At 42.8% G+C, this 144,179-nt stretch overlaps 4 protein-coding genes across 4 annotated transcripts; 2 read left to right on the plus strand and 2 right to left on the minus strand.

The window, feature by feature from the left end:
• Positions 1–22,478: 22,478 nt before the first annotated feature.
• LOC309415231 (oxalate decarboxylase OxdD-like) lies at positions 22,479–31,174 on the minus strand (the record flags this gene model as incomplete). Its single annotated transcript, XM_082012685.1, has 9 exons — positions 22,479–22,604; positions 23,237–23,386; positions 24,020–24,133; positions 24,278–24,387; positions 25,596–25,749; positions 26,507–26,740; positions 27,647–27,853; positions 29,092–29,316; positions 31,097–31,174. 9 exons carry the CDS (start codon positions 31,172–31,174, stop codon positions 22,479–22,481), a joined length of 1,398 nt encoding a protein of 465 aa, XP_081868811.1.
• An 18,337-nt stretch (positions 31,175–49,511) lies between these two features.
• LOC309415082 (stAR-related lipid transfer protein 6-like) lies at positions 49,512–56,711 on the plus strand (the record flags this gene model as incomplete). The annotated part of the gene is made up of 6 exons (XM_082012496.1): positions 49,512–49,601; positions 49,731–49,780; positions 52,832–52,958; positions 54,910–55,027; positions 56,119–56,212; positions 56,531–56,711. 6 exons carry the CDS (start codon positions 49,512–49,514, stop codon positions 56,679–56,681), a joined length of 630 nt encoding a protein of 209 aa, XP_081868622.1. The 3' UTR covers positions 56,682–56,711.
• A 1,005-nt stretch (positions 56,712–57,716) lies between these two features.
• On the minus strand, positions 57,717–69,187 carry LOC309415093 (DNA polymerase iota-like; the record flags this gene model as incomplete). The annotated part of the gene is given in 11 exon segments (XM_082012536.1): positions 57,717–58,678; positions 59,760–59,962; positions 61,225–61,358; positions 62,852–62,943; positions 63,221–63,399; positions 64,096–64,332; positions 65,348–65,500; positions 66,290–66,454; positions 67,165–67,290; position 68,835; positions 68,837–69,187. Coding segments are annotated over 11 exon segments (2,466 nt in total). The 3' UTR covers positions 57,717–57,853.
• Positions 69,188–69,337: 150 nt separating this feature from the next.
• Positions 69,338–107,847, plus strand: LOC309415263 (methyl-CpG-binding domain protein 2; the record flags this gene model as incomplete). Its single annotated transcript, XM_082012730.1, has 6 exons — positions 69,338–69,450; positions 81,960–82,119; positions 88,813–88,950; positions 99,272–99,362; positions 100,105–100,282; positions 107,718–107,847. The coding sequence occupies 6 exons, from the start codon at positions 69,338–69,340 to the stop codon at positions 107,845–107,847; spliced, it is 810 nt and encodes a 269-aa protein (XP_081868856.1).
• Between the last annotated feature and the right edge of the window lie 36,332 nt (positions 107,848–144,179).

Below are 144,179 nucleotides of genomic sequence, written 5' to 3' on the forward strand. Positions count from 1 at the left end.
AGTTTCACTGAAATCTATGTGGCTTATAGACACACAGATTCTCTGAAGAAGCAAATCACTCAAATATTTTGTATGCAAAAAAAAAAAAGAAAAAAAGGCGAGATTAGATCGGGGGAGAATGACGGCGCTCTGCGACCAGCCCTGGTGGGTGGCTGATGGAAGCAGGGTGCAGGAGAGGGTGCTGCGGTGGTTGACTTGGCGCTCTCACGGCAATAAATCAGGTGCATTAAAAATGGTTGTTCTGTGATATAGTAAAAGACACTGTAATGGCAAATCTAGTTAAGATAGTCTGAGAAAGGTTTCAGAATGGCTTTCCTAATGTCTTATTTTTAATTGAATTAACACACTATTAATTAAAAAAAACCCTGTAATAATTTTCAAAATGAATATCTCAAGAACTCTTGGTTTCTTTTAAAATCTTGGGGAAGGTTTTAAATCCCCAAACCTGAGACTGGCTGTTTCTCCCCAAGATATCACCGTTCCTTTCAACGAGTAGACAAACGGCTGCAAAAAGATCCAAGCTGCACAGCTAACCTCAGCAGCACGGCAAATAGGCGGGGGCAAGCCAGCTTCACCCCCCGCCGCCCCTCAGCCTCCTCATCCTCGCTGATGGCTGCAGCATGGGGACGAGGGCACAGTTACACCCTCCCTGCCAAGAGAGACCGCGCAGTGCCGCAGAGCGGGTTCTGGCCCGCGCTTCGAGGGGTGCGGCGTTAGCCACGCGCAGCCCAGCGTTTGCGATCGGCGGATACGTTTACAGGGAATTTGTTGGCCTGAATTCCGAATAAACCGAGCTGTGCTCCTCAAACAACTTTAATTCCTCCAAGTCAATAAGCCTTATCCCTTTTCATCATTAATAGAGGAGTTTTGCCCCTAGATGAATGGTTTCCTAAGTAAAATTCACTGCTAGAAATACGATCGTGTGGGTAGTTGTAGGCGACCGACTCACTACCTCTGCTCGGAGGTGTGAAGCCGAGGTTTGCTTTCTGTTTCTTTATAGAAAAACTTAGTTCTTCTGAGGGGAAACACAAGCTTTTCAGGCTTGGGTTAAAAGCGGCGAGGTCTGCGTGCTGCCTTCCTGCAGCGGTGACCAACAGGCCCCAGGAACCACCCGGAGAGCCCAGTCCAATTCTCTTTTTTTTTTTGAGGTTAAATGAAAAAAAATCATGCTAGTTCCCCCATTCCCCTCCGATTCAATTACATTTGGCAGAAAAAGACAGACTTAAATAATTCCCACTCCCGCAGGTTTAGTAAGAGCCTCCCAAGAAGAGGAGGGATGAGGTTAAGATGCGGCGGGGGATGCCGGCACCCTTGGCACCAGTGCTGCTCCACTGCGCTTTGCAGAGGGGGGTGACAGAGAAAAGAAGTTCTGAAATTCATGACAAAATCATGATGCAGAATCACATTCACTAGCTTAGGGGAAAGACGCTATTTTAAAACAACTGCGTAGGTCAGAGATGCTCGTTTTTATCCTGATGCTTCTGGAGGGGTCTGATAACGTGATTTGCCGTCCTGCTTCTTTCTTACACAGCACAGAGTTACAGGATAATTTCAGTTGGAAGGGACTCCTGAACATCACCTAAAGTTTAAAAGCATTAATATACACTCTTTTTCTTTAGAAAAGAAAAGATGAAGACTGATGAAGATGAAGACTAGATGAAGACTGTAAGTCTTAAACTAATTGCTGCACTAATTGGTGGCCCGAATCAGCAGCAGGCGGGCACCCAGGGCGCTTCCCACCCCTGGCACAGGGGTTTTGGAAGCAACTATGGAATAATAATTGATGCCGGCTTGGGTAAGTGACACAGGCAGGAAGGCAACCAGCAGACTGCCTAGAGCCCGAGAAACAGCCCGCGCAGCCCGCCCCGCACAGCCCTTCGCCCCACAGACGTTCACTCCATCTCCTAGAGAACATTTTTATGTCATTCTACATCTTTCTTATCCGTAAGAAAGATATGTTTAAAACTACTTCTTACATGGCAAAATAGAAGCAAAACTTAAACATCATAAATCACCGAGTCAGTTTTAATAGAACTTTTCCCTGTTTGTCTTTCTCAGATAAGGAACTTCATGCTAATCCGAACTAATAAACAAAGTATTAAAGCATACCATTAGGAAAGAAAATGAATCAACTTACCGGAGATCTAGCTCAAGTTTAATCCTTCTGCTTCCTTCTGCTGGTTTCCAGCTTCTAAGCAATAATTTATTACTGCTATATAAAATATTAAAGCCAGTGCCTGCAGCATTGCCCTATTTTTTAAGGTTTTGAACATGCCATTTCCTAATTCCTGCCCCGTTACTAATTCCTGATGACTACGTTAAACCGCGTCCCATTAGTGCTACTCACCCTCAGCACCGGGAAGGCACAAGCCACCCAATTTATGGCATCTCGGCTCATACAGGGAAGCGGGGAAGGCAGCGGGACGCGCCTCCCGCCTGCGCCGCGCACGTACGGCCGGAGCTTCGGCAGCGCCTCCGCGTGCGGAGCCCAGGGCGGCTGGGCGGGCGCTGCATCCGTGTTCCCTCCGCGCCGGAGCTCCCGCGCGGGCGCTCCCCTCTCGCAAGGAAACACTCCCTGAGACAGAAGGCCGTGCCTTCCCTCGGAGGGCAGGGTGCAGCTTGTCGGGGGCGTCTCGGGAGATCCACTTTAATGCTGTGTCCGTGCCTCAAGCATTGCTGCCAATTTCGTGTTTCAAGGGGCTACGTGATAAATTTTGCTTAGGGGAGGGAAGGGTTAAACAGGCTCTAGCATCTTCATGTCTCCCGTTATGAAGATCTGGCAAACCGTGCTGTGAGTTTCTGCCAGAAGGATTTTAAACTCTGCGTGAGAGAAGCAGGGAGGGGAAAAAACCCCATCTCCTTTCTTCCTCAGGTTCACCTATTTGCTGCTCTCCGGCAGGAGCCGGCTATCCGGCAGCAGGAAGGATGGAGAGCCCCAACGACCCGCTGAGCTGGGTGCCGCTCCCTCCCCAAGCCTCTCTCGGGGCGTCACGCTGGGGAGTGGGTTGAATAAAGCAGATTTTGGGCCAGGGCTCAAAGCCAAGTTTGCCTCCGCCCCGGGAGGAGCAGCCCCGTTGGCCCCCGCACCCTTCCCGCAGCCGGTGTCTCTCGCGTACAGCGGGCGCTGGGTTTGCCCAAGAGATATTGCCAAGATTCGCCGCCGCTCTCTCTTCAAAGGGCAGAGGGAGAAGCACGCGGGCCGCGGCGGTGTCCCTTGTTTCCTGCCCTTCTGCTTGACCAGGCGTTTTGTCTCACCACTAGGATACATTTTGTCCCGGGCTCTGCTACGGCAGGTCCGCCCTCCCGCAGCGTATTTCTCCCCACGGGCACTCAGGGGGACCAGCAGGGCTTGAAGGGAATTTTAACTGCAAACAAAATGTCGATGGATTGAGCGTATGGAGCAGATCCGGGTTCCAGTTGTAGCACCGTGACGTGAGAGCATCTTTCACCAAAATAGGGGGAACAGGTCCAAAAATAACATTTTCATTCCTTTCTTTAGAAAGGAGATGTCGCTGATGCCAAAATAGCCACCCATGTGTCAGATGAGAGGACTCGGCAACTTCCCAAGGAACAGTGACGAGGGAGCTGGACCGACGGGGCTGGGGACCAGCTTCTTGTGCGAGCTTCCGGCGAGAGCTGCGACGGGCTCCCGAGAACCCGAAGCCGTCGGTCCTGCGCGCGCCAGGGGAGGGGAGAGCCCAGCGTTAGGGGCTCGCTGCGGATGTGCAAGGCTCCGGATATTCTTTACCATATTCCAGTCTTCAGAGAAGCGTGTTTTCCTGATCGGCTTGTCTGGCACGATCTAGATTTCCCCCCCCAAGCTATCCTGAGGGAAAGATGCAATCTGCTTCTCCCTGGCATCTACTCGCTTCTGTGAACTCCGAGGCAGAACAGTCATCAAATTTCTGCTAGCAATGCCTTTTGTTTCTGTCAATGAAAAACTAATCTCAAAAGGAATGTATTTTTCTCCAACCGCTTGTTTTTTATTTAGTAAAACGCCTTAGAGCCATAATTCCACAGGCTGTAAAATTCTCCACGTGTTAGCTCCCAGCCCACTTTCTCAGCTCACGTTACAGCCGTGATTGCCAGAACGTAACGTGCAAAACCCCACGACGTTTTTTGACATTGCCACTAAGCAGAGGCAGCTTCTGAAGAACGTGGAAGGAAGCAGGCACGGTGATGGATGAGGCACAGGTAAAAGAGATTTACATCCCACCAAGCCCATATGTTTCACCTATGCCGTACAAACCTGGGGGCTCCACCCTGACAGCCTGCAGGCATCTCGCTGGCACTAACGAGCTCGTTTTACGTTCCATCACTCATTTCGCAGAGAGTCTCCCGACCCGCCGCCGGCAGCGCTGGCTGCAGTCCCCCCTCCTCGCTCTGCACTCACCCGCAGGTCGCCAGCGGCTTCGGAGACCTCCTCGCGTCCATCCCGGCTCGCACCGCCCGCGCTTTCAGCGGCAAGCTGCCCTGCTCATCACTCACGTTGCTGCAAAATAGTCTTAGGATTTATATCTAAATATTTTTGCCTGTCGAATCAAAAGACCGCGTGTCGGTGAGAGGTGTTAATCTCCCGACAGCACTGCTTTTCCCCACGGTGAGCGTGCTGTAGCTGACAGCCTCACAGGCTTATTTATTTTCAGTGAAAAGGATCCCTTTAATTAGCCAATTCAGAAGAAAGAGGATCTCATGCGGCATCTCTTAGGGGCTTTCTGACATTTCTTGAGGATTAGCAGTACCTTAATTATTTAAAACCTGCCATTTACTCTGTGTCCTACATCTCCTGAGTCAATTAAAACACACAGAAATGTCGACAAGGGCGTTTCAAACCACTGCTGCTGCACATCGAGTCACTGAGAACGATCACGGGAATGCTTCTGAACCAAACTAGAATATATATGGATATATCGCTGTACGGGAGAATTGCATTAAGGAGGGCGGAAAGGACACTGGGAGAACATCTGTTCAGTTGTCCTGCCTCCATCTAGGATGGGTGTAGGTACATCCCACCAGACCGATGTTCTTAAAATAAACCAGCCCTCGTTTCCAGCCTGGGCTGCAGGAGTCCTCCCAACAGCCAGCATCCCCAGTTTGAGGGCAGAGACCATCTTCTCTGGGGGCACCAGGCAGATGGAGCTGGAGAGCAGGTCACAAAACCACCAGGTTTTTGCTTTGAGGAGCAGAGCTGCAGCTTGCTACCTGCTTGTTTGGTCTGTATTTGAACCAGCAAAAAAACTTCAAAACCATTTTACGGGTAAACAGCTGCCCAAGGGCGGAGCGCAGCTCGCGCTCACCGAGCGGTCTGAATAACGCGTGTGTTTAAGAGCGTCGCAGTGCTTTACCCATTTCTGTGTGAAAGAAAGAAAAGATCTGGGGAAATCCTGTAAACACGCACACAGCCTCTGCTCTGTAACGCAAGCAGAGCCACCAAACACGCAGGTCTGCCAGCTGAATTTAAGGGAACAAAGCACTTTTTTCATTTAAAAAAAAGTAATTCCAGCATCAGGAAACTCTTGGACAGGTTCCCAAGGAAGTCTTGGGGAGCTCAGGGATATCTAACAACATTTTGAGCAAATGTGGCAAAGCAGCCTCACGGACGCCAGTCCCCAGAGCCCTGGCGGTGCCTGCTCCAAGGCAGGGCTGAAGGTCACCCGGGGACACCCGCTGCCACTCGCCTACGGCTAATTCAGCGGTTCGGCCCCGCTGCGCAGCGTGCGTCTTCAGAAGTACCTCCTGGTCCCCTGGAAACAGCCGTATGGAAATCGTTTCCCTGGAGAAGCCTCGTTTTGCTTCCTATCGCTGCAGATCTGGTCTGTAACTTGTGCAGAGCTAGTGCACAGAGGACATTTACTCTGGACCTACCCTTTTTTGCTGCTACAGAGGCATAAAACCTTTAAAATTAAATTTTAGTTAGTAAAATATGTGAAGTGAAGAACAATCCCACAGCAGTGGAGGAACAAAGTCCACAACATGACCTGTGGGCATTTCACATTTCCCAGCCGTCACATCAAGGAAGCTGTATTAGAAAAAAAGCTGATCGCTCCCGAATTTCACTCGGTGATGTGTCAGTGCAACGTTTTAGTCGCCAGCATAGGGAAAATTTGATCGTAAGTTTGAAACCTGCCTCTGAGCAGTAGTGAGATGTTCCCCCATGCCCAGGGCGAAGCTGCCCCGGGCACCCCGCGCCGCTCCCCATCACCCCAACACCCGCACGGCGCCGGAGCAGTCAGGTCTCCCTCAGTAAATCACATCCATTTAATTCTCTCTCTCATTCCCAACGCTGTTTTGCTTGGTCTCACTGGCAAACGCCGAGGAGGAGTTTTACCGAGCAGCACAAAAGTCACTTCACAGCAGACTTCAGAGCTCCGCGGTCTCCTTTAACCTTTTCCTCAAACGCACATTAATAATTGACTCCATCCTCCCTCCCAGCCCGTTCAGCATTCATTTTAATATCAATTTTCCTTCTTCTCTCGCAGTTTTCCCGGTACAGCTCCCATGCCTTTACCCTGCCCTGGCAATCCGCACCGGACCTGCAGCCGCTCTCGCTGCTCTCTCGCTCCACCGGGGCCAGGACGGAGGGCGTCCAGCTAATCAAACCTGTCTCAGGTTTTTATTGCACTTATTATGCTTTTGTTACCCCCAAACTGCCTCTTCTCTGCCCACTCAAAACCTGCTAGCCAGGCTTGCGGCGTGATGCATTGCACGAGCAGCAAGCCACCCAAGAATCCCAATTTTCTTGGGCTGCAGGTCAGGACACGCGGCAGAGAGACTCTTGGCTTCTTCACGGGCAGGCTCATTAAACGTAGGCATTAATTGAGGAGCGTGATTTCCCCAGCTGAATGATGACGACCCAGCACAAGGGCTAGCCAGGCTGTAGCTGCAATTCATATTAGAGGAGAGGGCTGCGTTCTGAAGAAAAGAGGTTTTTCAGCATTTAAATGCATTGTGATGGTGGTGTGGGGCAGCAGCTGTGCATAGATCCACAGGAACTTGATAAATCCTGGCTTTATAGCTTCCCCCCCTCCCCCAGACTCGTGGCATGCCTCTTCAATCCTCTCTTCTGCAGAAGAAATACACAGAATTATGAGGATTAATTAGATATTTTAATGCAATGTACCCACAACAGGCTCTAGCCTACCTTTGTGGTTTTCTAGGCATTAGAGGAGCATATAGGGAAAAAAAAAAAAGAATTAGGCATGATGCTACAGTGATTATAATCTCGAGAAGAGAAAAGTTACTCTGAGAAATGTTAGGATTTCTTGCTTTTTGTCTTTTTTTTTTCCCCCTTTTTTTTTTTTTTGCGGGAGGACACATGTTTATATTGTTTCTATTTCAAAATTAGGGCAAAAGCAGTTCTGATTCGGTGACTCCAGGCGAGGATGCTCGGGGCCACGGCGTGGCTCCCGGGAGCAGCACCTCCGCACGCTGCCGCAGCAAGCTGCAGCTCCTCCCGTTCGATGAGCGAGGATCAGTCCAGGTCCCCCTGAAGTGAGCGGCCAGTCTGTCCTGCTGTAGAAGTGACAAACCTCACCCCAGGTAACAGCCGGGAGAGAAGAAACTGCAGTGTCTGAGTACAACCATTCTGCACCATTGGAATCTTAACCTTCCCTGCACTCGGACACACAATTAACTCCCTGCGATATTTTTTTTTTCCTCGGAAAAACCACAGAACCTGATCCAGAGCTTTAAACTAGTCTTTACTGAGTGCTGCACCGACCGAGCGCTTGACGAGCGATGAGCCCAGCGTCCCTTTTCTCTCCTTTCTGACTCTTTTTTAGTGTTAAGTGTAAGCAAAGTGTTAAGTGTAAAGGAAATGGGACCCAAGATTCATGCCTGAGCCCTGTTGCTCAAAGCAAATAATTTATAGACTTGCAGATCTAATAGGTAGAAGAAAATGACTAGATTTATAAACCTGATTGCTGGCATCGCACATCTACCAGATGTTTCATCCGGGCAGCCCTTCACTGCGTACAAGCCGGAGCCGGGTTAAAGGAAAGCTTTAGGACAGCCCCCTCCACCCGGCTTTGTTTAAACCCTTAATCATCCTGAGAGTTTCCCAAAAGGTTACCCAACCTCACTGCCACAAATAAACAGTAGCAATACCTCATTTTTAACATGCTCATTAACATTCACATCTCGCTCTTAATCACAGAATCATTAAGGTTGGAAAAGACCTTTAAGATCCTCAAGTCCAACCATCAACCCAACACCACCATGCCCACTAAACCATGTCCCCAAGTGCCACGTCATGTTTTTTGAAGACCTCCAGTGACGGTGACTCCACCACCTCCCTGGGCAGCCTGTTCCAACTGTTCCTGTTCCTGACCACTCTTTCAGTAAAGAAATTTTCCCTAATCTCCAGTCTAAACCTCCCCTGGCGCAACTTGAGGCCATCTCCTCTCGTCCTATCACTGGTTACTTGGGAGAAGAGACCAACCCCCACCTCACCACAACCCCCTTTCAGGTAGCTGTAGAGAGCGATGAGGGCTCCCCTCAGCCTCCTCTTCTCCAGACTGAACACCCCCAGTTCCCTCAGCCGCTCCTCATCAGACTTGTGCTCCAGCCCCCTCCCCAGCTCCGTTGCCCTTCTCTGGACACGCTCCAGCACCTCAACGTCCTTCTCGTAGCGAGGGGAACTCACTTCAGAGCATTTCTACCTCACAACTTATTTACTGATCTGCTTATTTATTTATTGTAACCCGTGCCAGCCTCTCCCCAGCCCGGGGGGATGACAGCGTGGTGCCGCGCCGTCAGGAGCATCCCCTGCCCCGAGGATGCTGTGCTCGTGCCACCGCCGGCCATGGCCGCCGTGGGCAGGAGGAGGTGGTTGCTTTGGGACTCGCTGACGTCATCAGCGGAGCAGACAAGCCCTGCTTGGGGGCTTCAACTCTATCAGTTGACCCGATTAAAACATTTTTCTTACCAAATGGCTTCTTCCTGCGACGTGTGTCACGCTCCGACTCTCAGCCCATCCCGGTCACCGTGACACCACACCGCGGCCAGGAGCAGCTCTTGCATCCTGCCTCTCCTGACCACGATCGTCCCCTTCAGTTGGGCCTTTTTAGCGAGAAATTCATCTGAAAGGTTTCCAGGCATAATTAACGAACACCGTGTCCAGAACAGGCCAAATGCAAAAGGCATCCCACGCACACGGTGAAACGCAGCGTGTTTTCCGCCACTTGGTCACCTCTAGTTCTCTGCAGACGGCGCTTTGGCTGGTCTAGGTCTCACTGGGGTGTCTGGGGATACCTGCGTGCTCCTGAGAGGTGCTGAGCCACCTGTGCCTTGCTTCTGTTCACGGTAAGGGGGAAAACAGGCGAGAGAGTGAAACAGTGCTTGGCCACTGTGTAATTAATATATTCTATTAATTAATGCAAGATGAAGGAATGGAAGAACATGACAGATGTTGCTGGTGAAGCTGGAGGCAGCGGCTGGACGTCACGGCAGCCCCCAAGCCCGGAACAGAAATGGCTACTTGTTTTAATGAACAACTAAGGAAAAAAAAAAAAAATCACTTTAAAGCAAGGTGTTCACCTGTGAGAGAGGCTGAGAAAGAGCGAGATGGGAGAGAAGCACGTGCAGAACTGCAGCGTACAGGAAATCATTTATTTTAGACTAGATTAAATCAGGATGACAACGTCACGGCACCGGGTGTCACGCTTCGTAACATCTTCTGCTAGCCTACGCGCCTTTGGGTGTGCAACAAGAGCACCCAAAGCGAGACGCCGCGGGTGAAGCCGCAGCGCGCAGACCCCCCTTTGCAAGCGGGAATGCACCCCCACGGCCCGGGTTTCTGCGCTTCTCCTTTTTTAAGCCCCTCCACCAGCCGGGATGGCCTTTCGTGAAGGTTCTCCCCACGAGAGGGCACCAGCCGGGACCGCCCCGGCTTTGCGAGCCCTGCCGCGAGGCTGCTCGCCCCCGGCCGCACGTCGGGGGTGCCGGGAGAGAGTCGCGCTGTGCAGCCCAGATAAATAAATAGAGCCAAAGGAAAAACACCCTGCGCTTCAGAGAGCCTCCTCCTCCCAGCAGGAGGGTGCGTCGAAACGCAGACCTGTCTGGAGGTGCCGCACTGCAGCAGGCAGAGCCGGACAGTGGGGATCCCCAGCGCAGTCACCGAGGCGGCAGGCGTGAGGAATGATGGATTTCTGCCCCCAGAGCGCTGCTGGAGGGGATGGCGGCATCAGGGAGCCCCGGCAGCCCCGCGCTGGTGGTTTCCATAGAAGAAAGCCTTCAGACACCCCGCACCCCCAGACACACGCACCCCCTTATCATCACCCCGTGCCTACGGGGTGCGCTACTCGCACCAGCTCTGGCTTCTCTTTCAGAACAGTCTGGCTGTGCCAAGAAAAACGTGACGATGCTACCGCAGTCCACGGGCTTCATGTGCAAACAGGAAAAAATTCAAACCCTTGTGCCTTAATTTCCTGTGAAAATTCCTCAATGCTCAATTCCTTTTGTTTTCCTACCGAGAAGTGCTTTCGTAACCTACTGGGAAAAAATGTTTCCCAGCTACAGAAGTTTGACCGCCCTAACTGCATCCCATTTTTCCCCCAGCACACTGACTTTTGAAGGGCTGAGGAATTACAGCACCCTGCGTTTCCCAAGCACTTGCTCAGACGGCAGCGACCAGGGTGCAGCGGAGGACGATGGGACGATGGCCGGGCTTGCGCCCGCCGGACCGTGCCAAGGGCACGGCCCCAAACTGCTCCGGTCCTCCAACTGACACCCAGGAGAAGCAGCAGTCATCAACTCCCCCAGGGCATGGCGGGGCTGGTGGTGGAAAGCTGCCCTGGAGGGAAGCGGCTCAGACGGCTGGTTGTTGCAAAAGGTGCCCAGGGAGCCAGTAAGTGGGAATATTTTAATTCCCAGAGGATGCACCCACGGCTGGGCAGGAGCAGCGACGAGCCCCCGGCCGTGGGGTTGTCCCTTAATGCTGCCGGGGCTTCAGAGGGTCCCTGTACCCGCTGCCTGCGGCTTCCCCCATAACTCCTGTCACGCCCTGAAATGCTGAGCGCGACCCGAGTGGCTCCACAGCATTTTTTCCCCTAACGCATCTCTGGCCTTTTAGTCTGGGAAGAATATCAAAATAAGTAAGAGCTACTGTCCTTTAAGGAGCTTTTAAAGTAGACTTTTAGCACCTCGCATCGCTCCATCAGTGAGCCAGAGCTCCTTCTCCCCCCCGGCCCACGGACACCCCGAACTCCTCCGCGCGGCACGCAGGCGCTGCGCCGGCGGCGACCGCCGCTCCTCCATGCGCCGGGTTCCCGGGGGGGCTGCTGGAGTAAAGCCGTTCTCTGGCAGAAACCTCTCATCTTCTCTTTCAGGCCTCTCCTCATACGCCCCTCGCACAGAGGCCCCTGGCCCCTGTCCCAGGCACCCACCCAGCACCCTCCCCTGCACCCCAATTCCCTCACCACTCATAAAACTAAGTCATTATCCTCAAAAATAAAGAAATCTTTTCTGGCAACGCCTTCCAGCGCCAGGTCTCCCACGGGTTTGCACGGAGCTGGGAGTGCGCATAGAAACAATAACTTCAGTAAATAAATTATGAAAACTAGAAGTAAATTAAATATTCTGAGTTTCTCTTTTTTTTTTTTCCTTTTAAAAAGGAGGCAATACCAATTTCTGAATTCAATTCACTGACAAGGGAAGACCAAGCTCACGGGGGTACAGGTTGAAGAGGATTTCGAGTTATTACATCCCCACAGCACCAGGGAAATCACTTTGACTTCACTGTATCCTGTCTGCACAAAATATTGTCTCATGAATTTTTATTACCGAGTAGCACACTGTAATCTGAATTTTATCTAGGCGTTAAATGAAGTCGTATGGAAACCAACTTGCTGTGTTTAACAGGGGTCTAAAGTATATTAGAAGAATCATAAATCCTCAGGTCTGTATATCCCAAAACAGCCCTCCACTGACATTTTGCTCAAAAAAAAGAAATGATATATTGGTGTTATAACACACACACACACACTCTTGTTAGGGATGTCTAGATCACGGGCAAACCTTCCACCAAGAAAAAGGTGTCAGTGCTGATGGTTTTAAGGAGAATGTCTGAACTGGTCCATCTTAACCCAGAAAGTGCGACTATTTATACATTGCCCCAACGAAAGCATGACACGTGTTGCAAACGGAAGAGCAAGATTACCACATTGATTCCATTGTGAATTCCCCGCTTTACCATGAGCTTTAGTCTTTAAAAATCAAATTGCTGGTACTTCAAACTGATCACTTCTAAATGATAAAATCGGATTTCCTTCAAGTCCACAATGGCAGCATTCAAGCCAGAATATTCTTCGCGTTTTTCTGGGCGCAAATTAAGTTATTCTTACCAAGAGCGGAGGGGCAACGTTTGCCCCCAGCCCGAGACCTGGCCTGGAGCCGGCGCCGTGCCCCCGGCCGCAGGACTCCCTTCCCACCCCCGAGCTCTGCCCCTCCGGCCGCTGGCAGAGCCATCGAGTCAAGAAGAGATTGCAATCATATATATATAAAAAAAATCGCATGGTAAACTTAAACCAGGCCCTCAGTAATCAAGCCCAAAGAAACGAAAGCATCGCAGCGTTCCCTGCTAAAAGCCAGCTTGGTTTTTTTTTTTTTTCCTTCCTTTCCCCCAATTATGCCTTTTGTGAAGCTGCACTCCCAGCGACCGCTCTGTTGCGGCTACTAGGGGTGGTGAGAGATTTAGGGGACAGAGATGTTGCAGGGATTTGGGACTAATGATCTGAAAACGGCTGGAGGGGCTGTCACTCCCCGCGCAGGAACCGTGGCCGGGCACAGCCAGGCACGGTGCGGCGACTCGGGGACGCCCGCGTGGCGGGGCAGCCCTCGCCCCCCAGCCTGACTCTGTTTTGGGGGTGACCTGCCCTTTAAAATGCAAGCTTATCCAAGAAAACAAACCCAAACCCACATCAGTCCTGTGTGCAGAGGTCGGTTTGCGGTGCAGCCTGGTCTGATGGCAGCTGCTAGAGGTACTTAGAGCACAAAGAGAGGTCGGACGCTGCAAGCACCCACTTGGTGGGAGTAAAAAAATACTCTCTCCCCCAGCACTATTGCCTTCTCCCAGCCTGATCCAGCCGGCATTGAGTCAATGGGAAGAATCCCATTAAATTTAATGCCAACGGGCTCTCCGCCCCCAGGGGGGTCTGACTCTCCCTGAGCCTACCCTGACTACCTCAGCACCAGGCTGCTGCAGCAATGAGTTACTTTTAAAACACAACCCCAGTGCTCCCTGTTACTTGCAAAATAACCTGATCCGCCCGTGACTTAACACGTGGCTCCAGTAAGTAACAGAGACGGGACAGACTGGGGATATTCCAATGCCTGCTTCAAAAGGCAAACGCTGCTGGCACGCACCTCTCTCCAGCTAAAATCATGTAGTTAAAAATGCATCATGCAGGTCACTAAATTGTATTTGGTATCAGGGGAGCGCTGACGCGGACTGGTGCTTCCCGCGGTGCAGGCAGGACCGCGCAGAGGCTCCGGGGAAGCGCTTACCCCCCGCCTGGCTGCAAACGGTGTTTGCACAGAGAAGTGCCGGCTCCTCCCCGGCATCGTAACCTCTGCAGCCAAATCTCTGACCCACCAGGTGCTGCCCCCCGGGACGGCAGCACAGCCCTGCCTGCAGCTGGGCTGGAGGTAAAACGAGATGGGGACAGCAAAGCTGCGCATCCACGAGGTAGAGATGTGACACATCCAGCGGGAAAAGGTCCATTCTCAGTTGAAATTTCTCCCTTTTTATCCTAAATTCCCTTCTCCTTAGGGACCGCATCCGCAGGCACCGGTGCTCCCGGGCCAGCGCGCTGCCGGCACGCAGCCCGGTAGATGGCATCCGCAGCCCGGCCAGCCTGGGAGAGGAGCAGGAGCGAGAGCCAGGCAGGGCCTTAGGGTTTAATTCTTTCCCATAAGGGCACGCTGTACTTTTGCCAACTCTATCGCGCCTCTCCGATCCCACCCTGCACCTCCTAGTCATCTCACAGGGGCAGGGAGCAGAAAAGACTCCTTTCCTTGAGCCTTTAATATTATTGTATTTAGAATATGTTATGACAGGTTATTTGGTGTTTTTCTCACAGTGTTGTCTGGCACTGGTATAGGCATATCAGGATATATGATGTGCAGGAGTAGCACCATATGAAACCTGGAGTCGGAGCTTTGAGAAAAGGAGAAGGAGCAGTAAACCACCTCCTCCTCCCTCGCCCGGCAGCACACTCCGGTGCCGCCTTGTGCCCAACAGAGACGTTATCCTTTGTAATTAAAGTCAAGGAGAGGAAAACAAGTTTCTCCGAGAGATGTACCTCACCGTCACCATGGGATCTCCCACCATCTCCCACTTGGGGTGACCTCCTGCCACAGCTGCTTTGGGGGACACCCTTTCTTCTTTCCCCCACGTTGTGGCAAGTTAGGACAGGAGGTCCTGTCCTAAGGACAGGAGCGGCAGGACAGCAGCAAACTCTGCACCTGCAGCAGGAAGGCCTCACATCTCCGTTTAAGCCGCCAGCAGGTCTCTCCCCTCAGCCCCACCACTGCTGCCCTGGACAAACGGCCCTGCTTGCGCACCGGCGCCTGTTGCGGCAGGAGAAAACGAGCTCACTTTGCGCGTCAAAAAGGAGATCGTCACCAGTTTGCGGGCAGGCGCCGCGTCAAACTTGCATCTTCTTTAACAGAGCTTCGCCGCAAGGCTCAGTTGGTGGAAGGAGACTCGAACACCCTCTTTCCGTCCATAGACTTTCAACTGCAGCACATTTCTGAACTACTAAAAGCAGACGGATTTCAAAAATACGTGTTTTATAATCGTATATATATTAATGATTTGTATATATGTATAAATGTGTGTGTATACACACACATCCTGGAAACCACTCCATTTCAGAGGGTTTCCGCAGGGCGCCCACTGTGGTAAGCATAGGTCAGCGCAGCTGAGAAACTAGAGAGAAATTAAGGTTTTGCTAATGACTTTGGGCTTTTGGCAGAACAAGCAACATCTGCTGGTTGACAAAATTTAGCAAAAAGGAGGATGAGTTTATGAACATCTGGCACCCCTGAGAAACACCATTTAGGCCAGCGCAGGGACACCGGGGCAGCGGCTGCAGGAGCAGCCGGCATCCACACCTGTGAGTCTGCACCCAGCGCCGTGCCAGCGATGCGCCCGTTTCCCGTTCTCCTATGGAACAGTCACTTTATCGCTTGTTAAGCTCTGTACTGTATCTAAAATGAACACACCCAAAAGCACACATCGTCCCAGCATGTCTATTCGATTACAATATCAATTATCTGCCCGTACCTGGGCTGCCACTTGATTTGTTACATTCCCGTCCGATTGAAGAGGGAAATGAGCAGCATCCCTCACTGCTTTGGGGCAGGAGATTTAATGGAAAACTTTTATTTTCATTTCAGGGTGCCTTTTGGTACCCTCCAAACAGAGGGTCCCCACATCCCACAGACACCGCTGCCCTAACAGCCACCTGCACCGGCCCGTCCGTGGAAGCCCACGTCACCGGCCCGTCCATGGAAGCCCATCTCCTGCAGAGCTGCTGGCGGCGGTGCCTGCGCTCGCCTTGAACGTGTCGCAGTCGCCCAGGCTAATGACAGCCCGCAACCCACAAAGGGCTGGGCAGGTACCTCTGAGGGTGCTGGGAAGTCCCCGGCTGGGGGAATGGATAACCCTGGGCTGTAAAGGGATGCCACCCCTATAATTAGCAATATTCTATAAAGCAAGGTACTTCCAGCTACGCAGACATCAAAAACTAACTCGGATCCAGCAAACCTTGGCTTGCCTTCAAAAGGTCCCGCGGCTTCTGAGTTGACTCATTACTGGGCAGGTTGTCTGGGGTCAGGGCGCGGGCTGGATTTGCCGTTTAGCTATGTTTGCGTTGGCAGAGAAAGATAAAGATTTCTCAACATTTCTAACCTGGCTGTGATCAGAACAAACACTAAAATGCAGGAAATTTCCTTTTGTCCTTTGGGATCTATAAAACTCGCATGGGCCATAACGGCTCACTGTCGTGAGAAGGAAAGTGCAGGACTGAGACGTACAGGGCAGGTTTAATTGTTAAATCATCCTGTATCGAGACCTCTTGAGATCCTACCAGGCTCTGTCATGGCTTTTTCGCTGGCGGGATCTCGGAGAACATTGTAGGAGATGTTTATAGAACATCACGCAGGCTGAGGAGAACAGCACTGCGCAGAGCAGGGCAGGTTACTCACTAGAATGGCAATATTAGTAAGATGAGACTATTTAGCTGTTAAATATCAGAAAGCAAAAAAAAAAGGGGGTACAGTGCAGCTGCGTGAATACATCTGAACAATGATACTTCTTAAAGAATTAGTAAAAAAGTTTCAATAGATTTAGGGGCTTTTTTTATCAGTTGGGGTATGGGTTTTTTTCTTGCTCTGGGGGTTTTTTTTAGCCACGTTGCAGCGGGTTCCTGCATTTTGCCTCCACCGCATCACGCTGCCAGCACTGGTCCTTGCTGAGGGAGACAACATGGGGGTCTTGGGAGGTTCCTCAAGCCCTGGTGGGAACAGCCCCAGCCCCCGGGGCCGAGCTGCCCACCCCAGCAGCTTTCCCGAGCACGCGCGCGCTGAAGACGACGCGTCTCCCCACGCAGCGGCTCCGCCGACCCACGCGGCGGCCGCCCGCCAGCCTCGCGAAGCCCACGCTCGACTGGCAAGGAGCGCTCCGCGCGGGCAGCGACCTGCGGCACCCAGCCACCGACGGCTGGTGGATCCCAGGAGCTTAAAAGCCTCCGAGCAGCCCTGTGCTTATCTCTCACCATCCCCAGATTTTTTTTTTTAATATTTTTTTTTTTCCTCCCCCAAATGATTTCCTGCACGAGGAAACCGGCCAAACTCTGCCAGGCGTAAAGCCTCGCCGGGCTGTAAAACACACGCCCTAAAGGACAACACGCAGCGCCAGGCCTGGAAAAACCCCAGCGAAAAACCTCTGCAGAGCATTTTATGGGGTGCGTGAGCCCTTTGGTTTATGGCAGCTGGTTACAGAAACCCTGTTGCATCCTCTGCTGTAAAACCTGCTTAGCGTGACGCCGGCCACCTCCGGGGGATGGCTTGGCACTGATGGGGCAGGCAAGGGGGTTTCCCCAAAGGGGGAAGGGGGGTGCAGCCTGGATGACAAACGGACCAAAACTGATGGCCCATCGGGACAAAGGCTGCCCGAGCAAACAGAATCACAGAATCACTAGGTTGGAAAGGACCTTCAAGATCATCAAGTCCAACCATTAACCCAGCACCACCATGTTCCCTAAACCATGTCCTGAGCCCATCCCGTGACGGCCGGGCGCTGGCTCAGCCAGTGCCCCCAGACACATCAGGGACCTCGGGGGAGGCCGCGTGGAGCATCGCAACCTCTGCTGGGAGGGGAACAGGGGTGTCACAGGTAGCACCCACCTGAACCCGGGGCTGGGGCAGGCTTGACTGAAGCCAGGACGTCACAGGCAACGAGTGAGCGTCAGATGAAAAAGAGTTTGGCGAAGGGGTTGCGTCTGGGGAAACGGGAAAGGAGCGCGGGTGTGCTGGGTTGCGTTTGCCACGTGAAGGACAGCAGACAGCCCCGAAATACAGCCGTGAGTCAGCCTCAAGCTGCTCCTGGGTGACCCCCTCTCAGCAGACTTTAAGCTTCACTCTCCCCCGGGACTGCTTAAGCTCACGGCCGGTGATCACCTCGGGGCTTGTCACTTAACGGAGTCACAGGACAATTTACTTTCAACAGTTTCACTCATATGCTCAGGGCTTGGTGGGCTGCTTGAATCTCCAGATTTGGCTAAAAAGATGCTTTAAATGGCTTTTGAAATTTCTAACGTCTTTGTTGCTTCCTCAGCACGAGGCTGATTTCACCCACTGGAAAACATTACACGCGTCTCTCGAATGGGTGGTGCAAACCCTTGAGGTAGCTGTACACTGCTGACAAGGCACGCAAGGCATTTCATGAATTAATTGGATATTGCGGGTGTCCCACGCATTTTATTACTGCTTCTAATTATAGCTACCCAAAGACGCTGAGGTCCGTTCCACTGAACAGACCTATATAGCTTCTAAGGTAAGAAATACTATCTGCCGTAATTCATACTTCCCACGGGATGCAACACAGCCTTTATTCTTCAACTACTGCTGTTTCAATCCATGTTTTACCTGTTATTTTCAGAGCATATCCAGGGATGGTCTTACCGCATTGAAGAGCACCTCTGGCTTCAGGTGAATCACCCTGTGGTACTGCGGGGATATCCTGAGAAAGCCGGAGCTGCCGAGTTCCCGTTCTCCCAGCGGCCAAAATGAAGCTCATCCCTGGGTTTTGGTCTCACAATACAGGTGAATTTAGGAGACAGCTGTGCGTCACACAGCTGCATGCGAGATCCCAAGCTAGCTAGCCTGCGCTCACAGCCAGGCCGTGGTGTTCCGTGTCCGTGGTTTCTATTCCTTCTTGTTGACTTAAAGCAAATCTCTTCAACATGAGTTAGAGTGAAAAGAAAGAAGAACAGAGAACTGCAGGTGAGAAGCTCCCTGTGTCAGATCTTGTGAACTTCTGCAATTCCTATCGCTTTCCACCTTTCTGTTCTTCCGAGCTGAGAAGCTTGGTCCTCCTCTCTTTGGACAAAGTTCAACACAGATGGTCAGACGCATTTCAAGCCCATCGCTCCCCTGTCAATTCAAGAACTTCATGACTAGAAAAAACTTTTTGAACAAAACCTGACCCATCGCCCTCTGGGTAAACAGGAAAAAGGCTTGGAAAAGACAAAGGAGACTCTAGAGGCAAGTCTCATCTTTTTAGGAACCAGACCTCGCTACGTCTTGGTCCCTTCATCTTGGGCCTGTAGTACTGCTGGGCGGGCGGGGGAAAAACACCTAGCTAATTTAGTAATCAAAGAGAAAGCAAAAGAGGACAGCATATGTCATCACTCACTGAATATATTGCTTTAAACGTTATCTGCAAAGCTGTAATATTGGTGGCCTGGAATAACACCAGGAGTTACAGGGCTGACAGCAGTCCAGCGCTGTACAGCGTCCCGCAACAGCCATACCCTCCATCAGGCAGAGCTGCCTTACAACCTCGTCTACACGCCTCCGTGGCTCGTAGCACCTAACGACACATCTTACTCATCTTTCAAATACGGTACAAGCAGCAGCTTCAGGCCCTAAAAGCAGGAGTAAATCGGAGGGTATGTGGATCTTTATCAGGTCTTTAGGCAAGGTTCTGGGCTCGGCGTTAACAAAAGTTCGCTGCTTAGGCGACCCGAGACAAACTGGGGATCTGGCGCTTGCGCTCTGGCCATTTGCTTGGGTTCTGAATCCAGGAGGTGGGACAAGAAACGCGATTCAGCAGGGTATTAAATCCCACTGTGGTCGGCTGAAGACAGATGTGATGCCAGCCCAGAGGCTGCCTGACACCTGACGAGGCTATGGTGAGAACAGCTGGGTTAACAGTGTTATTACTAATACCTAAGGATTAAGTTAAAGGAGAATTAAAGCCAGCACATCTGTAAAACAGATACCGAAGTCGGTTCGCCCGGATACATGCTTACAGCTAAGCAAAAAGCACTTCACTCGGAGGATCAGTCTGCAATTAGTGGACCAAATCATAACGAAAAAAAAGGTAAAGTCCTAAAAACCAGGCTAGCTACTTAGTAAAAACCAAGCAAACCCAAAGCGTTCACAAACACGAGCCTGCTTTTGAAGCACGAGGGCACGGCTGCAGCAGCCGACGGGGCAGGAACCGCTTTCGGAAAGCGCGTTTCGCAGGCGGTTAACCCGGTTGATTTGGATGCGCCAGGCGATGATCGCTTCGTTACGGCGTGATAAATGGCAGCGATGCGTCTCCCTTCGTGGTCCTTCCAAGAGGTTCACAGAGCACGTTCACCCGACGCGCGGCGTACGGGGATTTAAGCAGACTGGCACAGAGTAAAGCAGGCGGATTAAGATTTTATACCCAAATAGGAACAGGCTGCTAGACACCCAAATTTCCCTCAGGGCTCCAGGAACAGAAGTGCTGGTACCCGAACCCCACTGCTTGTGAATCTTAACCAAGTAGTTAATAGAGCAAAATGGATCGATGAAGCGTAGCGTATAAACGTTTCCCCCGGTTCGCTTACGTGGCACGTGCTAATCGCACCCTTCTGCGGCCTCTCAGGGTATGGGACTCACAAAGATCAGCTGGCAAAATGCAAAGTAGAAATTCCAGGCTTTTAATGCCTTTAGATATTTCTTCTCTAACCAACAGGATCACCCCCTTTTACTGACAGTTGCTGTCCTGCTCTACACTGGTAATAACAGCATCCACCGGGTTAAAGGACCTGAGTCGATCAAGATATGTTTTAAAGAGCAGCTTGCAGTCAAACACAACATGGGATAAAAGTAGCGTGCCAAGAAAAGAGACACGAGGGATAAACCCAACCTCTCCAAGAGTGGCTCACAGGTCACAGCCCTGGGAGCACACAACCAAGAACACCGGCTGAAACCAGGCACGGAAATACTGGGTTATACCTTAATACGCCTTAAGCAACCTCTGAACACCACACCGTGGGAGCACGGGGCTCGGGAGGGCAGAGGACAAGAGCCACCACGGCCATTCGAGTAAGAGACCGCAGCTTTCAGCCTGTTATTCCAGCACAGCTAAGGAACATGCCAACAGCGGAACAAAACCCTCAGCGAGCCACCTTCTCCCATCTGTTGAGAAGAGCATCTCCCCTACCTGGTGGGTGCTTCTGGATCTTCTAAGGGGCATCTCAGCTGAGAAGCCAACATTTAAGCTTTCCTTTTCCCATCTGGATTGTTTTTAAGCCAGAGCCTTGGGCTGATTGAGTCCCAGCACCTGAGAAATCAGCCTGTTTCTCTCCTAATCGCCTGAAAGCACTTAATAACCTAATAATAAGCCAGGTCCCCACCCCTTGGGGTGCAGCATGACTTAGAGAGCTTACCCAGCCCTGGTCCTGCCTGCGAGGTTGGGGTCAAGGCCAGGTGGTGACCGGGGAGGACGTAGCACAGAAGAAATACTGCTCCTGTGAGCTCTGGTGGGACGGTGGTCTCCTGAGCTAGGTTGCGTTGAGACTTTTATGCCTAACTGCTATTTTAGGCATTGTTGCTGGCCTTTCAAACCAACGCTGGGGCTGCAGGGTAATTACGTGAGAGTGAAACTTCTCCTCCTGGGCGTGCCGGCGCTCTCTTTTCTTGAAGGCAGGGAAGAAGTCAGTGCTTCAGCCCCGCTGGGCTGAGGCAGACCCTCTCCTGTCTGGTCTGCAAGGCCCATCCCGAGCGTGGCTACCCAACAGCCTCGCAAAATGCCGGCAGCGAGGCAGCCGGGGCGCGTCTGGGAGGAGAGGCTTGCGCAGGGACCCGCGCAGGGACCCGCGCAGCCATGCGCTCCGCTCTGCGAACGGCCGCCAGAAGGGCAGCGCGCCAAGCTGATAAGGCTGAAGAGGAAGATGACCTTCAGCAGGATTAAAGCGTAGCCGGGAATTACCAAGAGCCATGATAAGAAATGAAATTGAATGCCAACTGTGTATTTCACTGAATCCTTGTTTATTATGTGTTGATAATAAATCAGTAAACCACTTTGATCTTGATTTGATTTAAACCCCATGAACTAAGCAAGTATTTCCTGAGACAAAAAAAAAAAAAAAAAGCCCTAACCCATGGGAAACAGAGAAAGATCTCGGACCTCTTTGCCTCCCTGTTGCAGCCATCCTCTTGGCTGTAATTAAATATTTACACAAGAAGGACTGGGAACCTGAAGGTCACAAAAAACCGGCATAGATGCCAGCCTGGGAAATCATCTTTGCTTCTTTTTGGTCCAGTTTTTTGGGGCTTCTCTCTCCCCAGCTTTTGCATGGGAAGCACAGGTGCCTAACGCGGAGCTTATCTGCTCCCTGGTCTACAGCCTGCTGAGAATGTAGCCTCAGAGGTTTCGTTCAAAACCAGATAGCAGGTTGGTGGCAAAAGGCAGGAAAAGGAGTTGCCTGTCTTAAATTCTAACGCGGTGCCTCACTGCCGGGACTGCAGTTAGGGCAGGGAGAGTGAGTATGACCTGAGGGTATGACGAGCTCATTCCTGCCATCGCTGTGGGATGCAGGGCTTGTAACGCCATACCTGCTTTGGGGCCAGACCGAGCTGCGTCAAGGCGCTGCATTTGTGTACAGGCGCTGCTGGGCAGGAGGCTGCCCGCGTGACAGAAAATCAGCGTAAGCTTCAGTAGTGTGAGGGAAGTCAGGCAGTGGGATAATGGATGTTGTGTGGAGCAAAAGGCACTTGTAACGGTAGAAATTACTTTAATATACAATCAAATTACATTGCACTATAAATAAGACGTGACAAAAATACGAAAAGAAAATAGGTCTTTATAATAAACTCTAATTCTTCTGTTTTCTGAACATCTCCTCTGGATAAACATCAAGAAAGGTACCAAAAAGTACTGCTAGAAACACGGTGATTGTCAAAAAATTCTTGGACCCATTAACTGCTGAGAGAGGTTATTTTCCTAATTTTTTGGCAGCCTTTGGAAACTTCTTAAACTCAGCCTGGTTCTTGAAAAAAAGCTGAGCAAGGATATGATCTGCTGTTCCATGGAAGTAGTCATTCATACGAAGAGTTTCCAGCTGTGAAGAAAAAGACAGTATTTTAAAAAGAATAATCAGAGCTACCTGATCATTTTTACAGTATTAATGATGTGGAATATTAAAGTGCACCTCAAATCCAAGAGGAAAATGAATTAATATGAAAGTATGTAAGTGATGACAGGTCCTACCCTGGGCTATCAAGATTGCTGGATATGTGTAACCTTAGATAAACCCACCCTTGATCTGGCTCCTAGGATATAGACTCATTCAAGGCTTGTGACGATCCCTCCCTTTCGCGTGTGCTCAGCCTGTAACGATCCGCAGCCTGTCCAGCCAGCCCAAGGACAAGCTCCGTCAGTACCTCATGCACAAACACGATCTGAATTCCATCTCTCTCACGCACACATACGTGTACGCGCGCGCACACACACACGAGCACGTCACACCCTACCACAGACCTCTTCGTTGCCTTCCCCACCTTCTGTTTCCATGTACAGAGTTTTGATAGGTGTTGCATGCCAACCCTCCACACCAGAAGGGAATTTGCAGTTGGTGTACTTGACATTATTATTAGAATTTCTTTTGAAAGGTGTGCACCAAAGCATAAAGCTTACGTGCATGAGAAAAGCATAAGATCATGTACAGGTGAACATTTTTTTATGAATTCTCACCTGATTTCCTGTACTGTAGGCTAGAATCAAAAACAAATCCTCATCACATACGCTCTTGATATAATGTTGGGTTCCAACAGGGAAAAATATGACATCTCCAATGCCAATGTTGAAGTTGGCGGTGACTCCAGAGGAGAGAATAACTCCAACCTATTGCAAATAAAGAAGCAATATTCAACAACAGCAATTTTCACGGTGCTGCTATTGGATAAATACACAGCAACAGCCCCAGCAAGGCACTGAAATCAGCTAGTGTAGCATCAGTGCTTTCACTGAGACCCCAAAAAGGTAGAGGCAAATTCCTGAGTAAGAACATGCTAAGTCCTTACATTATGGAGTCTCACCATTCCACCTCAATTATCTTTGCACTTCAAATTTGCACTGGGTGAAATACATACAGTAAAATCCTGTACTCTAAATCTTAGTGCTCACTACTTTTTCTCTATTTATCTGTTCCTCAGAGGTGCTAAGACAAAAGTATTGCTTTTTTGTTTTTGTGCTCCCAGCGTTCAGGAGAGTGGGGATTCCTGTCATAAGCATGTGAACATCTTAACAAGATGGACAAATTCTGCCCTTTGTATAACTCCACTTCGACTAGAGAAGCTTCCACAAATGTAACCGAGATCAAAATTTTGTATGGAGAAGGAAAGTGTGGACACTGAAAGTTTTGTAATACTACTAATTGTAGTAGTATTAATCAGGGCTGGGGATCACTTATTAGGTCTGTAATTGTTATAAAGCCAAAACTCCACTGACTTATCCGTCACCCACGTAACATATTACCTGTCCACAGCCGCTGATGACATAACCCATCTCATTAGCATTGAAGTGGAAATGAGGCTGCCCCAGTCCGTTGCTGAGTATCCTGAGAGTTGCTAAGGTAAGGGTATTTTCGTGCTGAAAAGCAGAACAAGAATGTTCAGAAAACCATCGAACTTTGTTATATCCCTGTTATACATGACAAAGCAGCGATGAACCCACACAAATTGCATACTATGCCTTATGCTGAAATAGCTACACTATCCCCTCGAAAGCACATACCTTGTGCAGCGACTCACTAAAAATTTTTTCCGTTTCATTTAGTCCAGTGCCATTTATGCGGTAGCGAGCCCACTGGAAGATTCCTCCTGGGAAAGGATATTCTGCTGACCCTAAAACAGAGACAGCTAAATGAGCATTTCCAACAAGGTCTGGTTAACATTGCCTGCTGGTGTATTGGCCAACTTCAAGTCATTACTACGTAGGAAACCTGAGGCCTGAAATCTTATGAGCCTCTGGAACCAAAAAGAAAGCCCATTTAACTTAGCTATCCTTCATGCGGCATGAAGGATAGATAAGCTAAATCCATCTCTTATGCAGCTATGCCATCTCCCTTACCGTATTTTTCTGTAGTCTGATAATCATAATAAAAGACTCCGACTAGATTTTTTCCACCCCAAATCGCTATCAACAACAATACACTTAAAGATGCTGACTTTCAGTATATTACTTCATGTTAACCTTTATGGCACGGATTGTGTGTCACAATACTTTGTAAAGTATTGCCAATGCAGAAAAAACATTTTGCTCCAAGTGCAAAGATTTTTGTCACACATCTATTTCTTATGACCTCCACCAGCTGTGTGTGGAGCTCTGGATCTATATTTGCTTTTTATATCTTTCTGAAGAGACTATACTATTTGGAATTAAGTTTTGCCATCTATGTTTATTAGGTCCTCACTAATAATCACTAGATCCAGGCTGTACGGAAGCTTGTTTAATACAACCGTTGATAAAACAGACAGTGAATATGGTTCAATGCTCTTTATGAAGTTGTATTTTTAAAAGAAAAGGGAGGACATAATTAGGTATATGTTAAGGCGTTTATTCATTCATATGCAAATGCAAGATATTCTAAGAAGTTCAGCACCAGTCACTCTCCGGCTAACCTGCTGCAGGGCTTCCTGGCCTGTTAGATTTTACTTTCTGAATTAAAAATTTAGGTTTAGGTTATTGATTAACTTAACCGGAGCAGGGAACATACCAGTCCTGGTTACATACATCGATAGAGAACCTCGAGCTGGGAAGTATTTAGTTCGTGCCCTGCTGCTTACCGGCATTCTGCCCTCATCGCTACTGTTGCGGATAGAAACATTAAAATCAAAAGGGTAAACTACTTTGAGATAAGGATCAGGTTATGCATCTTCAAAGGGCAGTAATCAGATGTATTACCAATATATTTTTCATTTTACCTCCTTAAATTCTTATTATTTCTCGACATGCTTTTTAACTCCCATTGCAGTGAATCGATTACAGATCCAGCCCTCTCCCCCCCTGGAAACGCAGAGAGCTCGTACACACAAGGTTCCTAGATGCGTACCTTTGAGATTGTAGAAGTACTGCCACACCAGGCTGTCCGGAGACTGCACGTAGGTGGCATTTTGTACAAGCTCATCTAAGTTTGGTGGGAGGTTAACTGCTTGATCTTCTGCTTGTTTCTTGAATGTTCTGATGAAGTTAACTCCACCTCGTGGCTGCAGGACACATAACGCATATTAAGTTGACAGAGACACAGCAAACTGAGGAATTAAAATTTTGCTCTGTTGAATATTTCACCTTAGTACCTGACGGTAGACAAATTCTGCCTTGTGAACATACCTCATCTCTTTAACTGCCTAGCCCTGTTTTGCTCCTTTGCTCCCTTCCTTCTCGGTCACCACAGAGATCTGGAGCAGAAAGGAAACTTGATCTGTCTCCCGTCAAACTGTTTCAGGGCGGGAAGGTCTATCACAATTCTGTGGTTTGAATATGCAAATTCCTCACACTCAGCAGAAACTCTGTGGCTGCATTCTTGCTCAAGGGTCATTGCCAACTAATCAGCTCAAATAAGAACCATTTTAACAAGGAGATGGACTTATCTGTGGTTTCCTATGAGACCTTCTCATACCACAGAATTCATCAAGGGGCTATTGGAAAATTAGCTTTGGACTTCACTATTTTATTTTCCCTTCCACCTTTAGAAATACGGAGGATCCTCCATGAACTGGGGATAAATGTGAAAAGGAGAAAAAGTTTCTTGGAGAGAACATCATCATTTATTTCTCCTTGTGTATAAAGGAACGCACAGGGCAGCACAGTGTTATACAAAGGACGTGTACATCCTTCCGCAGTGATGGGACTAAAGAGAACAGCTGAGGTGGGGAGATCCTCTCCAAAAATACAGAGAGAGCCTGTACTGCCATGTTAATGTGTAGAAGACTAGATAGAGGCTGGCTATGCTATCATACAGACCTTTAAAGCTCTCGCTGCTATATCCTCTGGGGTAGAGAAAAATGCGTCATCTACATCCAAGGTCTGAAGTTCTTCATGAGTTGTAAAAAACAGCAAGAACAGGCAGTCTTCTGAGCCTACACTCTTTATCCAATGCACAGTGTTTCTAGGGAAGAAGATCACTTGACCAGCCGTGACATTGTATGTGGTAACCACGCTGTCATCTGCACCAATTACTCCAATCCAGGCAGTACCCTGTAAGATAATCAGAACTTAACGATCGTAATGAACGTTTTCTCATTTAATCCATATGCAGCAAATCAATAATTCAAGTAACCTGAAGGCTGTTAGGAAAAACCAGAACCTGATGGACTCTCTAACAAGCCCTTGTGAACTTAAATGCAGAATAGCATTTTAAGTGACAGAATTTTAGAAGGTTTAAGGAACACGTGACAAAGGGAGGGGTATTTGGTCTAGGAAAGAGAAGACTTTATAGGAACAAAAGAGTCTTCCATGTATAAAAAGTTGTGAGAAAGAAAAATGATCTGAGGGTTTCCACAGGCAATGGAGACAAACAAGGATTGTTTTTTTACGATAAACAAAAATGTGGTTTACGTACCAGCACAAACATTCTAATGGCTTGTGTGATGAAACATGGCAAACAACTATTTTTTGATTTTGTAATAACTCCTTTTTTCAAAATTTTTAAAAACTGATCAAAGCTGTCAGATATGCTTCAGGTGTTCTTATCCTGCATCAGTACAGGGGACGGAGCCAGAGGCTTGCTTAAGAACCTTAACAGTTCTTCATCTCTGTGATTCTGTGATGGTAATTACTTTAAGCATTGTAAGCACTTGGAAAAGTACATAAAATTCTGTAACCTCAGTTTTTATACATCATTGAAAGCTACAGGTGTTTTGTACTCTTGAAAGTACCAACATTAAACAGCCTATTTCAAGCATCTCCGTCTGAAAACGTTATTTCAAGGAAGAAAACTAATGTCATACATCAATCAGTGGTAATTTTGCTTTTATTACCTGTTTACATTTGTACATAATATATATGTTTTGGGGTTTTTTTTAACATATGTACATCTTCTATATATACATGATGCTTTAAACTGCAAAATCAGCTGGGAAAGCTGAAATAATCAGGTAATACCTGTAGCAGGTAGCCGTGTTCATTGGCATTAAAATGCCAATGGGGAGCCCGAAGCCCTTTGCTTTTGATCCGTAAGGTCCCAAAGGTCATTTTGGAGCGATGGTTATTGATACTTTTTCCAAATTCCCTTTCTTCCTCACTTTGATATTCATTTACATCCTTCCTGAATCTTGCCCACTGAATTTCACCACCTGGGTAGTTATGTACCTGTAAAGTTGATGAGAGTGGAGAACTGTATTAATTGTGGACAGTGGTGCCCAAACAATCCAAAAATATTTCAGAAAGTTCTTGATCTGGGCAATACTGAAGGGACTGAGTCCTTTTCTCATGGAGGATTCTCTCGGCATGTATTTTAGTCACTTTTCACAATTGTTTATATATTTTCTCATGTCGTGATGTAATAGTATTGTTTCTACAAATGAGAGATAAATAGTGATATCAGGAATAAAATTACCTGCTCCTCCTTTTTTTATGTCATCCTGGACTTTGATTTGGGAAATCAGTTACAGATACACCTAAACTTTTAGATTAAAAACATTTAAAACATTTCCTGGGTGAGACATTTTCCCAAATTTCTACAGTTACAAACTATTTGCACCTGAAACTATTCCTTTCCCAATATTTGTACTGCCTCTAGAACCTGGTTTGTACTCAAAAGAATCATCTTGCACTGAGGAAGGTCATATTAAAAGGGTTGCTCTCCTCTTAAACATTTTTGTTTGCATTCTTAAATTGAAAATTAATTACATAGTTAAATCTAACATGAAAAAGTACCAGAATGGCTGTTGTTAAAGGACCCTACTATCCTATCTGTCCTTTTCCTTCTTTTGATGAAAAGCAAAAATTAATCAGGAATTATTTTTTATATAAAGATATATTTAGAAGATGGTGTATGTCTTTAGGGTTTGTTCAAAGGATACGCTTCTATACAAATCAAAATACACCTAAACGAAAACTACGTAATTCCCAGCGCTTCATTGCATTGTCAACTAACTCATTTTAGCTCGCTGAAACAAGATCATGGAGTTCATTTGTTCTTGCAACATAGCAATTTGTTTGATTCCGGTCCTAAGAACGAAAAGGTTAGTGTGCTACTCAGCTTACATGAAAATTTGATCTTTCTGGTTTTGTTTCTCAGAATTTCATAATCTGTAATTTCAGAATCACACATAAAATGGTTGCCTTGTCTTGCAAGCCTAATTTGTTGGAGCAATTATTTAGCTTTCCAAGAGGCACTCCAGAGATCCATACCTCTTCCAACATCTGTTATGAATTGGACTGAAATGCTGTCAGGAAGTTTGTGCCTCTCCCCGTGGATTATAAAAGAAGCCTGGATAACAGGTTTAGACTGATCACCTAGTACTTAAAAAACAGTTAGGTGAAATTAATTCATTAAACTTCTATATACCGTGCTAGAATATTATTGCACAAGATGAACAATTTACCTTTGATTTCCCCAGATGATTCAGGAACTGGAATTTGATATCCACAGTTTTTTCATCCGGTTTTGAGGAAGATGCACCATCATCTTTAGCACCCGTCTTTTCCATAAAGGCAGGGTTCTTTACGTAGACCAAGGACAGGGCCAGCACTCCTATCGCGGTGGTGATAACACAGGCCAACAGACAAACTAGAAAGACTTTCATTAGGGACCAGCTGCCCTTTCTTTCCTGAAATTAATAGAAAGCCCCCCCCCAAGCAAAAAAGAATTAGATTTAACACACAGGAGAGTTGGTGATAGCTCTTTTGCCATCAAAACGGCATGCCTTTCAGAAGCACCGCTAGAGCCAAATTACTGGCCCCCCAACAGGGAAAGATATATATGCAGACATCCTTGCTGTCCTTTCATTATTTCAACGAGTACATCTTTATCATCCTGGGGTCTTACCAACACGTCAAGATTTTTTCATCGCTGTTTCTCATCCATCTCACAGAACACTGAAGACCTGTAGCACCAACTCATGGCAAACCTTCATCTCTGGGGCAGAGATGCTGCCTCTGCTTTATGTCACCTCTCGCCTGGCCCAGCTCCCTGGGCTGGGGAGGAACGGGGAAGTTTCACCCATGCTAACTGCTCTGGGCATCGTTCGTTAGGGAAAATTTCCTTTGTGGACATTCAAGCCTCTGGCGGAGGGTGAAGGGGAGAAGCCGCTGGGCACACGGAGGCACACAAGTTCTTTATAAAGGCCAAGACGCTTCTGGCCCCATGAAGCATCACCTTGGTGAGGATATTCAGCGTTCCCTGTGCCTTAGCCATCTTTGCTGCTGAAGCTGCAGCTTCAGATGAATAGAGACTGTATTCTCTGGCCCAAACAGGTCTTAAAACTCTTTACTGATTCTGGGTGCACAGCTTGGTGTGCCTTTAAAAGCCTGATTTTTCAGGCGGTGTGTGCCTGACAATGAGCTATGAATGTTGAGTTCTTAAGCTGGGCAACCAGAAATGAAAAAATTGAAGACCACTTGCTGATTTTAACAAAATGATCTTTTTCATCAATCTGTTTGACAAAAGCTCTTTACAAATAGATTCCTTTTGCCAGCAGAAAAGTTCTCAAAATATCACCCTTATTCTATTCGGTAATACTATTTTCTTCAGTTTAAATGACTCCCTTTTTAAAGCTTGTGTTCAATTAAATATCACAACAGTAGTACTCAGACCACAGAGTCTCATCAGAGAACAACGCTTTATAGTTAAATGCATTCAAAATCCCCATTTTCCAGATTTGAAGGACCTTTAATTTACAGCATTTTCACAGCAGTGGCACCAATCCAATAATTATTTTTAAAGTAAAAAGAATGCTGTACATATTACATAATAATAACAACTAATACAGAACATTCAACCTCAGCACAACTGCGTGGAGTGAGTTATGTTGTGAGGAAATCACCAGCCTTGGTACATTTACAGCCAAGAAGCAGCACTGTGCTGACTGCAAACAAACGTAACCGCTTAGGAGTGATATGCCAGCTCTTACTGAACAAACTGAATTCAAATCCCAAGAAGCAAAAACTTTAATGGGAAAATTACAGAGAATTACTTTTCTCAAGGGCAAAAAAAAAAAAAAAAAAGAAAAGATGAAACAGTACTCTAATGTGTAACTCAGCAGAGATACTAAACATTACCATAAGATGAGCTTTTAAGTAGCTCTTTCTGTTAAAATCAATGGGGAATTCTCCAAAGATAATTACTTTGTCCAGCAGTTAGAGGATAAAGAATTTAGCTATTGACTTAAGTGGGGCCAGGGAATTATGTCTCTCAGTTCAGATCCTAGCTAGTGCACATGGAGCCAGGCATTTTAGAACCTTAGCAGTTGAAGCCCGTTACAACTTTTATTTTCTTCAGGTCCTTCTTAATAGTACAGGATTAGGTCATATTACAAAATAAGGGTTTAATCTTCAGAATGACTCTGTTAATAATGTTTTGATAGCACTGTAAAAGAAAATGACTGGTACCTCTTTCTTTGGCCACTCTTTTCCTTTTAAAGAGCTTTGTATGCTCTCTCCATGCATTTCAAACGCCTGGTTATCCATTTAGTAAAGCTGAAAGAGATTAGTCCACAGAAGACAAGAAAAACATTGAACCAAAAGAATGTTAAGTCCGATATGTGCTCAGTTACGTTACAGAGTCCATTGAAGTGACTCATCTTCTGCATAGTAACACCAATGGCATTTAGTGCAGTACCATTGTGCAGAAATGTGTTGCAAAACAAAAAACTCTTCTTGCCTAAACTACAACAGAAAGGTCTGACAATTTCCACATTCAGATTTAACATTATTCATGTATCACATGAACCCTAAGACACAACAATACCATGGGACAGAGTCTGAATGATCAAATACTGGGGGGGGGCGGGAAGCAGAGGTCATCTAGTTCCTTTACCTATGCTAAGGACCTAATAGATTTAAATTACAGTTTTGGCAGGTTGTGTAACCTACTTTTACAACCACAAAAGCAGTTGAGGTTCCAGAATTTCTTTGGCAACCCATTTCCCTGATTACATATTATCATTGTTAAAAAGGTTTTCACAAGTCTAAATCGCTCTTGCTGCAACAGGACTGTTAAATTTTACCCTCCTGCAATGGACCTAACTCCACAGGCAGGGAATGCCCTGCGAGGTGAGACCAGCAGTACCTCCAGCCCAGTGTTTTTTCTCTGACGGGACTTTAGGAAATGATAGGGGAGAGCATAGCCTGGCTACTATTTCCAGGTTATACCTTTCATACTTTACAAGCACACATTACAGTTGGATGAGAGATGCCAGAGGAAATAGCCTCTTCCCTTTAGATTTTATTCTATGAAAAACTTCATGACTTTGACAAAGTCTTTTCTGAACAAGCTGATACTCCCTGACCTCCTAAGTTTACTGCTTGCTGGTTAAAACAAAGAGCACCTCTTGTCCTAAACAGATCTCCTACTAGCTCCTTCAAGGCCTCCTACACTTCTGTATTGTGCGATTTGAGCAACAACAAGCACATGTTCCGCTCCCCAGGCTGAAGAACCCAGCCTTTTTAGTCTCTCTCTCTTAGGCAGCTCTTCCATCTCCAGGATCGTTTCAGTCAGTCTTCTCTGGATCTTCTCTAACCCCACCACATTATGAAAATAAGGAATTGCAATAGACTTCATTGTTAACTGCTCTCCAAGTACTGTTTTCCACTCATCTTTATACTTCCCTAAAAATAATTTAATATAGACTATGATTCCTTGTTTTGAGGCACACAAGCGTTAACTGTTGCTACCCAGTCATAAAAAGGAAACTAGATTTGTGTAATACACAGTGTTCGCAACGATCTCTCTCTCTTTTTATCCCTGCCTTATTTCCTTGATATATTCCGTGTTTGATTACATACTTCTGAACTTCTAGGAAACTGAGGTTAAGCTTATTGCCCTATAATTCTTTGGTATCATTTAGCTGACTTTTTGTTAAAAATTACTTTGCTAGTTCCATTTCTAGACCCTTATGGGACTGCACTGACTTCTAAATTTTACTGATAATTCAGAGAGCTTCAGCCGTTTCTCGAAGAGCTTAGTGTTAATGCTGGTAGGCGTAGTCCACTGAACATAGGTAGCTTGCGTAAGAGCTATCAATCACGTTTTCCCTGTCGTAATCTGAGCTTTATTCACTGCCCGTTGCCACTGATGTTTTAAGTAAACATTCTGCTTTCACTGACATCATTTATTACTCTCTGCAAGGAGGTCATGGACCAAAATTTTCCTTGGTCCTCCCTTATATCAGTAAGGGACTTACTGTTTACTAGCATAAGCAATAAGGAACTTTTGGGTTATTTTATTATCTTTCACAGCTCTTCCTCCTTGTCTCTCGTTTTTGTGCTTTGGACTTCCCAAAAAGCACAAAAGACCAAGATGACTCATCTTTAGGGACAATTCTAGCTATTTCCATTATGATTCCTACTTGAAGACCATTGAGGACTACAAGACATACATTTATTTTCACTGTTCCCTGTTAGGCTATCCTGCAACTATATCTTAAATATATGTATTTTTATGAACTGTCAAACTCCTGAGCACCTTTTTCCTAGACTCTTTTTCACAGGATTTTTCAAACAGAGCTTTGAATTTCTAGTTGCTTCTTTCTATTCTTCCTCTTTTCCATTCTTCCTCTTTGCCATTCTAAAAATCTGGAAAACCTTGTAAGAAAATTCTTGTATTAACCTTCACCTTCTGTATCAAAACATGACAACATCCTACTCTAAAAATACCCTGGATACTCTGTATTCAATTTATCTTTCCCAACAAATATTCAGTTAATTAGTATCTCCTCAAGGCAAATTATTCTGTCAGGAGTTTACAAAAATGTTCTTTCCATCTTCTCCTGCTTGGTTTGGTTGTCTTAATGGTAGGTCCTCAACATAACAGCACTCAGGCTTTTTTCTCCTTTTATTATCATAAAGACACTTTTAACAGATTATCTGTCTCTATACTCTAGACTTCAATACAAAGGTAAATATTCATAGAGAAACATATTTTCCCACCCCTTTACTTCAGGAGCCACCTCCACTTTTTTTCTGGATTAATGCATCAACAAATGAAATATCCCACCACATAAACATTTACATTGCCTTAATCACACCTTTGTATAGAACATTGTACATTCTTGCATTTAGTTTCCATACAGCCTGCACTAGTATAGACATTTTAAGTGTTAAGCAGACAGATTCACTATCCTGTTTTCTGTATTGCTTCAGTCCTTTTTATAAAACCCTATACCCACTGCTACTATGCCTCTGGTCACCTTTCCACTGATAACACTTACATTCTTTTGTCATCAGTCCCCATTAATTCTAGTTTAAAGTCTTCCTTAAAGAAGAAGAAACTTCCTTAAACTTAAAGAAACACTTATTTTTCCTTATGAGATAGAGCCCATCTGTCCTCAGCAGTCCTTTCTTTTCTGCTCTGGCGGAGCTGTGAAAGCTCAGCCATTCAAATTGGCAACATTAAATTAATGAGAAGTTTTTCTCATTTCCCTTTGGACAGCAATGCTCTCTGCACAGTCAGAGACCTACCAACTACAAAGTTGACAAAATATTTTGAGGAAGGACACAAAAATTAAAAACCATGGTAGAGCACAGAATCCACGATCAACAAGAAAGAAAATATACATCATGATTTCAAAGGGTTTCAGAATCCCAGATACTTATATATATGTGAGAATCTGCAAGCATCTCTTGGAAAACAAATACACTGCTCTGCCAGTGTCAGTGTTACACAAGAAAAGAATTAATAGGTTGATGATGAGTGACTATAGGGTTTGCAGTTTTTTGGAACCTCCTTTTCAGACTAAACCAGGTATAATCTCTAGCCAAATTAACCCTTTGCTGGCAGCACTGTTAGTCTTCATATCTGGAGCCTGAAATTAAGTTTTCCTGTATCAGCACCTTTTTGTATCAGTGTGAATACAGCGATACAGAAAGATTTGCTAATGCAAGTTAACTGTTACAGAGGAAAAGATAACTGCAGCATACAGACATTCCATTTCAAGACCAGTATCACAATGGACTATTCTCACTAAGCCTTTAAAAAGCAAAAACCCCTGGGACAAAAATCCCATCTATTTTCCTCCCATCATGCCAAGTCACAGTCTTACCACAGATAGGATCTTCACAAGATTTAAGAGCACAATACTTGTCTTCATCAAAGCCTTTACTTCCCTCAGCTCCCTTTTACTGATATATATATGCTGTAATTCAGGAAGTGCCCTCATAAAAATTTCCTAAATATGCAAATACATAGGATCACAAATACTTGTGTACATCGTTAGCAAACAGTTCTTGTAACTTGCCGAGAAACGGTGACTTTCCTTTTATCTAGTTCTGCAATTTTATTTTAGTATTTCCTCCAAGTCCTATCTCTGCCTTTCTGCCTGCCTTTTTGTTTTTCCCACTGTCACTATGCAATACTGTAGTTCAATAAAATTCCTTTTCTCTGGTCGAAGTTCAAGGCCAAGAACATCACTGACATCTTTGATATGGCAATTACTTTTGTTTAGTACTTGATTTATGTATTCAGTTATTTTTCTTGAGTGGCAACTTCTTTATTCTAACTTACAAGCAAACTAAATTTCAGCTATAATTGCAAGAACTGACCAGTGTATACAACCAAAAAGTTACTTTTTTTCTGTTGATACATAAGGGATCAAATCCCTCTTTTAAATGCTCTTTAATGGCCATAAAAATCTTGATAATATTTAAAAAAAAAAAATCATTTCTATGTGAAACCAGTTGTCTCCACCTACTGACCAATGGTGTTTTCTTGTTTGGGGCTGCTTTTATTCTATTCTTATCTGAAATTCTATTGTTCACAGCTAGAAAGCATCACTCATTTCTTGCATATTCCTAAGGTACAGTACCTCACACAGCAGACCTTGTCCATGATGAAAGCCTTTCATACCTGAACAATATGAAGTTAGTAAATATGAATACTCAATAATGTCAACAATACTTTTAGTGGTTACCTATCTCTGCATGCCATAAAAAAACAAAAAAAAAGTTGTGCTGAAATTTTCTGAAGTACATTAAATTGATAAAGAAGAAATATCTGGATGCTAATAAAAAAACCCTCCAAAGAATGAGGAATCTCACAAATATGGATAGGTATGACGATTTGCCGAGGGGCAATTAATGGAAAAGACTTTCTAAATAGCAAACAAACTCTGCCCTAACATCAAGAGAAGTTCTAAGGGAGCAGGGGGTGCTTCACATTTGTCCTATGCACCCCTGCAAGCAGGATACAAGGGGCATGTGGTATAACCTCTAAGTACTCTCAGGGCATCAAGTCTTGCTTTGAGTCCACCTTGCTTGTGCTACCAGCACCCCAAGGAGTATCTGTACACCTGGATGAATAAATCTACCTTTCTACCGTGAGCTCTATAGGCACAAGCCCCTTCAGAAATAGGAGAGCTGTGATAGGTTAGGTGTACTAGCTCAAACCATGCAGCATACACAGAGCATCCAGAGTAGCGCTAAAGTAGAGCAAAGTCATTGTGATCCACACTCAGACATGTGTGATGTCAGAAAAAAACCCTCATCTTTCCTTTCACATCTGAATTCCTTTGATAAAATCACCTATGGCAAACAGGTATTGTCTTAATACCCACAGTATCAGTCTGTTTGTACATTCATGTCTCAGCAACGCAGTGCTTTATAAAAGTTTCTACAAGAAATTACTCCTCTAAAAAACTTTCATTGCCTGTACCCTGATTTTGGGTCATTTTAGGTCATTCTCAGCATTTGAGAAAGGCCAATAAAATCTGCCTGAAATACATTATTACATATTAGTTATGATCCACCTATGTTCTCATGATGCCATGACAGTCATAAAATGAAGTCATTTATTATGTCTCTACTTACTAATTCTTAACAGGAAGATGGGAAAAATACATAGCTAATCTTCCTTCTACTTTTTCTTGTTTTCTATTTAATTTCTCAGAATCAGTACATGCTCAGGTACCTGCTTTCTCATGTGTACCTATAAATATACAGATTAAAAGGAAACAGCTCACTAGAAAGGCATATTGCCATACCTATTCTGTTTACTGACAGTATTAAATGCTAGGTGACATTACATAGGTCTCAGAAGAGGTACAAAAGGCTTCTTTCAAAATGTTCAGTCAATATACTTCAATTCACAACCCAGATCATTTCTTACAGCTTTTCTCTTTGTCTCTCAACTTGGTGTTGTCAAATGGGATAAGTCCTACTCCTCCCTCCCCTGCACAAGTTCCAGTACTTATCAGTGGCTTTCACAAGTTAGTTCTATTCAATTATGCTGAGAAAAACATTTTCTATTACTTCTCTACCTATTTATGCCCACTGAAGGATTTTATCCCTTACTAGGATGTGAAAGGGGGACAACTCAAAAAGACTTCAGACACTTTTTGATACAATATAGTTGGTAAGTTTGTGGTCAGGGAACAAGGAACATCCAATTACATCAACTCAAGTCCTGTTAGAAAGAACAGCACTTAAAATATAATGTAATTATATTATTGCTAATCCTACACTTAACTTTACACATGATCTTGAGCTCTCCCTGTTCCTAACAGGCCAGGTAATGAAGAGATGACTAGAACTGGCCAAATAGCTTTTTTTTTTTTATTTTTATAAACAGAGATTCTTCCATGAAAAGATTCACATTATTTTAATTAAGTATTCTTTAAAAAGCTGTATCTTTTGTCACATATTGTTAGATCCTACTGGAAGCACTAATACTCAATTAAGCTTTGAAGTAGTTAATGAAAAGAACGAGTATGTACAGAAACACCGACAACATTATTTTTGAGAACATGCACTGGTTCAGCTTTCAAAAAAATTTTGAACAGTGGTCAGGCTGACAAATTATTTAAATTACACAGTATTAAAATATTCCTAGATATCAGCTTCACAGATTATTCTTTCCTTCTTGTTTATCTTCTTCATGATCATCGGTCTGCTCTTGTTGGTTATTGTTCTCTTCAACAAGACTTTTCAGATGTGACAAATGGTGTAAAGCCCTAGATTAGGAAAAATGAAGACTTTAACAACAGTGTATATATTACTATTTACATTTAATATAAAATGATGTTGATTTCTTACAAATAGCTTAAGAGTTTGAATAGTACTGTACACAGTTTACATCTCTATGTCTAACTGTTCCACTTATTCTGTTTTAGAGATTATAAAACACACTAAGACTTTTTTAAAACAATAAAACACTTTGTGAACTGAAATTTTAACTACATCTTCTCAAACACAGGTGCTCATGCAAACACACAGTTTCTATAAAATTATTACAGAATGGGTATTTAACACAGGATGTTAAACATTGCAAAACATTATGGCATAACATAGCATATAAATACTGAAAGTTACTGTATTTTTTTAAATTAAAAAATATTTGAATTTTACATTACAGTATAAAACTGTACTGCAACACTGAGTTTTGTTGAAACAAATGTTCTACATAATAAAAGCCTGTTTCCATTCTGCCTTCTCAAACTTATTATTTCTTTAGTCACTTAGAACTGTTCAGTAGGAAGCTGGTGATTTCATTAATGAAATATGTTTTCTAGCAATTTTTTTCTCCACTGTAGTGAAAAAAGTAAGAAAATCTTTTGTCCCATATTACAAACTTCTCCAAATCTGATTATTTTAAAGTCCATTCACTAGATATCTCTCTGCTCCATGAAATGCCATGTTTTTCATTATTCACTACTGGCTTGTTCTTAAAGTTTTCAGATCACATGACAACTCGGCTAATTTATCGTTCCTTTTCCGCACTTTCTGAAAACAGTGAAAAGTAAGAAAGTCACTTACTTCTGAATAGAATTAGTAAGAGGAATTATCTCACTGTCACACAGATTTAATTCAGCCTCTGCTTTTTCAGAAAGCTTAAAAAAAAAAAAGTTAACTGAGGCAAAGTAGGTGAATATGACAGAAAGCACAGAATTTTTATAGCACATTGCATTGGAAAGCATTGCCAATAACTTTATAGCATCATAAAGTAATTCAGGTTGGGAATGACCTCGGGATGTGGGCTCCTGCTCAAAGCAAAGGCAGCTATGAGGTTACAGCTGGTTGCTCAGGGCTTTATCCAGTCAAACCTTGAAAACCTCCAAGGATGGAGACTGCATAAGATCTCTTGAACAACTTGTTCCAGTGCTTGGCTGTCTTCAGGGTTCAAAAGTTCCTCCCAATGTCCAGTGTGAGCCTCCTGTTTCGATTCATACCCGTTTCTCATCCTTCTACCATGTACCACTATGAAGACCCTGGCTCCATCTTCTTGATACCCTCCCTATAAGTGCAGGACAACTTCTACTAGGTCCCGCAAAACAAATGCTCCATCCTGAACAGGCCAAGTTCTCTCAGCTCCCGCCCATAAGTAAGTGCTGCAGCCTCCAATAACCTAGGTGCTCCTCCACCAGCTTATTGATGTCTTTCCTCAAGTGAGGGGCCTAAACCTGGATGCAGTATTATAGATGTGGTCTAGTAAGTGCTGAGGGATACAAAGGGACAATCATTTCTCTTGATCCATCGACTGTGCTCTTGTGCACATAGCCCAGGCCCTGCTGTTCCTCCTTTGCTGCCAGGGCACACAGATGGCTCATGTTCATCTTGGACCTACCAAGATCCCTTGGACATTTGCAACAGAGCAGCTCCCTAGCCAGGCAGTCCCCAGCCTGTATTGCTGCTGGGTTTCTTCCTTCCTGTGTGCAAGGCCTTGCATTTGCCCCTGTTGAATTTCCAGAGGTTCCTGTCGGCATGTTCCCACAGCCTGCCCGATCCAGATATATATGGAGCATTTCATTCACTACTGAGTGTAGGACATAGGGTTTAAGAGCTGTATGCAAGCAACATTATGAAAAAGGTAAAGAGCTAATAAAATCTATGAAATAATTTTGAAACAAAAGTGCCAGAAAATACCAACTCACTGATGCCAAAAGAGGCAAGGATTGAACATTTGAGAATGTCTGCCTTTTTAAAAATTTGCTAGGCGCTCCTGAAAGCCTAGAATTATCGGGGATATTACCAGAAGACAACTTCTCCCACAACACAGCTATTGCTAGTGGCAGAGGAGAGCACACAGGCTGCTCTCTCCGGGCAGGGCTGCCTGAAATGTCGCCATCTCCTGGCTTACAAGTACTGCTTTCTTGCAGCACCGCGGGGGCCACCGCCGACTTCCTGACCTGCCACGCAGGGCAAACGGGAGAGATCGCAGCGTAAGGTAGCGCTGAACCTCCGGTGCGCAACAGCAGCAACACGACATGGGGGATTTAGGTCACAGCAGTCCTGAGCGTGTGCTCCTGATGCAAACCCGATTGAATCTGCTGGCAGTGCTCTTTCTCAGATGACTGGAAACCAAGTCTATAAAAGGACTGACAGTTCTTCTCAGAAGAGTACACAGCACATTGATTTTGACAAGATACAACATCAGGAAACTGATTACTCACTTTTTCAAACTCTTCCTTCTGGTCAGCAGTTTCATTCTGGCTTACACTTCCCTGAATTGCTTGAAGTTTAAACAACATTAGCTTCAAAGCTTCAAGGGGCCTGTGATGATGACATCCAGAAAAAGTATTTTCCTAAACCAAAACCCAGAGAATTTGTTGATCTTGTAGTGCACATAAAACAAAATAAACCAAACAAATTTTGACTTTTCCCTGAAGCATTTTAAAGGCTAGTTTCTATGAGTGTTTCCCTCTACCTATTTTTTAAAGGTCTATTATAAATTGTACATTTATGGTGCTACACTGGTTCATCTTAATTTATGCCACTGTATAGTCAGTGAAGTCACTATACATTGTTAGGAAGACGTGAAGCAACATAGGAAGGCCTCAGCCCTGGCTTATGTAAAATAATTCAAGAATATTAAGACTGTCAGTCCTTGTAATGCTATGACAGCAGTGCTGGAACATGTTTCAACACTTCATAACTGACAGAGCAAGTAAGCTTCCTTATTGATAAACACAGATTAATTCATATAATTAGCAGTTATATGATATCTGCTCATTCTATAATCAAGAAAGCAAATTAACTCAAGGTGACAAACAAGACTGTGTTTACTTGTCTTGTATTTACTACAAGATAGGAAAACAGAATCTTAGAGCAGGTAAGATTCAACGTTTAATAAGGCAGAAAGTAAAGGAAACATACCAGTACATAAATTAATAGTATGCCTTTCAGCTAGAATACTGGGCTCAGTGCTCATCTCCCTAGCTGAGAAACAGATAGAGAGTTCGTATAAGCAAAATGAAAGACTCAACAATATTAAGACTACCAAGAAGGTGATTAGTATGTAATCATGGGAATAAAATAATGACTAATCAAAAGAGTAAATTCAATCCATGATCCAGTTCCAGTGCCAGAGCATAAATAACAAGAAATATATTACTTAACTTACCTCTTCAGCTTGGCTCATACCTAACAGTACATCAACCAGGCTAGGAAATTAGTAGTTTTTAATACATCAGTAACAAAAAAATTTCTTTCTTTACTCGAGGCAGGAAAATTATTTAAACAAAACATGGAGTGTAAAAGTCAAACTATTACTAAGCAAAGAATTTTATAGTTAGATACTTTCTTAATCATAATTGTGACCAAGGGTTAGATTATAGGATTTAATAACTGTATGAATTCATCTTGCTCAACTATGACTAAACTACTGCAGTTAGACTTTCTACTTCATGTATTACAGAAGAAGAAAAAACAATTTACAGGTATTCCCCCTTCTAATATTTACCAGTCTTACATATTTTGGGCACTCTCAAAAATAAATCTGCAATTTTACTGACCTTATTTTTGTCATTTAAACAGTCTTCCAAGAATTTATGTATGATATCTGCCTTGGGGAATGGTAGAGCATTCTCCATGTCCTCACAGCACGCAGGCACTGGTGGTTTGCTAAACCAACATTAAACATGCAATGGAGAATAACAACAGGTTTATAAACTAAAAGAATTGTTTTAGCATATAGTCATTGTGATGAAACCAGATATATTGTATTACTGCAACGCCAAAGGGGCACTGAGTAGTTCTGTCAGCACTTTGGTATATGTGAGAGAAACATACAACTGTTTTTTCCAGTTTTGCCAGTATAATCAAAACCTGGGTAGCCATAAAAATCAACTAAACAAAAAAGGCAAGGTAAGGACTTCTTAGCTATAATTTATTACACATGGGTGTTTTTCTTACACCTGGTATTCCTCCATTAATATTGACCTTCTAAAGAAAAATAGTTACCTTCTGCTTACTGACCTCCAATTCTTCTACAGTTCCTAAGGTATTTTAATTCAAAGCTAGTGGTCTTACAGAAACAGGTATTAATGAAGCTTGATTTCCAGTGATGTTCTCCTATGTGGGTACTCTGGTGGCTAGCAGGAGGTTAGATTATTGCCTCTCTCTCAACAGGAGCATGAATAATACCACTTCTATTACCACGTGTGCAGGAATGCTGCAGTTTGAGACTTATACTCACCTGTTAAATACTGCTAAAATTAAACAATAATTCAAAATCTTCTGGGGTAAAACAGAGAAAACACCCAGAGCCATATACACCTAGCTTCTTCTTAAAAACTGTAGGAAATTCTAGTATGGATTTTTAGCATTCTTTAATCCTGTGAAATAACCTTTCAGTTCCTGAACAATTGAAATTTCACTCCCAAGATTGCTCCAAAAATTCCCAAGGCTACACCATTTTTTTTTAAAAAAAAAAGGACTTCCCACATTGACTTGTTTTTCATAAGCTCTTAATTGTAAACTAGTAAAACTGTCAATTTAAGCTCCATTAAATAATTTTTCTCTTGAAACGTTTTTTACATATCATTGATATTTAAAGCTATTATTAAAAGGCAACAATAAGTAATATTGATAGCACTTGTTTCAAGTCAACAAAAAAGGGAAAGCACTGCACCAATATCCTGACCTTGAAATACCAAACATTTAGCACTAGCTAGACATCTAATAGTAAATCCTTTCTTTATGTACATGCCACAGCACCATTACTTGTATTCTATATACAAAAGCAACTAAATACATTATGCATTTTCACAAATAAATTAGTCCAAAATATATGTTTACTTACAAAGCACCTGGAGCATTTTCCCATGATCTTTCTGCTCCTAGTATATCTGTTGTAGAAGGACTGCCACCATTTTCCAGATTATTTGACAAATCTTCAACTGAAGTCTCTAGACCTCTGTCAGCCTTCAAGGTAAGTAGCTCAATCCGGTCTGCTAAAAAAAAAGGACACAGTGTCTCCAACCCTCTCCAAGGGCATTATTTCCACATTACTTCTCATTTTATGTAATACTCAAAGAAAATTACTACAGATGAATTAGCACTGGAAATATTTTACAGAGAGTATAGACCCAATACAACTCCTTTGGTTATCTTGGTATGGCAGTATGGCATCTAAATCATCAGTACCCAATGGGATCTGCAAGGTTCTAGCCAGAACATTTGAAGTAGTCAAGCATTTCTTTTCCTAACTTATGTAAAACAAGTATCATATGCAGCATTCAGGATTATTTAATATTTTTAACATGCTTTCATGCTATAAAAAATAGAATTAACTCACAATATGATGCTAAATATTACTTATTAATACTGTAAGTTCTTAGGTTAGTTTTCTTATTGTTTTGTACAAGTTTATCTAATAGCTGCTTTTACAGACCCCTAGGAGAGAAATCATGCAACATATACATGCAAATCATATACAATCACATACAGGTTTCACATTTAAAAATAGGTTGAGACAAGCACTCAAAATGACAGACACATTCTCATTTATATTTTTTTGTACCTAGCTTGTTCATGATAGGTAAAGTTTTCTGTGTGAAAAAGAGATAGAACCCTGTATTTAAAGTTCATCATGCATATACACTAGAAAGGTATTTGCAGACATTTGTATATCTGGCACCTTTTTGCTTTGAATTCTCAACATAAACAACATTTTAACTTAGTTTTTATATGTAACCTCTTAGAAAAAGGGAGAGATAGGTATTTATGTTTGCATAACAAAGAAAAAATATTTTTCTTTTTAAGTTAATAAACTTATAAGTGAAGCTAATTAATACTTTGAAACATTAATCTCTCATATCAAAGCAAATTTTGCTGATATTTCATAATACAAAGATGGTGCTTCACCACAGGAGGAAACCCCTCCTCCTGAAGAGTGATGACCTGCTGCAAAGGAGTAGCTACACGAAAGATTCCCAAAGAAAGTCTTTACATAAACTGAAGGCACTTTAGGCGTACCTAAATATAAGGGTTACAAATATCTCCTGCTGTGTAGAGGAAAAGACTGCACAATAAATGGCATTTTTTACCGATTTGACAGGTTCATTTACGGTATGTTTAGGAATCTCTCTCCCCCAAGGTTACACTTCATATAGTTTAATGCTTAAAAGTCTATTAAAATATTTATGGAATTATTTTGCAGTAAGGTACTAAATATCCCACTGTAATAAACCCTTTTCTGTAAAAGGAATGCTTAAATATTGATTTCTAAACAAAAACTTACAGTATAAAAGCCATTTAACTTGGTCAACTACTAGTAAATGCTTTGAGTCATTTGTCAAAGATGGAAGAGAATAAATCTACTGTACACTGCAGTCGGACTAACATAGCTACAAAGTGTTGGTTTAAAAAAATGTCTTTATACACATATCCTCAAAATTAAAAAACAAATTATATGAAATATAGTTACCTCTGAATGGATTTTTAGTGTGTCTCAAAAACGAGTTATCAAATGGGAAGCACACATCCGGACTGTCACAGCTGCAACTTTCTTCTACTTTGTTATCACCTCTCAGATCCAGGCAACCATTTTGTTCAAAAAAATTAGAGTTGTCTTTATCTACAGAGTGTCTTTTTTTCAGGATCTTAAAAGTTTGTGAAGAGGAAGCTTTGCCTTGTATATTCAAATTTTGACCATCACTTTCTTTAGTTGAATCATAAAAAAGGTTGTAACTCTTAAGCCAGACTGGGTAGTGAAAATTGGGAATACTACTTATCCCTGATACACTCAAGTCAGACTTCTGACTGGTAAGCCACCTCGGATAATTCTTCAAAGAGAAAGTGTTAGAGTTCTCCTCAAAATACAACGGTCCTGAACTTCCTTTAGAGGAGACAGAATCGTACCTACCAGGTGTATACACATCACATTTCTTTTTGCTGAAGTCTTTGTGTGGATTCTGGTGAGCAACAGCTTTTCCCTTCTCCTGGAGACTGCAACTGCTTTCAATATTGAGTGATGAGGTTTGGCAAGGGCAGAAAGATGTTTTAAGTGACTGCCTGTTCCACTCACTACTTTTATGCCTTGATTTAAGAGGACTGTGCTGGACAAAGGGCAGTGATCCATCTGCTGGAAATGCTAACAGATCATCCGTCGCAAGGCTAATCAAGTCTGGGTCACACTCAGTCTGCTTTCTAGATGGTGAAGCAAGAGAACCCAATCCTACGTGTTGATTAAAATCACCCAGTGCTGAAAAACAAAGATATTTTACATGAATTGCTAAGCTTCAAGCATACTACAAGGATACATTGGCAAGATCTAACATGAAGTAATGATTTAAAGCTGAAATATATTATTTACCGGGGAGGGGTGGGGAGGCGGGGGGTGGTGGTGGTGGTGTGTGTACTGAATTACAGTTCTTGCAAGAATTATTCCATTTCCAGTTAGAATCTTGATAAAAACCTCACCAGTCAAAAGGTACCCCTCCTTTCATAGTACACAACATTTACAGCTGTGAGTATTTTCTTTAATGTTTGAGAACAAATCAACATTCTGCAGTCCATTATTGGGTGCACATTCAGAATTGCCTACTTTACAGATACAGCCCTAGTATTTCAGTCCTAGTAGTGACACTTCTTCCACACAGTAATGTTAGTAAAATATGAGGGGATGATGTCTTTTATTTAACAATTTCTCATTTTTAGTGATAAGCAGAATGCTTATTTTTGTTTGTGAAGTCAATTAAACATAGGTAGAAGATAGTTTGCATTAGAAAAATATAAACCAAAAACTAAAAACACAACTAAAAAAAATACGAGAAAAAAGGAAAGGTGTGAAGCTAGAAGGTTATAGGCTATGGTGACAAAAAAAAGCCCTCAATAATACAATATATAACCATAACTGTCTATGCCAATGCAACCCACACAAGTCTCCTTTTTCAGGTATGCAGTTTGCCTGTATTTGGGACTTTTTTTATTTTAGATACAATGGACAAAGCATTTGCAGTCTACATTAGCTCAAGCACAATTAGGTATTCTTCTCATAAAAGTTCATATAATCAATTTTTTTTTTTTTTTCAAGCTAACTAATAATTACAAAAGCCAATTCAAACCCAAATATATTACCCAGTTGGGTTAGACTTGAGACCCAAAAGTACATTCCATAAAAAACAATGGATAAAAGGCAAATTCTGCTTTAAGACAAAGCAGTGTTTAAGGGAACTCATTCAATTAATTAGCTTCTGATGTTACATGCTCTGGAAGCAGATTTTTTTTTTCCAAGACACAAGTTTAAACAGTGATTTATGCTGTCTTTTACATATACTCACATAAAGAAAATACAATCTTTATTCCATGCTCTGGAATTTATTATTGCATTTATGATCGTGGTCATGAATTCTCACCAATCCACCAAGTATTTACAAAAAAGCATTATAGAGAATGACAAATATTGCTAGCTACGACCAAGCATCACCTACTATACCATAAAGACTTGCAAGCAGTTGTGCAGGAAATCTTCTTCAACAAAACACACCTGCTGTGAGACAAGGAGTTGCAATAATATTGGCAATGCAAACAAAAGAAAACAAACAGAAAAAGAACAGCGAACACCAAAATTTATTAAAAGGCGTATTTGCAGAAGACATACCATGTTTTTCTTTGGCATGATGCTTTGAAGACTTAACTTGCTTGGGAGTGCTTTGACATATGCAGATTTTTCCAGTGCTTATTTCTGAGGATGTGAGACTTAAATCAAAATCTTCAATATAAGCCTCCAAAGCCTCAGATGCAGAGGTGTAAAGCTTGTCCTTGTAGTGAATCAAATTGTTTGAGTATACATTACTGCTGTCAATGCTATAGCTTGTTAAAAGAGAAGATACTGTTGAATCAGGAGAGCAGGCACTTTCTTTTATTGAGCTTGTCATAGTTTTTATCCAGGTTTGTTAGAATCTTCACTCATCTTTTTAATCAATCTAAATGGAAAAAGAAACAAAACCACAAGCAATCATCAGCACTGAAATGTCTTCTCATAAATTATAACATATCTAGCATTTTTTACTTTTGTTATGTAATTTTATTATTTTCCTAAAAAAATATTATTTAGCTATTCAACTTGCTGATTTTCAAATAAGTCTGTCATATATGTGTGTCTCCACTAGAAAAGTAAAAGGCAGAAAATCAAGGTTCTGGGGAAAAAAAGGTAACAATAGGGAAATTGTATATTGAAACTTTAGTGGGGGTGGGGGTGGAATAAAAGCAAGAAAATCCAGCTCCTTGCTAGTTCTAGAGGAACCTGCTTTCATGTAAGAATTGCTGATGTTTGTCACCAAACATACAATTCAGCAAAGACACACAAAAGTATTGTAACTTTTGGTTTCAGAACCAGCACAAAAAAAAACAGAAGTAGCTTAGACAGTATGAAAAACTAACAACTCAATGTAACAAGAGTAGGCAGCCATTACCCTTGCAGGTATTTTTACATACTCAGAATGGGTACACACAGCATAAGAATTTTACAAGCCACAAGGGAGCACTTAGAATTGCCTTATCTACACAATTTAGTCAACCTGACCCAAGCTACCTTTGTAACCCCACAAACTGTAAATAGAAGAATTGGAAGTGCAGGCTTTTTCTAAATGCTGTACCCAGGGTGGTCAACTCACCAAAAGAAATCTAACCGTTCATTGCACCCCTGTAGGTAAAATCCCATTTGAAAAATCTTTTAAGGAAGCAGGTGCTGTAACAAGGAACAAAGATCAATGGTTTTGTTATGTCCAACATCACATGCATACAAGAATCATCATGCAATAGCAGCATAAGGACTTGTATGAAAAAGGCACAGTGGGAACCAGCTCTTCCAAGGCCGAAGTGGTTTTCCCCGGAAAGCCGAGGTAACGGGCTAAGCACCGGTCCGAGGGCAGCTCCACTGGCAGAGATCTCCCGGGGCCTCAGCCCCACACAACACCCCCGGGAGAGGCAGAGCGGGCCCGCACGGCCCGGCGGGGAAGACCCAGGTGCGGCAGGAGCCCCCGACCCCCTCTCCCTCACAAGCAACAGTAAGCGCGGAGAAAAGAAAAGCCCAAAACAGCGCAGGCCCCTCCGCAATACCCTGACTCTTCCCAGCCCGACCCAGAAGCCCCAGACACACCCACCCCACAACGACCGCTCCTCCGGACTTTGCCGCGCAGTGGTTTTGAAGAGACCGCACCCCTTTACAAAATGGCGGCGCGCAGGCGCAGTGGCGACGGCGCGGTCCTGTGGGAGTTGTAGTCGAAGTCAGGCGGCCGGCGCAGGGCGCTAGCGTGGACTACAGCTCCCGGCAAGCCCCGCGCCGGCCCGGCGGGAAGGCGGGGTGGGTGTGGCGCTCTCCGTTCCGTGCCGCGCCGCTGAGGTAAGTACGAGTGGTCGCTGTTGCCTCCTCTCCCTCCTGCCTTGAGTCCCCACTGGTGGGGCAGCCAGTCTGCGGCTTCGCCCGGGGCGCCGCCTCCGCGGGAGGGAGAGGTGGGGGGCTGCCAGGTGGGTTGTCTGCCGCCCTTCACAGGGCCTCAGGGCCGCCTTCGTGGGGGTGAGGGTACCGCCGGCCAGGCCTTTAGCTCCGCTGCGTTTTCGGCGCTCGGCGTCGCCGATCAGCGCTTTCCGAGCCGGCTGCGGGGCTGCGGGCGGTAGTGGGCCCGGCTAGCCCACCACCTCGCCTCAGGCGCCGCTAGTTCGTTGCCCGACCGAGTGTGTGTGATGTGCCTGCCACAGCCCTAGACGGGCGCCCCTCCTTCGGGGGCGCAAACCGAGCACTGAGCTGAGTTCTGCAGGGTGTCACTGAGGTAGCTCTGCAAAAGTCTGTGCAACCCGTTACACTAGACAGCCCCATAAAGGTTTAGGTATGGAGTTAACTTTTGTGTGAGAGGCTGGCCCTGAAGTGTTCAACTCTATTGGCCTGAGAACCACAGTTGATGATTCTTATGAGAAAGAACTACCTGAGAGATACTGCACACTTGCCCTAAAAAATGGGTGGGAAGGTAGGGAGCTCCAGCACGCAGGAGATGCCAGCGTTGGGCTGGAAGGGGCTGGGTGGAGGCCGGTTCAGGATGAGTGGCTTCTGCAACCTTGCTGCTGCACAGTTGCTGGAGCCAGGCCTCTCACTTGCCAAAGAGTTTCCACAGTAGCTCAGCCTATAATGATTGTTGTACAAAGGTCTGATGCAAGAAAAATCTCTCTCTGATTGTTTGAGCCTCATGTGTTTTAACTACCCAAGTTGGCTAGTAGTCTGATGACTTTAGCAAATCATGTCAGAATCAGAACCTCTGGCAATAAACTGTATAAGGAAGGGAAGCTTTAATGTGGAGCAATGATGGATTTAGTATGGAGTGAACAGTGTGTGTCTCACTAGATGCTGTAAGTCATTCTCAGGATCAACACCAACGGCTACTTCTCAGTAGCCCAGGCTGGAAGTGAATTATAGAATTTTGTTCAAATAATCTTCTTCTGAAATTGAATATGATGAATAGAAAGTTAATTTGATAAAAATACTCAGTTACTGTATACTACAGCCTGTGGGAAGAATACAGGAAGGAGCCCTGTGGTTTTTGCTCTTTAAGGCATGCTTTTATCATATACTAGCAAATTGCTTTTAAATCTTTACAGATAAATGGACTATAAGAAAATTACGGATGAAGTTTCAGAAAAAATTTTATCATACAGTCAAGATACTTCAGGATGGAGAGTGATAAAAGTTTCAGTAAGAAAATATTAGTTAATATTATTTATAAACTTAAGTACATTGTGTTTAAAACTGTTTTCCTTTAAAAATTAGTTGACAACTCTTTATCAACTGCTAAGTTTTTATTTTTCCTTTTTCTACTTTGAGAAAAATGTTACAGTTTCTTCAAAGCCTTCAAAAGAGTATGCAGGAAATATGTAAGTATTTACACTTTGTCATTGTAATGAATAACACCATCTTTTTTTGAACAGTGACACCCAAGATTGAAATGGAAAGGTTAATCATGTTCTGTTCTTCATGAAAGTGTTTAGTTTTGTTAGCTGTAGAGAAGATTTTGCACTGTAGTTACACTGGGTCAGCAATAGGGCTGGAATACAAGAGATGGATTTCTTGAGGAATTTTCAAATGTGCTATGAAAATTAAATACTATATAACACTTACTAATACGGAATAAGTAGATACAGAGCTACAGTTTTGGCCTGAAGTCAGTGATTATTCCTGGTGGAATATTCTATTCGAGCCATACATCGTATCAGCCGGACTTCACTTTTCACCCCTTCATACTTGTGAAATGACTGATACTCACGTGTGCAGACTTGCTTACGCTCTTGCTCTACCTTATTTGTCCTTTGTACCTTTTTCTTCCTGGCACCCGTAACTGAATTAACTGTACTGAGAATAAGACCGTCATACAATCTCTGGAGCAGCAACTTTATCTGTCCTTCCTTCTCTTGAGAATGAATTCTGTGCTGATGTTAAGCAGCTAGATGTGGCCCAAAGGGTGGAGTTAGGCAAGGCAGACTAAGTTGATCTCACAGCTTGCTGTCACTGATAGAGTTGGCTCTACTCTTTACATTCCTCCCCTCCTCTTCCCTACCCCTCTCCTGGTTCTGCAATCCTGCTTCTCATTTGTGGTGGCTGTGGCACTCAGTTGATTGTTACCAAGCTGATTCAGCTCATTAAACTAGGGGAAAGAAAAAAAAGTCACTGAAGATAAGTGTACAAAAGCAGAGGAAAAGAGGATGCTTGCAACATGTCCTTAACTTCTCTCTGTTTCTTTTTTTCCCAATGCCTAATGGGTATTAAATTGCATTAAATGCCAATCTAGACAGATAAGCAGTAGAGAAAATTTGCATCTGATTCTTTTTTGTTCTCAGTATGATGAGATGTTTGTGATTAGTGGTATTCTAAATGCAAAAGTCTTGCCTGGTTTTCTAATTATCTCTGAAGGTTTGAGCTAAGAGGGTATTAATTGCAGAAGACAATGCTATATCACTAGTATTACAGAATAATTACTCTACAGTATTATAATGAAAAATAGCTGTAATAATTAATTAGAATATATTAAAAGTACTGTTATCTTAATAAGAGTTTGCATACTTTGTATGTGGCATTATTATTGTATTTCAGATCTTATTTCAGTACAGGTGGATATGAAGGAGTGGGAGTCTGGTTGCTTAGAATTCAAAAGAATGTGCATGACTCTTTTCTGTGGAGGGAAAAAAAGATACACTCTAGTCGCAATCAGGCATGAAGCCATATTCAGTTATATTCAATGTATAGCAAGTCCTCTGCAGTTAGGAGAAGCATAACCGTGCTTTCTGTCATTTGGTACAGTGAGACAGAATCTCTCATTCATTTCTTTTTGTACAAATCTTTGTCACATTAACAAGCAGTACTGGTCCCTAGTGTGTCTTTTGTGAAAGAATACTAGCTGTTTCTAGGAGCAAAAGTATAGCTGTTCCCATTTTCAGTTTGACATTGAATATTTATTAACCGCATATGACAAATACCAGTGTCTTTTTTAATTGGCAGGAGTATTAACAGTTTGCTTTACTTGCTAAAAGAAATCAGTATGGGATCTGGTAGTGAAAAGTAATAGAGATCCTTGCTTCAGTCAGGTGAAATATTTTCAGTAGAGTTCAGGGAAGCATTAAGGTGATTTTTCAAGGCTGAATAGGTTTTCATTTAGAATTATGTCACCTGAGCTCAAGAAAGACAATGAGGTATGTATTTCGGTTTGTCTAAGGTAGGGAGACTACGTGGTCTCACTAAGTGGTCGTTACCAGGCTTACTTCCTCTTTTTTCAGTGTTCTCAATCCACTGTAAAAACTGGAAATTGAGATTTTTCACAAGTGTGCCCTTTCTTTTATTCTAGCAATTGTGTCTTTTAGAAGCATTGCCTAGATGAAGTCCTCTTGATTAACACCTCACACTGAGCTTAGGCAAGAAGATATTGCAGGATGCAGGCAAAAGCTGTTTAGGAGATTGGTAAACATAAGTTCATGGGACTTATGGAAATAAGGCGTGTATCCAAATATTAATATGCTGGTTTTAACTGTTCCTGCCACAGCTTACGTTCACTGTTTTTGAGTAGGCATTAAAACGTTTTCTATCACCATTGGACCTGTTGTAGTTAGTGGAGAAGTGAGTTTCTGGAGTAGTCACATATGCCCACACTGCTCTCACTCCAAGGCAATAATTGGTGACAAGACTTTCTGCAGAGTGAAGAAACAGATCTATGGTTTTACAGGGCCTCTGTGTTTGGGTCTGAACTTGGCTATCTTTGCTCTTTCTGACTTACACTTGTGCATCACGAGGGTCTGTAAATCTGATTTCTTAAGTTGTTTGCAAACGTAGTCTCCTTTGAGCTCATCTGCTGTCACGCAGTATCCTTCACCTTTGCATTCAGTTGCTGTCTGCAAGTGCTGACCGTAATGATTCACAGTTTCTCCAGGAACTAGGTGTGAGAACTATCAGTATTAGTGAGTAGTTCCAAGCATGACAGGAGTTTCCTGTTTCCATGTGAGAGGTTCCTCTTCCCCTCTGTGAACTTTCCCTTGAACTCCGCTGAAGATTATGAGCAAAAGTTGGAGAAATGCCAGAACGTGCAAGTTCATAAATAGGGAGATTTGCAATCAGTGTCAGATGGGTTGACAATATCTATATAGAAAAACAAAATTAATAGATGAATTGCATATATTTAAATTAGCAGGTTCCTGTCTAATAGCTCACAAATAATTAATTTAAAATGTGTGGTGTCAAGAATGTAATGGTCTCAAGAATCAGTTACTGAATAATAATTTTTATTACTACTTGAATTTTAATCAATCCATCAAGTGCAATCATATTCGTGTGCTTTACCTCATTATAGCCTGGCATCCCCAACTGCTAGATGCTTATTACTGTATAACTTATTTTTCCAGTTCATAAAGGTGAATTCAGTATCTGGTTTTTGCACAATCTAGATACCGTGGAGAAGGGATAATTACGGAAGTCCCTAGTAAAATTATTCCTTTTATGTATCTTCCTGAATATCGAAACAAATGGGACAAAGCATTACAGTCCTACAAGCTGTTGGAAAGGATTGACCAGGTAATATGATAATTTAATACAAAGATTTTAAGTTAAGTCTTTCTGCATGAATTGTGGTGACTAAAAATAGCTCTACTGGGACAAAGACAGCTCTCAGTATGAAATACATTCTGGGTTGATAAAAACTTCTAAACCTGCTGCTTATGTGAAATGGGTATGAAATGTGTCCCTCCCCTTAGGAGTTAAATATTTATTGTGAAATAAATGTCCTCAAGCATGCCAAGAATTCAGTCCATGGAAAACAACAAGAAGTCTCCATTGAGAGTACGGTGAGACACACTGACAACAAAATGTAGGCAAAGCTCCCCTCTCACAGTGAGTATGGTTTACACAAAAGTATCACCAAAGTCAAGGGCAGTGTAGAGATTGAATTGATGCTGTGCTAGTGCTGTGAAATACTGTATGTTCTGAATTCCACTTGCTTGGGACTTTGTCTCAGGCACTCTGGAAACCCAGAACTCAGAATTCCTATGGAGACTATCAGCTCTGTGTTAGCTGGCTTTGATCTAACAAGGAGTGTTCATCTGCTGGAGGGCAGGAGAGCTCTGCAGAGGGATCTGGACAGGCTGGATCACTGGGCCAAGGTCAATTGTATGGGATTTAATAAGGCCAAGTGCCGGGTCCTGCACATTGGTCACAGCAACCTCACACAACACTACAGGCTTGGGGAGGAGTGGCTGGAGAGCTGCCCAGTGGAAAAGGACCTGGGGGTGCTGGTTGGCAGCCGGCTGAACATGAGCCAGCAGTGTGCCCAGGTGGCCAAGATGGCCAACAGCAATAGTGTGGCCAGCAGGAGTAGGGAGGTGATCGTGCCTCTGTACTCGGCACTGGTGAGGCTACATCTTGAATCCTGTGTTCAGTTTTGGGCTCCTCACTACAGGAAGGACATTGAGTTGCTGGAGCGTGTCCAGAGAAGGGCAACAAAGCTGGTGAGGGGTCTAGAGAACAAGTCTTACAAGGACCATCTGAGGGAACTGGGGTTGTTCAGTCTGGAGAAGAGGAGACTGAGGGGAAACCTTGTTGCTCTCTACAACTACCTGAAAGGGGGTTGTGGTGACGTGGGTGCCGGTCTCTTCTCCCAAGTAACCAGTGATAGGATGAGAGGAAATGGTCTCAAGTTGTGCTGGGGAGGTTTAGACTGTATATGGGAAAAATTTCTTTGCTGAGAGAGTGGTCAGGCATTGGAACAGGCTGACCACGCCCAGGGAGGTGGTGGAGTCACTATCACTGGGGGCATTCAAAAACCACGTAGACGTGGCACTCTGGGACATGGTTTAGTGGGCATGGTGGTGTTGGGTTGACGGTTGGACTTGATGATCTTAGAGGTCTTTTCCAACCTTAGTGATTCTATGATTCTAACCACTTGAGAGAGATGGCCCTGTGTATGGATGATGGAGAGAGATCTCGGAACATATTACACATGACTGAAGTGTATAAAAGTATTCCCTAAACTGGGGGGGGGAATCCTCCCCTTTTTGTCTTCCCTGAACCTCTGTCTCTGCCTGGATCTGCAAGAGTTTGTCAGATGTTACGATGTAGTGGTACGTCCAACCATACCTTCTTTGCTTTTTTTGGAACTGATGTAGTTTGATAGATTATACATCTTTATCCTAGAACACAATGTGCATGTGTATTTTAATGCAAATAGACATTCTAGCTCCACTAAACATGGATATTACATGTGCACATTCCACACAGAAACTGTACTCCTGCCTCAAATCTAGGCCACAGGGAAAGGCAATGAATCCCTACCCTGTGTTACTGGAGGATGCGTTTCATGGCTGTCATGTTGGTTCAGCCCTAACTATATGTGAGAACTGTCATCTTATGCTGAAAACAGGAATCCATTTTTTCCACGTTCTCATTATTCAACATGTAATGCTGCTTTGCCAATTAAATAAAACTTAGCTGCTTGCATACTAATTAAAAAGTTACTTTTACTTACTTGTAGGACACTGGTATATACCACAGTGTAACACACAGTTATGGCATGGGACTGATTTCATCAAGAGATTTTGTTGACCTGCTGCATGTTAAACCATATCCTGGTGATATTCTTACAACTAACTGTAAGTTGCATGTAACTACTGCATGTTTTCATATTTTGGCTGCATTCTGGAAATCGTAAAGTGAATGGCTGTAGAATAAGTTCTGCAGCCTAATCACAGTATAGAGTATCTTGCTCCATGTGTGTTCTTACTGATGTTAACAGTCCCTTCCCATTTATCCCCAAAACAAAGCTGGTTTGTTGTTTTTTTAAATACTGAAACTATCAAAATAGATTTTCAACTGAAGTACTGTGGTGTTTAGTCTCCTATTACGCCTCTATTTGAAAAATTGAAAAAAATGTAGCAGTATGAGGAAGCTAGAATTCATTATTTTACTCTATAAATTCAGTGTTTATTTAATAACACTTTCCTGTACTTAGATGGCTTCCTTACCAAATGCTACTTGCCTAATGTGCTATTTTCAAAGCAAACTTGTTAATTTGTTCCATATTTGATCCTCTGGCTTTGTAAACTTACATGAAACAGAAAATGATTAATATTACAACTATATGGCCAGCCAGGAGAATCTCTCACTGCCTCTTCATTTCTGTGCTCATCTTTTTCCTTTGTGTGGATCTTGGTACATGGCAGAGAACAGCATTTTTCATCTTGGAACTTTACTGACCTATCAGTTTTTTTCAAGCCATACTCTTACAGTACTTCTATTATGCAAAAGTAGTGGATAACTAAACAAAACCACCTCTCCCAACTACTACTGTGCATGTATGCAGCAGTTACCTCATCTTCTCTGCAATTGCCTTTTACTAATTAATGACATCTGCTGACAAACTAACTTCTCTGTCCAGAACTAAGCCACACCTCAACACTTAGGTATGTGTAATCATGTCTCAAGGATAATACTTTTGGGTATACCTGCCCAAACTTCTATAGAAACTTTTACATTTGTTGAATTACATGCACAAATATTTGATGTCCTTTAGGTGTTTGGTGTACAGAATGGAATTACTAAACACATTAGTAACCATATTGCAAGATTTTGTACTGTCCTAGTTGGTGTAGTTTGTTTTTAAAAAGGTATTTTTAGAGACATATGATTGGCATACATAAACATAATTAATTTGATGTTGCTTTTTCTGTATGGTGACTTACAGCTATTAGTGTGGAATACTCCAACTGCCCTCCAACTCCCTCTTGTGTCCGAGGCTATAACAATCCCTGTGGATATGTGTGTTCACCTTTACCTGAGTAAGTATTTAAAGCCCCCTAACATTAGCATCTTTGCTTACTCAGTTTTCTTCTCCATACAAAGCTTAACATTTACTAAATGACACAGCTTTTTTTTTTTTTTTTTTTTTTATTTAGACAGTTTTATTCTGGGGAAACCTTAGAGTTTTGTGCAGATCAGTTTTGTGACTTGGGCTATCTTTTGAAACAATTGAAACTTTTATACATCTGCTTTTCCTTATTAGTAATTTCAACAGAGATGAATTGTCAACATCTCAGTAAGTTTCATAGCAAGAGTAACAAGTGTTAACTGAAGGATTTTACTCCTTTGCATCACAGGAATCCAGAGCATTCCAAGCTAGTTGTATTTATTCAGCCCGAACTAGGAGGAATGCTTCCAGGTTCTGTAGTGGAGACAGCATTACCTACTACTCTCATAAACTTAATCACTGACACAAGAGCTGGACTGAAAGGCTTGAAAGACCATTAATTAAATGTAAGTGGAAAATAATAAGCACTTAAGCCACATGCATCTTTAAAATTTAAAATTAAAAGTAGATGATGAAGTTTATTTTAATAGTGGTTTATGTGGAAATGTATAAAGGTGTTACTAACTGTTAAAATGGTGAATGCTGGTTTTCTCTATTCTTGGGAATGATGCAAGAATTTACACTGAAATCAAAGTACAGGATGTCGCTTTCAATGTCATCAGGTGATCTTTTGTAGTATTTTTTGCACTTTATACGCAGAGACTATATATATATATACACACACGTGAAAATCTGGCGATATAAATTATAGTAATGTTAAAATACAGTAGTCATATTTTTCCATAGCTTTAAAGAGACTGATAAATTCTTACCTCCATTATGTACTCTTGACTGAAACAAGCAAACATCTTGTTATACTAGAGACTTCAAACATGTTTATTAACTATGAGTGCAAATGTAATTAGCAACTATTTCACTGTTTTAGAATTAAATATTTGAAGAAAAGCCTAATGAATTTGTATGTAGCATTTCATTAAAAGCTGCTCTTTCTACACAGAGTTTTTTGTCATTCTCTGAATCCTGAGTGCCAAACCTAAACAATTTTTATATGCTGATTAATTTCCAGACAAAGCTGGTGATATTCATTTGGAAGTAATGTTTCCCATTGCCCTTTAGTATTTCTAGTACCTCCAGTTAGGAGTTAACTGCAAGAAATAGTGATAGCCATGTGAATAGCGATTTCCATTACAAATAACAAACAGTGGTGCAAATTAAAGAATAGCGTGAAAATGGCTTTCCCCTTCTCTGCTCAATCCCCTCCCAAGTGGTTAGAAACAATTAACTGCATACATAGTATAACTCAATTAAAATTAAAGTAAAAATTCTTTCACCCTAGTCAGGGTGTTAAGGTATTAATAGCAAATACTAAAATATATTTGTATGCTATAATATTTTTAGGACAACTGAAGATTGATCATATAAATGTCAATTTATAAGAAAGAAAAATAAGACAGACCAATTACTACTTAAGCAGAGTCACCAGCAGGTTTTATGTCAAAAGTTGTCAAAATATATTTTCAATATTCACATCTTTACAATTTACAGTAAACTTTTCATAACTAAAGTGCCTTCAAGTGCTGATTCTTACAGCGTCAGTATTACAAAAAATGTTTCACTGTGGTTTAAAATATCTTAGCAAACTGTTAGACTGTGATAAAGATGGTGCCGTATTCCTTCTTCCTTTATTTGTTTTAGGCTTTTCAGGGGGTTTATCCATAGAAGTTTTGGACACAGGTTCCCGATTCTTCCATTCAGCTAGTAGTTCTTTTTGCACATCTTCAGGTAGTTCATAAAAAGTCTTTGTGTCAACATTTGGAGGAAATACAATTCCTGCTTGCCTACTGTAAGCTTTATCCTCAGAAGTTGTTTCGAAGGCCTGCTTATCTTTATCCAAGACAGGGACATGCAGAACAGCTTGACTGGCTCCAGCTTCCAGAGATGACCAAGCTCTCCCTCTGAAGTTCAGAGAGTCAGTAGGTTGTTCTTCCATACTGCTGCTTGTCAGTGCACTTCTAGGATACTCGTAAGAACAACTGGCCCTGGAGCTGTCTGCCAGAACAGCTGCAGCTTTGTGAGCTGATGCGAGATGTATACTGCACCCTGCAGCGTGTGTATCACTGTTTAGTCCCTTAGAATTTGGGGAAGTGCTGTGTACCTCTTCTGCAGAACATACTGATGACTGACCCAAAACAGTCTCAATAGGGATCACTTCTGTTTTTTCAGAAATAATTTCTTTTTTAATATCTTCTGGAAGTTCCCTGAAGACTTCCTGGTCAAAGGCAGCAGAGGACAAATGAATGGGGAAGTCGGATATTCCTGCTTTTTTTGTATTGCTTTGCTTTTCCTCTGAACATTTCCTAGTTTTTGTAGTTCCAGTTCTATTGCAGTCCTGGTTCCAATAAGCACTTCGCTCACCTTGTGAGACATCTTCCACTGCCTGTGGCAAAAAACGTACGTAAAAGCATTAAGTATGTTCTGTGTAATCTACCAGTGACCAAGCTCTATTTTACTAACAGCAAGTTCTTCAAATTACTCCTTAACAGACAGTACTTTTTTTTCTTCCTAATGATCTGTAGTAGTTTTTTAAAATCTTATTTTCAAACACAGACCTTAAAAAAAGTACATACATGTAGGAATCCTTTTCTTATTTTAAAGTAGCAAAGACCTTGAAGTTACATTTCGTTGTTTTAAAACTCTGTGGAGGTTTAGAGTACACAGTATGATGTAATCCATCATACTCCTGAGCAGTTGAGAAACAGACTTATCAATATGCAAAATTGCTATGTCAAGACAGAAACAGTAAATTCTATTACACAACATAACTTTGAAGTTAGTGTTTTTGTATTATGTACTGAAAACGTATTGTGGAAATACTTAGCAGCATTTCAACAGACAGCTCCTATACTGTCTAGCATATGCAGTTGGGAAGTAGGAGATTTGTTCAATTCTGAGCAGGAATTAGAAGCTCACTAGAGCAGAAGCTCTTACTAGTGGCCAATACAGAATTGATTAATTTCTTGTCTGAACAGGGAGATTTAAGAATGCATAGGAAGGTAAATCATCACTGTGAAAGTATCTTAATAAAAGCTCCTTAAAGGTAAGAGATGCTTCAGTATGACAATATCTGAGTAAGTGGCCTGTTGTTTCACAAACGCTAAATAAAGGGCAGACCTTACTGGAATGAACAGCCAAATTTGGCAATTACTTTTTTAGAATACCTAAGTTTGGATTTCTCCCTTAGTGAAATCTGTTCTCTTCAGTTAAGAGACTTGATAACCTAGCTGGTTGTCCCATTCAGGATAGCATTAAACCTCTTGTAAGCCGTCTATCTAATGAAAGAAAGCAAACAAGTTAACACCTGCTCAGAAGACTGCAAATAAATCTTCATTTTTACCAGGTGAATAAAACTCGTGATCCTAAAAGTTCCAAAGCGGTTAAGGTTTAAATCTATATAACAAAGACAGAAACATCTCAGAACTTTCTTATCTGTAGATAGTTTTCAGTATCTTTCACCTTACCCAGACACGTTTACCAGAGCCTGATGGTGGTGACATCTGCTTTAGATAGAAACCAATTGATCCTTTCTTGCTGCTAGGAAGATCTTTGAGGTTGGAGAAACAGACACTCAAAAGCGTAAGATGAAATGGTAGATCTACATTTATCATCTTCCGAAAGAGTTTCATTAGTATATCAACCAACGGGGATATAATGTTACTGCTTTCTAAAAGAAGACAGGTTGGGAAAAAAGTGATGTATGTAATCAAAAGTAACTGACTGAGTAAGATTAATTTAAATAGCAAAGTACAAAGGCAGACTTCTAACTTTGCATTCTGAACTTTCAGTATTTTGCATGTAAAATAAGAGACCAGTCGTAATCTAAGAAGTTGAAAATACAATCCTATTCTTAGCAATATGAGAATATTTATAACTCCATCCATATACACTAAGGAAACCTTTATTCATCTCAAAACATGAATTCCTGAAGTATTAAACTCTAAACACTGCTGAAGGCTTCCAAAATAACCTCTGAATATAGTTGCTAAGATGTTCGCTCTGCCCTGTCAGGTATGTCTTGAACTGAATAACACTTTTTTTTTTTCCCCCCCCTGCTCCAGTAAAAATGCTTAATTTCACACCTGTGAAGGTTACTTTATAGTATGTACTTTGGTTAGAAAAGAAGAATTACAGAATACAAGCCAAGCTGAACAGATATAAAAGATGATCTAATTCTACCAAATAGGGCCTTTACAGGGCCATGGAGGCATATAACATGACCCCAACATTTGTAATAACAACATGGTTTATTGGAGTTTGCGTGACTCTATAAGCTGACAGTAATTGTTAAGTCTCCTCCAATGTAGAAGTCCCGTAGCAATTTTGAAGGGATAAGCTTACACAGACTTCAAGCTTTCTCTAGGACTACGACAAGTAATTCAGAATTGAACCCAGGGAACAGTGATTCTGTGTGCTGATACAACAGTCATTTAGATTTATTTCTTCACCCCAAGAATGACGTGTCAATGAATGAAACGTCAAATGAATTGCAATTGCTGGTTGGAAAGCTTAAGTCCGAGAAGGATGAGAGCCTTTGTGTTATTAATTTTCAGGGGTACATCAAAAAGACATTTTAGTACATAATAAAATTGAGAACGTCATTCAAATCCCTAATAGTTTCTGTTAGCAAATTATTAGCAAAGCAGATTATTAATCTGGGAAGCAGCCCCCAGTCACCCTTCCCCACCCCACCAAGAAGTTTACTGCCAGGAATCCAGACAGACTGGGTTAAAACATGGTAGTAACATAGAAGTTATTCCTACAGTGAAGTTCTATGTTTTTAGCCTATCTCATCAAGATACATCCACTACAAGTAATGGAAATGTTTCCAAATGTAGGGAATACTATTCTGAAATTAAGTAATGGGATTTTACAGAAAGTTAGGTGATAGCAGCACAAAGTTGATCCTTTCAAAAATTCTAAGTTTACCTCTTCCAAATTTCTGAATGAGATGAGGTGGAATAGGACACTGACGACTTTCACGATTAAACCATTTATCGGTTGTGGAGAACTGGCGTATGGTCAGTCTTACTGTGTGTGGTTGTCTTCCATCTTTGTATATTCTATGGAACATTAAGGTGCACAAAGCAATAAGCATTATGATGAGTATTTTTCAAAGGGTCTGTGGAAACTGTCACAGCATCTAGGTTACAAAATCACTTAAATTAAGCATTACAGGTCTCTCCCAACTTCTGGCTTTACTCCACTGATTATAGGGGGAACTTTGGGTCCCAGCTGGTTCCCTTAATGACCCATCAGTTAGAAGTTCAATACAATGTGGATACTGACTCTGAGAGTCTTCAGTTGGAGTGAATGTGAAAATTAAGTGAGCCAGTCTGCAATACTGCCACCTTTCAATATTTAATACACTGAGGGTAGTCTAGTTTTTGCAGTTATACCCTGTATAATCCTCAGCTTTTCTTTCTGCTTTTCGAGGAAACATCCCCACTTTAGCAGCAAAAGGTTAGCTGCCTTTTGGATGAAGGGTAAGAAACAAAGTATGTAATTGTTTCTTTCTCCCTCCAAAAGGCATGGGGGGGATTTTTCCCTGCAAAAAATTTCTCAATTCCGCTTGTTGTAAACTAGATAGGACAAACAGCCTCACTTCCGATGTTGTGAATACCGAGTAATGGCTGAGGTACAGATAAACGGCTGCTTGCCCACAATATTAATATAACTAAAATGGATATATCTTTTGTGTGACTTGCATAGAAGTGGACACAGAAAACCTTTAGGACTTGTAGATTATTTTAAGGCTTGGAGAGGCATGCAAAGAATATTACAATATTTAGAGACAAAAAAAATAAAAATCAAGAACTAATGGGGGACACAAAGGCTATTCAGGACTGTTGCAAAGAGGGTTTCAAAAAATCAGAAGAAATTGAAGCATGGCAGAACAGGAAACAAAGTTCAGTGCTGCTAGAATATTAGCCCTTTTTATTAATTTGTTTTAAATAGAGTCACAGGATGGAATGGGAAGATAGGAAAGTCACACCAGCCAAGACATGAGTAAATGCATCCTCCTGCTATGCTGGTGTTCTTGTCAAGTATCTTGGGCTGGGATACTGCCTGGATTCACAGCACAAGGGACAGAGGAAGAAATGAAAATGTTCTTTCAGACTGACAGAAGAATAAGCTGTGGACTAGCAGACATGCAGAAATGGTGAGCAGCAAGGGTCTGAAAGTAGAGAAAGTCACTTATGGAAAGAGAAAGAAAACCTAGGGTCCTTCACAGAGATTAGTGAAGATGCACTAAATACTATGATGCACAACCAAAGCAACAGAGAAGGATCAGCAGGTGGAATATGTGAAGATCTTTATCAGAAGTTGCACAGGAATGGAAGGACTGGCAGCCAGCCTGGGGGCACAAGGGGAGCAATACAGCAGGACAATCCATGAACTGAGAAAAAAGGGGAAGTTGGAGAGGCAGACAATGTCCCTATAAATGCATTCTGCCGAGAGAAGAAATGTAGAGTATGAGACAAACCTAACATATGCTCCAAGTCCCTTCAGGTTACAATTTCAGTCATCAAAAAGAGCTACTGAAGACAGTCACCTGTCTAATAGGTTAGGAAGCAGTTCTTCAATTTTCTCTTTAACTTCTACTTCTGATGAACATTTTTTAAAGGAATCTTCATCACTAAAGGACTGAAAAAAAAACCACCCCACATTAGGACTTTGACTTTTATATTTACTCCAGAATTCTGAAGAGGAAAAAAAGTATCACAATTAAGTGTGTAGAATTAACTCCAAGGTATCTTTGACACTCAGAGCTCAACTGTTTTTCAGGAGAATTATACATTAATTTGAGTTGTACTAGGGAATACATACAAAAATGCATAATACTGGTTAGTCTGGCAAAGCTGTATAAAACTAAAAGCAATTTTTTTGCTCTTTATAAAGTACTTCAGAACAATACTTGTACCTGAGGAGGGCCTGATGGAGTCACAGGGGAGTCATCTTCTCCGTAGCTGAGTTTTTGGATACGCTGAGCGATAGAAAGACCTAGTTCCTTCTCTAACACAGCAGACGGAAAGGCTTGGAGATCACACACGTTCCTAACACCCAGCGTTTCAAGACGTTTGGTAGTTTTGTAGCCAATGCCTAAACAAAACGTATTAAAAATACACAGAAAGCGAAAAAATATATATAAATCTATATATATATGAAATGCCCACCCACATAGTACTGCCAGCTACTTTCACTACTGCAATGCAGTCTTTTCAGCAACATTTTTGGCGAGTTTCCATTTGAGTTTTAGAATCTGCCATTAGAAAAGCCATAGTGGGACAAAGCAGAGGTCTGCCTGTGTCTGTAGCCTGCCTCAATGCTTCCTGGCCAACAGCACAGTGTCAGTGTAGAATAATTAGGAAAAGTACTTCCTCAAAGTATTCTATTAGGCTCCAATAGACTGTTTTAATAACTGTTAGTAGGTTTCCAGTCAGCAAATTAAATACAAACTTTTTAAAAAACTTAGTATCAACCACAATGTTTGGGCTTTAATAAAAATAAACTGAGATTTTAGTATTTTTGAATGTATCTTGTAAAATGCTGCAACACATTAATGTCACGATGGAAAATTAAGAAAACCGAAGTCCTTTCATTCCTTCTGCTAAGCAAAACTCATGCAGCTTATGAAAAAAAGAAAGCACCTCAAACATACACCTCCACACTCCTCCTTGCCTGCTTGTGAGGACTAGGTTTTAAAATTATTTCAGCTATAATTTTTGCAGTATTTTTTCTTATCATCTTAAGAGTTGTCAATATGCTTTCCATCTATGTTCATAGTACCACGCTTACCAGGCACTTTTTGGATGCGATCAAGGCTGCGTATTAGATCTTGACAGCTTTCAGGCAGAAGCACTGTCTGCTGATTTGGTTTAAAGGTGCCAGATACTAGTTTAGACAGTAATTTGTTAGAGGCCACGCCTGCACACCCTGTGAGGCCCAGTCTTGCATGTATGGCTTCCCTGAACTCTTCTGCAACCTGAGATCCAATAACTAGCCGTATGTGCGTTGTATTGTGCAAATTGATAGCTGCAAAGAAAAAGCAAGTGTTCAGTATGTAGACAGTCACCTAGTTAGCTAACTCTCTAGTAAGATTTAGGTATTTTTTACATTGTATTAAAGCAGTACAAGAAAGTATGGTCTCGCGGGTCAAGTGGTATTGCCATGGCTTCTGTATCCAAGTTTAACCTCACTCCTGTCTCCCAAGAACACTGGTAAAAGGGAGACTGCTACTGTCTAAAGCCAGGGGCATACTGTCCAGGAAGCATAATGTTTAGGGAGTATTTTAAATGTAAAATATATTAATAGATGTCCAAGAAAAGTGTTAAGTAGCACGGATTCTTGGACCACTGTAACCAAAGTAGAGATTTACAAATCTTTAATTTAGAGGGCTGCCTTGCACCTAAGCCTAATTATTACGCACATGCAAATGTCACACGAGGGGAAAAGGACTATTCAGGCATTTCCCTCCTCTCCAAACCATTTCAAAGCTATTGCGATAACTCAAAGTCCAGGAAAAAAACCCAACTGCTTTCCTTCCTAGTGCATGAAATGAGTTTGGGTATATTGGATTCACATTCGACGATGTACGAAGCAGGTCAGTTAGCTACTTCAGTCTCAGTAAGTCTCCTGACCTAATGGCTGTAGCAAAAATTTACTCCATTTTTTGTTTTTCATTCATTCAAAAACTAAACAACTCATTTAATTTTGCCAAATGACAGTAACATTCAAGCTCAAACAAAGTTCTATGTCTTACTACAGTAAAACTACTTTAAAGAAAAAAAAAAAGGACACGGAAAATCTGTTCTCCCAAATCATTGTACATGTACAATTATCTACCACACAGATTTATTTTTTGTACCATCTAATTAGAACACTGATTAACAGTTGTGATACATGTGCTCTCAAATACAGAAACCAAGCACAGCGCAATACAAGTTTCCACCCGTTCATCTCTGGGCAATACTTAGAAGCAGTCAGATACTTTGTACTGAACTTCACAAATATTTACTCTATTTTTTGACATGAAGAATGTTTACCTCACCTTGGTGGTTGTACACATGGCCAGACACACAGACTCTGGAACATCCACTTTGCTGTAGCTGGTTTAGTCTTTTCTCTACAATCTCTGTGATATCCACAAAATTTTCATCAAACCCAAGCCTTTCCACCAGTGGACAAAATTCCCCCAACAACTCTAGGAGGAAAAGATACCCAAGGATAATACCCACACAACTAATACTCTGAGGTTTTCATGTCTGCATCAATCCACGGCTGACTTCCCATGCATTCAAGTAGCATGCTGGCACAAAGAGAAACCGTGTTCTCTTCCAGATAAAATAAAGCACTTATTTTAGCAAAGGTGAAGAAGAGGAGTATTTCTTCATCCCACAACTACCTCCATCATCTACTTTTCTTCTCCCTAAATCTCTTCCTTCTTTCCTCGTTTCTTTTTGCAATTGTAGTTCTTAACCTCTGCAGTACTTTCTCCAAAGGAAATCTGGTTCCCAGCTAGGTGGGCTTTCACTTTTAAGTTATTACTGCTAACACTGCTAATGATAAAAGCAGTAATCAATGACAATGCTGGCATATCATTTAATTAAGAGATACTGGACAAGTTCACCTACTCGAAGCCTTCAGTGTTCTGTCCCCCATCACTTCACATTTGGAAATAAATTACCGCAGTCAGTATGTAAGTAACAAAAATTGTTCCTAAAGAACTACATGGGCGTAATCCTAACATAGCATACAGATCCCATATAACATCAGTATGATACATTTATAGCGTCTGACCCAGATTGCAACCAAGTCTAATAGCTTATTTTATGAAATACTGACACTATATGACTGGAAGTATTATCAGCATGGTATGAGGCTCATTCTAATAAGAACTTTTAGAGCAGGAAAATGTTATATGCTATTGTACGTGCACACAGAGTTTAACAGAAAGTGTTTGTCCTCTACTGAAAAATTGTTAATTTTGTACCTGTCACCTTGTATGACATTTCCCTGTACAGAGTTAGATCTTCTCCATTAACCAGTATCAGCTGAGGACACTTCTCTTTAGCATCCTTGACAGACATCAGTTTCTTCACTCCAAGTTTTCTGGCTTCGTAGTTACAGGTAACTACGAGGTATTTCTGTTGTACACCTAAAAATAAAGGTTAAATGTTTTTTAAAGTTTAGGTTTCTCGGTATTTCACAGAAGACCACAGTACTTTCGTGCCACTACGAAGACTGTGAAGCGTGTGCTTTGATCAGAATGCAACATCACAGAACAAGCCAACAAACCAACACAACAGTCTTATTTTACAAGCCTATGAGAAGGACAGATCTCTTGATTTAGATTACTGGATGGTGAGAACATTATAAAACGGTACAGGTATTTTTCCCATTGTAACATCGCTCTTAATTTGGGGCCTTTTCAGGCAATCTTAGCCGTGAAAGTGCTCTTTATGCAACAGTCATTTTATGATGTACTTTCTCCCCTGATCGTAGATGCTACTGACTGCCTCGCATTCATTCTTAACTTTTGGATGGCATAAAGCAGGCTTTAAGCATGACTGTGTCAAAAGGCTCAGGCTCATCGATGGAGCTCAACCCTCTCTATGCCCGTGTACATTACAAACCAGCTTCAGTCCCCAGGACTGCTCAGACACGTCGGCGAGTGCCTGTACTTGTGCTCAAAAGGATTTATTACTCTTGTAGTCACAACTACATGGAGTCTAGACTGCACCTTGCTCACTCTGGATGTGCCTGCCTGTATCTCACCACACAGGCATGTCCTTCGTTTATTCATGTCCTTAGTTTCTTCTGCCTGAATACACATAATCCCCAAATTAACAGCAAAGTAACTCATACCTAAAGGCTTGTCTCTTAATTCAGGATTACGGATCATTTCTACTTGTGCATAAAAGCAGTCCAAGTCAACGTGCACAACCACTCTGCTTGCTGCGCTTCTTGCTGATGCAGACTTGCTGTGGCCTGCTGCGAGGAAAGTAAATGAACAGATTAAAAATTACTAGCCACCTTATATGTGATGTAACAATTTTTTAAAAAATTAATCCATACTAATAAACAGGTATTACAAGAAGAATATAAAATTTACAAGTTTTATACTAGCACTGCATTAATTCTAGGATTACTTATGAGTGTAAGTCACCCATAGCAACTCGGCTTACTACAAAACACTCCTGTTTTCGAAGGGTCAATTGTATTTGTTTTTCACTGAACTATTTTAGAACATTGCTTTACTGATACAAAATCCTTTCACAGCAGAACACCGAAACTTCTTTTTAATATATTTCTGTAAAATAATCTGTCTTTAACTCCGCTAAGATAGCTCTATCAGATATCTGCCTTTCCCAGGGGATGCCAATGCAGATGGTAAATCACCACCCAACAAACAGCAGCCCCTGCTATGAAAATAAGCCCGCCAAATTAAAAAAAAAAAAAAAGCAAAAAAAAAAATTAAAAAAAAGCTTTTATTTCTCTAAGCTGAAAAGAACCCCAATTAAGTCGATATAGTACAAACGAAACTGGCCTAGTTCTGCCCGCTGGCTTGGGGGCAGGGGGCTGTTTTCAACGTCTGCTGAGGTCTCTTCTTGTAAAGGGAGCAGCAAAGCGGTTACCCGCAGGATCACAAAAATCATTAAAGAGAAAGGCGGGGTTATGGCTGCCGGGAAGAGGCTCACGGCTCCCACCAGAAGCTCGCGTTTGCTCTCCTCGGGCGGCAGGGACACGGTTCGGCCTCCCGCCTCCCCCCGTAGCCCCTGCCTTTTCATCCCGGCGTGTGCCCCTGCCCAGGAAAGAACGCGAGACTGCGGCCACCCGTGGGGCAGCCGCCGGGGTCACGGGGGGACGCGGGCCCCGGTCCGCGGCGGGCTCCGCCGCTCCCCTCAGCGGCCGGCGCCATTGCTCTGCTCCCCGCCCCGCCGCCCGGGGCCCGCGCTCACACGGGGCGGGCGGAGCGGTCCAGTCCTCCTCGTCCTGCTCCGTGGGCGGCGGGAAGGGCTCCATGCCTCCCCGGGGCTGACTCAGCCGCCGCCGCTGGCGGGGACCGCCGCGCTCCCGCCGCTCCCTTCCCCTGCGCCCGCCCCACGGAGGCGGTGGCCGGAACGGCGGCGGCGCCGCGCAGGTCCTAGCGCCGCGGCGGGTGAGGGCCGGGGTCTCCGCCGGACGCGTGAAGGCTGCGAGGCCGCCGAGCCCAGCCCCGGCGCCCCGCGGGAACCCCGCGCGAGTGCGGCCGGCTCTGAGGAGGGCGCGGGGCCGGGAAGGCGTAGTAGTGGTTGGAGGTTAGAGGACACGAATAAACTGGGGGATCCAGGGCAGTGTTTTGTTCATGGACACTTTGGAGGAGAAAATGGGTGAATGCAGGTTTATGGTAGAGCGGGTTTGTTGGCGTCCCGGTCCCGACGGGCTCCCATGCTGCAGCGTGTGCCAGAACCGGCCCCAACAGCCGCCAAACGTCGCTGTCCCTCACGCTGGGGGGCCAGTGGGACGCGACGGACGCTTTTCTCCTGCCCCAGTACCTTGCCGGCGCCGTTCCGCTCTGGGGTTTCCCCCAGCCTCCGCCGCCGGAGAGCCTGCGCCCCCCCGGCGCGGCTCCCTCCGGCAGTCTAGTCCTCAGGCGCCCGCAGATGCCGGTATGGCAGCCCGTGCCCCTGCGCGGGCACCGCCGCGGCCGCTCTGCCCCGCCTACGGCGCTCTCTATGGTCGGCGGGGTTGGCCGCTCTGGCCCCTCTAGGCCGCGCCGCGCCCCGCTCGGAGGGCCGCTGACACGGATTCCGGGGCTCGGCCGCGGAAGCGGGCGCCGGGCGAGCGCTCCGCCGGCTGCGCGCGCAGCCCGCGCTCCTGGCGCCGAGCAGCGCGCCGCGGCCGCCATCGCCAGGGGGTCCCGGCCCCGGCCGTGTCCGGGAACAATACAGCTCTTGTTGCGAGCGCCGGGGGCCGGTCGCCGGGCAAGCCCCATCCCCGCTTGTCCCTCCTCCTCCTCCGCCGCCGCCGCCGCCGCTTCGGGCCCTGCGCCCGGTGCATGGAGAAGCAGGGCAGGATGGACTGCCCCGCGCTGCCCCCGGGCTGGAAGAAGGAAGAGGTGATCCGCAAGTCGGGCCTCAGCGCCGGCAAGAGCGATGTCTACTACTTCAGGTACGTGCCGGCGGGGCCGCCCGGCCCGTGACAGCCCGCTCCCCCGGCGGGACGGGGCCGGCCCGGGCAGCGACCGGCGCCAGCGCTCCTCCGTCCCCCCACCCCCCCGCCCCGGCCCCGCACCCCGGCACCGCCACCTGCTCCCCGAGCTCCCCCCCGTCAGGGGCGGCGGGGGCCGGTCCCGCTCCCCTCTCGCCTGTCAGGGGCCGCGGGGAGTCCCGCTGTCCTCCCGCCGCCCGCCTGTCAGGGAGGCGCCGCTCCTCTCTCGCCGGCCCGGGGCGGCTGAGGGGCACAGCCAGCTCCCGCCGCCCGCCTGTCAGGGGCCGTTGCCGTCCCGCCACGGCCCGCCCGTCAGGGGGGCGAGGCCGGTGTCCTCCCGCCATGGCTCCCTTGCCGAGGGGGGCGAGGCCGCTCCCCGCCCGCCGCCTCCTGTCAGGGGCCGCGGGGTGGTCGGGGCCGGTCTCCTCCCGCCGCCGCCCGCCTGACAGGGGCCGTTGTGGGGAGCGGCCCTGACGGCCGCGCTGAGGAGAGCGCGGGTGCCGGGAGAGGAGGGGGCGGACGGGCGTCGCTCCTCGGGCAGCGCCCGGAGGCAGCCCAGCCCCGGGGGCGGCGGGGAACGGTGGCACAGGACAGCGGCTCCCGCCGGCGGCGGGGGGAGCCTCGAGGAGAGGCGCCCGCCGGAGCCGCTCCTGCCGCCTGTGCGGGAGCCCCGGGCCGCCGGCCGTGGCCCTCGCTCGGGAGGAGCCGCCGGCTGCCTGTAGCGATGCTTCGTGGTTCCCTGCCAGCAGCAGGCGACTGCCAGCGCCGGGCTGGCTGGCCGCGGGGCTGGCTGGACTTGGAAGGAGCCCCTCAGCCCGGTTTTCCTTTGGGAGAGGAGCGCTAGTGCTGCTGCACGCTGGGCCATGAGAACCCTCCCAAGCCTAGCTTTTCAGTACAGCAGGACCAGGCTTAAGAGAACACCCCCCTGCATTTAAACGAAGTCAGGGTTTCCATAATCTGTACCCAAGAGGCCCTACCAAAATAGTTAGGTCATTGTCGGGACACCCCCATCACTGAATTAATTAGGAAGCTTACCATTAGTAACAACAGTTAAAATTTTAGCGAAGTTAAAAGCATGTGAAAATTGAAGAAACCTTGCCACTGCTAGATGTTCTCATTATTACTGCACAGGTTATAGTAAAACCAAGAGAAGCAACAGCAACCTAATTTTGTTTCACCCTCCTGCTTGCTGTCAAAAACTGAAAAAGATAGTTCTCTTCTCGAGGCAGAAATCAAACAAATGCTGAAGTCTTGCTCTTAGGCCATGCTTCTGTAAGTCCAGCCTGCTGCACAGCAGAGGAAGCTGTCTTCTGCCACGGCTAACCTCTTACCCACAGCACCTCTATTTATAGCTCTATACGCATCTGATGAACCACACCTGAAACCTCTCCCTAACATTGCTGTTTCCGAGCAGGCCTAGCAGTCTCCTTTTGTTGCAATGAATGGACTCAGTCTTTCTGCCGCCCGGCTGGAGGAGGGAGAGGTCGTGCTTGCTCCCTCCCGGATACCAGCTAATGGAAAAGTCATTTTCTGTCACTGTTGAATATAGCATCATTTGACCCATCGTGTGTTGCTGCTAAAAAAAATTAAATATCTGACAAAAGGATTGCTAGATGTTGATTTTTTCGTGAGCGTTTTGAAAGAATCTGATTGAAAACTTTTTTAGACAAGTTCTGTTTTTTTGTCTTACCGCCTTTGTCTGACTTGCGCTCCCAACCGTATGCTAATATTGCGGCAGATGATTGGGTAGCATCTGGCATCGCTGTCTATCTCTGCATCTGCCTTTCCTTTCTGCGGCGCTGCCTCGTGAAGCCTGTCTGAATGATTGTGCTTGAGTCTACAATCTGAATCCTGTTTTCTGGATGGGTCCTGGTTTTCTGCTGATTGCTAAACTGAACTTTCTGCATAGGATTATTCTTTCCAGAATTAAATGCCAAACTTTTCTCAAGCCAGACAGTCACTGCTGACTATGTTGGAATATATTTAATGTAGAAAGCGGAAGTAACTTCAGCTATTTGCTCAGAATGACCTGTTTGAAAAACACTTGAGTTTAGCCACATGTTTGTCCCATCAGAATATAGGGGTGTCAGTGTTTTATGTATTACAAATCCTTAATTCATCTACGAAAACATGGGGGAAGTGCAGTAAGTTCTACAATTTCCAGGTTTTAGTTTTTTCTTTGGAAAAGAATGATACATAACCTCATTAAGTTCATTAAGGCACCTTAGCTGACTAAAAACCCGGGGTTTACGTTTTTATGATTTCTCAAGGCTAGAAGAAAACCCCAAAAAGGGATTGGACAAAGCTTAATTTACTGTGATGGTCTAAATAATAATAGTAATTAAGAACAACTCTTGCAAGATTAATACATGTTGCAATCTACCTTATTTGCATTTTGAAACTTGCTCGTTTCAGGACTGCTTTATGCTATTTTAACATGTCACACTTTAGGGAGGTGTGAACCAGCTGCTCAGATAAAGTAAAACACTTCTAGTAGTTTCTGGTAGGATCGTTTTTGCCCCTCTTCACCTATATCCATGAGTCTTCTGACTTCCGCGATGATCATAAAAAAACTATTAAAAGAGGGGTGTGGTGGAAATAATTCACAAATACTATGCCAGATCAAAACACAGCTTTTGAGGTTAGCCCCTTCTGTGTAACGAACTGAGCCTTCATCCTTCAGATTTTGCTGCTGTTGTTGCCTAAAACCCTGTTAAGAAACTCTTTAACACAATTTTTGTTGAAGATGCAAGACTGTAATCTGCTCATCACTGACTCTAGAATTCTGTCTTTTTAATGTGGGAAAGTGGTAGGAATAAATGTTTCAAATTTTAGGACGCCTTCCAGCATGGTTAGCAGTGATGCAGATCTTCTGCCAAACAACCGCAAAATTGAAACTAAAAACTCACCAGGCAACTCATAGCTTAGAGTTTGTTGTTTTCACTACAGATTACAGGTTTGGAAAAATAAGTAGTCATTTATGTCTAGAGAAATAACTTCTGTTCGGTTACAGGACTACTTCTGCGCAACCAAAGTGAAACAAACAGAAAATGTTTTTATGGCTGCAGGCAGCACTGGCGTAGGAAATTTATCTTTTTTGTTTTTTGTTTTTTTTTTCCTTTTCATTCTGTTATAGCTATGAGGCAGATTTCAGCACTGCTACATTTAAAACAAATGAAAATCTGTTTTGATCCAGTAAGTAGAGCAGGCCAAGTACATTCAAAAGAGTTGTGTTGCTCTAGTTCTGTTGGGGGAAAAAAAAAAAAAGATGTTAATAAATGCTATGTTGTTAAAATATGTAGTTGGGTACAAAGTGGGTTTGGTTTTTGTGCCTTATACAGACTAATACTCCCTAAAAGCCTACATCATCAGGGTTTGGCATGACCGCTTAAAAGAGCAATACCTCAATACCATGCTTTTTTTGGTAACTGTAGGACAAGGATGAAAATGTACATTGCATTTCAAGTTTGTGCATCTTCAGAATAATTCACTTAAACTTCCAGTTGCTTAATTTTATACAAGCAGTCAGAAGAAATAGGTTTCCATGTGTGTGTGATTTGAGGATAGTAGGCTTGCGTAGGTGACACCAGAGGCCTGGCTTGGCTTACAGAATGCTTGTTAATGGTGATGCAGAAAAATCTAATTCTTCTGGAGCCAAGTTTGAGGGAGGAGAGGATTCCTATATTTAGTAATACAAACTTATTTGATCTAGGGAATAGCACATTTAAAATCGTTATACTGAATGTAGGACAAATGCAAAACTAGCACAGCGTTCTCAGAGTAAATGCTTGTTTCAGACTTTAATCCACACATCAGGTAACTTCCTGGAGGGTTGTATGCGCAATAGGTCTGTTGTGCGGGGCTGGTAACTCGAGTATGTATTGTAGTGAATACAGATGTTCTGTCCCAAGAGCAAGGAATATTCACAGTGACAACGATACAGATTAAAGTGAAGAAGAAGATTACCATGGTGCTGAGACAAAACTGTGTTCTTTTGAATCGGTTTGAGATACGTCGCAACTTCCAGGAATATACGTGCTCTTTTCTAGCTGAAAGAAGGTAGGAATTCTCTTAATGACCGTCTTGTCCATACTATAAAGTGAACACTCAACTTACAGCAAAGGCGAGATGGAAGGTAGTTTTTGTTGATCCTCAGGGGTAAGAAATCCTCTTTCTGAACGGCTTGTCTGTCTTTGCTACAAAGTCCTTTATCACTCTGCAGATATCACTCTCTCAGATATTGTAGTCTGAGAATATTCATTCACTGTCTGCAGACAGGATATTACATATAAGGCTATACATCTGATTTTTCTTTTAAATCACACTGCTGTGCTTGTATGAACCATATTTCCAACTTGTTGTAACTGTTGTTATCTTATAGTGATCAAAGTTACCTGAGAAACTGCATCGACACAAAGAGCATTTTTTAAGTGACTCTCCTAGTAGTAACGTATTTGTGTAAGGCCTAATACTGTAGTAGATTGGCGTCATGGGTTTTTTTAAGTATTATTTATTCAGTGTACTATGAGGTAGGGGGTGCTGCTGTCCTGCCAAAAGACTCGGTCATACTTCCAAAGTCCTGCAGAAGTCTGAGTAAAGTGGGAACTTTGAACATGGGTATCTCAGCTTCTGTTTTCTTTACCCCTTTTTGTCAGTAAAATCCCTTTAGTGTATATAACCCCTAGGGCGTTTACCTGTAGAAAAATGTTTCTTAAACTCTGGCATGAAGTTACTTCTTTCACAGCAGCAGCAAGTTAATATTCTGTTTTGATGCATTTGTTCTTCGTGGGAAAAAAGCAAGCAAGAATTACTCTACTTTTTTTTTCTAGTCAAGATTAAAAAAGCAAAGTAGTTGACATTGCTTTCAGTGGATTCTAATAGACTGTTAAGTTTAACTACAAAAGCTATTCCAGTATAGGTGTACCCATGGGGCAAACAGACATCCCTTTGAAGTTTGTTTTGTGGTTTGACAGTAAGAAAAATGCGGGAGAGTTTCCAGTGACAGTAGGATTAGCTTAATTCTGTGCTTTGGTTTTGCCTTGTTTTTTTTCTGAGACCTTTACCTTTGTCTTTAAAAGTGAGCAAGTCATGACTTCCTGAGCGATGCTCAACTCTGCTTATATTATACATAGGCTTATTGGCTTCTTGTTTCCAAATGTAATTAGAGTGTAGAACAAGTCCTAATAGTGAGGTCTAAATTTTGAGAATGTACTTCACCTTCTGTGCAAGAAAAAAATTGTTGCCGTTAGCTGCTTGCTAATTTCTTAGTGCTGCTCCTATTCCATCTTTTTTTCTGCAGTGCACCCACTTTAGGGGCTGACCTTCATTGAGGAGAATTCTCAGTGGCCGTCTAGTTCTTCTAATCTCGTCTGAAAGTCTGCATTGTTTCTCCTTCTCTGCTCATAGCTGTACTGCTTTTCTAAACTTAAATGAAAACCAACACAAGGCCAAAGTCAGCCCAACTTTAAGGTTTCTTGTGTAGGCTTTCTTTGATCATATTTAGATTTTGATTTAAATGTTTTAGTAGCCTTTTGCTTTGCCTGTTGGAAGGAGAATGTAAAAAAAAAAAGTCGAACAGGTGGTGTTTTGTATTTCCATGGCTCAGTTACTTGCCCCATCTCTGAAAATGCATCGTAACAATCTCCCCTACTTAAGTTCGGAGCGGCATGGGGAATGCTGGTTGAACCACATTGGCTAGTAGGATCTTAGTATGCAAAATCAATTTATTTTCTTTAGAGGGTGAATTCATCCTTGTACTGAATGATAACAATGGTTATTACGAAGTCATAGGGGTAGCTCTGACTTCTTTTTATGAGGGCACAACGCATCAGTCCTTGGTCCAAGCAAAGGAGCTCATCAGGTTGTTTAGGAAACATAGAAATGTAATAATATAATAAATGAATCCAAAATATTTCCATAAATAGAAAATTAAATAAAAATCTAGAAATTAACCCTTTACTGTTTATTGGTGTCAATTGCTGTTGGTGATTCAGTGTGGTGGTATAAACTATATGTACCATTGTGTAAAAAAATATATATTTTTGTTGCAAGTGAAATTAGATACCAAATGCTGAACTACTTTGAAGGCATGATAATGTATTATGTTATGCCATTTATGTAGGGACTTCTTTACTGAATCTTTGAACGTCTTTATAGTGTGTGTTTGAGTATTTGCAAACAAATCTTTGAGGAAAGTTATCTCCAACAATCGCAGAGCATTTTTTATATCGTGGTGAACAAATCTGTCATGTTCCCTTGGATGTCAGCTACCTAGGAGGCTTTAGTTGGCAGCTGCCCAATATTAGGTGCCCTTGAACATAGGATCAAACAACTAATTTTACTGCAGGATTTCTGTGGTCTTATTAACTATTACACTGTGAAATGCTCGGCTATATTTTCAATCTCCTTACTTTCCTGGCCTTCATTCCCAACCTGTGGAGGGGAGTGACTGGTAGAAATACTGTGCCTTGCTCAACCTCTGTTAGGTAGCCAAATTAAGATGTCTTTAATCTGAATTGCCTTTTCAAAAGTGTTCAGCGTTTTTCTTCCTCTTCATTGATGTGTGGCTCTAGGTCAGATTTACAGCCTACCAGATGGGATCCTGAGAAAACAGGACCTGTGCAACTGTGGGCTGCCTTGGGATTGGTGGCGTGGCTGATCTGCTTAGACTGACCCTGCAGTGCTGTAGTAGAGGGTGTAAATACTAAACTGAGGGAATGAATTGTGGTTATGATAGCCATGATATTCGACCTTCTCTTTCTTCAGTTTCTTATCATGTTAGCCACTGCTGCAAAACTGTGAAGCTAGAGCTGCTTTGAAAAGCAAGACATTTTAAACTTGGAGAAGACAGCATGTCTTCAATGTGATCATCTGCTGTTGGAGCATCAAGCTTGCTGTGGTTGAAATTTCCTCCAAAATCTGTTTGATGGGGAGGGCCAGCAAGCAAAAGCTCAAAAAAAAAAAAAAGTTTGCCAAAATTTTTTTGAAAGCAACAAAACCCAAAAATGTCTGCAACAAGATTAATGTTTTAATAAGCCACGCTACTGTCTTGCCTGTAAACTTGTGGTGCATTTTGAGCTGGGGAGGGGGCCAGGTAGGCTAGTATCACGTAGGCTTTGCTGTAAGATACAATTCAGCGTAATTTCCTTGCATGTTAATTAGGTTGCTCTACTGCTTCACAGGAAACATCTGAAAACTGTCTTTTTAAATAAAGTTCCTTGCAAGCTCGTTCTATAACATGATCACCTTAAGCCCACTAAGAACTTCAATTTGTGTAATATGTGAATTTGCACAAGCATATAGCTGGAGGTGAAGGCTTGTGTTCTTCATTTAATCTTGCATAAAATGATTTGAGCCTTGATAATGTCATTGAAATAATAGTTTTTAGATGTTGTTGCACGTCACCTCTTTTGAGGTGTGCTGGTTTTTGTTAATTGGTTATGTCAAAAAAGTATGTTTTTTAATTTGACAGGATAAAATTTAAGTACTGATATGCATGTCAACTATGGTAGAACTAAATATAACATTTCTTTTTGGAAAAAAAAGCCAGAAACTTCTAATTGAAGTTAACAAATTTTTAAAGAAGCTATAGAAATTTAGCTGTCTTTAGGTAAGACTAAATATTTATAACTTTTTTAGTTATTGTTTATAAAAATAACAGTTTTACAACAGTCTATTGTTGAAATTCTATGTGGAAAGATTCCTGTGTAATCCCACATTGATCTTGCAATTCTAAATTGTCTCAATGTTGGGTCACGCTGCAATTTAGTAAATTGCAGACCAGAGGCTCTGCTATGTCACAGCACCCTGAAAGAACGCTTTCACTTGCTTCTTGTTGCATGAAAGAAGTCAGTGTAAAATTAATGAATGTCCAGAACATGTAGATGAGGGCAAATTTTACTGGTTTCTCCCATATCTGTGTAAAGTTTCCACAAAATAATGGAGTTGTCCATGCTTCTGACTCTTGTAGCAGTTGAAATTTTAGAGTACGTGAACTCGGAGCAATGCATTTTAAGAATCTTCGGCAGCGTGTGACTTCAAAGTCTGAGCTTTCTTCAATGTCCCTTTCAGTTTGACTTCTAAGGGGTCTCTAGAGTATCATCCAGAGTACCTTCTCAGAGAGAAGAAAGCTTCGTACCTCTCTTTCCACTTTTCTTTTCTACTCAAAACTAAATTTGAACTTAAACTTGGTTTTAAGACCTTTAGGGGAAGAAAAAAAAAAACCAGCATGCTGTTTCTTAGTTTCAACCAAGATGTGTAAGTAGCAGGCTTTTATGCAGATATACTGGTTTGCTTACATTCTATAACCTTACTCTTTTCCATTAGTGCCTACTAATTATTTAATAGATGTTCAAATAAAGCCTCTGCAAATAGGCTTTTTATTTGACTTTTACCTCATGGAGCTTTCTCTGCAGGTAAGAGAAAGCTTTGCAGCAGGAGCAGGTTAGAGATTGAAGATAATCTGGGAATGATTCAGAAATCAAGGCGTTGCTTTAGTAGTTTGACAACTTCACTTTCAGAGTAGAAAATGGAAACAACTACAGGACTGGAAGTGAACAAATGAATATATGTGAAAACTAATACAAGTGGGGTGGAAATAAAGTTTTGAGTTTATTCAAATCCTTCCAGCTCACATATTCATCTCCCTCTTAGAATAGTGGGAAGGTCTGACATGACATATCAAATGACAAGTCTGGACGGCATTTGAAAAACTGAATGGAAGGTCAGTGGGTGTTTAGTTTGCCTGCTAATGATGCTGAACCAGAAGGCTTACAGGGCATGTATTTTCTCTGGTATTTTGATACCATATGAATTTCTTGAAACTCTGAAATGCAGAACAATTAAGGATAGAGGCATTTGTGGAAAATGAAATCAAATGAAATGTAGTTTCACAGTAGAATTCACTAGATTTAGAATTTCATTGAAGCTGGAGAATGGAAAATACTACAGGTTTTGTAAAATGGTTAAGGTACGGGGTGAAAGGGAGACAATAGTAGGTTATGATGAAACGAGGGCTTCTCGGTTTTAGTAAGCTACTAATGGAGTTGCGTGGACGATGTTCGTGGAACCAAGCAGTTATTAATAGCTGATAACTTGGACGCACAAGTGGTGTGTGCTGTGCATCATGAGCAGGTTTCATACCTAGGACATCATCAGAACAAGTGAGGATCAGAAAAAAATGGGGAGAAATTGGATGACTTTGAAGATAAGGGGATGATTTAGAATGAAAATAATGAGGAATAGCAGAGTATGCACTTAAGGACTAAGAAAAACAATTTCTGCTTTTTGTCAGAGCGGGCAGATGGTTGGTTCACCACTTGGAAGGAAAAGATGCATTGACAATAGTATGAATGTAGTGGGTTGCAAAGGAGTGACGTACTTCTGGGGAGACAGGGAGGTACTGTGGTCACTGAGTGCCGACCAGAGGCAGCGACATCTGGAAAAGGAGTAGGATGATGAGAATGAATGGTGCAGTAAGTGAAATCTAAAAAAGTCCAGAATAAGTACTTGACTGAAGTGGCAACCAAAGCTAAAGTGGACAGATTCCTCTCTGCCTGCCTTTTTTGTTTGCTCTTGTCATGTCAGGTCAAGGACAGATAAAACAGGTCTCATCCTTCACACCATTGTGGGAAAACATGGAAGCAAAAGCGATGGGACAGAATGTCAAACACTTTGTAGTTAAAAAATGCCTATTTTCAGTTGCTTTTTTTTGGTCTTGGATTATTTTTCAATTTGTATATTTCTATATTTGTATTTTTTAATCCCGGCACAAAAATGCAGTTCTTGTTAACACTGAAATTAGGGCAAAACTAGATATTTTGCTAATGGATTGCAGTCTGTCCCTGCTAAGAGTTTCACCTTTAACTTAAATGGTAGGTTTTGTGCTGTGGATTGAGATAGCTTTAATACCAGCCCTACCAATGATCCATGCAGATGCTAATATAGAATATTGGATCATATGCTCTGATTTGCTTTTGGCTTGCTGAACAAAACAAACAAACAAAACCCTCCCAAATGTTAGATGTGTAAATAATAGAATTAAAGAATGTTGGATGCATTTATAAAGTTTGCTTTTACTTGTGAAATCTGTTTTCAGAGTTCTACAGGAAGAATTTTAAGTGAAGCTAGGCTCATAACTGCTCACTGCTGGAATTTTGGATTCCTTTGCGGTGTATGTGAAGCATTTCTCTGCAAGGAACCTGAAGAGGAAAGCTAGTAAAAGAAGTACGGTCTTGATGACAGTCTGTTAGCTTCTTGTGGACCAATATAGAAGGTGGTGATATGGGAAAAATGAAAGATCGCATGTTTCATCTTTGGTACCAAAATTAGGTTATAATAGAAGAAGATGTAGGATGTCAAATTCCTATATTCTTTTAGTAGCTACTTAGCTGTGGGCTAAAATGACCAAGTGTATGCCGGTTTTAATAAAAAAAGAAGTGTCTGGAACGGAGAATATTAACACCCATTTCAGGGTTTGCTTATAGTCATTGTTTTGTCCTTTTCATTCAGTATTTTATGTTCATTAGGAAAGCTGGGAAAGCAATTCCTAACAGGAGGCTTTATTCAGTAAATTCAGCCCTTACGCTCTGTTAGGAAACAGGGGCATTTAGCTACACAGCCAGCAGTTCTTGACAAGGTTTTATCCCGAACTTCTCTTGCAGGTGCCTGAATAGGAAAGACAGACAACGGGTCAGATTATTTTAATAGCAAACTTACTTGCCCCACAAAAGACTTGTTCTGTCTCTGACCTTCAGTGCAGAATTTTTCCTACTGTTAACAAGCCAGGGTGTTAATCACTATCTAAAATAAAACTGGTGTTGTATTTAGTTTGGCTTATAGCATAGCTTCAATTCTTGGTTTATGAGAAATAGAAAAGAGTTTGTGGTGGAGTGTGTGTGTTTGTATGTGTGGTGGGTTTTCTTTTTTCCTCCCACACCCATCCTTGAGGAGGTTAGCTTGAGATTGTGATCTCAAGTCTTTTTCTGAAGTCTTTTTCTCCCACCCTTTACCTCTTGTTAATTATGTCTTTCCATATTTCTGGATTAATTTAAATGACTTTGAAAAGTGTTTGGCTTAATTAGCTATTTTTCCCAGAATTCAATACATACCCTTCTGTGGGGAAGTTCTTGCCTCAAGGTGTTTTTAGGTTTAAAAAAAATACTTTGGAAAAGTGAAGAAAACAAAAATCTTCAGTGGTTTTCTGAAGAAAGGAAGTGGCATGAAAAACTCTCTGAGCTCAGTTAACCTTTTGAGTTTCAGTAGTGGCAAGATTTTGACAGTTGGCCTGTTTCATTGGATAGAAGTTTGCATTAAGCCAAGAGACTGTTGGCTTCACATGATGGGTATATAGCCATTTTCATGGCTGTCTATACTGAGGGGCTATCACAAACTGGTGTTGCAGTCTGAGTTTTATATAGCAGTTCTTGACACTTGATTTTCTGCCGAGCTTTTAAGTCTGGGGGCAGCAATGTTGTCCCTTACAGTGAAACAAACTCTATAGCTTCTTGTCAGTAAGCTGTGTATTAGCAGTGACTTGTACATGGAGCATGCAGGCTGGTGGGTGTTCACAAACTACAGGAAGCCGCGGTGAGGCCGGTGAAAATATGTATGGATTAAATGTATATTTAGTGGAGTTAGTGGAGACAATGTGTGCACAGTGTGTGTTCTGGATGCTTGAGAATGAAGTAGAGATGAGGGGACAGAAAGCTCTGTGATGTAAAGATTGGTGGACATACCAGTTCCTTAGGATACTGGAAATTTGCTGATGTTACTCAAAAACATCAGCTGGAACTTTGGGGTTATAATAATTCCATAATTCCAAATGAAGATGATTTAATAGCTTCCCTACAACTGATTTAATTTTATGATGGGATCTATATACACAATCGCAGCTTTGGACCTGTTTCATATTCTGCATCATCTTGCTTGCTGCTTGCTTGCTTGCTGCTCAGTTACTTATCTGGCTTTGCTCACCAGTCGCAGTGACTGAATAGCTAAGAGATGTCGCATCATCTCAAATCCTAGTTCTGCGCATCTGTTTAACGCCTTGCTGTTTGATAGCTGAGAAGGGTTGCTGTTGAGTCTAGGTTGGCCTTAGCTAGCCATCGGTTTAAACCTCGCATACAGTCTTTACGTTTGTGTAGAGAGGGTCCCTCACTTGGCCACAGTCTGACGTTTATACTTCTTGTACCGGAGTTTGGTTTAGCTGCACTGCTAACCCAACTTCCCAAGGTGTAGTGTATCCTAGCGTCCAACAGCCTGATATATAAATTACTGTGCAGCAGATGGGAGCGGATATGCAGAGACTGGGCAGGTATACTATCACTAATCAATGCATCAATGAACATGCCACATGGAATAAAGATAATGGAAACTTTTTAGATATTTTAACAAGGTATAAAACCTTATAAGAAGTCAAGGTTGTATCCTCTTGTACAACAAAACATACTAAAGTGTTTTCTTCTTTTTAGTCCAAGTGGTAAGAAGTTCAGAAGCAAGCCTCAGTTGGCAAGATACCTGGGAAACACTGTTGATCTCAGCAGTTTTGACTTCAGAACGGGAAAGATGATGCCCAGTAAATTGCAGAAGAACAAACAGAGACTAAGGAATGATTCTCTCAATCAAAATAAGGTTTGTTAGTAAATACTGTGTTTAAGGATATCCTAAGAATTTCCTTTCCTGTAGTTCATTTAGCAATTTCTTTTCTGCTTAAAGCAGTCCGCTTCTAAGATGTACATGTATGTTTAATTTTTAGTAGTGGTAGAGACGCAAATTTATAAATGGAAGGAATGCTCTGCTACTACCAAGAAAATACCATGGTGAGGTTAAGTATGAATCAAAAAGATTGAGTAATTCAGGAGCTGTCTTGGGACTAAGAATCTCAGTGCTAGCCATCTACCGGAATTATATTTTTCTAAATGGGAAAAGTTAGGACTGTTGACACCAAGAGATTCACCTGTGCAAGGCTTCAAATTGCTATGTTCATCTTCCTGTTCTGAGATGAAATAGTTCACATGTTTAATGTGTGCAATATGTGCCAGGAAGCTTGTTTTCTGAGGCAAATGTATTTATCTGTTCAAATCTGGATGTCTGTGTACAGCTTAAGAAGGCCAGGTGTTTTTCTGTTTAAGACTGGGCCTTTCTCAATTGATCCGGTTGTTCTCCTATTGTCTATTTCTTTTTGAACAACAGTGTATCCTTTTGAATACTAAAGAAAATGTGTGTAGTAGATAAAAGATAAAAAGCTGAAGCATACAGAAGTGAAATAACTGATGTAGCACATAGGGACATGACAAGTAAATTTACCTGACTGTCAGATCCTATGTTCCTGGACAAACTTTAGAAACCTCATGCAACAGTTTGAAAAGATTTCTGTAGCAACCTGCAATGTTTTCTTTTTAAAGTGGTTTTTTTTTCAGGATTTCGTAACTTACAGTAGTGTATGAAAGTACCTAACACGTTATAGCTATATCTTGTGCACTGATGTTTTTTGTCATCTGCCGTTTGTAATGCAAGAGCAATACATTTCATGCTGATTTCTTTTTAGTTAAAGCATGTGTTCAAATTATTTAATATTTTCTACCCACAGACATGAGGCTTTCAAATAATAGAACATTTGGAGGTAGTCCAAGGAAAGGTTTTGGTTAGGCTTTTTGCATGAGCAGAAACTACAAAACTTGGTATATAAAATCTAGATGAGTCTGTGCTCACTTTGTGTTCCTATGATCTTAGATTACTTAAATGTTGCTCACAGTTGCTCTGTTAAATACAAGATTAGAAAAAAGTGCATTTTTTTAGGTAAATAACATTTATTATTTCTAAGTGACTGAATGTGTAGTTCATGAGCTTTCAAGAATTTCTGCAGTATTCCTGTGATAGTTAAAAATGAGATCTCAACTTACTCCTGAAGTTTATATTTTCTTCCGCAGACACTTCACTTTCAAGAGATTGGTTGTGGTTGTCTTCTAGTCCGTCTTGCAGCTGTGCTGCTGGGGGGGGGCATGAAAGACAGACTTGCAGAGGCAAGTTTATACACAAACTTGCCCATATTTTATGGGTTGTTTGTTTTTGTGCAAACAATTTACCACAAATGTTTTTAAGTTCTTTGGCTCCCCTTATGTTTCAAGAAGGAGTATCAAACTATACTCGAGTCTCCTTTCTTGGACGTGTCTAGGCAGTGAGATTTATGCAGCTGGTGAATGAAAATGCTGTCTTGCCGTACTTCTAACTTTCGAGATTCTCATCATTAGCAGACTAGAACTCAATGTCAAGATTGCCATACTGGCTTAAAATGGAACTGAGGATAACATATGCTAATGAATGCTCTTCATTTTGTGATGTTAATGTACAACAGTTTAAACAACATGGAAATATTCTTCTAGCAAGATACTTCTCTCCAATCTTGGCATTGTGCATTCTTACTGACCTTTCAGTATTGGCAATAAAGGCATATATTTGAAACGTTTATTTATAGTAGAGCTGCAGGAGGAGTTTTGCTTCAGCCTGGACTAATCTTGCCATTGTTTTCTGTGTAACCATTTTTACATTGCACTTGCAAATTGAGTTACTTTATTTATTTGAAGTGCTTTTGAAGAGGCAATGAAATAAGGAAGACGATTGAATATGAATCCAGTAGATAGAGCATACTGCTGTGCTTATAAAAATATGCTTATCAATTCTTTCTATTGAAAATAAAATGTCGTAGAGACTACTGGTTAAACATGCTGTCTGGTTATAAGTGATTTCTTAGGTTAAAGGATTTGAAAGGCCTGGAAATACATTGCTGAGTTCTTAAAACGTTTTTATGTCTGGGGCACTTTGATGCTTCTGGAAATACATGTCCTTGGAAAGGTAGTGGACTGAAGTTCTTCTGGAAACTGTTGTTGGAGCATAAAAGACTCCTAATGAGTAAAAATGAGCAGGGAACATTGATATCTCTGCTAGCTGATACATTGCTATAGTTCCCAGAGTTGGAGGAGATTTTGTTTCGTGATAGCAGTCAAGCAATGTAAAAGCCCACAGTGTGTTCCGTGTTTTGAAGGCTGAAGTTTTGTAGGTGTGCCTAAAACTGAACATTGTGAGTTTAATCGCCATCCGAAATGAAGTAATCTGTGTCTGACCATCTGAAATACGTAGATAGCGTCTTCTATCTGGAAAGCTCAAAAGAGCTTTCTGTTCTTCAGGAGAGGTGTTGGTTGTAGGGATCTTTGTTAACTTATTTCTATTCGGGTGTACTGGAAGCTCTTCCTTTGTCATGAATAAATCTTGTATGTGGCTGGCCTATGATTTGTTGTGAAAAAGAGTTTCTTTGACTATCAGTCGCTTCCTGATAGTGTGTGATAATTTTCCCGCTCCCCGTACATCTGAAGATCTGGGGGTGGGTGAGCTTTTCAAGTTTCTGTACTAAAGAGTTTTTTTCTGTTGTTCAAAACTCGAGTGCCACAATGAGAGACTGTTTATTTAGAATGAGATCAGAAAGCCTACATGTGACTATGATTAGAAAGGAAATAAAGTAGGAAAGTAGTAAGATTACACTTAGAGTACTTAGGTATTGATCTATTCTTAGTTTAAACAGTTTACCCTGATGACCATTTTCTAGTATGTAGCCTTGATAAAAAGTATAAGGGGCACCTAGACCTTGAACCTGTATTTCCTGCGTAGTTCATAACTCATCAGGGTTTGTCTTTAATTTTGGGGGCCATATCATTAATGTAGCTGAATTGTTGTAATTTCTCATGCTGCCTGATGAAATATCCCCTTTTATTTTTCTAAGTTTAATGGCTTTATTTTTTAACTTCTCTTTAAAAGTCACACTACAGGCCAAAAGGAACCTGTACATATTTTTCATAATCTTTAAACTAAGACCTTTGTTCTGGAAATGTTTGCTAAACCAGATTTATCCCCCATATGGCAGATGGCTGTGTAATATTATCGGTTTTGTCAGTTTTACTAGCTATTTTACCACTAATACTGATGCTAGTGCACAAAATACCCTGGGGGCATGGACTTCAAAGCATCAAATACTACTTTGAACTTCATGTCACAAGATCAAGGAATTCAAAGCTTGTAGGATAGGCAAGGTCTATCGAGGTTCTGGTGTGAATTAAGTTCTGTGGGGTTAGGAAAGTTCATTGTCAAAATACTTGTGCAAATGTAAGTACATGTGATTACTGTCTAGCTCTGGTTGGTGATTCTGTGCTCATCAGAGATGCTTTAATTGTATATGAAAATGTATACAAAAATCTTAACATTAGACCTACTATTGTCATCATCAGTAGGGAAAAAAAAAAATAGAGCCCATAACCAGTATCCATCATGCAAAGCACGTGTTAAAAGCAACGGCCAAAGTATCTGAAAGTATTTTTCTAGTGGAGTGGGACTACCTGGTAAAACATTAGGAGAAGAATGATACCTAGATTTATTTATAAGCTTAGATTCTCACTGTTGCTTTGGATAAAAAGGTCTTACGACTTCCATGCTAATTGAACAATAATTTCTCTTTGGTTAAAACTATTAAGTGTAATCAGGCAGAAGTACTCGTGCTCTGTTGCCATTTGCTCTGGCCATGGAAACCGTGGTCCCAGTTAGACAAGGATCAACTGTGTGTTAGGGATGGAGATGTGCTGCTTTTCCCATCTGGAAGCAATAACATTGCAGGACGTGGAGCCTGGTTAGTTTTGGGCTGTAAGTTTATAAACCAGAAATGATAGGTGCCTGAATTTCTGCGGGAAACTTCCATTGGAATTTGTGGGTTTAACCTTATTATAATGAGTTAACTGCTACCTGGAAATGATGAAGAAAGGGGACCTATAAAATAACAAAGTATATTTAAAGGAGTGTTAGGACTAGAGACCTGTGCTCAGAATCACTTCCATTGAAAAGAACAGATTTCTAGAACTCTTTCAGAATTCATGTGTATGTTCTAGCATATTTCTTCTGTTGGTCTGGAAAACTGCTTTGGCTCTTATGAGTATTAAGCAAGGATTCCCAATATGCTACAGCGGTAACTTATAATGTGTGAGTGTATGAATTGAGTCGTACTGCTGAATAGCTAATAATATGTATAAATCACCTTCTTTGCCATCTGCTTGAAAAATTGAGGTCTGAAATTTTTAAGCTATCCCTTCATTTAGGTTATGTTGAGATGCCTAGATAAATTTGAAGTGTTATTCTGTAGTTCCGTCCTATCAATTACATTCCTTAGAATTACATGGAGGAATTCCTCTTTTTTTCTACCAGGAAGGATCTAAAAGTGCCGTGTCATCCTGGGGAGGCTATAGAAAGTGGGTCCTCCCTTGCCTCTCCCCGCACCCAACAGATGAATCAAATAGTAGGATAGGAGCAGCCAATGTAATAACCATTGCAGTGTGTAAGGATGTATTTTGGGATTAAGTGGCTTGCCTGTAGAACGGTCTCATAATGAAGATTACTTTCTGTGGAGCACAGAGATGATATTCTCTTTATTGCTAGTTTATAGATCAGGCACTGTACACGTATAGGAAGAATGACTTCACGTTCCCTTTCTCATCAGCCATCTACGTTGCAGTAACAGAGGTATGCTAAAGTACAAGACACTCTGATGATGGAGGAACTACCCTGTCAGATTGCTCGAGCAAAGCTCTGAAAGAGGGATACAAACTTTTAAAATAAGAATTTAATCTGAGATGGATGCAGTGAAGAGAAGGCTTATTGCTTAATAAGCCTAAGCCTCTTGCCATATTTTTAATTTCATTTTTATACAGATCATTACAGAATATCTATAGTCAGTATTCTAACTTCCATCATCTGAAATTCCAGAGTGTTCAACTTAGGAACGAAAGATTTTAAACAGGCATGTGCTCACTGATTCTTAACATAGACTCTTTTATGAAGTTGTGTAGTCCAAATTGTATAATCTAAATATGGAGGATTTTAAGATTGAGATTTAATTCCCATTTCTAAGCCCAAGAGATTGCTTTTTGTCACAAAATCAGGAGTCTGAGTAAATCCTAATGAAAAACTCTTTTAACATGATCCTTGGGTGAATTGTGTAACTTTTGAGTTATGATCTCACAGCCAATTATAAAACTTCTGAGATCTGAAATGTTATGTAAGAACTTATTTTTCATCCTTTTGAATGAGTGGTAATAAAGTTTTAAAAAGCAAAAACTTAACCATTTTTCTTTGTCAGAAACTATGTATGGCTATAAATGTGTTGAAGTGCTTAGTGCTGTTCTGCAAAATAGAGAACATGCTTTTTGATACACGTTCATTGGGAAAATATGTATTATGGGATATTTATTTTCAGTGTCTTTCTTGTGTGGATATAGTCATATGTCTTCTCAGTCACACCTTTGTAACCTTGGGGAAGAAAAGGGAATTATTTCAGTCGTTAAGAAAAATACCAAACAAAATGCGAGAGTCAAAAAGACTGGAAGTATGTCTTCAGGACTTGGAGGTAATGGGATTATCAACAAAAAGCTGTAAGGTGCTCTTCTGTTGGCACAGCACTTCAAACTGGCAGTCTGCTTTTGGATAGAGAGACAGATTTAGAGACGCTGGAATGGTGTGCAGGTGATAATATATCTTTTTATTTCTTCATTGGTCTTGGGGGTTGTGGGAGAAGTCCATTCCCCCACCCTAAATACTTCTGGGGTTGTTGCTGCGGAGAGGGGTTCTAGAGATACTAGAGACACTAGAGACACTAGTATCTCCAAGGGCTGAAGGGTTTGATGTGTGACAAGGTATTACTGGTAAAGTGATACCTGATGCCTGGGAATCATCAGTCCACAAACCTGATAAAAACTACCTTTGCCAAAAGACTTTTTAAAGTTGATACAGTTTTAATTTCATTCCAGAAAAAATTGCTGCACTTAATTAAGAATTGTTTGATGCAGGAATTGCTGAGGAAATTTGTGACCAAGTTATGTAGGAAGTTGCTGTCCTTTAAGACTTTGGACTCTATAAACTGTTGGCTACAAACATATTTTCATGAAGTTTTAGAGATTTCATTTTAACATCTGATGGTGAAGCTATCTCTTTTCAGAATGTAAGTCACTCGAACAATTAACATATGTATTTTAACAAAAGAAAAGATGGACTTGCAAGCAATTTTGATTCTTCCAGAGAACGAGAAAATGTGTGGAACCAGTTAAGTGTTACTTTTTTTTACTTTAAAATGGATGACTGCAAAGCCTAGTTAAGTACAGCATTTAAGGAAAATCTTTAACTCCAGAGACATGTCCTTCTTTTTGCACATCAGTAGAAGAGGGTGAATCCAACATTAGTTTTTGTAATTGTTATGTATAATTTTTGTTAATTCACTTTTTTTTTTTTTTTAAACAGGGAAAACCAGACTTAAATACAACTTTACCGATCAGACAAACTGCATCAATTTTCAAGCAACCTGTCACCAAAGTTACCAATCATCCTAGTAACAAAGTAAGATCTGATCCACAGCGAGTGACAGAGCAGCCACGACAGGTAAGAATTAGTCTGTTTCCATTATTACTGCTCATGAAGTTGAAACAAGTTGAAAATGTGCTTGTTTTCAGCTGTGCTTCAATTACAGATGAAAATTCCTATCTTGAAGGTTAGTTATAGAAATGTGTGCAATACGTATAATGTAACAAAAATACAGAAATAACAGTCAGTTCATATGGAGATTAATTTTTCTTAATGCAAACTTTCATTCATATTTGTTTACCATATTCCTTTTGAAATTCAGATATATGCTGTACTGTCACAATTGGACTCAAATACAAAATCATGTTCAGCTTCTTAACAGAAGTTTTTGTAAAATACACGGGTATCAAGAAGTAATATCTTTTATATAGAAGAACTTTTTGGAAAATCAATAAAAAATTGTATTTTAAATCCCTCTTTTTCACTATAATACTATAATAAATACAAACCACAGTAACATAAAGTCATCTTACCAAGTTCTCCTTTAGCTGCTTTTCTTTATATCAGTGACAGATCACCTGTTCACACAATGCTTTTTTGGTTTTGTTTTTTATGGAGAGGAGGGAGCTGAGAAGAAATGGAAATCTAGTTAATGAACAAATGATTGGCTAGATAATGTGGTATATATTGGATTGAGGTATTGTTTTTAAGTCTGACTTGTACTTTTTGAGTCATAGCATTACTACTATCAAATTGAAATACCTTATTCTATTTAGGAGTGCAGGATGAGAAGAAAATGCAGAGGCATGTTCAAATTTTTGTACTCTTCGTATGTCACTAACTTTTAACAACATTTCCTTTGAAACTCAAGCTGTCTCTAATATTGCACTTTCAAACACCTTGAATGCTGTTCTTGTAAGAAATAACATAAGGAATTTAGACTCTGCATCCTCTAAATTCAGGTGAGAAAGAAAAAGAAGAAATATCGAGCCGTATTGGATCATCTTGTTGAGATGTCTTTTAGCAAGATTTGAAGGCTTCAGCTAACCTCACTGTTGGTCCCATGAAGTTCAACAGGGGCCATGTAAGTGTATCACATTCAGATCTAAAAGATGCATAATTGCATGTGTCTATTGATTCTCTTCACATCCTTCGGGTTTTCCTTTTGAACTACTACACTTTGTGTGTCAGGAATTTCTTTTTGGTCATGTCTGCTGAACCAGTAATAATCACCAAAGCATATGAAAGTTATGGCACCTTTGTGGCAAAGAGAAATGGATGCCTGGCAATTCATATCTTGATGGATTCCAAACCCTTTCATGCTTGCCTATTTCCTCCCTGTTTTCTTTCTTCCAGAATCTTTTCTTCAAACACATGGTGACTGAAATCTTCAGGAATTCATTCCTTGTCTCTTGAAAATTACTATCCAGTAAAGATTTGCAGAATAGACTATTTTCAAATCTACTCAAGTTAAATCTTTCCCTCCTTAAGATAGGTTCTAACGGATTAAGCTATAGCAAAATCTTCAAGAAATCATCGTCTGCTGATCACTGTGTCAGCATTCTTTTCAGTCAAACTCCTTTCTCCTTGCTTGCAACAGTGCGTCTTTGGAAGAGGACACTTGAAACACTATTCTTACTCTGTATTGACACACTTCATTTGGAAGAAATGCTAGCTCTGTTTGCATTGTATGTGGAATAGTTAATCTTATATATCTACTAGCAAAGCAAATCTTGGTGTGTCTTACTCTTGCTTTTCTCCGAGCTAGAATGCTGCCTTGAGCTGTTTTCTGGTTTGTCATCGTTCTGAGTAGTGATGACTGACATAGGTGAGAGACTTAGGGAAGGGAGAGAGCAGATTGTTACAGTTGTTTTTATATAAAATTTGAGTGACTTTTCAGTAAAATTTTCATTAAAAAATCTGTAACCAAGCAATTTAATGTAGGTAGTATGCTGTCAGTTACTGCAGAATCTTAAGCAAATCGACAGCTTTCATAAACAATTTCCAGTGATCTGGTTTCTTTACACACAGATTTCCATCATACAATTATCAGTATTTCCTTGGTATTAGTAACTAAAAGTGTGGAGGAACTCCAGTCATTGATCGTGTGTGTGTCCTTCACACACATGCACATCTTGTTTGAACATAGAATGCAGCTCATTCCAATGTTTTACTCTCTAGCTGTACTATAAATATTAATAGGTACAATCTTTGCTTGGTTTTCAAAAAGAAATTATTCTTTTCTTGATGTGATCTGTTGAGATAAATTAGAGAAGCCAGGGTGAGGACTGAAGTTGCTGGACAACTTTATTCTTAATAAAGCCTGCACCATATGGAGCACCTGTCACTTGAGGTACAACTGTTGGACAATTGCAGCCTTGCAGATGTATTTGAATTCTCTTCTCCTCCAGATAAAGCCTATATTTTCCTTACATAAATAATCCCTACATGTATCACTGTCTTCGCCTTCTCTCATACTCAGGTGTGCAAACTTTCCTGTACATAGACTGTAAATATATCAGTATTGGATATTCAAGTGAATGCTGAAACACTGACTGTGCTGCCTGTTTGTATATAAAGCTTATTCAGTTACCACTTCTGGTGTCATTGCTCCTGTTTCTTCAATCCTTAGCCCAAATCTTTTAAGGGTTTCTTGCTTCTGTAGTTCTAGATATCCATCTCTGAAAACTTTATCCGCTTATTTCTATTGTAGCTCCCTTTTCAAAAGACAGTCTAACCAGAATTCCCTGAAAATTCTCTTTGGCCCACCTCCTTATGTAGAGATCAACATAAATGAATACTGTAGCTCCTTTGGCAGTCAGTCACTTTTTTCATGACCTGAGAGTGAGAAGACATGCTTATTGGTATTAGCAGAGAAGACATTTGGCAGCAGATCTTCTTTAAGCAGTAAGTCCTGTGGTGGCTCTTAGTAAGATAAACTAATAGCAGGTTGCCTATGATCTTTGTATAGGTAAATCTGTCAATTAAAGCAACAGATCTTTGTGGCAGCTGCTGGTTCCATATATTCAGCTTGCTAGTTGGTTGCACACAAGAAATGTCATGAGGTTGTCTAAGCCTTTTTCAAGCAAGACCTCTGCAGGACAGCTTCTTGAAGCTTTCAAAGCCATCGTTAAAATTTTTATAGGTTACTCATTATCAGAGTGGAGAACTTTACCCAAGAAAAAATGAAAATGTTCTGGAGAATCCTGGAAGTAGGTAGTGGCAGAACATGAGCTGTGTGTGTATGCATGCATGCTCTGAAGGGTCTTCTCCTACTTACTAGATTTTTCTCCTCTTAACTATCGGTCTTCTTCCTCTAAGTGGCTTTTGTTCAAATACCAGTACCAGTCAATCCATGGAGACTACTCAAATTCTTCATAGCTAATCAAATGATAGGAGTATCTGTAAGTTCCTAAATAGCAAATCTAATACCCTCAGTTGAAGTTTTCTTCAAAGTGCTTTAAAGTCTCTCTTTGAAGCATCAGCCTGCTCAAAATATTGTGACTCTCCATAAACTTACTTAAGATTGGTTTTCTTACTATTTCTGTGTGTTTGGGGTTTTCTCCCCCGCAGAGTCCACTGATAAACCAGTGTAAGAAAAGGAATCCTGAAAGATTGCTAGTGGGCCCTGCAAGGAAAGGAAAAAAAACGACCACTCCTCCTTCTTTTAGCCTCCTCTCCACTGTTAGACCTAGTAAGTTTTGATAAGATATGATACATTCTTGATGAATTTTAAACAAGTGGTTTGGATTTTAAAAAGCCAGATTAGCATTGCTGAAATTGAAACTGGAGTTAATAAATGAAAAAATCGTGCAACTATATCTGTCATCTTCCTCATAGGGGGTGTTGAGTACTGTCTTCAAATCACATTGTTTTCTGCCTCCTTCCTATTTAGCAAAAAGGCCACTAGATGTAGCAGTACTTGAGGGTACATTAATGCTCCGCTTGTGCATCTGGATTTGAGTATTCCTCTATGAGAAGAGTGAATGTGAAGCAGAGGAAGTCCTGTAACTATTTGAAGCTATTATAGGCAGTAAATCTTTTATGTAATCATTTAAACTGGAGTTACTTGCCTGTCACGTGTTCTGTACTGAACTGGATCAAACAGAATGGTGCTGCAAATCAAACTTCTTTCTTATGGATCACTGCCCTTTGTACCTACACTTACTTGGTGTCTCCAACAGGTCCATGTCTATGTCCTGTATAGAGCACTTCTCTTCTTCATGTGTTAGAGCTTCTTCGTTCTCACTGTTACACGCTAATTGACCTTTTTCAGGGTAAATATGAAGCTCACTCACTTACCCCTGCGCCCCAAAAGTATGGCACCTGAGGTATTACTCTGAGAGAGCTTTGACTCCTGAGGACTCACTGATCATTAGTTAATTCTGTTGTATACTGCTGATCGTGGTCATAGGGATATTTGATACCATACTGGTAAAACTGATGTTTATGTAAGTGGTAATCATAACCCTGAATTCACAAAATGTTGACCTCAGTATCTTCCTGATAAAGAAGGAACTAAAAAATGGGTTTTTTTTTTTTCTAAAAATATTCCACGACCGTACCTCAAGTATTTAAAAGAAGGCCATCCTTCTCTTCAAAGCTCATTTTGAGAAAATTGGGTGAGTTAGTCAGTTAGTATTATGTGATCTGATTCCTCTAGTTCTGTGGCAGATAACCACTTTTAAAAAACACCTTAGGATAAATCTGAGGGTATTTACTTTTTAAAAGCCGCTTGGGATAAACCTGATGTATTTACTTGTAACATTGTCTATCTCTAGGCCAGAAGTACTCTTTAAAATTGATTCGAAAGTCTCTTTTATACTTAGTGTCATATATGTTTGCAGTGGATTGTATTGTAATGGATTATTGAATTGGATTATATATGACAAACTAAATCTGACCATAGTAATTTTTGGGCGATATATATGCAGCCTAAAAAGCCTAATTTACAAGAAAAATTACAGGATGTCATTTTATATATGTCGTCTTGTGAACACTTCTTAATAAGAAAGAGATATTTAGCTCTTAGCACTTTATATTTTGTCAAATAGATGTGATTTTATTTCCTGTGGAACAGCTTAAAGGATTGGAATCTAAAATTAGATAAGGTTGGAAAACTTCAGCTTCTTGGTTAGTATCTATTAGAATTATCAAAAAGAAGGATGGAAGAACCCCAGCAAGATTGTTAAGTTTCATCTCTCTCTCCCAGGCAACTAAAGGAACACTGAAATTTTGATTGGCAATTATGGGTGCAGTAGAGCTTAGCAACTGGTTATAAAAGAGGAAGGAAGTTTTCCAGTTTCTGGAGAAATTCTCATTCCTTTTAAATTCGCCCATGGAGACTTTGAAAAGACCTCTCTTTAATCATATTTCCTCATTTAATGCCTGCAATGTCAATCAGTTGAGCAGTTTCCCAAATGGTAACTGTGTGCATTCTGGTCTCACTTAGCCTTTAAAACACAGTTTAAAACATAACAAAACTGTAGGCTGTCTGTGTCTGCAGTACAGTCCAGACATGTTGACTGTATTTTGTGTAGAAATGACTAACTTTTAATCAGCTTGCATACCAGGTTATAATGCATCTGCAAGCAGCATGGAAATAAATGCGGCTCCTGAGAGCTGGGAAGATGCCAAGGCAGCTACCGGGAGTTGTGACTGTGCTGTTAAACTTGATGTGTCCATCATACATCTAAATTAGATGGTAGCCTTTTCTGACTGCTGCTGCAAGTTAAGAGCAGGTATATGCAGCTGTCTAAGTAGAAGAAACTACCTTGGTAAACAAATCTCTGAACTCACCAACATCAGAGTCATTGTCCTTTCTTCTGTGTGTCCAGTCACGTACATCATTCTGTTGACATCTACAGTATTTTCAATACTCTGTAAACAGCAAATGGCAGATGAAATTTGAGGTTCTTGATTGATTGGCCTATGTATAAATCAGTCACCCTCCAAGAATGTTTGAATGCTAGAACATATGTGCTTTGCTTTTAAAAATAATAGAATTGGAATGGATTGCTTTCTAGCAAAAATTTCCTGTAGGCTTCCATTGCTTGAGCAACTGCAAATAGACTTTTATTTATCTAAGGAAAAGGAGCAGCTCATAATATGTTTGTATTTGGTGGTTCTTGCAATTGAGAGGCTAATCTATAATTTCTTTGTTTTCTGAATGAGAAATAATAGTTTCTTAGGAGATTGCGTTTTTACAGAGATTACGGGTTAGATTATAGTTCACCATTAGTCACAAATAGCTTTTCTTGGACAAGAAACAATTATGGAGGAAGCAATATTTTATAATTCTCCAAACAAAGAATTGCAGAAGCACAGCTGTAGTACAGCTCTGCTGTTACAGAGTTTCAGAACAACAAGGAAGTGGAAATTCTGCTGCACCCCGGGGACCTTGGCATTGCATTCCCATGCTGCCTCTTCTGTCACAGGAAAAAACCAGGGTTGCCCTTAGGATAGTAAGTTTGAGTGATAAGGTATACATTTCTTGCTCAGCAGGAGGTTATTGCATAAGAGGTCACTTTTGACATAATGCATATCAATTATTTTCCTAGGAAATGGAGCACTTGTCTGCTGGCTCTTTCTGAACCTAGAACACTCAAACATTGGTAAATGAAGGACCTGGGTTTAGGCTCTTTTCAGTGTGTGTTCCCTAACCACTACTTCAAGCAAAACTGAATTTGAGCCATTTTTCATCCTCCAACAGGATGAACTGACTGATGAATCCTCAGAATAATTATTCATTTTGCATCACTAATGAAAAAGCACATCGTATCAATGATGAATCTTGAAATCTGTTTCTTTTCTCATTCCATCCTATCCTGGTCCCATAAGACTTCTCATTACTGAATAACAGGGTCTCATGGTTGCTAATGCTTCTTTCCTGGAGGCACGAGTCTTGCTTTTCTGGCTGTACTGGTGCATTCTCAGCAGGAGGAAGGAAGATGGGACCGTATCAGCCTGCCCTGTGCTTCAGGGGTTGCGGTACCCTCCAGAGTACTCAAGCTGAGAAAAACCCAGAGTCTGGATAGCTCACTCCATTTGCAAGGAGACCTCTAATTGTGAGATGATGTAAGGTTATGATGCAGAAGGTGGCCTCTGTTGCTGGCAGCCATTTATTGGGACTGAGCGGCTGTATCTGCAGATGCTTGCGCTGTGTGAGGAACTGTTGCTTGTTTTATGAAGTCTGGGTGGCTTTGGGCAGGAGAGGAATGCCAAGGGGGCATCTGCCAGGGCTGTGGTCTATGGATGCTGATGCTAGCTGTTAAACTAGATGGGATTTTTATGAATTGCTCCTAATTCAGGTGCTTACTTCTCTGCTTAGTGGGGCACAAAGCCTGTGAGCCTGAGCTTTATTTTTTCTTTTTCTATTCCCTGCCTCACTAATGATCAGAGAGTTGCAAGTTAAATAATGTAAACTATTTTTAGGGCTGTAACCTCAGAAACACATATTCTATGCATCGAGACTTACATGATCTTTTTCAGTGGCTTGAATGCCTACTTCTGTTGCTGTGGAATAGTTGCGTCTTCATCATGTAAGTGGAGTAACAGAAAAGCTTTTTCTGAATTTGTATTAGCAGCTTCCTTCCCTTTCTCTCTGCCCCTTAATAGCTATTCCTGGTGCAGCTGTTAGGGAAATACTTGTCCAGGTCTGGTCCAGCTCAGAATCTTCAGAAAAATCCAGAAGAAGATACAGGGGTTCAGAGGGGACTGGTAAGAACCCATAAAGGGTTGAAGAAGAAAATTCATAATAAAACTCTAGGACGTGTTTCATTTATCAGCAAAGAAGTAGTAAAGGTGACGCTTGCAGTCTCAGTGGAGGTCTGGGGAGATGAAGATTGGAGCACAATCAGTGTAGTTTGCAAATAATTATATGTAATGGTGCTGGAAGCTTTGTGCTAGGAATATGCTTTGCTTCAGTCTTGTTTAACAGGTGTGTCTAAGTGCCAAGTACTTTTTTTCTACCTGACATTGACCCCAAAGTCAGCTGAGGTGTTGATGGTTGTATAGACTTTTTCCCTGCATTCAAAATCAGTGCTTAAAGAGCTGAGTGAATCCTGGGGTTGGAAGCTCCAGCCAATCAAGATTGCACTACACTTTCCAAATCTTCTAAGCTTTCATATGTGTTGGTTGTCCTTCAAGCACTTCTCTCTCCCACATAGGCATTTGCCTTCCTATACACCCTCTATAACCGAACGGTTCTGATTCCGCATTCCCTCTGTGATGTGTACTGGGTTGATTTGAGTAGGGAACCGAAGAGTCAAAATCCGGTGATATTTGATTGTATTTGGCGATGTATTTGCTGCTGTAGACCAATTAATTTTATCCTGAATAAACAGAGACTGTGTCTTATGTTTACATGTAGCATACAAAAACATAGCTTGGATTTGGAGTTCCTGGGCCTTTTGTTTATCTCTAAAAGTCAGTGAAATGGAGGGGGAAAGGGGAATGAATGGTGAATTCTTTAAACAGTGAAAAACATGACTAAGCTTTGTAGAGACCTTATCAAGATGGGAAGCTAACCTAGTGATGAAATACTGAATTGATAGGATTTTACTTTGACTTCATTTTTTCTGAATCCTAATATTCCTTTCAGAGTTTGGCTAGTGAGTTGCTGGTTTTGCCTTCGTAATGAAGGATTTCTTTAGCGTTCTAGACAGCTTTAAGGCACTGCAACTTCGTCCACAGAGCTGTAAGGACTGTTACAAGCCATCTAGAGTGCTTTCTTGGGGTGGGGGCTTACCAATAGTGGTAAACAGCAGGAGTGAATGACTGGAGGTACTAAATGTTTGACATCTAACAAGATAAAAGAGGTGCCCTGATACTCAGCTAACAATGTAGCTCAAACCTGGGTTAGAATGTTGAAAGTGAAGACTAGTTGAGAGCGAGGAGTCAGTTTACAGGAACCATTTGGAGTTTAAATGGTTCTAGTAGAATGAGACACAAGTGGCAACAGGTATTTTCAAAAAGCTGTCGAATCATGGAGATGTCAAGAACATGCGAAATGTAGTCAGAGTTTGCAAAGAAGTTGAAGAGCTTAGTTGATCTTGTGTGGGTTTTCTAAGCTACTTAGATCTTAACTTGCTGACAAACGTGTCCTATTATCCGGAGAAGAGCGCCTAAATAAGTAGTAATCTCTCAGGCAACACAGGTATCATTCAACCTACTGATTTATAAAGCTGTAAAGACATGTTGTGGAGAGAATTGCATTGTTCTTAGCATAACTATGTGTTTTATTTTCAGTCAGTAGGATTCTGTTAGTGCTGAGGTAGATATTCTTTGTTGCTTTTTTCTTTGCTGTTACTTTCTCTGTAACTGAAAAAGTGTTTTTTTCTGAATAAGAATCACTGATGTACAGTGCTTTAGTTATGATGCAGTGTGACTAGCAATACAGGTTCCACAGAATATGAAAGGGGATGCTCTAGTTGTTTAACTTCCAGTTTTAGAACATAATGTGACATTCGAAAGGCCTATCTTAAACTGCGGCTTTTGGGTACCCAGCTGCAACAAAGAATTTCCTAGAAATGAGAATAACTGCTTGTCTGTTTTTTTTGTCTCCGGTTTCGGAGGCATGAAGAGAAATAGATCTCTTTTTTACCCTTCCCCATATTCTGTAGAAAAATCTATGTCCTTTCCACAGGAAATTGCATAGCTGCCTTCTTGCTTACCTCCTTATTAAGATTATTTGTTAAATGTAGCTTCCTATGGAATGGAAATCAACTCTCTGACTAGCTTTCATCACTATCTTGCTAAATAGAAAAGGCCCATTTTAAAGAATAGGTGTGGCTAAACTCCAGCCCAAAACTCCAGGATGGATCTTCAGACCAGTAAGATAGGAGTGAGTAGGAGAATCTGTATCGTTAAACAAAAATCAGTTAGGTCAAGCAACAGGTTTCTGTGAAAAATAGAAACATGTTCCCAGCTAATCAATGAAGCGATGGAAAGTAAAGTGAATGAATTTAGCTCATGTGTCTTCCCAAAAGTGAAAAGATTTGGTTCTATTTCCAGATAAGTCAAGAGATCTGTACAGCGTCGGACAGGGCCAGGTCATCAAGCCGGCACAGGTCTGGAGTGGCGTAGCTGCTGCTTGGCGTTAGTGGCGGTGCAGCTGGACTGCTCCAGCATGCAGAGCTGCCTGCAGTGTCTCAACACACACGGCATAATTCCGTACCAGCATGTTCCTGATGACTAAAAGTCCATCACCAGATAGGATGCTACCTTTCTGGTAGCTTATGTGACTGTTCGGTTGATTGTTTTGTAAGCTGCTAGGCACTGTATGTCTTCCATTGTTCTGATGCTGGTTTGATCATGAATGCTGTTTATTTCCATGAGCTGACTTTTTGTTTGTTTTTTTTTTAAATTCTAATCAGCAATCTTGTTTTCTCTTTTTTAGCTTTTCTGGGAGAAGAGGCTACAAGGCCTCAGCGCATCGGATGTCAGTGAACAAATAATAAAATCCATGGAGCTACCTAAAGGTCTTCAAGGTATTGTGTTCACTTACTGCAGTTGCTTCAAATCCACCAAGTTGTTTGTGCTTAAAAAGGACAGAGTTTTTGATGCTTTTAACAAGCTTTTCAGTTTACAGTCAGATTTAGTAAACTTCCAGTTTGTAAATGTACTTGCTGACAAAATACCTCAGTCTCCAAAACTATGTTGATTTTTAGTTCATTTATATTGTTAATATAAACCACACTTCAGAACTGCACTCTTGTTGGTGAAAGTTGATCTAAAGTATGTTCAAGTCGTAGTTGAAAATTAATATCTTTGTTCCACTGCTTATGAGATTTTCTTGGGAATTCGAGTGTTGTAAAAATCTCCAGTGTTTATTTTCCAGAATTAATTTAGTATCTTGTAGCATTAAAGCGAAGACAATGCTGGCATGGATTAGTACCATGAAGCTACAAAGAAACTATTTCAATATGTGACTGATAGATTTATGATGTGATCGTCTTGATTAAAAAATTGATAATATTGTAATTGTTAGTGCAAGCAGAAAATCTAGCCAATTTTAGAAATTAGATGCCTTTTGAAATGCCAGCTTAAGTGAGAACTGTGCTGTTACAAAACCATTTTTAAGAACTTGCATTTAACTGTTTAGGTTATACAATCGCGTATCCAGTGGCAGTTATATCATGAGTGTACGTAACCTTAGAAACTGAGAAGACTCTGCTACTGGAAGTTGCATATGGAATGTGAATGGTAACTGTTCAGTTGTCTTTGTTTCAGGAGTTGGCCCAGGTAACAATGATGATACCCTGTTATCAGCTGTTGCTAGTGCTTTGCACACCAGTTCTGCACCTATCACGGGGCAGCTCTCTGCAGCTGTTGAGAAGAACCCAGCTGTCTGGCTTAATACATCTCAACCCCTCTGCAAAGCTTTCATAGTCACAGATGATGACATTAGGTAAGTTTTATAAAGTCTTCAATAAAACGAAAAGCAAGTTCAATTAAAGTAGATCCCTTCCTGCCTCGGTGCAGTCCTGGAGACAAAGGAAGTGAAGTGTGAACACGTTTCTTGTACCTGTTGATTAGTTCAGTAACTTGAAAAAATGAAAACCTGGGTTTTCTCTTTGTGGTCAAAGTAGTAACATAAAATATTCACTGAGGTATGACTTGTAATCCATGTTTTCTTTCCCAAGAGACTGTCCTAAACACTAAGCTGTAGTCATGGTCAGTATTGGCTTTCTTCCTTCCCATTTCTGGTTTGGTCAAGTTAATTTGTTAAAAAATTGACAGTTAAAAAGTAAATAATTTCAACGAAGGAGAGTAGGAATATTCCCCTATAGCATATAGCTTTGTGGCTAATACAGTCTCTTAAACTGAGAGATTGGGATATGATATGAAGAGCACAGACAGAGCTATTCACACGTGGGCAAAGATTTTGTTTTTTTAATAGCTGCACTGTTAATATTCTTTTCAAAGAAAGACTTGTTCTTTTTTGTGTACTAAAAGCAAGGGCTTCTGCACTGAATTTCAAGGTTAGGACTGAGTGAAGAGAGATATTTCTTGATGCATTGACTAGTTGCCAGAGTCTGGCAAGACACAGGACACAATCCTGTCATCCAATTTTTTTTAGTATTGCTTGGCATGAATCAACACGTGGCATGAACATTGCCTTTAGTATCACATTTTGGATAAGTTCTAGGTTGCATAGGGAATCTGAGGACCAAACCTGAATCTTGCCACTTAGTGGGATTCACTCGGCACCAAAGCCCACTACTGCCACATTCTTTTCTAAGCCCTAGATGACTAGCTGAAGCTTCTGCAGGGCTAATGTTAAGGTATGAAATCATCTGATTCCTAGTTCTTTGCTTAGGGATTTACTTTGCTTTATTTTCTTAAATATCAATTTGAAATGCTTTCAGAAGGTAAACTCTTCTTGCTTTGCTACAGAAAGCTACAGGGCAGGATGAGAAACTTTCTTAGCAAGTTTGACATAATTTATTATTTACTGGAAAAAAAATTCCTGGTTTGTCTTATCAGTCATTCAGTTGTCTTTACAAAGCAGATTCTGAGTTTGATGTCAGACAGTACTGGCAACTCAGAAAGGATACAGATTCTGAACTGGAGCAGTTCTACCTCTGTGATTATGCTGCCAGTTAGTTGTCTCTTCTGGTTCATGACAGTGTAGGCAGCTCACTACAAAAGGATTAAATATTTTTAGAAGTCAGCTTTTCATACTGTTTTTGTGAAGCTGACTTTCATTTTAAGACCATCCAGAAAACACATTGCATGAAGAAGCAGTATCAGAATAAATACAGCACCTATTATCACTAAGGAAAGCAGTACAATTGCTTTCTGAACTTACCTGATGATAAGGAAAAGTTTACCATTGGGGTTATCTGGTCAGGTGCCAGCATATATTCTTTCGTACTGTAAATTCTTCAGGGAGATCATAGCAAGTTGTTTACATCTAATAAAGTAGCTGTCAGCTTGACTCATGTTTAACTTGAAGTACTCCTGGTCATGTAAGGATGATAATTCTTTTTCATAGTCAGAGTAAAATGCAGAATTTCCTCTTTTGGTTCAGCACATTCACTGGGAAAACATTAAATAACGTCCTACAAATACATGGTTAAGAAACAACCATGCTTCCTTATCAGTAGGGACAAGCACTTTTTTTTCCTTCTCAGTTGTGGGGTGCACCTTCTGAATAGTTCTGGGCTTCCTAATGCTAGTCCTGTGAAAGGTAAGTATGTAAAATGAGTATGGTGCAGTTCCCAGTGGTCTTTACATCCAAATCTTAGCCTCCTGAGGCAGGCTTTTAGAATTCCCTATTAACTGTCTTCTCCCCTACTGAGTCTATGAGATCATTTCTCTTGAAACTGCTGCTTTGTAGCTTCTTTCCAGAGCAGCATCTGGTTATGTTCTTTGCAATTGCACTGCTGAGTTGCCCTCATTTCCATGAAGGGCTAAGACTGACAACCCTTGTGTCTCTGCTAGATAAATGCTTTACCCAGTTTCTCTCTTTCGGGATGAACTGGGGAATGGTATCTTCTGAAAATAACAAATAGGTGGATTGTTGTTTCTAGTTTTGCTTAGGTGGATGAAGTTTTGCAATATATTATAAAATTCTTTTTTGACTCACAGCTCTGTTCTGCTTCATAGTCCAGTCTGTCATTCTTTTGAAATCTCTTTCTCTAGTGGGATTTTCTAAAGCTTATAGTTTTCAGGGGATTTCTTTCCCTAAAGCATGTAAGTAATTTCTGAAAATCCCACCTTTCAGTTTTCAACAGTCCTTTCTCTTGTGCAGTCTAGGTTCTTTGCTGAGCACTTACCATCACCCAGTAGGTTTTGTTCCTGAGCTTTCTCAGGTGTCTTTACAATTGTCCTTTTCAAATAGCATGGTAATGGTACTTCTGCGTTTTCTTATGGATAGCCATAACCTGTTAAATTTACCAAAGCATTAACAATTAATGTCATATGTCTGGCTGTGTCATGCTCTGCACACTAGTGGGTAAGAGAAAGTACCTGTTAATCTGTCGGAAAACTAAGCTGTATTTACCAGGAGACAGGAATGGAGAATATTTCAAGTTTAATGCTCTCTAAGTTTGTTTGGCATGGGTTTAAGAATGTTTGAATCTTTAGCTATATGAACCTTGGTCCAAGCTAGTCAGCTGTAGCGTAGTGCCTCACAATATTCCTCAATACCCTACACGAATCTCATTTTCAGTATGACAGACCAGGGCCACAAGAACTATAATGTGCCAAAAGAAGAAAATGAGAGATGGAGAATGTTTCCACAGTGTGAGCTCTCCTCAGGAATAAGAAACTTATAAGGTAAAGTGATATGTCTTGCAGGGAGGCAAAATCCTAAATAATCCTTATCATCTTGGCTACGAGAGAAACTTTCTGACCCCAGATCGAAAGATGAGTTTAATAGCAAGTGTGTCAGGAAAGCACAGTAACTAGGCATTTGAGAATTTCTGTAATTGCCATTGAGAATATGCGTCTCAGCAGTGGTTAATTGCTGCTGAGAGGGGAGGAGGGAATGGGAAAGATCTATTGGAAGTGATGCGTTGGAGAGGTGTATGTGTGGGGGAGAATTAGCAGATGCCCCTCAACCTGAGTTTAATATAATAAGCAGATACAGTCATCATACTAGTAATTAATTCTCCTTTCAGCAGTGCATCTCAGTTCTGGTTAGTGGAAGACTGCTGGAATCCCTGCTGCTGAGAAGCTCTAGAGTATGTTTTCCATAGAAACAGAGTAAATATTACTGTAAGCACTTATGGGGATGGCTCTCAATTAGAGTGTCTCCAAAAAATTCTATATTTGAATATGCTGGAAGAGCAGGGGCAAAAGATTACCTCTGTCCTGACACACAGGGAGGTGGAACTGGTGTTCAGACAAGGGCAAGCTGGTTCCGTGGATTTTTCCCATCTAATCTGACACCCATCCTAAATATAAAGATACCTTTGTGTTTCTGCTGCAGCTAAATGCTATTACTAGAACTATACGCAATTTTTTATTTTGATGACAGAGTCCGTATTGCAGTGCCAGCACGTAAGGAACTAAATCAAATGGGCCCTCAATAGATTTAACAATATAGAAAAATAGATGGAGAAATCAGAAGGGAGGTTGGCACAGTATCGTAGTTTGATTGCATACAGTAGCGTGGAGTCACACATGTCTTTAAAGCACACACACATCACTTAATTGTGTGGGCTGAGAAGAGTGCAAGTAGTGAAGACAAAATCATTCTAAACACTAAGGAAGTCATCTGAATGCAGAGCTATACACAACCCTGCTGTATAAAGCAGTTTTCCACTGAAAACAAGGTCAGAATCGGAATTTAGGACCTTCTGGACTTCTGTGTTGGGAGTAACGTGTCTTTAATTTTAGCTTGCTTTCGAAGGCAATAGTATTTAAACTAAAGGATGAGGATTGTGTCTGGCTGGGAGGAAGGCTGAAAGAGCACATGGCCAGGGAGCTGCTTAGCAGCGAGTGATGCAGCTGGGGAGGTGCGCAGGATCAGCACAGGCTGCTGCGGTGCGGGAGCTCCACGGCCAGGATGGTGCTGGGGAGCTGAAGGGCTACGGGCCGGTAGCGAAGAGTGGGCACTTGTGAGCAGCGGGCTTGCCCTCCCTGGCAGCACCGCTAGCCTCGTTGGCTTAATGGGCTAAAGTAATTTCACTTAATATGGCTGTGATAAATTAGCATAAGAAGTTGAATTAATCAAATTGAATGGAGGTATTCTAAGTCCTAGAGTTTTACTTAAAGATGAGCACTTTTTATTAGTGGTGTTTGTTTGCTGTTGATTCTTAAACATTTGCTCTTGGTAGTTCATGTGCTTTAAAAGTCATATTATTTGTATAAAAAGAGCTGTGTTTTTAATACTCTGTTTGCTCGAAGACCAGACTCTTCAGGACTGGGAGTGCTGTGAATTATTTTTTGGTTATTGCTCCCTGGGAGATCAACTAGCTAGCTGAAAATTTGGAAATGAGGTAACTGGGGAAAGCTATGTCTTCACCTGAGTTTGGGAAGCAAGACCTGGGAGTGACCTCTGAAGAAGGCCACATAACACTGTAAATAGGTAACCGGGGCCCTTAGTAACAGCAGCTAGTCAGAGATACAGAAAACTGGCTGTCAATTCTGGGTATTGTGAGAGTTAAATACTACAGTTTTTTGTCTGAGATGGTAGGAAGGGGCTTGTTACAAATCAGGATTAACGATTCTGAAATCTAGGACAGGCTGAGCTTATGCTTCAGCACATGCTTTTCAAAACTTCATCAACATAGTTAAGTACATTTGAAAGAAGATCTCAAATAAATAAGCCTAATGAGGTGGTAAAGCTTATGACTGTTTTGTGCCAGACTCCTTAAAGTTGATATATAAGATACTTGCTGGCCTTTATGTTAGATTCCATGTCTGGACAACAGACTCACTGAAGAGCAAAGCAGGCAGGACCTTGTAGCACCAAGAAAGGAAGGATGTTCCAGATTAACTTCGTGTGCGCTTTCTGGCAAGTGCATTCTCTGATACAGACGTTATGATGTTATGGAGTATTCACAGCCTGGAATGGGCCTCCTTTCTCTCCCAGCTCAGCTGTTCATGGCTTAATTCAAGTTACTGAGAGGGAAAGGTTGTCTAAATGCCCTGTGACTTTTTTGACAATGGGAGGATTGATGATTACCGTTAACTTCGCTGGATATATGATACTTCAGGACTTTTCCATGTGATACACTTAAAATGCCCAGTGACCAGAACCATGTTCGAGGAGCATTTGCATTTCATTCTTGATCCATTCTTTGTAAGAGTAAGGAAGTGTCCTTACTGTGTTGTAGTTCATTGGAATTTTCTTCACACTCTAAAGGGGGAGCTTTATAAAAATACTCCAGCACCTTTCTTCTCTCTGGTTTGGTCAGTCAGGCATTTTAAAAAAAATGCTGTCATTAAGTGTTTGTATTTATCATCATGGGTTGAATTAGACCTAAGTAAGGAACCACACCAGGAATCTAGGGAAGTGGTCTGCTGGTGTAAATGGCTACTGACTGTAGTCTGAAGCCTGCTGTGATGGAGTTTGTAGGCTGTGGATTGTGGAAAGATCCTTCTGTCTTAAAGTCAAAATTCTAAAGCCAGAAAGGGGAAAAATAAAATACACTTCAACTATTTATTTTCTGTAATCTTTGGCCAGTTCACAGCATGTTCAAACAATGAGACGGTGACAACTTTCTATTACTGATTTTTTTAAAAATTGTATTTCAGCTTATGTGTGCTCTTGGGATCATTTTCATTCAATTAAGAAATACTGAATTTGCTACTCTAACTTTTACTTCTCCTTTGTTACACAGGTTCTGCAAAAGATAAGGCATCTGTTTTTGTTTCGTTCTTTGCCCCAGGGTTTGAAAGATCACTCTTTAGGCATTGAAAGTTAACAGCCCTGGGACAGTAAGCTGTATATTGAAGATGGAAAACAAGGATAGAACACAGCTGGAAAATAGAAAACAAGTTCTGTACTGAACTACTAGCGTGTTCTTCTTTTCTTCCTGTTGCTGTCTCTCTTAGCAGGCAGCCTCCTCTGAAGTACTTAGGGAGTGCTGGTAGTGGTTGCAGCCGTAAGAATTGAATGGCCTTCGAGGCTGGTGCTTCTCAGAGGCTTCTGGCTTCTGCGGAGCATGTTGGATATTGCTCCTGCTCTTCTAAGGTTTGATGTACTTTGTATCTGTCCTGCCATCCTAAGCAGCCACAGGGAGTCTGCGGCACTAAGAAGTGTTTTCCTGTGCCTGTTTCTGATGCGTTCTGGCCATTTTTAAGCATATATTTTGTTTAAAGATTTTCTTTTTTGGAAAACATAGCTGGATAGAACAAATGGATTTTCATATAAAACCCCCCTGGATCTGATGCAAAAATTGTGTTCTCTTGGGAAAACTTCAGAAGAGGACTTCTTGTTTTCTGGTAGCATTTGAAAGCTAAATTTTACCTTCCAAACTAAACACTGAATCAAAATATCTTAAATTCATGTTGATATCCAAGGTAATATTTTTGAATTAACTTTCCCCAGGGAAACAAACCTTTGTTTCAGCAGAAGTTGCTGCTGTCTTAAATGCATCACTGACTAGTAGTTAAGACTGAACAGATAAGTAGGCGTAATTAAATAAATAAATGGAAACAGTGAAGCTTCTTGAGGTTCTTCCCCTACACACGCACTGTGTGGGACGTGGAGTTGGTTCTTGGAGCACTTAGAAACCTACTTATTTTCCCACCATGCTGTAAAGGTGCACCTGGTGTACACACCCTTACACCGGGAAAGAGGGAGATTGCCTCAGATCTCCTGCTACGATTTGCAGGGTTCTACCCTAAAATGTCTCTGCCAAAAAAAAAAAAAAAAGAAGTCCAGTGGGATATTGCTCCATTAACTTTCTGCTTGGTCTTTGAAGTACCTAATCTGAGAGTGGAAGATCATCTGTCACATCAAATCCTACTGTCTCTGTATGAGGGAAAGTAAGCCATGCATGCTAAACCAGAGAGGCTTCTGGCTCAGAGCACTCTCAAGCACTGTCTGTGCAGCTGTGTATGTGCAAGGGAATGGAACTAGTCAGTAAGGGTTTCGAGAGGTGGTCGATGCCCCAAGCCTGTCAGTGTGTAAGAGGCATTTGGACAATGCCCTTAATAACATGCTTTAACTTTTAGTAAGCCCTGAAGGAGTCAGGCAGTTGGACTAGGTAATCATTGTAGGTCCCTTCCAACTGGAACTTTCTATCATATTCTGTTCTAAGTTAAAATAAGAGTTGAGAAACCAGTCCTGAGTCATTGTTTATGCAAGTATTGCGCTCCCAGCCTACTAGTGTACTTGAAGAATTGACTTTTCTGCCCCTTCTTCCCTTCTCTCCCTTCAGAAAACAAGAAGAGCGGGTGCAACAAGTGCGTAAAAAACTGGAGGAAGCACTAATGGCGGACATTTTGTCACGAGCGGCTGATACAACAAAAGATATAGATGTAGAAATGGATAATGGAGATGAAGCATAAAAAGAATTCAGGTGAGTCGCATCTCCTGGAGGCACACTCTGAGATTTACCTGCCTCAGCTGCTGGCAGTCCTTCGGTGGACAGTAGTATATCACACACACGCACTCCTGCTTTCTCCCCACACGGGTGCTGGTGGACGTGCACTGTATCAGCAGAACACTGGGGTCAGTTTGCATATGTAGAAGTGAACGTCCTCACATTAAATGCTGGACAGATCAGCAGGGAGGAAAAAACGATGTTTTTCATCCTTTATGGCAAAAACTCAGTCTCTAGAAACCATTGCAGGTATATTTTCTGACAATTAATATTATTAATAATTGATGTGAAACTGGGGTAAAACAATCCAAGTAACTGGCCTTTTTTCTGTTCTTTTTGATTCTCAAATTGAATTTACTAAAATTACATAACAAGTTCCTGAAACTTTTCTATTTATTTTTAAATGGGTGATATCTCTACAAATTAATTTTCCAAGGCATCTTTTTGTATCTTATACCTGTATTACAGTACAGATCAGTACTGTAAACATCTGCCAAACACTTTCCTAAAAAAAAATTTTTTTTTAATCATCTGCAGAACGGCAATTCATTCTCTTGTTTCCATTGAGCTTGTAGTGCTTATTTATGAAAGTGCACAGCTTTGAGATCTGACCTTCTCATAAAGAGTTAGCAGAAATTTTAACAACCTAAGAATTCTGTCTGGAGATGGCTGTGTAATTTTAAAGGAATTAATTTCTTTTTTTGTTCTGGAGTTACTACCCACAAGGGAAAATAATATATGCATTTCCTATTTGACAGATACAAAGAAGTTAACTTTTGTGCCGCTATGAATACTGTGTTCAGGTAACTTGTAGACATAGGATGGAAGTTGCCAGGTTGTGACCTGCTTTAGCAAGGCTCCTGAAATTCAAACTGATATTCAACCCGGGGCATCAAGTGGTAATTCCATGGCATTTTGGCCCCCCCCAAATAAAGAATACGAGCCTGGTGCACCCAACAGCCAGATGTTATTTTTGCACTCAGTATCTGGGCTGCGCACTAGGTTAGTGCTTCAGATACAAGGGTGTGTAGCTTGAGTAAATTCTTATAATTAGAAACAAAATGTATTTATAATGTGCCCACTAGGCCCTGAATACTCATGTTTCTAACGCACAGGCATTTTTATTACTTATAGTGTCAGTGCAACGTAAAGGGAAGTTTGATCTTTACGTTACGGACAAGAGCTGTTTGCCAGCATTGTTCACTGGCGGTGTGGTTTAATGCGGCAGGCTGCTGAACGCCGCACAGCCGTTCGCTCACTCCCGCCCGCCCCAGTGTAGTAAGTAAAATTTGGGGGTTGAGATAAAGACAGTTTAACAGGACAGAAGAGGAAGGGAAATAAAAATAATAAAATTATATACAAAGGAAGTGATGTACAATGCAATTGCTTACCACCCGCTGACCGATGCCCAGCCCATTCCTGAGCAGCAGCCCTCCCCAGCCAACTCTCCCAGTTTATATACTGGGCATGGTGTTGTATGGTATGGAATATGCCTCTGGTCAGCCTGGGTCAGCTCTCCTGGCTTTGCCCCCTCCCCGCTTCCCGTGCCCCCCAGCCTGCTCGCTGGCAGGCCAGCATGTGAAGCTGAGCAGTCCTTCACTGCTTAGCAACAACCGAAAACATCAGTGCATTATCAACATTATTTTCATCCCAAATCCAAAACACAGCACTATACCAGCTGCCAGGAAGAAAATTAACCCTATACCAGCTGAAACCAGGACAACTGGCCACTTAATGGGCCAGTAATCTCGATGTTTTCCGGGCTACTGGAATCTTTTAATTACTTTAAGTTACAGCTATTTACTATTAAACGCTTAATCCCTAATTATTTCTCCTATAAAAGTCTAATTATGGATAACTTTAAAGGAAGTAAGATAGAACGTTGTTTTAAGATGTGATACTTCAAACCTTTGCCATTTTAGAATCAAATTGTCATTTTGAATTTTTTTAATTTGGCATAACATAATTATTTTGTAATGGAGTCATAAATCTATTTGTAGGAGTGGTTATTTTTGCACTGGTACCGTGGTTCTCTGCAGAAATCCGTTAGATCAGTAGACCCTGAGTTTCAATCAACCTGTGAACTCATTACCTATTTACATGTGCATAGCCAATGTACATGTCAATGTACATGTGTTGGCTCTGTTCTGTAAAACTGCTTTTTTTTTCGCTAGTGGCTTTAATTATAGACTTGAACAAGATTTTTAAGTAAGTGCATTAGTTAAAATAGCTTGGAAGGTGCAAGTTTTCTTTTTCTTTCCTTTATACAGACTAATGTTCCAGGACGGTCTTTTTATACTAAGAAACTTTATGTACACATTATGCTGTATTTAAAAAAAACAAACATTCAGAAAGTGATTTAAGGCCACAGTGAAGTACGGCAGAAGCCTGGGTAACGATCCAGGAGGGTGTGTGGTGAAAGCGGCTGGATGTTAAAAGCCTGTTATGTGTGCGGGTTGTGCGTAATGAAAAAGTAACTAGGCATCTGTGGGACTCTCAACAACTGAGGAGCTACTTACGTTGTGTTAATTTTTTGTTACCTGCTTATGAACTATTTATGGTGTGCTCTCAATATGGAACTGAAACACAGCTATAACTGCTCCAACAAAGTCATCCTAATTGATGCAGCCACCAGCCTTTACTTTTCCAAATGGGGTTATTTCTTTCTCTTTTACAGGTACTTTTAACTGACTTGTCCCAGGAGGAACTTCCTAAAAGACAGAGGCACTTTCTCCTTCGGTCTTTCGTTATAAGAAGAAATGGACCCATGCACATTTATATAGCTTTCTAATAGCATTAAAACCAATGCCTTTTTTAGACTCCTATTTTTGATGTATATATCTTATTTGAAAAGCAACTTTATTTTGTGTCCTATGACTTAAAGTCCTTTTTAAAATATCGAACATTACCCTTAATCTAAAGCTGAGCTTTTGATGCCAGGTTGCAAACCTACTGGAATTATATTGCCTGTACTAAATATTTGTTTTTCCTGTGGTTTTTAGTAAGGATGGATCAGGAGAACAGAATGATTTCACAATTAAAGATTATTGTGACTCTGTATATAAACAGATTTTTATACCTATGGGTGAAAACACCTGTACATTCTTCCGTCATCACTGTAAAGATAAATAAATGATTATATTCCAAGCAGTTGAAAACCTGTGTTGTGGATAGAGTAAACAAAGAATGTCCCTGCTCATATTTCAGTGATCCCTTGGCCAGATGCTGGGTAGGCTGGGAAAGGCGTGTATCAACAAGTACTGTCTTTGCCCAGAGCGTTGCCGCAGGAAATCTGTCTGAACTTGGGAGCAGTTGTGGGTTTTTCACCCGAGGTGAAGTACAATTGCGTATTTCCTCTGAGAAAGACGACTGCTAAAAATAAGTAGCCAGCATGACTTTACAGAGTTCTGCTTTGAGGTCAAAGTGAGACTGTAAAGAAAGTGTCTTCAGAATGCAGCAGGTGCCAAAACTTGGGGCTTCTTTCTGCCTACCTAGCCAAAGCAGTTAGGACATCAGGATGGCCTACGGCACTGCAAAGGTTTCGGTGAAGTAAGTTGGGTCTTGCACAGCTAATCCGAAGACTCAGAAGTAATCAAAAAACTGAGCAGGTTTGCTTAGCTTCCCTGGAGACTTAAAGTCTAAATTATCTGGCAGGTCAGGGTAGTTCCAAGGTTAGAATAACACCTGCTTCTCCACGAGTAGTAACGTATCCTACTGCTCTGCAGCCCGCGGTGGGGGAGCTTTTCCGTCGCCTCTGGAGTCACACGGTACCACAGATGATCTTACTGCAGGGTTTCCTGGGATGGGTGCGGGCTGGGAATCAACGCAAATTGTCATTTTTTTCTGAAGTAGCCTCCTTCCCTTTATAATTGAGCAAAATAAAAGAGAATAATGGATCTGGACTTTTCCAGCCTGGTCATAGACTGGGGAGAGATCAAGCTCTCTCCTGAAGAAAAGAATGGAGCCTGTTACTATCAGGCTTCTATGCAATTGGAAAGGAGGTGTGTTCCCAACAAATTAGTGTTATTTGGTGAATTTAATGAAGCTTGCTTTCAGGATTGTACGCACGCTGCACTACCTAGTAACTGCTCAGAACACAAGGCTTTGATAGATAAAACTGGGTAAGTAGAACTGGAGTGAAGATGAGTGAAAACACATCACCATTGATAATTAGTTGAATTGAAGAACGGTTTATAGTTGTTCTTCTTCCAGAGTTGTGTTGCGTAATGACTGATCAAAGAGTTTGTGAACGGGGATGTGAGTGACTTCTCCTGTGTAGCTGTACAATGCGGTTTCATTTTAGGGATGAAAATGCCAGGACGTTGTTCTTCACACGACCGTATGTTAAAGTGCAATAAAACCGGCACAGAAGTGGCTTTAAAAGGCTCTTCCCGATTAAGGTATTTCATGTAAGAGCAAAAAGCAGATACATCTCTCTCAGAAGAAAGGTTACTCTCAATAGTAACTGTTTAACTGTGCCTTGTAGTTTTTTGCTGTTTATTACACTAATATTAACACTTAATTCCCTTGGGGCCGGGGGAGTTGTCCCGGTCTTGCATAGAAAACCTCTGGTACCGCACGTGCTGCCCCGATGCTGCTTCACGCCTCCCGAGCGGGGGCGGAAAGCCATGCCGGCTGCGGGAGCTCCTGTGACGTGTTGCTACGCTGTTTAACCCCCTCTTGTTTTAGTTCTTAATGATGTCGCCTCAATTTTTTTAGTGAGTAACCACCATTACCACAGGTTGCTGAAAAAACCTTGGGGGAAGAAAATGCCTCTCTTTTTTTAAGGAGAAGATGGTCTCTGTTAAAACTAGAAAGCTTCGTATTAAAACCCCAAAAGTTTCCAAAGTTTTGACTCAAATTTGACAATTCCCACTAATGCTTTCATCACCTTTGTGTCAAAATTGCAGTTCTGACGGAAGCCTTTCTTTTACCTGTTGGCAGTAAGACGGTATTTTGGTACTAAAAATAGATATGAATCCACTGTAGTGATGGCTTAGCGATCCTTGGAGCAGCTTAGAATGGAATGATTTTCTGGTTTTAACGGTATTTTTCTACCTGGAAATAGCAAAACCGCCTAGAGGGAAGGGCGTCCTCGCCTATGGCTCCCAGCCCTGATGGATCTAGTGCACTAGTCCTGGGCTGCTACAGCTTGTACCCAGGCTTAACTGGTTAACTGGTTAACTGGTGGTGGGGATGGTGGTGGTTACAGGTTATCCATATACAGGATTCCACATCTCGACACCTCCCCGCCCCTCAGTATGTGCTCACCCTCATTTCATGCCCTGCACAGGGATGTTCCCTTTTTGAGACGATAATGCCCGATTCTGGGGCCGGAGGGAAGGCGTGGGGTGCCGGAGCTTAGCGTTCGGCGCGTTGCCTGCGGCTGGAGGGACTTGGCATTGAGGGCCTGCCTGAGAACTGCTGCTGTGTTTGGGGGAAGGAAGGAGAGACTCGGTTTGCTGCTGCTTCAGTTGTAAAAGATCACTAAGGAACATTTTTTTAATCATCTTCTTTTTACAGGAGAGAGAGAAATAACTCTAGAAAAAGCTGGGCTACAGGCATTTACCTCTGTGCATGAAAAAGTAGTGGTCTTGCCTGTTCTGCCTGCCGTGCTGACTACAGCAGTCTGTCGCTGCCGGGGAGAGAACGGGAAAAGACTTTGCAGGTTCCTTGTGCTGCTGCGAGCGAGCTCGTTTCCCGCGGACCTCGGCCGGGCAGGCTGCTGGAGGCCAGGCTCTCCGGTATAGTACCTCGCCATAGTCCAGCTGAATTTGAATTTATCGTTAACAAGCTGCCATCATTCTCTTACGCCCTTAAAAAAGTAGATTATTAATAATTTTGGCTAATGTTTTAGTGCTCTTAGTTTAGTTTAGCTTTATACTGGCACAGATCAATTTGAGAAGGGATACAAGCTGCAGTTACGTAAAACTCTGAATGCGCTTTTTCATGTAGAAGCAGATGTCAAACCATGAAAACAGGAATTATTCCGTTCCTATTGGAAGGACCTGTTCTTATCTGAAGAACTCTGAAAGTTCACAGCACCCAGGGTCCTGACACCCAGCCTCCTACAGAACCCTTGCACATTAACAAGTCTGGCAGCCGCTTTCAAAAGCAAGCTCACAACCCGTTCGGAACCACTGGTTTTCTCCGTTTTCTCAGTATTTGCTGGAACAAAGAACGCCCAAAGCACCGCGGGGAGTCCGAGACTTGCTCTTCCCACCTGCAGAGCGGACGCCTGAGCGAGGGCTCGGCGGCTCCTTTATTTGCAGCAGGGTGGGCAAGGGAACAGCTTGTTTCTCTCGACAAGCTGCTGCCATTCCGACGGCGTCACGGCTCAGCTGCGTTCTCCGGCGTAGCCACCACAACCCTGTTGTCTTGCAAGGAACCGAACGACGTCTCTGCGCGTTCAGGGAACTGCAGGACCGCGTCGTACCAGGCAGAGCGCGTCTCTTGCACGCGGACGGCAATCCGGCAATCCCGTTGCACAAGTTGCGATTCCCTTCATGTCCTGTAAGAATTAAAGGCTTGGCAAACACTAAATTTGCTTCGTGGCAGTTTTCTGCCCCTACTCCGAGGTCTCTGTGTAGAGCTCGCTCTACCTCTCTGCCCCCAAGTACGCACAGAAAGGAAGGATGCGTTTAGGTTGCCCACAAACTTCTGCCAGCCGTTGCCACGGGAGTGATTGCATCTCTGTGCAAGCAAGAGTTTTCCTTCCAGCGCGCTGAACCTGCCTCCTCTATGCACATTCCAACACTCACTCTGATTTTCTTTCCAGCAGGGCCGTGTTCACATGCTGGTTTATGTTGACCTTTTTGGTAATAAATGTGATTTGCAACTCATGCATGTTATTTAGTTGCTACAGTTCCTTAAAAGATGAGTCAGTTCCCTTCATCAGTCACTGGGATTCCTCCTCCTGTCCCTTCCCCGGTCCTCATCGAGGACTGCTTTGTAAAGCAAACCGTTAAAGGTACCTTCGTGAAATAACCATATTTAATGTGAGATCAGCAGTTTCGGTCAGTGTCCTTAAATGAAGGAGGATCTAAACAGTTTCCTCCATCTTCTATTTGTAGTTCTTCCCTGGAGAAACTGGAGGTTGTTGACCAGAGAACTCTTTGTGACCACAATTTGCCCAGGTAGCCCCTCCGTGGTCGGTTGGATTTTGTTTACGTTACCTGCCTTAACATTTAGTCCTTGGAGGAACTCGAATATGGTCTAAACTGGACAATCACTGTCATCTTGTATGTTGAATACGGTATTTATGGTGGGTTTTGTGCATAGAAGTGGCTTCTATGTCATATATAGGGGTAGCTGCAGGCTTCCCATGTATGTCCATACTCTGTTTGCCAGGAGCAGACCATAGAGGTTCACTGGGCACTTAAAGAGAAATTGAGATAATTTTAAAATCTGAAGCAGCCTCTTTAATACAACCAAACCAAAATCAGATACTCTATGTAAAATAGTTCTTTGTGTTCTCAGGGAGGTGGAGTTATTTCTCAGGCAACAAAATGCTCAACTCTTCCTCTCCTTCCTTTGTGATTTGGCTGGAGATTAAGTCCAAAAACCAATTTGAGAAAAGCGGTGGTGCAGAAGACATCACCACCTTCTAGGAAAAAGCATACACTGAGTAGTGGAGCAAATACCGCTGAGGTGGTGTGTCCCTCCTGGGACCCCTCAGAGCAGCAGTGGGTGTCTTTACAAAGAGATGGGTGTCAGGGACGCGGGAGATGTTTTGGTGCATGAGTATGCATCGTCTTTCCCATCGCCTGTCATTTGAGGCAGATGGTGCTTAAAAATAACGCAATAGTCTTTTGGGGGTGCTAAAATTCTCTGCTAAAATACACCTTGATGAAATGAGCAGCTGCTCTTTCATTGACTTTAGAAGAACCTAGGTACACGCTTTCATTTTTATTCCTATGCTGGAAAGATTGGCTTCTTCCTAGCTTTTATGTCAAAACTTTAATGACTTCCCCAATAAAGCTGAGCTCGCTTCATTGGTGCATCACTGGTTGCATCTTTATTGCACTTCCAGTGTTAGTAGCTTTGTTCAGCTACTTCATGCAGCTTTGGATGAGAGGTCCAGCTTCACTGTGAAAAGATGCACTCATGCATTGGTCCTGACATCAATTAAATGCTAATGGCCAAGTAGTCTGAACTGTAGATCTACTTAAAAAGAGAGATGTGTGGCAACACATTGTCTGGGATTGGGTGGGGATGGTACCTATTTTTTCCAACAGGATAACAGTAAATTGGCCAGACAAGATGTTCAGGCACTTGCAGCATCTCCGGCAGACGATGGTCGCTAGGTTTCCCTAGGAGAATCTTACATATTTCCCAAGTTGTGCACCAAAAGGTACAAGTACCTCCCTGCAGGCTGCTCCACACCATCGGCTGAGGGAGCTGGGGGTGCTCAGCCTGGAGCAGAGAAGGCTCTGGGGAGACCTTCCTGCAGCTGCCAGGACTGAGAGGGGCTGAGGAGAGAGATGAGGACATTTTAGCAGGGCCTGTAGTGATAGGACAAGGGGTGATGGTTTTAAACTAAAAGAGGGCAGATTCAGACTAGTTAGAAGGAAAATTTTTCACACTGAGGCTGGTGAACCCCTGGCCCAGGTTGCCCAGAGAGGTGGTCGATGCCCCATCCCTGGAAACACCCCAGGTCAGGCTGGACGGGGCTCTGAGCAACCTGCTCTGGTTGCAGATGTCCCTGCTCACGGCGGGGGGGTTGGACCAGATGCCCTTTAGAGGTCCCTTCCCACGCAAAGCACTGGATGATCGCGTGATCGCAGACTCCCGGCCCCGCAGCCTCTGCGGGGGGAGAGGCCGGCGGGCGGCAGCGCAGAGAAAGCAGGAGGTGGAACGGGCATTTCCCCCCTCCCCCCCCCGGCAAACCCTTCCGTTCACTGGGGAAAACCCCCGCCGCGCCGACCCCCCGGCAATTGGGCCCGAAGCCTCTAGAGGTCGGTGTAGCTCAAGCAATGCGCCCGCTGCCGCCCGCACCCCCGGCAGCGCAGGCAGCGCAGGCAGCGCAGGCAGCGCTCATCTCCGCCTGCCGACGGGCAGCGCTTGTGCCAGACCTGCCTGCACCGCTGCTGCAGGCAGAGCTCGCAGCCATCCCCCCCCCCCCACCCGCGTGGGACCCACCCGCGACCGGCCCCGGGGGTCCGGCCGAAAGAGTCCCGGGAGCAAAACGGAGCCTATCCTGCCCGCAGCGCGCCCGCGCTCCGGGGCCGCCCGTGGAGGCGTCCCGGGTCCCGGACGGCAGCAGTAAATGAAGCCAAATGTGCTGAACCCCTCTTTTCCAGTATTTTTCAGAATTATGATTGTCTGATTTTTGTGACCTGTGTATTGGCTACCCTGGGGCATGCCGTATAGATCCAGCTCTAGAAATGAAGCCCTAATCCTGCTTTCGCATCACTCTGCGGTACTTGTTCTTGGGTACGAGGTGGGAAAGCCACCAACCACTCCCCTACAAAGGCGTACACGAGGGAGGGAGGACGGTGGATGGATGGTCAGATGTGCCAAAGGCTTCAGCTCTGGGCTTGAATGTCCCCATTCTGCTGAAATCCCACTAAAGGACCTTGGCCCTTTGGTGAGTTTGCTGCAAAAAAAAAATTGAGATCCAAAAATAGAAACATTTGGAGAAATACGAGGCTTTACTGTTTCAATTGTACGCGCCGTGGTACACAGCGAGTCTGAGTCACAGCCCTTTTAAACCAAGGAGAAACCTCGGCTGACTCTAACAGGCTTCGGCTGAGGTTGTTTTTAAAGCCGTTGGACAGCAAGGCAGTGCTCGACTCGTACGTGCCGCGGCACGTCTCCGAAGAGCCGCGTCCCGCGCCTCGCGCGGCGACCTGCCGCTCTCCTGCCTCCGCTAGCAAGGGGCAGAGGCTTCCCACCGCCCTGCCCCTGCTGCGGAAGCAAGCCACGAGGGACCGATGGAAACAGCCGGAAACATGCCGTTATTTGCGCATTAAATCCTAGCTATAATGCCAATGAAACGTAACGATTAACGCTCAAAACCAGAGCCTGCTCGTGCAACTGCCCGGTGACTTACACTGTGAATACGTAACAGGACGGATGGCCAGGATTTAGGCAGATTTTGATCATCTCATCGGCACATGTAGCTGGAAGGAGCCCCGACAGCACAGCTGTGCTTCTGCAGGAGTTATTTTTAGTTTGGCTTTTGAGTTAGCAGGGAGCTGCCGAAATCTGGGTGTCCTGACAATCCGTATTTAGTTATCGACTGAGGCTTTTGGAGGTTAGCTGCACCTGAGCCAACAACACAAGAGTAGCTGATGCAGACAATGTCTTACGCTCGCTGTATTTTAAAGGGTAGGTGCTTAATAATTTTCCGATGCCCAAAATCTTCACTGAGCCTCTGCGAACAGGTTTAACTGCTCAGTGAGTAAACTGAGACGTTAGGGAAAAATCATGTGCAGTAGACCCACAATGAAAACATTTTTCTTGCTTGAAAAATAGATGTTCTACGCCAAAACATTTTGTTTCCAGGTGGCCTTGCTGTTTACAAAGTTGAACCAAGCTAAATTAAAAGTTGAAATCTCTTCTGAATGAAGGTTTTGAATATTTGGTTAAAAATATCAGAATGAATCATGCAGGATCTCCAAATTTCTCCTCTCTTTTACCCAGTGATATTTATCCAATTCTAACCAAATTTGCAGATTCAATCACCCTGAACCTGCATGTGAAACTCTTCTGGTTTTGTCTTTTTTTTTTTTTTCTTGTATCTTTCTGTGCTTCTGGTGAGAGTTTGTCATAAACAAACACTTGCAAAGATTTCTACTCTGTAAATGTCGGGAGCTTTGTTTTTTTCTGTTTAAAAGTACTTTTTTCTGTTCAACGCTTCTCCTTTAATTTTGAGGTACTTCGGTAAAACCTTCAGCAGCGAGGTCACTGCCTTCCCAGAACGGCTCTGAGCTAAAGGCTTGTCTGTAGGTGTTTCGCGCTGCTCAGCCTGCGTCACCTCCCCGCCGGCCGGTGCCCGCCGTGTCCGTCTGTCCTGCCTCTGCCTGCGCCCCGCCTGCACGTGCTCGGCTCCCCTTCGGCCCCGCACCGCTGACGCTGCCCAAGAAAGGGCTTTCCCAGCTGCCTGATATTCCTTCCACTCTGGTGAAATGCTGGTTTTAAAAGTATGGCTGCACTAAGCAGAGGTAATACCAGCCAAGTCTTCAGGTACAGCCAAGGCTGTCGGAAAAACGGAAACTCAGTCAGTTCGGGATTAGGCAGCAACAGGCGTTTGCTCGGACAACTGCAGCGGCGGGTTATTTGGGGTAGAAAACCCCCGCCGGCGCCGCGGCACTACCCACCGCGTTGCCTGCGCCGAACAGCGGGATCTCGATTTCGCAGGCTGAGCTGCCTCTGGGAGGGGGGAGTCCCGAAAAGGATGAAAAGGGCATTTGCCAAGCACAGCTCAGCCAGACACGCCGCGCGCCTTCTTACAACGACCTAGCGACCAAGGAAGCCTTGCCGCGATTTACAAACGTTGGCGGAAAACAGGCCGTCGGGAAGCAAGCGCAGAGCCGGCGTGTCAAGCGGCGGGTCTGAAAGAGAGGGAGGCGACGCCTTTGCCAGGCTTGGTGGTCGGGCTCCTGCAGCTCCCGCTCGTGTCTTGTGCCCGTGGGGCTGACGGGCTTCTCCCCACCCGACCCTCCGGGCGGTTCTTGCTCTGCGTCCCCGCGCCCGACTCCAGCCGCAGCCCCGCGGCTTTCCTCCGAGGCGGAATGGGCGCGCCGCCTCTTAAATGCTTTTGCTATTTTTGACTTGTTAATACCTGCTCGTGCAGCTGAATTTGGACTTGGAAAGTAACAAAAAAGGGAACTGCGTTAGCTTGAGGCTGAATAAAGCGCGATTCCCACGCGCTCCCACGATTCCCTCCCTCTGGCGCTGCCCTGCCCACCTACCAAAACGCACGCGGAAAGGCTTCAGACCGAGGACTGAAGGTCAAGTTCAATCCAACCCACGCTGTATCCTGCAGATGAAATGACGTTTACTGCGGTGTAAAATGACATCAAACAAATTTCTGAGTGCATGTGCAGCTTGGCAAATAGCCTTCATCAATCCTCAGGTTTTCTTCACCTGCACTGGAAATTAAAAACAATAGAGAGAGTCTCCTTATACCTACCTAATGAACAATCATCACATACATGTCTTTGTATGGGATGTGAGAGAAATATTTCTGAAATGTTTTGCTGACAGGTGATAAACTGCCAACACTGCATCCGTTATGGCCTATTTTAGCACGTACTCATTCTCCGTGAATGAGGCTTAAAACAGAAGTATTGATTCCCGTCTCAGGACAGATTCTAGTCTCTGAATGATCATATTGACATTCGTCTCAGGAGGAAATTTGTAGTAAAAAAATAAGCACTTGCCTCCCCCTGTCAATGACGAGCCCTTCTCAAAGGTTTCCGGAGGAGGCAGCGTGCAGGGAAGCTCCTCAGATTTGCATCCTCAAATCCAGGTACCAGCAGTTCGAGGCATAATTTAGCATCACTCTGTTTTCATAAAGAATTCCAGCGCTCTGGCACTTTTATGGTCCCCAGTCCCATGTATTTCAACCCAGAAACTGTGGCAGCCTCTGCTAAAGCTGAGTTGCCGGCTTAGCAAGAGCTAGTTTTATGGTGCCTTCTTGCTTCCTAGCACCTCTTAACCAGCCCCACACCACTGCGGTGACCCATAACTCTCTTCCCCAGTAATTTAATTCTCTTGCAGAGAGAAGGCTGGCCACCTTGTTGACCTTCAGCCAGACCAGCTTGGTGGAGGTTGTCAGAGGCCAGCGTGCTGGGCTGGCGAGTGAGGACCTGGGGGGCTCGGGGTTACCCGCCTGCTGCAGAAGCCCGTATGGGTGGGTGGCGAGGTGCAGTGCCACGTTATATTGGCCCCATACTGCCAGCTCTGAACAACTAGTATGAGTGTAGAGGTACCTCTTATTTTTCAAAATGCCATCACTCATATGAGGTGGCCTTCCTTTCCCCGTCTGACCTGCTGTGATGCTAGGTAGCTGCACAGGTTTTTATTTAAGCGGAGAAATACATGTAGGATGTTCTTTAAGTGGTGAACAGAGGCATTACTGTGGTGGGAATGCAACAGTGGTACCATTTGGCTTTTACAGTGAAAGCCACCAGTGATCGTTTTCGTACTTAATCAGGTTAGAAAGCACCTCCCAAACTGTGGTTGGGGGTCCCAGATAGCGCAGTGATCCGGCCGGGCACCATGCTGCTCCGACCGTGCTGCCATCGCCGGTGCTGGGCTCACCACAGCGGCGAGCCCCCTCCAGCTCCCTCTGCAGAAAACGGGGCACGTGTGGGTGATGCACAAGGGTGGGAGCCGAACAAGAACACTCTGGTTTACCTTCGAACGGGGGCTACTGCTTTGCAGGGGCTTTAGGTGCACCCCCGGGCAAACCTCACAGCCCCTTTGGGTACCGCCAGCCCGCGGTCGTGCCGTGTCCCTGACCGGTGTGTGCTTGGCAAATACATTAGCGAACACCCTGTAACGGCTAAAGGCTTCTCTGCCCTTGGAAGTTGGCCAGCAGACCAGTGATGGACCAATTATTCCCCAAAAGTTACTCCAATGGAGGGCCCCTGTGGAAAACTATTCCAGATTGTAACGATTATTTTTGCATACTTAGCTCAGTCCACCTCCAGATGGGGAAAAATTAATTATTTCAGATTGCGAGAGTTCAGGGGTATACCGAAATAACTCTTAGGGAACAATTATCCCAACACATCTATTTTGGGAAATTTCCCAGGCCATGAGCACACCCGCACCTCGCTGCCTTCACAGGGATCATTAAAGAAACCAGCTCTGCATTTCCAAGGGTTGGGTCATGCGGGACGAAACAAATCCAATCTTAAATTTCTTTTGCTCTTAATAGGAAAATGAAATTAAAATGAAAAGATTAAAATTGGAAGGTGAAAAAGATATGGGGGAAAAAAGAGAAGGAAGCAGGACAGGTTTGTGGGGACAGAAGGAGTTTCATCACTACACTTTAATTAATATTTAAAATGTTTTACATTTCCAAGGAAAATAACTTTTCTCAGTATCTCTCATTCTATGAGTTTCAAGCAAGTTGTAATTAATATCATAAATTATCTTTGGTGTGAACCTGATGTTTGTTCAGTCAGTGCTCACAGTTATGCTGATGTCATTAGAAGCTCTTGGGAAGGGAAGGGAAGGGAAGGGAAGGGACGGGAAGGGAAGGGGAGGGAAGGGAAAAGGAAGGGAAGGGAAGGGAAGGGAAGGGAAGGGAAGGGAAGGGAAGGGAAGGGAAGGGAAGGGAAGGGAAGGGAAGGGAGGGGAAGGGAAGGGAAGGGAAGGGAAGGGAAGGGAAGGGGAGGGAGGGGAAGGGAAGGGAAGGGAAGGGAAGGGAAGGGAAGGGAAGGGAAGGGAAGGGAAGGGAAGGGAAGGGAAGGGAAGGGAAGGGAAGGGAAGGGAAGGGAAGGGAAGGGAAGGGAAGGGAAGGGAAGGGGAGGGGAGGGGAGGGGAGGGGAGGGGAGGGGAGGGGAGGGGAGGGAAGGGGAGGGAAGGGAAGGGGAGGGGAGGGGAGGGGAGGGGAGGGGAGGGGAGGGAAGGGGAGGGGAGGGGAGGGGAGGGGAGGGGAGGTGCTGTTGTGCCGCGGATGCCCCGCCGCAGAGCACGCCCGGGGTGGGCAAGCAGAGAGGGGTCGGTCCGTGCCCCCTCGCCCAGGCGGTGCCGTGTCCCTCGCAGGACACGACGCCAGCGGGGTGACTTTGCATCCCCCGGGGTGCTGCCAGGCGGGCGCAGGAAAACCCCAGGGTGGTCCTCGCCACTGCTTGCACCGCAAGGGCTGGGTAGGACCCCTCCTCTGCGAGCCCCTGCACCCCGGCTGCGGCTCCTACGGAGCTCTCTCTGTCGTTAAAGCTGCACAAAGCACTCTTTCTTTTTCCTGACAGCGGCAGTATTTTATTCCTTCAGCCCGATTTTACCTTTCGACACATTTTCGAGAGTGGGCCTGTGTGTGTGCGAGATGCATCTGCAATCCTCTTTAAAGTAACGGCAGAGAGGACACTTCCGTGCCTGACGTCTCACCTGGAGCTTCCTGAGGTCAAATCCAGCGGCGATGTCATCAGTGCCGTTCTCGGACAGAGTCCGTTCACACCCATCCAAGGGGTGAATCTGTCCCTAAATTAGGGAGTGTGACGAGGTTGTGTGAGAGCATTTTATTAACGAGTCTTCAGATTTCTTGTTCTTTTCAGTTTTATGCCTGGAGTTCATGACCGGGAAAGTTATGGGGCAATAACTATAGAATTATTAAAAATGAAACGAGCTTGTGCAGTGGACTTATTTTACAGTATAGCTTAGGGACAGGAGAACCTTACGACTTTATAAGGTTATAGGCTTTAAAGTGCTTTAGGACTTTCCGGAAAGTTTTACCATTTCATAAAAGGAACGAAGGGAATGGAAAAAGTTTATTTACAGAAACACGAGTATCTGCCTGAAGAGCTGGGCGTGTCCCAGCTGTTTAAAGAGAAAAGAAAGAAAAGATGAAAAACAAAGAATGAACGTGGTCTCTGGAAGGGGAACAAGATTAATCCTTTTCTCGTCTCGGTTGACTATAGATGTTCTGCTGCTCCTACAGCGGGATCTTGGACATTAACCAGCTGGATGTTAAACTTGTTTTTAATGAAAAGCCCTTGGAGATGGCAGGCTGTCAGGTCATCCATCTGATATTACGGGGCCGAGTCCTCATATTTTAGAGGCTACATCCAGCCTTGTTAGAAGACCCCACCCCACCACTCTGTTATCTCTACTACTCTTCAAGCAACTGTTCAAAATTGTGTAGACCCATGAGAAACTTTGCCCTGTGATTATTACCCGAATGTCTGTTTTCTTACCTCACCCTCATCTGTAACATTTAAACGCTTTAGAGTTTTCTTCATCATCATGACCTTCACTCCCAATTCCTGTATCCCCCTTGAGTCCTCTCTTTTGTGTACCATCAGACCACGTTACCTAGTTGTCATGTTTGATATCCATACTAATATTTGCTAACTTACCTTCTTTTGCTGGCAGCCTTTCCTTTCGGTGAATGTCTGAAATGGGTCCCCGTTTACCATGGGGAATGGACTCCTTCAGCTTTTATCAGTGCTCAAAGAGACTCTGGGCAATGGGAGTGTTTTGGTGCCCAGTCCTGCTCCAATACCTTGCTGGCTTCAGAGGAAACTGTACTAGTGTTGGTGGGACACCTCTGCTCACTGGTGGCACTTAAATTCTGTAACTACAGTGAAAGTATAAAGGATTGAACTATGGAGTTTCCTGAAGAAACATCAATGTTTTGTGGGTTTTGAAAATTTCTGTCTCTGGGTTTGTTCTTTCGCCATCCACCCCTGGGAAGGAGATCAGGGCTATTCATCCCTCAGTGGAAAGGGAACAGGGATGTAGAGGTTTAACAACCATTTTTTTCCAAGTACAGGCTTTACCTTTTTCTCCCAAAATTCTGAATCCATTTTTCTGAGATGCCAAGTAATTCATTGGGAACGTGGCGTGCACGAGGCTCAAAGAGTCTGAAAGTGGTGTCCGAAATACTGTTCATTAGACGCTCAAAATCAAACTCGAGGTGTTCTTGAAAATTGTGACCCAGGTCAGCTGCCCCAGCTCACCTCCGAAGGCTTCGGGTCTGGAAATGTTGACTCCTTGCACATCCGTTCTTCTTTTCAGTAGCTAAAATATGTTCCTTTACCTGTTAACATTCACTGCTACGAGCGATGGAAGGAAACCTTGCTTAGAATGATGTATTTATATACATTTGTTCTTGTTATTTGTGTGACTGGGTTTGAAATATTTCTCCTACAAGCAAGAGCAGTTTCTGCTGCAGCTTCCTGACTATAGATGATATTCTGATGGACAGCCAAGCGGTTCTTTTCAAAAGACAGTCTGAATCAGGAGTTATAGAGTGATGAGCATCACAATTTGCAGTTAGAGGAAGAGAGATGCATTTTCTTCCCCAGAAAACAAGCCTTGAGAGAAGGAAGATTTGAGCTAAACCAGGATAAAGGATTTATTTTTTTTTCCCAAATGAGAAGCCTTACCAAAAAAAAAAAAAAAAAAGAAAAAAAGAAAGAAATGGGCCCAGAAAAAAAACCCGAAAAAGAGAAGTGCAGGAAACAAAAGCAGAGGCGTATGTGTAAGCACAAAGCAATTTTCATGTAGAAAAGGAGGAACTAGAGCTCCTCACAGGCAGTGAAAGGCAGAGATTTGCAAAGGCCCCTGGTGATGACTGGCTGGCTTTAAAGCGGCAATGATCAGTTTGGGCAAAGGCTCTTGGAAAGAGGCTGTAAATTCGCAAAAAAGGGAGGCAGCCTGTTACCCAAGGCTGGTCTCAGAGCTTCTGGTCTTCTGCAAATGTCTCCCCGTCAGGAGCTGTTCAGCAGGCACGTTTTCTGTATAAGTAGGTGGCATTGGCTGATAAGAAAGCAGGCAAGAAGCTATTTTCTGATTTAAAGATTGTTTATCTCCCCTGACATTTTTTCTGTGGCAGTTTTAAAAGTTTTAACAAGGTGTTTGGCAGAGCCATTAGAATTTGGATCGTCGAGGGGCAGATAAAGGATGTCAAACACCACAGATCTGAAATAGCTGCTTGCCTTTGTGAGCTTGTGGCTAGTACGCACCGCCAGGTCTCTATTCCGAATAAATGAATTTCTCCTGAGGCAGCTGTGAGAACGAGGGAGGAAGGGACGACGGGGAGGGGAGTCATAGCCAAGTGACATCAGCAGGTCCCTCCGCTGGGTTGCTGTCTGCTTTATGCGCGTTTTACGCTGAAACCCCCAAAACTAAGGCACCGTGTGGTCTTGCTTGTTCCTTCCCAAGCCACCGTCGAAGCTTTTTCCCTCGTAAAAGGGGACGAGGCTGCTGAAGTGCCGCAGTGCAGGTTTTACCTGTGGCTGCCGGGTGCCTCCGCAGAGCCGCGCTGGGGGGAAGAGGAAGGGGCTGGAGCTGGGGCCGCCTCCCGCGCCCAGCTCTGCCTCTGACCGCTGCCGCGGACCCCAGCCGAGGGCAGCCCCCGCGAGGGGTTTGCTTTGCCTTCGTGCTGGGTGCCTAAAACCAGCGGAAAGAGCCCAGTCCTGAGTGGGTAACGCCGTCGAGAAGTTGCACATGTGCATCAGCTGAAGCCATCGAGTCACCTCTCCCGTTTGGCGCACGTCGAAGAAATGCCGATGAGAAGAAAGCAACGGCAAGATCAGCGTCAATTTGGATGTGACGCCGGGGAGCTGACTGCTGTGGCCACGTCTGTGTGGAGTGAGAAGTGGCAGCAGCCGAGGCACGGGGCAAACGGGAGGTTAGAAGAAGTCAAGAGCTGGTGGTGGAGGAGCACGGCGGGCTCAGTGGGGGAACGGGTTAGCACCCCACAGGTCTGCGCTGGAAGGCTGAGGTAACGTGGGAAATCAGCAACTGCCGCGTTTATAGTAAACGAGAGTGGTTTAGAAGAGAATTGGGATAAATTCTGCAGACGATAGTAAAGGCTCTGTACCAGGACTCCCCGGGGCAGGAGTCCCGCTCTGGTGTGCGTGCGGCTGTTTATAGCAGCAGAAATTTGCCTCGCCCCTATTTTCTACGCCATTCAGATCCCTTACGCCGTGATGGCCTTTTTATAGCGTTTTCTGTATTGAAAAGGACATTCATTGTCTCCTTTGGCAGAAATGCCTCTTCCTCTGCCACGTACTTCATGACGCCGGGAGTCCCGCCGCAGGGGTGATTTTGGTGGGGTGGGGGGCTGCGTGGGGCAGCCGCGGAGCAGGGGCGCGTGGCGGAACCCGCCCGCTCCCCCTCTGAGCAGCCTGGGCACCTCAGGCTGCTCCGTTAACTTCTTGTAACGCTGGAGGCTTTGTGCCAAAAGCTACTAGTAGCGCTTTCCGATTTATGTAGCACGTTCCCACTGCCGTAATTAGGACGCTGTCTATCCAACGTAATCAATCTATCAGCGGTGTGTAGGACAACCAGCAGCACAGCGTCAGCACCGTCTCTTGCACCTTGCACCTTTGCGGTGCTACCGGACGTCTCACGCCTACGTGACCGGTACACCTCCGTCTCTGCCAGAGCGCCTACTCTTTACCTGAGGTCATTTTTCGGGGTTTTGCATCCTTCCTAATTGTTCATTCTTCTTTATTGTGTTCAAGGGAGTTCAGCCCTTGTCCATGTGGCATTCGTTTCATCCTCCGAGTTCTCTGGCTCTATTTTCTTCTCCTAGTTTGTCCTGGAGACAAAAACCAGACTTAAACACCGAAGAGGAAAACTAGCCATTGGCTTAAATACAGGTCAAGTCTCTTTGGTGATAATTTATTTTTTTTAAGTAAAGGTTTAGAAGTATTAAACAAATGTACAGAAGAAGTATAAAACAACTGTAGCTGAAAGATAAATTAGGTAGGCTGAGCAGTGGCTTAATTTATTATAACATGTTTTTAGAATAAAAATTCTTTATTTTTCTCTCAGCTTTCACGTTAAAAAGGATAACATCTTGATCTGCTTCTTACCTTCCCCTTGCCTTACGCACACAACTGCCCTCAATGGTGTTACATCAGTGTGAGGGGAGAAATTCTTCTCTCAAATCAAGGGCCGGACCATAATTTACCTCTCGCTGTCATAAACTTCTGCTGGGGGAAGCTAATGTGTGTGTGTTTTATTGTTCATTATCCTATTGAGCCATAAGGAGGCATTCACTGGGAATTTCCATTCCCCATGCTTATCTGTGGTGTTAGGTACAGGCGACAGCAGAAACAGGAATACAAGGGGAATTATGATTAATTGCATGGCTTTCCTGTTCAGCTGAATGACACAGATATTTAAAATATATAATTTGCTTCCATTGCAGTAGGACCAGGACTCACGCAGACACAAATAATTTCTCAATATTGTTGTTTCACCTTAATTCGTCAGAGATATGGACATCTTAACTGAAAGATGAAGATAGGCAGAAGAAGATAGCGTATCTGAAGGAGAAATGAATTTGTTTTTATGTTAATGTTCAACAGAACGCTTTGGAAACCACTTAACAGCAGCCTTGAATTGGGTTCATATATAGTGCATCTGATTTTATCCTTTCTAAGCGAACACAGTTTTTCTCAGAAGGATTATGTACGGACCTGGTGAAAAAAGATTCAATAATGATCACAGGGGAGTATGTGAGGGGCTTGGGGCGAGGTATGGAATATTCAATTTAATTACATTTGTTCAATCCCACAAAGGGAGTGGGAGCGACGTACATCTGTTAAACGCTTCAGAAACTTCCCTTCATTAAGGCATGGAACTCCGTGAGGATGCTCTGGGATTACAGAACTAGAGTGCAAGTAAGAACTGGGGCTAGGATCATTAACAGAATATACTTTCAATAATTTTTACTTAAGGACAACCCTAAACAATGAATGAAAGGCATGAGACATAGTCACAGTAATTCACTTCATATCCCGTGTGCTTTGTGGCTTCCTCAAGGCTTCTTAATTGTTCGGGTACTGAATAGCAATGATTAGCGAAGTCTCCTTAGCACAGAGGAGTATGGCATTTCACAACTAGCACGTTCTGCGAATTAGTGCTGTTGGTCCATGTCAGAAATGTCACCACCACGGTCTGACTGCGGCAGAGAATGAGCAAGAGGCCGCAGTAAAATCGGCACAAAGACTTTTACTATAATCAAGTTGTCGTGAATTATTGATGGGGAATAATAATGTCAGCATTAGGTATATGGCAGCAAGAGATTTTGCTGTGGAGAGGAATGAAGATGTGGATTTTCTTTAATGCACCAGAAAGTATACATTATTAACAAATGTGCAAACGTATAAAAATCTGTTGCTAATGACAGTAACGCAGTTCTGTCACGGTCCAATTCCCAGGCCCCTGACTGGGAAACCACAGCGATCGTCTAATGCAATTTCCTGTAACGGTGCGAGGCGATGAGGAGCACCAAGCGATGAAGACCTGGCAGGCTGTGTGCCCGCGCACGCACCCCATGCCCGGACTCTGAAAAACTCAGATGTGGAGAACAGGGAATTCTCAATGAGTTTCTTGTTTCGAGGTTTTACTGGACAGCTGCTCATCGGTCGGGTAGCAAAACCCTCTCCTCTGAGGTGAGAAGTCACCGAGCTCATCTTCACCACGGCTGCGACCTCGCTGTCACCGAGCCTCGGGAGCCTCCGCCTCCACCGCGTTAGCAAGGAGGTTTGCCGTGTGTTTAATGCTCGCTGGTCGTTAGCTCCGCTGCGTCTCAATCGCCCACTTACGAAATTTATGTTACCGCATCGCACTTTAAATCCTGGCTTGTCACAGCATGAGTTTTTTGTGGTCCTCTCCCGGGGGATTTCCCCACATGCTGCCACGGTCTCCCACATTTTCAGTACAGGAATAGAAATGAAATGGAACTTCAGATGGTTAAAATACCGTTTCTGACATAAATATCAATCTATTCTTATTTTACCCCTTACAACACACTTTCCATAACTGGCAGCTCGGAGGTAATGCTGTTTAAAATTGCATTCCCACGTCACCCACCAGGGTCTGCCAATCACGGAATCACAGTCTGGTCCAGGTTGGAAGAGACTTTTGGAGGTCATTCGGTCCAACCCCTTGCTCAAGCCCGGCCGCTTAGAGCCAGTTGCCCAGGACCACATCCAGGAGGCTTTTGAATATCTCCAAGGATGGAGACTCCACAACATCCCTAAGCAACCTGTGCCCGTGCTCGGTCACCTTCACAGTGAAAAAGTGTTTCCTGGTGTTCAGATGGCACCTTGTGTATTCCCGTTTGTTCCTATTTCCTCTAGTGCTGTCACCGGGCACCACTGAGAAGAGCATGGCTCCATCCCCTTTGCTCCCTCCCTTCGGGCATTTATATATGTTGATAAGGTCCCCCCAAACTTTCTCTTCTCCCAGCTGAAGAGCCCCAGCTCCCTCAGTGTTTCGTCACAGGGCAGATGCTCCAGTCCCATCATCACCTGTGTGGTCCTTTGTTGGGCTCTCTTCAGTGTGTCCATGTCTCTCTCGTACTGGGGAGCCCAGAACTGGACACGCTGCTCTCACTGGTGTTGGGTAGAGGGCAAGGACCAGTACGTTGCTCACCCAGCTCGGGGGTCAAGGCGAGGGCTTGTGGCTTGCATCCTAATGGTCCTAATCAGAGTTAATAACAGCTTTTCTAATCTGTGACCTCTATGAGCAAACCCAGCTCAAGGAGCCAGTTTTTCTTTAATTGTAAGTAAAGTCAGCAGAGCCAGGGATAAAAAAACCCCAGTAATTTCATAGCCTTTATTTCCTGTATTTTGTGGGATTAGGTGAAATCTATGTTTGTTTGAGTGTAGATTTTATGGCTTAATTTCTTACCGTTTTTGTACTAGGAAGGAAAAAAAACCCTTGTGTATATGAAAATCAACATAATAAACTGTTATTGCTGGCACAAGAGACATTATGGTCTCCCCTGGAATAGCACAAATACATTAAAAATGTATTTAGATGCATTTAAACATGCATATTATTTCACAGATGAGTGTAATGGTTTCTTAGGAGCTATTAGGTTTTAGTATGCAAAAAAACATGTTTATTTGTACAACTTTGAAGAAAATTATTTAACAAAAATGACAGTAACAGGCCTCTTAAGGTTTCATTATATAAATCTTAATTCAGGCATTTGGATTATTAATCCAAGAAAGTGCCACGGACCTAAATGACTCATTACACACACACTTTGCATCGGTTTATTAATAAACTCATATACAGCCCATTATTATTAATTGGATTTTTCTAAAGCATCCAGATTTGCAACATAAGCAATGCAAGGTGTGTGCCTCTAAGGGCTTTTATCTTCACATCCATGGCACAGTGCTCAGGAAGACAGGGAAAGAGATGCAGAAATAACCAATCACCAAGGTCGCTGTTATTACAGCCGGGTATATACAAGGTATTTTTCGTTGTGACTAGCACAGCTTTAGGTTCAGATGAGAAAAAGTTTTTTAAAAGTGACATTTTGTAAAATGAACATGCCACACTTAGATTAATGCATGTAAGACATCAAGATATGACCGGCTTCTAAACAACTCACTTGCGGACAAGGCAAAGCAGGGAGTAAGTGACCTCTGTTACCCTGGGGGATGAAGAGGTGATGCAAGGTTGTTGGAAGGAACACTGAAGATACAAGAGAAGCTTCCTCATCTGGACTTTTACTCTGGTGGTAGCGAAATTATGGCCAAGTCAAAATGCAAAGGGAGACAATGGGTTGAATTTTTTGACAAAGAAAAGAAAGTACGAAAAAGCCCAGAGGAAGAAAACGCCACCTTCTTCATGGTTGAGGCATGAACTTGGAGTAAATGAGGTAGGATGGAGCAGAACCCTAGGGATAACTGGCCAACAGAAAATTTGATAGTGCCTGATACCCTATTGCTTTTTTTAAGATCTGTACTTGGTCACATCTTTGCTTATGCTTCTTTTCTCCTTGCATTGCAACTGTTGAGGCACTTAAATAAAACTTAGTAAAAAAGAAATGGGAACAAAATCCTGCCTGGAATTTTTATGACTGAATATAAACTTCTCAAAACAGAAGTTTATCATGCAGGGTTCTCTAAAGAAGGAGAGTCCACAACCTAGTGGACCCCCTCTAGTACATATTTCAGTATTTGACCATCTTCATGGTGAAATTTTTTCTCATTGCTTGTAGTTGGAATTTTCTATACTGTGACTTGGGTCCGTTGCCCCATATCCTACCACTGCACACCTTGGAGAAGAGCCTGCTTCTTTCTTCTCTAACAACTCCCATTAGGTAACTGAAGACTGCAAGGTCTCCCCATAACCACCTCTTCTAAGGCTGAATAAACAACCTTTCCCAGCCTTTCCTTTTTTTTCCAGACTGTAGACCCTCCCGACCATGGATAATTGAGGAGTTCTGGTTTTAGGCCTATTGGGTCAGCGTCATTCACTGGCACTAACAAATAATTAACTTTTCACTTTTCTTCCATAAAGTCTTTATTGTTCAGCTCTCAAAAGGGAAAGTTTTTTTAAAAAATTTTATTCCCCTGACGTGTCACCTTTTCAGTGTCAATTAAATAGCATTCAGGTAATAGTATATTGTCTGCAGTAAAAACCAGCAGCAATGAAAAACTAAATACAGCACTGCTAGCAGAATAATGAATTAGTCTGGAGTGAGCTGCATTTGAGTGCAGACACTGATATTTATGTGCTGACGGTAGGTGCTTTCAGACTCATTTCTTTCAGGCTGACAGAAAGCATTAATTACAATTCTTTAAAACAAAAGCAACATATTTCAGTAGGAGAAAATACCCCCTGCAGGACCGTATATACATCTAAGCATTGAGAGACTTCTTTTCACAGCTCAGTTATTTTCTGGCTTGGTCAAGTCATCATCTGTCATCATCTTTGTCTTTTGTCACATTTTGGGGTTAGGTGTAAGCAATGTGCTCAGACCCACTGAAGGTGAAGCCCTCCTATGCAAGCACAGAAACAGAACTGTTGGGTACATGGCGATTGTTAAAAATCTAGACTTGTGTTGACTACAGCATTAAGTTACTTATAGAAATAGGCAACACTGCCATTTTGTATCCAGCCCATCTGTAACTTATGTTGGATCAGACCAAAATCTGAATTGGAGTTTCATTCAGATTCTACAGACTCTTCCACCCACTAAATACTTAATTCCCATCCCCAGAGAACCTAGTTGAGTTGCAGGTTGGGAGCACAGTACTCCAGACAAAATAACCTACATCCTCCATGATGTGAGGCTGCTTCGGGAACGTGGGAGTTGGTTGAAGAGTGCCCTGGCATTGGCAGCACTGAAAACAGTGCTTAACATCCCAGGTGCACGCTCTAACGGTGAGGCGTATATGAGGGTACACCAACATGATGCTGGATTCAAAACGTATAAAATGCATAGGCTCTGACTGAAATTCAGGAGAAGTTTTTGGGCTCTTTGGTTCCCAACGGGGTGACTGTGCCTCCCTGTCTGAATCAGGTACTTTGTGTGGTGGGATTCAAAATTTATGCCTCATCATGTTCCTCCTAGCTGGCTTAGGGGAAGCTGGCTGCTGGAGGGGCACCTACACGGTGAAGCTGGTTTGCTTTCCGGTTTAGTCTGTGGTTCTTGTCCCCTCTTTCTCCCCAGCGTCTACACATTAATTCATACTTGGGCTCTTTTCAGGGCCCAACCAAGCAATTCTCTTTTTTTTTGGAGAAGCAGAGGGTAATATGCACTAGGGTTCAGTCTGGCATGGATGCAAGCCATGACAGGTTTGATTTAGACCGTCTCCAAGGGTATCCATGCAGACCTTACATCTCCTGGAAGAGTTAGGAATGGGGCCTATGGACGAGTTGTCCTGTCTAGATGCAGTGGGCTTCCGGGAGTGCTGCACTTGGACGCAATCCATATGTGATCTGTTATTTCAAAGGATCCTGAGACACGGACAGCATAGGTATAAGGTAATAAAACCTGTTTATTCTGGGGGCCGTAAGTCACTCCACTATCTGGGGTTTATGACAGGCAGAATAGATGATACCAACTGCCTATGTTGGGTGATGGTGTCTTATAGAGATGTCAATTTTGGATCCCATCCTGAGACACCTAACTCCCATCATGTAGAGGGAGACCTAATCTTATTTGTCTTCAGTCTTTTTAAGACTTTATCATAAATCCTCTTAAAAAAACCCCAAACCCTAAAGTAAATAACACCCCTATCCCCACCAACCCGTGAAATAAAAGTACTTCAAGGTGCTTCTGTCATGAAATGGATTGATGGCAGTGCTGCCCTCATATTGCATGTTCTATTCCTGTCACATGTTAATGTTTAATCCTAGTGCTTTGAAAACAAAATGATATGTTGCTTACTCAGCATCCAGCTTGCACAATGTATTACACAAGATATTGTTCTGAACATTTGTATTTTGACTTGTATTTGCTTTATGTTAATAACCTCGAGCAGTCTATTGTTTTAAAAAATGATATAGTTCCAAGCTTTTCCTTACAGAAGAGCTTATAATTGTCTAGTCTAAATTCAGCACTAAGGTTAGCATTTAAAGAAAAACAAACTGAATCCATTTCAGTTCGGGTTTCCCAAGCCAGGCATGACTTTACAAATCATGTTCAGACTCAACCAAAATGCATTACTTGTAAACTTGCCAGTACGTCGTGTTCTTCACCTGCACTTCTTGCTTTCTCCTTCTTTGTGCTACGTTGGATACCGTGCTCTGATCTGTAAAAAATTGATGCCCCAGTCAACAAATCAATATGTTGATTTCCACGTTTCCTTGTGGGCCTTCAGCAATGTCTTCCACAAATTAGAGCTCTCCCCAGCCTTTCATTTGGGTGCCTGGCATTTTCTCCCTGACTGACACCTGTCCTTGTGATGCACGCTTATGCCGGAGCAATTTTCAATTCCTTTTCTCTGCGGCGTGTACAGCAACGGGCAAGGAAGATGTTACAAAGGGCACGGCTGCCAAAGTGAGAGCAAAAATTCCAAAGCTTTTTGTCTTGCTTAGTTTTTTTTGTTTTCTTTAATAGTCTCTTTGCTGTGTTTCAGTGTAGTTCAATTCTCCATTTCATTTTCTGTTGCAGAGAAAATAAAAATTACTTCTCTCGTTCCTAAATCAAATGCCGTTTTCCACCTTTCCTTTAATTCAGAATTTCCATCATCCAAGTTTACTCTATCTCGTTTCTCCTGTTAGACTAGGTCATGCTGCTTCTAGCTGGGACTTGGTTTATTCATAAGTGAGTTTTGAGAGGTCTGATGCTAGTCAGGTGAATGGTTTCAAGGAGGTGTTCCAAACCCCCGGCTTTTTTTCTTAAGGAAGTCCACTACTGCAAAACCTTTGCCTCTGTGCCTATTCTTTTCCCATATGCCTCGTTCTGCATTTCTCTGAGATACGTTTTCCATCCCAGTCTGCTGCACTCCGTAAAAAGGGAAGCAATGAAACCACCCGCCATGCCTAATGCTCCCTTTCCCTAACGCATTGTCTCCCATGGCTCGCTTTGATCTTCTCTACGGAGTTTAACTTTCTTCCATTTTAATAAGGGTTGGTAAAAGGAAATCTTTCCCCTTCCGTTTCTGCCCCACTTCCCTGCTGCAATTCACACTTCAAAATATGTCGACATTTCTGCCCGTCAGAGATATCCATCCACCTGGCAAAGCCAGGGGTAAGGAGAAAAAGGGGAGGCTTTGGGCGGAGTTTCCTGGTGCTCCACGTCTACCTTGGAGGCCAAATACAAACGACTAAAGCGGAGCCGGGGAGGCACACGCTGTTGCTGCACTAAGTTCTTTTCCCTGCTGGATTTTGCATTACGTCTACAGATCGACCAGGTCGCACGCTTGATGCGGGTCATGCTCTACTGCAGCTGGGTGTCTTGACTGCCCACTTCTTGGTATTTGTTGAAGAGGGGGTTTTGTGTTGGGAAAGCAGTGGCCTCTACTCTGTGGCTTAGGAAAATATTTTGCTACACCAGTTTCTCTTGTGGCTCAGGAGAAGTTTTGAAAAAAATAGTTCAGGTGAAGGTGGCTGCTGTTGCAGTCTGATTTTATTTTATATTATGTACTTATTATTACCTGCTGCTAGTTGTGGTTGGGGGACAGCTGTGGTACATCTAAATGGAGCAAAGCAGCCATTTGCCAATACCCGCAGCGTCTCCGAAGGGTTTTGTCCAGAGCCAGGAAAGGTAAAGCTGCAGTAAGGATTTGTGACTCGGTTTATGAAGCTGGATGAAGTGCTGCAGTAAGGGGACTACGTTGTTCCTCGTTCCACGCCGGTGGCTTTGCGTGGCGCTCGGCAGTGACCTGTGGATGTGCCAGAACTGTCGGACCAGGAATACTTGGCCACCTCTACAAAGCGCCAGTTATCACTTTAGAGATGAAAATTACATTTTGAAAATCTATTTTACCATCCGAAACGAAGGCCTTGTAGCTTGCTTTGCAGGGATGGCGACGTCCTAGGGGAGCGGGAAGAGCGTCGATGTTGTTGCCCTTGTGCTGTTACTTCTCCGCTGCTTTCATCCGCGGGCCAGCACAGGCTTGTTTCTCTAGACAGGCTTTTCCAGTTGTGTAAAGTGTTTGATATGTTTGCTCCTCCATTTTCAAAGAGGATTTATTTCCGTCTGTGGATGCAAAAAGTGGCCTCTCAATTTTAAATAAAGATGCCAGTGCTCATATTCATCCAGAAAAGGAGGAACCAAGGGAGCGAGGTATATTAAAGTGCACTTGCTGCATTTCTCTTGTAAAACGTGCAGGGTAAGATCCTGACCCAGCGAATTAAGCGGGGAATTTTGCTTTTATTTCGGCTGGGGTGGGGTTTTGACCGTGGAATTTGGAGTGTGGGTGTTTGGCAGCTGAATGGCACGTTACTTCACAAGCTTTGGTATCCGGCAATGGGAGTGAATACAACGGCGTGCACCAGACCCGGTACCTGGCCCAAGTTGCTTCTTGTCTCCCTGTAGTTGAATTGCATAGTTGGCAACTCAAATCATAGCGTTGCGTTGCACCTTTGTGTATGGATGCTTGGTTTAAAGAAGCTTGGCATGCAACTCGCATTTTGCCGTCTATAGAATTGGAGACATTTTAAATGTAATAACTGTTTATTATTTTGTAAGTAGGACCAAGTGAATAATTTTAAATGAGGAGGCACTTGATAAATACAGTTCCCTTTGCATATATGGAGGATTTGCCAAACGGAGAATTTCCTGAGTTAATTTTTTTTTTTTCTTGCACATTTTTAATATTCCTTTTCCCTCCCTTTCCCAAGGATTGATTGCAAGCAGGCCACCACAGCTATTCAATGTTTATGTTTGAGCTGGATCAGCTAGTTGTATTCTAGTGACTATAGTAATTGTTAATCTGTGAAAGGGAAAAGTGCCAAAGGAGCATGTGAGATACAGTCTTTATTGTGGCCGTTTGTGAGAGTAAAATTTAATTGCATGTGTGTTGTGGAACACAAACAGCACCAGCCCAGCTGAACTCTGCTCAGTTCCAGGTGCAAGAAAGGAAGGATTTCCACATCTTTTACCTAACTATATCAAATATAATGTGAAATAAAATAAATACAAGAAATAAAACTTGAGTCAGGAGTAACAACCAACCCTAAATTTTTCTTGTAAACCAGTGAGAGATGTGATGTAGTGTCTTTAACTATTTAAGCAATGAGCTGGTAACTGGACTTCAGCAAATTAAATTGAGTAAATAGGACTGTTCACATTCCCTAAGTGTCTGTTTTCATTTTCTTTATCTTTATTCATAGATCTCACCTAGGCAAAAAATGAAATGCAAGAAACAAAACAAAATTCAGCAAAGACACTTCTAGCCCCTAAACTTTGCTTAGGGTATATGAACTATATGATTTATAAATAGCTCATGTAGACCCAAGATAAAAATCACCCAGGAAAAAATAAAATGGGGGAAAAAAAAAAGGCCACCAAACTCCTGTTAGACGAAGTTCTGATTCGAGCACATTATATCCCTAAAAACTCCTAACTCTTCCCTCCAGAATTGTTTTAAAACTTCCCTTTTTGTGAGATAAGGGTGCAATAACTTTCTTCTTCTCCCCGCTTTCTCTTACCTGCATGAAATATTTACTCTTCTGACTACTGTCATCACCAGCTGACACCCCTCCGCAGCGAATTCACGGGTTTTTGATGGGCAAGCGCTGGAGCGTAAGCAAGTTTGCCATTCCGGGGGTTTCTGTCCCCAGCCCGGCCAGACCCAGAAGACGCAGCCAGTGCTCCAGCCTCTGCGCGGGTGAAGCCCAGGCGGGATGCGCCGCCCTTTGAGCCTGAGCTTGGATGTCTGCGGTGGCCTGAGGCCAGAAAAATATTCAATACCGACCCGGGAGAGTGGCTTTCTTCTGCGCACGTATTTCAGCCTCTGGTCTGAGAGCAGCTCCCCACCTCCACCGGTCCCACAGTGGTGGAGGGGACAACCCGTTCCCTCCCGGCACGGGGCAGGGCTCTGCCAGGTTCTGCTGTTCGCGGCGGCATTTGAAACGCTCCTTGGCCCTGGAAAATCCGGCCTGCGGAAGCTTGCAGAAGACGGTTTCCAGCGCGCGAGCCCACGCGAAGATTTTTCTGCTTTCTCCAAAACGTTAACGTCGGACTGAGACTCTCAGAGAGCAGTGTAAAACTCCCCCGCTAATGTTTTATACTGTCCTCATTCCCGTCGATCTGGCAGAAGTCACCATTTTTCACCATTTACATATAAAACCTTACTTCTAATTTGAAATAATGTAACTTTCAAGTCCATTTATTTTGTAAGATTTATTAAGAAAGTACATCAGTATCACCAAACTAATTATCATAGGCAAACGACTTGTCATAAAATTAATGTACCTAGTGAAAAAGTTAATAGTTATTATTTAAATTCTTGATTCCTCTTCTTTGCCTGCAATTACTTCCAGATATGTGAATGAATATGTTTAATATGGAAAAGTGAAGATAAAATGAATTTGTTTCCGACTTTTCCCTACACAACAAACCTTTATCCTGCAATCTTTATTCTAAGAGAAAGGACTGCAGGAGTTCCAATTTTTATAATTAAGTATTTCTTCTACTTGTTTAGCTGGACATTTAGAAACCTAATCTAAAACCCCACCAAAAATGACACCGTTCAATAACTAATAAAGTTCCTTGGAAAGAAGTCCTTTGATCAAAGAATTTTAATGGGAGGGGATAGTAAAAATATTGTGGTGAGTAAATATGTTGAAAATGCTGGGGTCTGTTAGTTTTCTGACAGGTTATTTTTGTAACCATAGTTATAGAAAATTATTGTTCTTGCCACATTCATAAAATAAACTAGATTAATAGCTAACAATGTATTATTCCAGCTAAGTTGTTATAATTTTTGCTTTACTCTGCATTTCCTCTTAGCTTATCTTTCTCTCCTTTATAACCCAAATTCATTATTCCTCTTCCGTCAACTTTAATTCTCCATCTCTTTTTTCCCGACCGTTTACCAGCTCCATTTTTGGAGCCACTTGATTCAGGCTTAACCTCGTGAAGTGAGTTAACAGAACAACGCTCTGCGACCTGCAGTGTCTGATCAAAGCAGATTTGACCTTTTTTTTAAGGGACCACATGTAAAATGATATTACCGCACCTTGACCTCGGGAATCATTAGTGCAAGGGATGAGTATCAACCCTATGGACACTATTTTCAGAAAGGCTGTATGTAACTTATTTCCAACATGCACGATGTCTAACTTACTTAATCTTCCATCAAATCGTGCGTGTGGGTAATACTCCACAGCAAGTACTTTAGAGACAATTGCCACATCCTTGCATACAACGACCAAATGAAAAAAAACCCCAAAACTGTTCTCCTTAAAAGAACGTCTTTGTTACAATTTGTTTTACTCAGCTGCATGGTGCAGAATCCAGACTGTCAGTAGGATGATAAACTAGTTCCTACCAGGTAAAGACATGAACCATGGTGCTACATTTGGACCATCAATGTACGTAAAATATTAATATTCTGGCAGCTGTGAATGCATATCTGGTACTCCTGAAAAATTGGCCAAGCACAGGTCAAATACCAGATACTTCCTAAATAAATCTCACTGGGGGAATCTGACTCCATCCATTAACTCACATTCAACAAACCTGGAAACATGCTTCAGCATCTGGGCACAAAATGCTCAGCAAAGGCGGTAACAAAGCATGTCTTGTTTATATAGATGACTGGATCTTCCTCAGTTACTGTCCTCTACACATTACAATATTTGCAGTGTTATCGTCATCTGCATCCGGTAACTAAGAAACAAATCACTTTAAAATATTGTTCCAGTAAAAAAAAGCCAGACCGCTCAGCAGCCCAGTGTAACATCACTGCAAGGGTGTGCTCACGAATTTAAGTGCACAAAAGCCAGTGTGTTTACGCAAGTGGACAGGGTGATATATATAGCATTATATACAGCATTATACCTACTCATGAAATAAATGTATTATTGGTAAAAGGGATTGATGGCCAGTTATGTCATCTGGTGAATTTGGGTTTGATGTGAATAATCCTTGGCATAAACTGAATTCTGAGATTCCTGAGCGTTGGGAACGAGGCTTTTGAGCTGCCAGGTTATCATACCCTGCAGTTGCTACGAGTGGTTTTTCCAAGAGGAGTCAAAGTTTGCAAATTCTGAGCACCGGGGACCACAGACATAGGCTAGGGAATGGCCTGATATGCCCTGTACCAGCCTCGAATGCATTATAATACAGAGAGATGGCTGCATAGTGTTTTATTCTCTATAATCATTTATCTTTGTAAGTGACTCATGATTTGGCACCCAGTGGAATCAGTAACATCTTTTTCTGGTTTTGGCAAGCAATGAATTCTGGTTCCAGCAGATAATGACAACAAATGAACAAAGCTGTTAATGGTTTCCATGTGTTAGAGATAAGGACATTGATTATTAAAATTAATGACTAAGAGAGGTAGAATGGCTTAATTAGTCATCATGCTGCTTTGCTTTGAAAACCCGTATCGCCTTTGATTAAGCTCAGGACTTCTGTCAGTAAGAATCGTTTGCACCAGGAAAGAAAAGGCAAGCAAGAGGGGAAAGTGGCTGTAGGATCTGCCTAGTTATGGTGTTGTTGGGGTAGGCTGCAGTAGGAGCTGTGGTAGCTGGTGTAGTCTCTATCAGCAGCATCTGCCGTGTCTTCTGGCCAGCTTGAATGTTCACACAACTGACTCCATCTGGCCCTACGGGATCTTCCTGCACGTAAGTCCCTTTTGAAGTCTAGAGGCCAGGACCTTGTTCTGCAACCTCCTTTTGCTTGTACTGGGAAATCCAGGTGGAGCCCATAGCGCTGAAGCTATTGGTGCAGTTAGAGCAGGACATCCTGAAGGATCCAGTCAGTGTCTTCCCAACATTAACAGCTCACTGTAGCTAGGAAAGGAAATATGTTTCTTGTGCAGATAAAAAACTTGCTTAATGGTAGGCATGTAAGACACCTAATTATCGTACTGCTAGCAATGCCATGGTTTGCTGTTTGTTTCCATTCTTGGATGGGTAAATGTGTTATAGGAAAACTGATAATACTCAGACACTACCAAGGTAAAATGTGGGGAGTTGATGGGATTGTTTTCTAATCTCATGACTGATCATGCTGATGTGTCTCCTATCCAGGATGCTGACTCTACCTGGAAACTGAGGATTTCTTCTCTTGGTTATGCAGCAGGTGGGCAGGACTCCTCCCCTTGCTTGCATAGCTACATGAGCGGAGCAGGTAAGGAGGAATGTCTCTCAAAATCGGAAATGATAGACGTGAAGGTCCTGTAAGCCCTTATTTGTATTCATGTGCTTGGTGTAATATGTTGTAACGACGCTAGCAAGAAATAGTGAGATGTAATCTTTACAAGTAAACTTCCAACAATAAAAATGAATAATAAACTCTGGATTATTTCAGTTAGTAGATGGAGATACCTAAGTGTATGTGGCAGTGAAGTATCTAAACTTCCATCATCTCTAGAGATCTAGTTGATGGATGGAGTGGAGCTTGGGGAGGTATTTTGGCTCTGGGTACTGTAAGCTGCTGTCAGGTGGAGAGCTCTCAACCTCCCACTGATGGGGTTTGCTCAATTCAGCTGCTCATAGGCAGGTATCTGGCGCTGGTTGACACGCTCTGGGGTATTGGAGACATCCCCAATAGCGGTATGTATGAGACAGGGCCTGAGAGAGAACCGTAGCTGGCTGGGGTGGCAGACAAGATACTCAGAAATATCTGAGAAGGCACTGAGTGGTTTAGTCTGGGTCTGTGGGGAATGTAGAGAACTTTGGGCTAGAAGGGGTGGCTGCTTGAAGCCAACAGGACAGATGGTCAGGAGGCAGGACTCGTACAACTGTTATGTTGGTTAAAATATACCAATGAAGAACAGGTCTGAATTAATTTCTGAAACTGGATTGCAGCTGATTCTGTGCACAACTCGGCGCTCTAACTTGTGTGGCATATTTGAACTCATAATGAATACATGTATCTACTTTAAGGCTATTGGAATATTATTTTGCTCCAGATTGAACTCTGAGGGTGTTTTTGCTGTCTGAAAGGAACTGACATTTTTATTTCACAGTCTGAGTCCCTTTTTCCCCCTTGCATTTTTGTTTCTTCATTTTATATTAGTCTTCCAAATAATTCTGATAAAAAAAAAAAACACTGGTGACATGGAATAATAAGCTGTTTGCCCTAAAGGAATTGTATTGCTTCAAATGTGTTCTCCTGCCTGAATTCTTGGGAAGTGGTGTCTATGGCTCTTTATTACAATATGTAGTTTCAATCATTGCATCTCTATAGTGCACTGGATATTCTTCTGAATGCCTCTTGATTTTTCTTTTTAAATTTCTTTTAGCATTTTTTGACCACTGAACTGAATTACAGCAGTGAATATAACATGTACCTTAAAGGCCCCCTGTGTCTGAACAAGGCTGGGTAGAAGGAGGGCATCCTGTAGTATAGAGAAGTCAGGCTCTGAATTCATTGTTCTAGTTCTTCTGTTAAGTGTTTGAAACGCCTTGTGTTTCCTTATCCAACACTGGACTAAAGATGAAAAAACTACTGAAAGTAGAACCCGTTTAAAAAAAAAAAAATATAGCATATAGCATTTTCTGGGTTCAGTGTAACAACTGAGAACCTCATCTGCATAATATATCAATTAGCTTTCTGAAATGACCAAATTTCTGTTATTTTAGAACCTTTTAGCTATAAACATTATGTTCAAATACAGATGGTGTTATTCAGGGTTTTTTTTGCACAATTCGATCGGATGAAATATACTACACTTTGGGTTTAGCATTGGCATATGCAGGACTGTTCGTAGGCGCTAATGAATATAGATGGTATGGCTAGATGTGCATAACGTATGCCTATAGCATGGAGCGAGGAGCTCAGGTGTCACTTCAGAATTTGTTGGCTGTCAAAGGAAGCTGGCTGTCTCCTCCAGTTTAGCCTGTGTAAAGAAATATTATAGTTCATCATTAAAAGATAATAATGCTTTCAAAGTGACCATAAATGAAGTCTCTCTAGAAGGAACTCGTGACTAACCAAGCAGAAAGACAAAGGAAAACCGTTTACTAATGACAAGCCTGATTCTGCTTCCTCTTTAAGTCAAAGGCAATACTATTGCTATTGTCAGAGAAAGTGGGGCTGGGCTAATCAATTAACAATGTACCGTCAATAATTATGAAGAATTAATTTTGAAATGGATAAATCAGCATATAAGGGACTGAATCACTGTTGGCTGAGTGAGTAATGAGGCTACTATATTGAAAATGTACTTCTGATACTCTGTACAGGTATTTTTGAGACAGCATAGCTGCATGCACCATCAATAGGTGTTGGGGACTGCCTTTTGGATGTGCAGGAGGTGGGTGCTGTAAGTAAAGGATCTATGTAACTCCAGCTCGGACTGATACATGCGAGGCTCATGTCAAATGTAAAACTGCTGATGTGGGTCCAGACGGGGTGGGTGGAGATAATGCTTATACACAGTTGCGTTTACAACAGAATTTACATTTCCTTAAATCTAAAAAAACCCACCTGAATTTCACTTAATAGCCTGAGAATCCAATTTTGAGCTGATATAGAGGAGACCAGGATGTGAGAAAAGCGTTAATTTAGGTTTATTAGCACATCAGAAGAAAACAACTTAACTGGAGGAACTATTGCTGTGCCTCCTCACTGGTGCCAGGTGGGTCAGGGTCCTGTGTGGTTTGTGAAGCTCTTTCTATCGCACCTGTGGGGCATGTCTGTCTTGCAGGGATATTCCCTGCTGATGACTCTTCCCGCTGAAAAATCGCTGCCTTGCAGACCCTCAGCGTGAAATTAGTTGTGTTTGTGCTTGCTGACCGTTCGGGCGTTAGGGTTGGGAATTGGATAAGTAGGTGCATTCGCTTTGTTTTGTTTCTATTAAAGTCACTAAAAATCCTCTTCCCTCCTGTATTGTGGCTTGAAAAACATATTTTACTCAGTGCTGTATCTGCTATCAGATGGTCTGTCTTCTTCAAAAGGCAATCAAAGCTAGGAAGAGGCATTTCATGTTTGGGCAAAAAAAATCTATACATAAACAACGTTGCAAGAAGTTGTACCAGCCTATTCAGGTTTTGACTTCCCCCTCAGGCTTCCTCAGCTTTTCAGAAAACACACAATTTGGATCATAACGTCACGTTCCAGTTCCTTGCTTTTCTCATTGTGTTCTCAAGGCTCTAAAACCTTACCTAGTTTTCTTTTTCCTTTACTTCTCCCTCGCACGCATGGTAGTGCAGTGTGCGAGTTCAAGGGCCTGGACCAGTGAACAAATTGATTTTTAAGCTCCATAACTGCTG

Source organism: Phaethon aethereus (genome assembly GCF_964289735.1).
Source record: "Phaethon aethereus genome assembly, chromosome: W".
In the NCBI taxonomy this organism is placed as follows: domain Eukaryota; kingdom Metazoa; phylum Chordata; class Aves; order Phaethontiformes; family Phaethontidae; genus Phaethon; species Phaethon aethereus.